This window comes from Tiliqua scincoides, chromosome 2, assembly GCF_035046505.1.
Source record: "Tiliqua scincoides isolate rTilSci1 chromosome 2, rTilSci1.hap2, whole genome shotgun sequence".
NCBI lineage: Eukaryota > Metazoa > Chordata > Lepidosauria > Squamata > Scincidae > Tiliqua > Tiliqua scincoides.
Genome location: NC_089822.1, coordinates 136,253,661 through 136,397,839, shown reverse-complemented (window position 1 = coordinate 136,397,839; position 144,179 = coordinate 136,253,661). Strand labels below are relative to the sequence as shown.

Sequence of the window (144,179 nt, the reverse complement as noted above, 5' to 3'; positions counted from 1 at the left end):
ACTGTACATGATGTGTGGCTATGTGTAATGTCTGTTAGCACTTCTATAATATTCAAAGGCTTTAGGGCAGTGCTTCCCAAGATTTTCAGCACTAGGACCCACGTTTTAAAACGACAATCTATCATGACCTACGTAGCATTACTAGACAAAAAAAGAAATCTAGAAAGAAATATTTGTATTTATTGTTAATCATCATAGTCCTATGCTCCTGAGCCTGCTAGAGACCTTACATATAGTATGTGTGTGTAGACATTTGCTAGACTCTCCCTAGAAATGGAGTTCAAGGACTGTTTCCCAAACCTTTACAGTCATCCCAGAGTATATAGAAGGCTGAAGTGCAAAGTAAGATGTGAAGTTAGGGACTTCCAGGCCAGACAAAAGGCTGAAACTGGGTTCACACTAGATCTATGGTATGCCAATGACTAGAAAAAAATTGGAAAATGTGACATTTTATTTTGGGGGTACATAAGAAACTAAGAACAGCCCCGCTGGATCAGGCCAAAGGCCCATCTAGTCCAGCTTCCTGTATCTCACAGTGGCCCACCAAATGCCTCAGGAAGCACTCAAGACAACAAGAGACCTGAATCCTGGTGCCATCCCTTGCATCTGGCATTCTGAGATAACCCTCTTCAAAAGGTTGCACATACACATCATGGCTTGTAACCCATGATGTACTTTTCCTCCAGAAATTTGTCCCATCCCCTTTTAAAAGCATCTAGGCTACATGCCATCACCACAACCCATGGCAAGTAGTTCCACAGACCAAGTACATGCTGAAGTAAAGGAATATTTTCTTTTGTCTGTCCCAACACTCAATTTAGTGAATAACTCCTGGTTCTGGTGTTGTGTGAGAGAGTAAAGAGCATCTCTCTAACCACTTTATCCTTCCCATGCATAATTTTGTATATCTCAATCATGTTCCCCCTCAGGCATCTCTTTTCTAGGCTGGAGAGGCCCAAACACCGTAGCCTTTCCTCATAAGGAAGGTGCTCCAGCCCAGTAATCATCTTAGTTACTCTCTTTTGCACCTTTTCCATTTCCACTATGTCTTTTTTGAGATGTGGCAACCAGAACTGGACACAATACTCCAGGTGTGGCCTTACCATCAATTTGTACAACGGCGTTATAATATTAGCCGTTTTGTTCTCAATACCTTTTCTAATGATCCCAAACATAGAATTGGCCTTCTTCACTGCCGCCGCACATTGGGTCAACACTTTCATCGACCTGTCCACCACCACCTCAAGATCTCTCTCCTGATCTGTCTCAGAAGCTCAGAACCCATCAGCCTATAAGTGAAGTTTTGATTTTTTGCCCCAATGTGCATGACTACACTTAATAACATTAAAACGCATCTGCCATTTTGCTACCCATTCTGCCAGTTTGAAGAGATCCTTCTGGAGCTCCTCAATCATTTCTGGTCTTCACCACTCAGAAAAGTTTGGTGTCGTCTGCAAACCTAGCCACCTCACCGCTCACCCCTGTCTCCAGGTCGTTTATGAAGATTTTGAAGAGCACCAGTCCCAGGACAGATCCTTGGGGCACACCGCTTTTCACCTCTCTCCATTGTGAAAATTGCCCATTAACACCCACTCTCTGTTTCCTGGTCTTCAACCAGTTCTCAGTCCAGGAGAGGACCTGCCCTCTAATTCCCTGACTGTGGGGTTTTTTCAGTAGCCTTTGGTGAGGGACCGTGTCGAACGCCTTCTGAAAGTCCAGATATATAATGTCCACAGGTTCTCCTGCATCCACATGCCTGTTGACCTTTCCATAGAATTCTAAAAGGTTTGTGAGGCAATATTCACCCTTAGAGAAGCCATACCCTTAGGTATGACATATACTACATACCACAGGTTAGCATTCCAGCTACAAGAGTGGTTTCTCCATCTGGATTTCCTGCTGCTGCAATTTTCTTCTGCAAACTGGCCATGGGTGCTTGCAAAGTTTTTTTTTTCATATTTCAGAAATGTTCTGCAATCCCCCAAAATCAGCTCACGACTCACTGGTGAGTCCTGAACCACAGTTTGGGAAACACTGCTTTAGGGATTATACAGCCACACCCTTTCCTTGCAGATTTAAGCATTTTGTGAGCACTTCAAATTTTTTATCGAGGTAACAATGATTCATTTAGTAACTCACTTTTGTAAGCATGTCCTTTGGATATTGTGAAGAACAAGGTAAAATCACTGGTTTAGGTTGGACTCCATCTTGTAGACCTAGAGTCTTTTTACAGAAGCTGTGGAAACAGAGCTTGTTAGCAGGCTGAGAAACAGCCCTGTACCAAGAATCTCACTTTGGCCAGGCTAGAAACTTGATAACATGCTGGATCTCAAGGTCTCACTAATTGGAAATGGAACCCAGCTGTGAATCTCCGGCTGGGAGGTGTCAGAGTGACTGACCGGCAGTAACACCCGTTGGTGAGGTCATTTGCCAGGAGGTTCAGCAGGTCCAAACCTCTAATTGGCTCAAAGTTAACTTTAAGGCATTAAAAACCCTGTTGTTGGGAAGGGGTGGACTCTTCTAGGTATTGGGCTACTTGTTGACTTTCCAGCATGGATGATTGTATCAGTCATAAGATGACAGGTGGAAGAGCTGCCCTTTGTTTATGCTCAGGAGCTGGGTGTTAGGAACAAGTAAGCTCAGGAGTTGAGCTTTATTGTTTAGCATTATATGAATGTTGTATTTATTCTCTCAAATACCTAAAGGCCTTCTAAGGGCATTAAAGCATCACTTCAGGTTTCCTCCATGAAACCAGAAGTGATTTTTCTTTTTGCCCTCTGAGGGGTTTACAAGCCTTTTGGAGAGTCAAAGAGGCAGCATGCTGCCTCCCAAAGGTACGTAGGGTGTGGCAGTCCATGGTGGGTGGCAGCTCATTGGTGGGGCAGCAGCCTGGAGTCTTGGCCCTGGATGCTACCAGAGCTAGGATCACCACTACTAAGAAGTTACCTTGTAGGACTTCAGCTTCCCCTTGCCTGGAGGACTGGCTCTTAGAAGGAATGGTGGCATCTACTGAGGGCAGTATGTCCTGAAGAATGTTTGGCTAGTCAGGTGTGCCAGAACTTGCACTCAGTGCTTGACTTTTTTGCGTAGGGACTGTGCCCTGCTTTCTCATGAAATGATCAGTCTGGGAGATGCAGAGGACCCTGACAGTTATGCAAACTGGTTCCACCTCTTTAGATTTTGGTGCACAACAGGACCCCAATTAAGACCTTTGATGGCCAATGGCTATTCTAATCCACTGGCATGTGGGTCATACTGCTTGAATGGGGGGCTAAAAGTTGGGTACTTTTTCCATTTGAATATGGAGAGAGTACAAAAAAGCAGTCCAAATTTGGAGCTTGCTAGGAAAAATGTTCTAAGAGGAGGCACATAGCCTGGAGGGGGTTGCATTTCCCTTGAAACATCAGGTGTTCCATTTGGGGAACACTCCTGGATCTAGCCCTCATTCTGAATGACTAGATTGCAGAGTTTGTTGGAATTGCCTTTGACTACTTCAGTTGGTACACCGATTCCTGGAGATATCAGAGATCGCCTACTTCCGTACAATCCGGCTCGTCCTCTTAGGTCATCAGAGAAGGCCTTTTTACAAGTGCCGCTGCCTAAGGAGGTATGTGGGGCAGCGGCAAGGAATAGGGCCTTCTCAGTAGTGGCACCAACATTATGGAATTCCCTTCCCTTTGACTTGAGAATGGCTCCCTCTCTTGAGACTTTTCGGCGAGGCCTGAAGACATTTTTGTTTAAAGAAGCCTTCTGAGTGCATGGCCTTTTTAAACATATTTTCTGTATCTTTTTTTAGTATTTTTACAGGCCTGTTTCCTCTGATTTGCTACGTTTTGCTCTTTTTATCTGACTTTTTATCTGATTATGGTTTTTATGGGTATATGTTAATGTGTTTTTAATATGTTTTTATTTGTGGTTAAATTATGTTTTTAATCTGTTTTTAATACATTGTGAGCCGCCCTGGGTCCCTTTGGGGAGAAGGGCGGCATATAAATAAAGTTTAATAATAATAATAATACACCGATTCCTGGAGATATCAGACCTGACTGCAGTCATTCATGCTTAGTACAGCACAGGATGGACTACGCTTTAGGAGGGGCTACCCTTAAAGACAGTCTGGAAGCTTCAATTGATTCATAACACAGCCACCAGGGTTTCATCCAAGTCCAGCATATCAGATTGTGTCAATCTATTACTACCTTCAGTAGTTTCTCTGGCCTTAACTTCCTTAGGTTTTCCTTGCTAAACTGCAGTCAAGTAGGAGGCAAGGAATCCAGAACAGAACTGCATGGGGGCTTCCCCCCCCCCAGTCCTGATCTAGATGATGGGCCCACAAGGCTACTCTGTGCCTTGGGAATATAGCTCTCACTGACACCAATCAGAGTTTTACTTCAAGGATAAAGAGAGCTCTCAAGCAGTCCAGGCATGGACTGGGTCTGTAGCAGGGGCCAAGTGTAAGAGAAAACCTCTTCCCCTGATGCCATGGTCCTGATCTGGATTTCCTTCCCCCGTGGCTGTGATATCTCAAGAAATACTAAGCATTTCAGGGCCAAGCATGTTGATGTAATGTATAGTTTGGCTCTCTGGAATCAAGCTCAAAATAACAATAAAACAGAATTTCCTTGATTACCGTTCATCTCAGGGTTCTGATTAGCAAAACGAAACTCACCCAAGCAGGGAACTGAGGTAGGCAGCAGAGCCGATTCAAGTCAAATGACCCAAGCGCTGGAAGTGTGCAAGTAAGAGGATGCTATTTAAAAAAAATGTGGGTTGAGGAAGCTGAACAAGCACAGTCCATGAGGCAAAGCAGGATAAACTGAGAAAAAAAACAGAAGGAACTGGGTGTAAAGGGCAAATGGATCCAGGCTCGGGAAGGGGAGGGTGCCCAAAGCAAGTTCTGAACAAGATGGGGAGAGGGTTACATGGGTTGCACTTTCTCTCCCACTCTTGCTTAGAATAATCAAAGCAGAGCCTGAGCAGCTTCTTCCATAGGCATAGTGAGTGCTACATGTGTATCAGGAGCACCTGCATCTCTCCATTGGGCAAGGTGTATACCCAGCCATAACTCTGAATGTTCTGAACAAGAAGAGGGGGAAAAAGCACATGTGAGTTGTACAGTACTTTGTCACTGTGTATTTTTTTTAGAACATCTGAAGAAGCTACATAGGCCTAATCCTAACCCCTGGCCCTGGCCTGATCAACCTTACTCAGATTTGCCTAGCAAAATCACTGGCACAGATCCAAGTAGCCCCACAGGGCTGGCTAAAACATTGCTTGGGGTAAAGAAAAAATATTCCCTTACCCAAGTTGCCCTCCAACAAGCACCTACCTTGCACTGGATACAGCACAAGCAACTCAGCGTGGCTGTTCCTGCACAAGATAGCAAGGTGGTCAGATGTCATAACCACAAAAAAGGACAAGGCACCCCAAAATGTAGGATATCCAAGAAAAATGTAGGATGTGACAAAATAAAAGCTAAGAACATTCATATATTGATTTCATGTGGTTAATTTAAACCAGCCATTTTCAACCTTTTTCAGCTCATGGCACACTGTCAAGGCACTAAAATTGTCAAGGCACACTCCCAGTTTTTTTACTTATGTTAAATTACTACATTACAATTAATTTTTAATTGATATAATTAATACAATTAAATCATTACATGACAAAGGGCACAATCCTAACCAGGTCTACTCACAAGTAAGTCCTATTTTGTTCAATGGGGCTTACTCTCAGGAAAGTGTGGTTAGGATTGCAACCAAAGACTAGGGGGAATGTGCCTGTGGGACTTACTTCTGAGTAGACAAGCCTAGGCTTGGGCTTTTGGTTGCCCTCTTCTTTCTCAGATACAGGAGCAGGCAATTGGCACTTCTCCTCACCCTACCCCCTCTCACAGGCACATTTCCCCATCTCATAATTGCAATTAGCACCTCTCTTACTGTCCTTCCCCTCACTAGTCCGCACCTTCCAAAGGTCCAGAATCACTTGCCTCACATTCTCCCCCTTCCCCAATTGCCTGCTCCTGTATTTCGGGAAAAAGAGTGCAACCAAAAGCCCAATCCTAGGCATGTCTACTCAGAAGTAAGTCCCATTATAGTCAATGGGGCTTACTCACCGGAAGTGTGGATAGGATTGTGGCCCAACGCCCCTCCTCTGAAAAGCAAAGGCAAGACAGGGAGGGTCACTTTGGGGAGCTGCAGGCAACTGTGGCAAGGAGAAGGGACTTTCGTGGACTCTCAACCAGCCCATTCTTAGGCTGGTGGCCTCAGCAGACTCGCTGGCTTCCTACCTGTCTCTGGTTCCCTCGTCCTTAGTCCTCACTCCGCCCAGACCTCCTCCAGGCTTCTCTCGCTGCCCAATCAGCACGCAGGGCAGACAAGGGACTTGATACCCAATCCTAGGCATGTCTACTCAGAAGTAAGCCCCATAATAGTCAACGGGCCTTACTTCCAGGTAAATGAGGATCGGATTGCAGCCTTCCTCTTAATCAGCAGCAGGAGATGCAAAGCAGCCTCCGCTCCTTTTTTGATGCTGCAGCTTGAGGGTCAAAGGAGCCGCTTCTCCCACGCGTGGCTGCTGCCTGCGTGCCACGGCACAGCGGTTGAAAACCACCGATTGAAACACTGTATTACTTACTATTAAAATTAAAACTATATTACATACAACTTATTAAACATAATTATTAATTACAAAAAGACTATGCACTGCCTGCAGGGGCCTGCTCACAGGGAAAAGGAAGACATTTAAGTTCTTTTCCAGGGCACAAGGCTAAAAAAGAGGATATAACCTGGAAGAAAAGTTAGAATTGGGCTGTCTATTTACCCCCCACACCCCACAAAAAGACATGGACATGGTGCTAATGGAAGAATGGACCACTTTATTAACTATTTAACAACCTGCAGCAGGAATGACAAGAACTACTGTCAGGTGGGACCTAGTTGGGGGAAACGGAGCTGCCGGACAACCTCCCCCAGAGGGAACAGGCGAACCATTGGGCTCCATCGCATGGTGGGATAGCCACCTGCCATGCATCTCTTTGCCACCCATAAGGGTCAGGGCAGCTGGACAGCCACTGTGCATCTCAGCCTGCCCAGCCAAGGGGGTCAGCCAAACTGCCTCATTTAGCTGGGAAAGCAAACATGAGCAGGCCTGGTTCCCCTCCCCCAGCCTTGCTGCCCCGCAATGGACACCAAGATTTTCCTACCTACCCCTGCCCACACAATACCTGACCAAAGTGACCAAGCACTTATAACCCTAGCTAACACCTCAGCCCCTAAGCCCCCAGTCTGGGGTAGGTGAAAAAACCACCAGCCTGCCACCAATTCTGATTGGTGGCAAAAAATTCCTACCTATTTGGGCTACCCAACTGTTACCCTGCAGATGCCTGATCGTGTCTGATCTCAGAAGCTAAGCAGGGTCAGGCCTGGTTAGTACTTAGATGGGAGACCGCTTGGGAATACTGGGCGCTGCAGGCTTCTACCATAGTCTTTCGAGACTGAAGGTTGCCAACCATTTGGGCTACCAGCTAGTCATCAGACTGGCAAGCGGGCAGCTGGGCAGGGTATCACCACCAACGCCCAAATAGTGTGCGGGCCGGCTATGCATGTGTCACCAGAGTTCTCACAGTCCCCCAGAGCACTCAAGTTACCTACAATTGTGATGAGGAACCTTGTTTGTTTTAAAAACAGAGCAGGATAAATGCATTAGATATGTTAAAAGATGAAATTTTATTGGCATCTCAGTAATGGCATGTTGTGATGAGAAAGAAATGGCTGTGGTTCCCCGCAACCACTAGAAGACTTTCTTTTTCACCTTATCTCTGAGTTACCAGAGATGGACAGATTTGGAAACAAATCGTCAGGTGGGTTGGACTGGGTGGAATTTCCAGCACAGCAAGAGTGACTGAACAAAGATGTTTGGAAAAGTTCCATGCCACCATCACATCTCACAGTGTGCAGTCTACTGTGCTGGCCTCATCTCTTTATGTTGCTGTTTGTGGTACAAATGATCATGGGATCTGTGGGACAAAAACCGTAAGGCAAATATAGTGTGTAGACTAAGGGCCCAATCCTAACCAACTTTCCAGCACTGGTGTAGCCGCAATGCAACCCCAAGATAAGGGAACAAATGTTTCCATACCTTAAGGAAGCCTCTGTGATGGCCTCCCCACTGCAGGATGGAGCACATGCCCCATTGTCACCGCAGCACTGGTACTGGAAAACTGGATAGGATTTGGTCCTCAGGGGTTTAAATGCATAATGGATGTACATTTGTCCCTTACTGATTTTTAAGAGATAGTTTTGCTTTTTCAGTCTTTCTATGAAACTCTTGGAAACATGAGTGGCGAGTCTGGAAAAAAAACACAAAATATTGGAGTTATCCACTAAAACAGATAGGTGGTAGATTGACAAAATAACTGTACTGTAAATGGATAACTATTCTATGAAACTAATTGTCACAAGATGTTTAGATAAATTACTGTAAGAATGTTAAGATAAAAAGATAAATTAATAATTAAATGAATTGTGGCAATAATTAAATGTATCCTGGCAATCCAAGTACAACCTTCATTATCAGAAACTGCATAACTCTGTATCCTGGATATCCTCATCCTACCATATGGAGATATGCCTGCATGTGATACACCCATTTAGCTGACCCCTATTAGGAGAAAGAATGCTGAGTCAGAGCTGCTCCACGCGTTGCAAAAGGCATGTGCTGAAGGAGACCTCCATGTAAAAATTGGTATGAAACGAATGTAATGATCACGCTTGGGGGTTTCATGTCATATGCTGGGACCTGTAGCCAATCTCTGTTTGTTTGTTTTTTCTTGCCATATGGGCAGACAGCCAAAAGGGAAAAAAATGTGAAATCATGAGATGTGACAGTGTATGCATATTTCATATCCATTCCTGCATGGAAGTTCCGACAGTGTCAGAATTTTGTAACATAAGAACTGATCCTACAAGGTGACATTCACGTATTGGCCCTGTGCCATTACCTTATTTTCTCAGGATCTCATGAATTGGGTTGAAACTTGTCTTTGGATCAAATTAGTGGATAATTCTGTGGGTTTTAATTTTTTTTTCTCATGTAATGTAGCCCGGTTTGCTTGCTTGCTCAAGTTATCCATGGTTATTTCAGTCATTCCTTGTCTACCAAGCATCTCTGGCATCACGGTACGCTCTGGTTCATGTCATCTACTTGCAGCACCCTATAATGAGCACTGATCCTCCCAAGATTTTTGAGGCTAGATTAACCCCAAAAACATATTAAGCACATTTAGGGCCCGGTCCTATCCAACTTTCCAGCACTAATGCTGCAGTACCTATGGGGCATGTGCTGCATTCTGTGGTGGTAGGGAAAATCACAGAGGCCTCCTCAAAGTAAGGTAATGTTTGTTCCCTTTTCTCAGGGCTGCACTCCTGATGCATTGGCAGTGGAAAGTCGGATAGGATTGGGCCCTCAAGGGCCCTCAATCTTAGGTACATTTGTCCGGGAGTAAGCCCTTACTAAACATAGTGGAATTCACTTCTGTGTAAACATGTGTTCTGAATAAACTTGTGCTGTGAGTCCCATTGAAATGAACAAGACTTAACTGTGCAGTTAAGCTCTTAATTGCCATTGATTCCATGGGATTTTAAAAAAGCATTTTCTGGATTGAAGCCTGTGTAAGTGTTTTGAAGGCCCAATTAATGTACTATTACAACAGCATGATAAACATCGTTAAAGTGCTATGTAAACATTGCATGCAATTTAAGCAAGTGCTTGCTATAGAAAATGGACCAAAATCACAATAAATTTTTGTAAGGTTTTCCAAGTTCAATTCCCTTACGAAGCACAGGATATCTTATACATAAAGCCTCTCCCTAAAGGACCTTGTTCAATCTTTCATTTATTTTCAGAATGTGGACTCCACAACCCCTCTTCCCCCCCCTTCCTGAAGCAGATAATTGCTTTTAAGAACTGCTCTTACAGTTATGAAACTCTTTCATTTACATCTGCTTCAGTCCTTTCCTTAAGAGGAAAGAATGAGAAGATGTTACATTCTCTTTTTTAGCCTGTTTAAAAATCTGAAACCATTGGTACATCTCACTTTAACCACCTTCTCTCTAGACTTCTTTTCTATCCCCTACAACATTTTTGTAGTTCTTCTTGGAACCTTTTTGAGTATGTTGACATCTGACTTGAACTGTGACACTCAGAACAGCAGAGAATGCTCAAGCTGAATATTAAACTCTGGTCCTTGAGTTGAACTTTCAATTTAAAAAAAATGGGAGTTATATTGGAAACCGTGTTTTTCACTGCTTTCTTAAACTTTATGTCCTGCAGATTTGGTATGCAATTTTAAATGAGTACTTCATTTCATTTGTTTATCACTAGAGGTGGGTGAAAATGATAATAAAATAAAAACACACCACTTTCTGCACTTCTCATTCTTGTAAAAACAAACAAAAAATCCCAAAATCTACAAAATAACCACCATTTTATTTGGCTTTTACACTATTTATTATTTAATGGGAGGAGTGAATGTGTAAAGACTGTGAATTCAGCTGCTGACTCTATACCACCTATATCACCTACCTTGTAAACTTTTAAAGCAATTGTGATTGATAATTATAATGTAAATTTTGAATAAAAACACATACTGCTTTCTGCACCTTTGGAAAATATCAAAATCTGAAAAAATTCTGTTTTCATCCCTCTCTATATTTCACTCTTCCTCCAAGAAGCCCAATATCAGGCCTGCAATTACATAACTTAGTCCAAAAGAGACAGTGATTAGTTCCTGTCTACCTGGTGAGCTTCATTGTAAAGCAAGAATTTGAACTAGGGATTCTCTTTGTTTTTCAAAATGTATTGATCTAGTAAAAACATTTATGCACCACCTTTCTCCCCAACCAGGGAACTGAAAATGGCTCACAAAATCAGGTAACACAAACTTTACAATCAGCAAACATCAACACAAACATAAGCAACAGAAGCACAGTACCAATTTGAAAAAGCAGAGGAGGATCACCTCAGCTTACTCTAAGGGCCCAATCCTATGCATGTCAACTCAGAAGTAAGTACCATTATAGCTGAAGGGGTTTATGCCCAAATAGGTGTATATTGCAGCCCAAATGTCTGGCACCATGAAAACATTTTTTGCATGCTTACAAAAAGCAAACAGGATTGGACCAGGCAGGTGTTCTCTGGCTGGGAGGTTCACAAGAAAGAAGACCCTCTCACATATCACTTTCAACCTCACCTTTCCTGGGGACAGGCAGCTTCATAAGAGCAGAGATTGTCCTTCAAGTATCTGAATCGAAGTCCATGATATAGGATTTTAAAGATAAACACCAGCACTTTAAACACGGATAACAAATCAGCAGCCAAAGCAGATGATACCACAAGGGTGTGATATGATCACATTCCCTGGCTCCCAGGGGCAATCCAACTTGACACCGCACACAGGTGTCACAATTGCCTTATTCTGGGGGGGGGGGGAGGGGAATTCCTTATCTCAAATGTTGCCTGCCCTTTGCATTACAAATAACAAAAGAAATAGAGAGCCCAATTCTAGGCATGTCTACTAAGGAGTAAGTTCCATTATAGTCAATGGGGCTTACTCCCAGGAAAGTGTGGATAGGATTGTAGCCAGAATCTGCCGACCCATTAACCCAGGACATCTTTTTAGTTAATCAAAATGGCTTTCATTAATTCGTCTAGCCACTAAATTTGCAGTTCCACTTGCAGCCTTACTTTTGTCTCATAGGGAAGCAAAGTTCTGAGCCAGGGGTTTTCACTTGCAACCCCAACACACTAATGGTGGAGCCACACTTGATATTTGATATTGATATTGACACTTGATATTTTCTAACCAGTAGGTATTCTACATATCACAGATAACAATCAAAGAAATGTCCACTCCCTTTTCTTTTCTAGTACTGCCTATTCTTTCTAGGTTGTACTATTCTTTTCTAGACTGAGTCTCACCATCTAGTTGATTTCAGAGGATGAACAGCAAAGGAAATAGACTTTGGAATAGACTTCACTCTGGAAGGGACTTTGGGACAAGTGGCATAGATATAAAATGTTTGGTTGATACCTAGGCAGTGGCCTCCAGTGGGTTCAAAACCCAGGATTTATCACAACTAACATTTTAATTAAAAGCTCAGCCAAGTTCTGTCAGGACTGGGGAAGGGACTAGGCAGTCCCAGTTCTAGCAGCTGATCCAGTAATTGAATAAACTCTTCTGACTAAGTAGGACCAAGTGACCCAGTTTCCTGGGGTGGCAGAAACACAATAAGTTATTGGAGCAGAACAGCACAGAAGCCCCCAAAATTTGTGTTATGTCCTCAGTGAAGCATCAGTGGATTTCAAGTTCAAACAAAGGGGCCACGACTGCCAAGATCTGTTGGGTCTGTGACTAAATAAAGAATGATGATGATACTGCCAAGATCTCCTTTGGCACACTGGGATCATTCATGAAGTATATCATGCATCCTGGTGGGAAAGAAGGCGACTAGGGAGAAGAAGGGATTCAAGCACAGTCCCTGGGTTCCCTGTGACTTGAGGACAACAGGTAGAGCTCCTTGTTTTACCTTGGACGCCCTCTTTCTTGATGGCTTCCCATTTCCCCCACTCTTTGCCTGCTCTGCTCCATCTCTCCAGGATTCTCATGCTATGTGAACCATATGAGGGGGTAGTATCTAAACTAGTGTGACGAATTGTGACAAGTGGCACAGAGTGTGTGTCAAAGAAAGCCCAGCAGGGTTTCTGGGCTCTTCCTGACCTTGCGGTGCAGCCCAGAGTTTGGAGCCTGCTCTCCCGTTTCCTCCTCCCGTCCTAACAGGCAGGATTCCGGACCTGCTGGCCCCGAGAAGCGTCCCACCTCGCAGCGGGGAGGGATGCCAGTTCCTCCCACGGCTCCCCTTCTGCTGCCTGGCGCCACTAGGCTTCCCACGGCAAGGGCTGCTCCGGCTCCTCTTCTCGGCTCGAGCCCGGTTTCCCCATTGCAGGGCTGTGCTCGGAGTGGGGAATCCCCGTCCGCCTTCGGCCTCCGGTCCGAGGCAAGAGCTGCCGCCCCTGCTCTCCGGGTCCCAGGAACTTGTCCCAAGTGAGTGGGCTTCCTCCGCTCTCCTTTGGGGGAGACCCTTCCTTCCCTCCAACTTTTCGCCCAACTTTGCGCAGTGCCTGCTCGGGACTGGCTGCTGCCGCTGCCTGGGGTCCCTGCCGGGCCGGGCCGGGCCGGGCTGGGCTGGGCGGCGGGCGCGGAGCTCCTCGCCCCGCTCCCCGCGCCTTCTGCTGCCAGTCATCAATTATGCAAGGGAAAGGCGCGCTGCACTGGGGGGGAGGCGGCGGCGGCGGCGGCGGCAGCGGCAGCAGCAGCGCACCAAGATGGCGACAACCGCAGTTTCTCCTGCAGCCTCCCCACCTCTGCAGTCCAGCAACGCCTTGCAGGAGTCGCGCTAGCGCCGCAGCCACAGTAAGTTGCCCCGCCAGCCCGAGGGGGCTCGGCCCGACGCGCAGGAGGAGGGGGCGCAGGGGCATCCCCCAGGTCTGGCTCTCTTGGCTGGGATTTTTTCCTCTCCTTTTGGCCAACCTTCCCCCCCCCCATCCTCTTCCAGGCAGGGGCTTTGCCGCAGAGCGATTCCCCAGCCCGTTTCCACTCTTCCTACCTCCCGAGGTGGGGGACTAGAAGGTCCCCCCCGTCTACCATTACTCGCATGGGGTGCACAGGGCCCGCTGTCTTGATGACCCCAGTCCCAGTTGGTGATCACTTTGGCTGCCCCCCCTCCATGGAGCTTCTAAGCCATTACTCGGGGGGGGGAGTTAAAGGGTATCTGGTGCACCACCCCCACCATAATAGGCTAGCTTACCCCCCCCCCATATTCTTTTCTTCCTATTCTCTTCTTCCTCCTCACCAGTTGGGAAGCTGTCCAAAGCTCGGACTCCTGGTACTTTGGGGTGGAGAAGGGGGCTAGAGCCCCCCTGGCCCTGCGCACTCTTCTACATGGCTGCGGGCCAACTGCTCTCTTTCCCAAGCTTGGGGAAGCCGATCCTGTCGCTTCCCACCCCCGCCTCCCCCAGCAACCTTCTGAGAAGCTTTTCTGCATTGGGGGAGGGAGAGCGCTACTGCCTTCTCCGCTCCTGCAGGCAGGCCAGCAGCTGGGGGGGGGGGAGGAAGAGAGAGGTGGCGGTGATGTGGGGGCTGGTGTCGCTGGTGCATTTCCCCCCCCAACATTAGTGGGCCACCTTTTCTTGGCGCGATTCCTCACCCTGGAATCCGGGCCCTCAGTCTGCATTAGGGCTTAGCGAGCCTGGAAAAGGGGGGGGGGGGTTGCCACTGTCAGCACCACCGCAAAAACCACCCCATCCCATCCCGCCCGAGAAGATCCTCCGCAAAGTCTTGGCATATGTGTGTTTATATATATATTATATATGTGTGTGTGTGCATGTCTATACATAGATCCCACGAGCGTCTTGCCTTTAGACTGTGATTCTATGCACTTACTTGGGAGTAAGTCCTATTAAAGTCACTGGAATCTACTTCCGAGCAAATGTCTCTTCCTAGGAGAGGGTTGGCAAGGTTGGGTGGGGGGGAGTCGACAAATGGAGAGAATCCCCTCCGTTTGGGGAACTGAGATCAGCCTTGAAAACTCCCTCCCCCGCATATCCCCAGCGGATTCAATGAAAGGACGGCAAGTTTATCTGAGTTTGGAGGAGGAGGAGGGAGGAGGGGTGTTGCCTGAGAGCCGTGTCCGGTGCTAAGCCATCCCCGATCCACGCCGCCTCCCTTCCATTTAACCGATGTGGAGAGGACATAGGGGGCGTGGAGGAAGTGGACAGGGCCAGAGGCAAAGGGGGGAGAGTCCGCGGCGCTGGCGGCTGCCGAGGAGGAGAGCAGAGGTACATTTTTTCCGGACTGGGCGGGGGAGGGGCGCCGACGCTGCAACACTCCTGGAGTGATCCGCTTGCGAAAGGCTGGGGGGCAGAGACTGCGGGCGGGAGAGGGGCTTCCCACAAACCCCCGGTCCGACTGGGGTGTTGCAAAGGCCTGGCGTGGCTCTCTGGAGGGGGAGGGAATGGGGCTGCTTCGGGGTGGAATGGCTGCTTCTCTGGCAGGCTGACTCCCCTTGCAACCTGCTCCTTGGAACACACTGCAGCGTTTTCCTCCACCGTGGGAACTCATGACCCTGCCGTCCTGCACCTCCTTCTGAACAAGGAGATGTCGGGGAGGGGGGGTGAGGGGAGAGAAGACGATGGGAGGAGTTTCAGAGGCTTCCCCAAAGACTTTCCTACGAGGGGCGATTCGCTGGTGCCTCCCTCTTAATATCGGTCGAATCCCATAGGGTGTGTATATGGGAAAGAGGCTTTGAATGTGGGGTGGCGGGGTGTGCAAGGTGTTTGTGTTTGCTCATCGTCAATCGTCGCCGTCCCCATAGCGATACCGATAACAATCTGCATTTCTTTTTTTTTTTTTTGGCTTGGTCGGCTGTTTTTCTGAGGAAGTAGAGGGGTAATTTCAGTGTGGACTTTAAGCCCTTGGTGCTGCAGTGGACAGCTCCCAGGCCGTGGTGCTGAAATGGACAGCTCCCAGGCCTATGGTGCTGGGATGGGCAGCCCCCAGGGCCTTGGTCCTGAAATGGGCTACTTTCAGATCCGTTGTGCTGAAATGGACAGCTCCCAGCTCCCCCCCTCCCCTGATTCTAGCTGGAAAGCCTATAATGAAAAATATATTTTCTTATGGGGCTTGTTTCTATGGGCTGTGTTTCCTCTATACTGCTTGGGCCTGTGATACCTTATCCAGGCTTCTACACCTTCTCTTTCTTGCTAAAACTGCTGTGAAGCCATTTCCAGTAAGACAGGATGGTCTGCGGGGCAGAGGAGGTTGTAATAAAGGGTTGGCAACCTTCAGTCTCAAAAGACTATGGTATAAGCCTACAGCACCCGGTATTCCCAGGCAGTCTCCCATCCAAGTACTAACCAGGCCGGACCCTGCTTAGCTTCCGAGATCAGACAAGATCGGGAGATAGTGTTCAGTATAGGGAGATAGGTTGTAATAATTGTGTGGAGTACCAGGGAACTCTTTTCAGAATCATTCTAAAATACATTTATCAAATACATGAAACTCAGTACATTTCTTATTTTAGTGTGGAGGTGGCTAAACAAATAAACAGCACACCAATGGGGCTTTTAAGAGGACTGCAGCATGTCATAGTGATTCCAAGAAATCTGGTGTAGCTCAGTGGAGATGAAAGTGTTAGGTTTGGACGCAACCCGGGAAAGGAGCTCAAAAACCATCTCACCATGGACATACTAAATGGTCAAACTGAGCAAATAAGTCACTCTCAGGTCAAATTCCCATTTGTAAAACAAGGATTCACCCAACCTAATTCACATCATTCCCAATGAGATATAAAAATACTTTAAATCACCCTGCATTATTAAAGTGTAACACAGATTATCTATAATAAATGAAAATGACTGGAAGCACTGCTTGAGATCAGGGCTGTCCACACAATAGGGCTGCCATGTGGAAGCTACTTGAAAAAACCTTCAGATGGCAGCTGCTCTAGATGGTGAGCTGTTATGTGCGTACCAATTGTCATGTGTATCCACCATCAAATTTTCTCCATGCCACTGCAAGTCATCACCAGGAATGTGTGGTGGCAGCATGAAGCAAAACTGCACAGCTGGGGATGAACCCTGTGGCAAGCCTGTACAGACAGTGTGGCTGGCTGCAGAAAGCAGCTGCAACATGGTAATAGCATCTGTGCAGTGCCTGGAACAGTACTCAGATGAGGCAATCTAGCATGTAGAAAACTGAACTCGTATTTCAAATCAATGCAATAGATCAGTGGGTCAGGACCCAATTTTTGATGGGTCATGAAACTGACAAGCTGATAACTGATAAGGAAAATGTATTGAGCCCTATGGAAAGCAAAACGGAGCTGTACGTGTGTGTTTAGTCATGAGTAAGCAACTGTGCTTCTGTCCACTTCAAATGGCAGGCAGAGGAGAATGCAACACCACCAGAATGGACCTAATCATATGAATGTGTTGCTCAAGAAATGCTCCAGAAGGTGGTCACCCCCCCCCCCCCACCATAATGAAAAAAGATAAAAACAGAGACTTGACTGCATGGTAAAGTGAAACTTTTTTTTAGTCTTACAAAGTTAGGTGGGTCCTGATAGTTGTTTTTTTAAAAAAGTGGGTCCTAGTGCTAAAAGGTTTGGGAATCACTACAATAGAGAGATATTTTCCAAGTTATGTTGAACTTCTCATTATCATACTGGATACAGCCATGCCCAGTACACACACCCCCCCCCCCCCCATGACAGGAAATACGACATATTAAGAAAGGAAAACTGTTGCCATGTGGTGCTGGCCACATGACATCCTTTTTCAACCTGAACCTTAAAAATGACATTGTAACTATTACATCTCTGTAGGCCATATTGCTTGGGTCAGGGCAGCCTTTGATTCAGCATATTTCATTTATACTGTGTCAGCATAGTTAATGGTTTTTCTAATTATTTGAAAAGTGGTTAGCAGTTCATAGTAGACCCTAATGGATACTAGGGTTAAAAGTCTAGGCAGTTGCTCAAGAAAGATCAGCCCTTTGATAAAAACCAGATATCATTACAGGCTTACATCTATTACTTTCATTTTACTACAACATGCTTCAGGATGTGAAGGAAGGACTTCATATTTGCAAGGCTATACCATGTTTATCTCTTGAAGGGACCATTAATAACATGCTATCAAGGTGTTGAAATTCTCTTGTAGACAGAGGTTTGAGCATATGAACTGGCATAGGTTTAATGAACCCAACTGTAACACAGAACATGATACAATATACTAAAATACATGTTTTCACTGACTACAGATCTTTAAATTTACTCTATTATTCCTTACAAAGTCAGAGTGAAAGCCCTCTATGTTAAATGTATAGAACAGAAGCTTGGAATTTATTCAAATTCCAATGGTGACTAGTGAGAACCTCCTACTAACACAAGCTGGTCAATTTCTGGTGGTTTGTATTTGGCTAAAAGTAGTCTTTCAGGAAGAATCTAATTCTGATTGGAAATGCTGATGAGTTGGTCTCTGTCCCCTCTAGAGAGTCTTTGCCAGTTGTTAATCATCATTGTACTTAGAACTGGGTTTCAGTTGCCTGGAATTAGGAAGTGTGTTTCAGGCTGCAACCATATACGCTCTTTCCTGGGAGTAATCAGCATTGAATACAATGAAACACAGCATAATCCTAGGTATGTCTACTCAGAAGTAAGTTGCATTGTGTTCAATTGGGCTTACACCCCAGAAAGTGTGCCTAGGACTGCAGCCTTACTTCTGAATAGTTATGCCTAGGATTCTGCTGCTATTGTTGCTGGGAAGTTGGCTTATGAAAGTTTCTCCTTTCATTCCCATTTGGACATAAAAGTTTGTTGCAGTTTAACATGTTTAACCTTCTCTGGATTGTAGAAGTTAATTGTGAAAGCAAAATTTATGGAACTGACTAGCTTTCAGATTATGTGGGACCCCTTATTTGTTTTTAAAATATTGTATGTACATTTCTATAATATTGCTGCTAAGATCAGGAGGATAGTTTACTCCATCACTTCTGAATAAGTCTCAATACTTACCAAAGAAAATGAGTCAGACTCCAGAGAGAAAATCAATGATATGTGATATGGTGTGAATGTGTGAAAGGGGGAAAACCTGAAAACTAGTTAATCTCAACTTCATAAATAAAGCTGCAACTTTATTGACTTTGTGTCCTGTCCTGTAGTTATTCAGTCAGCCCAATATCACTGTAGGAAGAAACCTTCCTTAGGTCAGATTAGTTAGTGATCCCTGTGTTTGTTTGTTTGTTTCTCTTCTATATTCTATTTTCTATATTTGGTTGACTTGCTATAGTCAGGTGGAACTCTGTGCTCTGTGAAACATGAAACATGTGCTCTGTGCTCTATGAAAAGGTGAAACATCTTTTCATAAGAACTCTCTGCTTGTGACACACTGAATTTTGAATTACATGGTTTGAGGGTAATAATAAAATTTGGTTCTCATGCAACCTGAAAAGCTGAATTCTGTGACCTGTTTAAATTATTCTGATTCAGCAAATTTATATATATATATATATATATATATAATGAAATCAACAACATGCACAATAAAAAAAGGATTACAAATACAAGAAATGCTACCCTAGTCCAAAGCAATGCTTATCTAGCCCAGGATCCTACTGTGAGGGATCACTGGGTTCACTAGACAACAAGGATCTATGCAGAGTACTGAAACATGGGAAAAACTATTCAGGCACCCAGGTTCATACAGGAGCAGACAGTCTTACACAAAGCTTTCTAACAATCTATCTCATAATCTATTTTGAAATCTGCCAGACCATTTGCCTATTTTTTTGGTTTTGTCCTGAATTGGTTTTACTCTTTTCTACCTGGATAATTTAAAGTCAACATCCCCTGTCATTCATACCACCACCCCATTTTATAGTAACCAATAATTCAAAGACCATAGACATCCCGTGGCAAAAATCTATGGACAATAACTTGTCATCTGAAAGTTTGAAGTCAATAATGTTGTTGGTCTTAGCAGGATTCCATAATATTAAGAATAGCTTTCCTATAGAACAGGGCTTTTCAAACTGGGGTGTCGTGACGCTCCAGCCTGCGGGTCCTGGCCCCTGCCCCCTTAAGGGGCGGGGGCAGCCTGGAGGCAGGGAGGAGGCAGTGGCATGATCCCCAGGATCACGCTGCTCAGGGGGGCTGCAGGGGCTTGGGTACACGTTGCAGTCACTCCGCATCCACTTTCAGTGCTGCAGGGAGCCCTGCTGCAGGTCATGCTGGGCTTCCCGCACCCCCAGGAGGCTGCAGGGGCTTGGGTACGTGTACCCAAGCCCCTGCAGCCCCGCTGAGCGTCAGGGTCCTGGGGATCGCACCGCTGCCTTCTCCCGCCCCTGCTGCCTCCCCCCTCCTGTCCACGCAAGAACTTAGTGGTTCTCAAACTCTCCCAGAGAGTTTGAGAACCACTGCTATAGAACCATTGCATTTACCTAGGAGTAAGTCTACTTGAACACCATGGGACTTAATCCTGAGTAGACATCCATATGATTGTACTGTAAGTTTGTGGCCATTATCATAATAGCCACCAGTGAGTGGAATGAATGGAATGGAAGGAGACCTTTATGGAAGTCATTTATATAACAGTATTGCCACATTCTATGGCAAGTCAGTCCATAGGGAAATTATGTATTAAGGATAGTGTACCTCCTTTTGCTTGTTTTAAACAAGAGACCATTTAATTGCTATTCTCTCCACTCTTTTGAACCAGAAGTTCAGAGCAGTATATATTTGGTCAGCCTAGCTCAATTTCTGAATGCTAAAACAGAAAATTGAGGCATTCTGACATTCCCAAAGGCTCACTTTTAGCTTGTGTAACATTATAACCCCACATATTGTTACTCAGACATAAGTCCCAGTGTGTTCAGTGGGGTTTACTCCTAGATAAGTGAGCATAGGAAATGGTTGAATGGTACAGACACAGTACAGGTGTGGCAGAATTGCCCACCCCAGTGGAGATTGATTAGAAGGAGGAAAGGCCAGAATAGTATACACCAAATGTGTCACATAGAGACTGTAGTCTCTATATTGTAGTCACATAGAGAGACACACCAGGTGACTTCCTTTAAGAATGGGTGCTTTAGGCTCACTGGAACCCTTATTTAACCCATTTTTGCCCAGCTCACAGATATACACATTTGGTCCCTGTTGCATATATGCAACATTGGGCAGAAATGGTTTAATGAATTTAGGAGGAATCATATCTCAGTGGTTGATCACCTGCTTTGTATGTTGGAGATCCCAGATAGTTTCTAGTATCTTCAGGTAGGGCTGGGAAAGATTTCTGCTTGAAATTCTAGTGAGTCATTGTTCACAGTACTGATCTAGATGAATCAAAAGTCTAAGGTAGCTTTCTGTGTTCAATTTTTTTCTTGCCACCCAGTGGCAATTTTCACAAGCCACGCTGTTGAGCTCCCCCCAGTACAGTTTGAGAATTATTGGTTCAGCATGGGTATGCTCATGTATAACTCCTGCTACAGTGAATATATTGATTCTAGGGGCAGCTGTGTGATTCTAGGGGCAGTCACAAAATGTGACTTAGAGGACCAGAACAGTTCCATTGTAAATATGTGCCAAATCCATTACCTTGTCTGATACTGATTTCATTTATGCTGGCTCATTCATTGACTATCATAATATGTATATGTTTGGGTCAGTCCAAAGATGACTAGGCCAAATTATTAAAGCACAAGCAAACATGTTGCCTCTCCAGTGAGAACTGCCCTCCCCACATTACTATCAGTGAGGTGGTGCTGTTTGCAGTACTCTGTTGAATCTCTGGTACATCTTTTCTTCACAGTAGAAAAGGGAATTGGTTCCTCTTCATCATTTTCAGACTTGACACTTTTTGGAGAGCTGATATACACATACTATGCATGGAACCTGATACAAAAAAGGCAGCATAGCAGCTAACATGTTACAGGTCTTGCAGTACAGTTCTATTGTCATGCTGTGCTGACGCAGCGACCTCTGCACCGGCCTAGGGTGTTGCAATTGTGCCATAAAGTGTGCTGTGACACCCAGACAACAAGCAAGGTACACATGCCAGACCAGGTAGGAGCTTCTCCGAGTGGCACAGGGGTGGGGGAGGATGGGCGGAGAGGTTGTAATGAGGCAGGGGAGGGCAGAGAGGGAGTGGTTCAGGACCAGGAGGTGGCAAGATTGGCAGCACAGGCATATGCCGAGTCCTAGGCATCCTTCCTGGGCTTGAAATCCCAACACCGGAGTGGCAGAGGGATGCAGGTCTCTTATTGTCTTGTGTGCTCCCTGAGGCATCTGGTGGGCCACTGTGAGATACAGGAAGCTGAACTAGATGGACCTTTGGTCTGATCCAGCAGGGCTTATGGGCTGCCCCAGTGCGGTTTTAAGCCACTTCCTTGGAAGTTGGTTCCATTGAAATTAATGGACTTTTCTGCCAAGGTAATAGCCCCAATCTAGTTGTAGTTGTGGATAGCATGTCCTGCACATCCGCATATGGTAGCCTTGGATGTGAGTGCGTATCAAAAGGCCAAATTAGGGTGCAATCCTAACCCCTTATGTCAGTGCTTTCCAGCAATAACAAAAGGACAATGCAGCTCTGAGGTAAGGGAACAAACATTCCCTTACTTTGAGGAGGCCTCCATGAGTGACACCCAACTGCAGGATGCAGAACATGTCCCATTAGCACCGCTACGCCAGTGCTGGAAAGCACTGACATAAGGGGTTAGGATTGCGCCCTTAGTTTGATGGGACCTGATTGAGCATGATGATGCAGATGGGAAAATGCATCCATACATATTTGTGTCTATCACCTGCATGCTTGGAGGACTGCTGCCTTCACTACATTAGAACAGCTTTGTGCTTTTTGAAAAGTAAGAGTTCAGATAAGAACTAATCAGTATTGGAGCAACTACTAGGTATCTTTTCACTGTTTGGGTATATTACCTTCATTTCCTTCATATTGTCAAGTTTTGACACACATTTCCACAACACCCTTTTCTAAAAGTGAGTTCTCTCTCTCTCTCTCTCTCTCTCTCTCTCTCTCTCTCTCTCTCTCTCTCTCTCTCTCTCTCTCATTTTTCTGTCATCCAATTGAGGTTGATTTTGGCATAGCATACACCAAATTGGTACAAATGATAGTGAGGCAAATTATATATTAGAGATCATGTAAAGGAAGCATCTGCTTGACTTTTGTCAAGAAAAACAGACACCAGGCTATTAAAATTCTAAAGGGTTGTCAACAAACTTGTAGCTAAGAGAGAGACTGTGATTTTTGATGCTATGATCTTTGTTGCACGATTTGTTTGAAAGCCTTTTTAAAGAACTTCACCAAAATGAGAGAGGACATTTGAAAGATCACTAACCAGCTTAGACAAAGAGGAACCTCTAGGAAGGGGCAAAGTTTATTCGCTCCACAGTGGAGATATGAGCCAGTGTGGAATATGTCAGGCCACAATCCTATCCAGCACAGGTACACCGGTTCCAAATCGCACCTGCTGTATCCTGTACTGAATTTGAACAGAGTAAGTGCTGTATCCTGTGCTAGCCTCCTCAGAGTAAGTGGACATTTGTTGCCTTACCCCAAGTAAAGCCCCAGCCTGCTCAATGTGGCTTCTCAGAGCTGTGCTAGCTATTTAGCTGGTGCAGATTTGAGAGGCCCCATATTGGGCTTTTGAGTCTGGGAGGGGGATAGGATTTGGCAGATGCAGCCTCCACCATTCCCACCCCTTCCTGGGCCTGTCTTACCTCCCCCATTTCACTCTCTCCCACCCTCCCCATGCCCAGGAACACCTTCCTTCCCCTCCCCACACCCCTACACTGCTCAGGGCTTACCTTGTCTCCACCAGCGGCCAGGGGTCCAATTGTGGCATAAATGGGATGGCACAGATCTCCTGACAGTGCTGCTTACTCCCTGTGTGCAGCAAATGTGTTTTATGGCACATTGGCAATAACCAGCACCACTGCTGCAGGTGCAGCACCAGGTATCAGTGAGTGTTGCACTGGGCTGTCAGTCACACTGGAGTTCCAGGCAACCTTCCTCTCCTGTAGCACATGCACACATATAAAGAAGTTCAGTCTGATAGGCGTCCTACAAGGGAAAAGGAAAACAACTTAGGGTGCAGTCCTAACCAACTTTCCAGCACAGTAATAGCTGTGCCAGTGGGGCATGTGCAGCATCCTGCAGTTGGGGGGCAGTCACAGAGGCCTCCTCAAGGTATGGCAATGCTTGTTCCCTTACCCATAAGTTGCATTGCCCTTATGTCGGTGCTGGAAAGTGGGTTAGGATGGCACCCATAGTTGCATTCTCTCTCTCTCTCTCTCTCTCTCTCTCTCTCTCTCTCTCTCTCTGTGTGTGTGTGTGTGTGTGTGTGTGTGTGTGTGTGTGAGAGAGATGCATTTCTTAGTGAATGCCATGGTAAAATACATGTTTACATGTAGAAGGACTAAAGTTTGATCCATGGTATCTCCAGATAAGGAGAGAAAAATTTGTTTCTGAAACTGAGAGAGCCCCTGCCAGTCAATATCAACAGTACTGAACAGGATGGACCAATAGTTTGGCCCACTAGAACATTATAAGGCAGTTTCCTATGTCATCACTTGTCCTTCTCTGTAGAATGCAGGTTCTGAACAAATATTATGCTACCATTTTGCAACCCCCACATAAACACTAGGGATTTAACATTTAATCAATTGATTGGTTACACTGCTTGATTGAAACCCCTTTTAACTTAACTCGGTTAAAAGGGGTTTCAGTCAAGTAGTCTAACCAATCAATTGATTAAATGTTAAAGGTATCCATTGATTAAGCACTTAAAAACTGTAAATTATTTTTTTTCATAGGGACTAATAAAAACTGCATATGGCTGGCAGGATTCTAAAAGAGGTATTTCCCCCTCATCCTGTCACAGGAAATACATTTGTCTCCAAAACTGCTGCTTTACTGCTATGTACATTTATGCAGATTGAATCAATTAATCAACGACGTTTTTGATTAATAACCTTTAACTGGGTTGCAGGCCCACTAAAACACAAACTGAACCACCACTGGGACAATGAATAAATTTTATCAACTGCTACTAAAGTCTTAAGTACAGCCAGCATGGAACACACTGGACAGAAGACACTAATGACCTCTTGCACAAAATGCTTCATCCCTATAGAGGAGCAGGCAGCAGGTATTCAGCTTGATCAGGTACAGAACTTGGAGAGAGTAAGAAAACTGGGGATGCTGTCTAGAGCAGGGGTGCTCAATAGGTGGATCGCGATCTACCGGTAGATCGCGAGGCAAAATGAGTAGATAGTGGAGTGCCGACCCCCCCCTTCAGGTGCCTCTGGGAGGAAACGCCGGGAGTAAGGCCCATTGTACTCAATGGGGCTTACTCCCAGGTAAGTGTGGCTAGGATTGCAGCCTCACAGCCTAATCCTAGGCATGTCTACTCAGGAGTAAGTCCTGTTATACTCAGTGGGGCTCAAGGTACACCAACATACATTGTACACATAAATGTTATATGTTATGATGGCGCGAACATTGTAAAAAAAACTCTGGTAGATCTCTGGGCCTTGCTGGGTTTCAAAGTAGCTCTCGAGCCAAAAAAGTGTGAGCACCCCTGGTCTAGAGCCTGCCTCTAGACTCTAGTGACTAACAGGTGGCTAACAGCACAACCCTATACACGTCTACTCGGAATTAAGTCCCATTGAATTCAGTCCCATTGAATTCAGTAGAGCTTATTCTGCAAGACAAGACTGGAAATGGTGCTTGATTTCAGGAATGAATAATTATAGGAGTTTCTTTCTGTTCCCTGTAAAGGCCATAACAGCAGAAGACAGAGGAACACATAAGATTGTTAGGGGCTGTGGTGAGAAAGTTTATGGTACAATATATGATGATGGTGGTGGTGGTCATATAATCAACCCACTGACTATAGACCTTGCTTAAGTTCAGGGCAGTGGAACAATGATAAGGTGTAGTACTCCACATTCCAAGTCCTTCTGCCACCCTCTCTGGCCCACCACCAGTGGAAGCGCTCCAGTCCATTCTCTGATCCCCTACAGAATGGCATGATTATCTTTCTCTGTAATTTCTGTACCTTTTAAAAAATGTACCAACTTAATTTACATTTTGTGTACAACATGAGATTTGGGGGTGAGTTGTCCACAAATTCTTCAAGATTTGACCATCCAATTATCTGGCAGTACTACTCGTGGAAAGCTGCTATAGACTCTGGGTCCAATCCTATCCAAATTTCCAGCACTGGTGCAGATTCAATGTAACCTCTAGGTAAGGACCAAATGTTCCCTTACCTTGAGGAGGCCTCAGTGATTGCCTCCCCACCACAGGATGCAGTGCATGCCCCATTGGCCTGGCTGCCCCGGCACTAGAAAACTGGATAGTATTCGGCCCTCTGATAGTATAGAATGCTTTCAATTACTTGCACTTGTAAGTGAATGTTATCCCCCAAAACTAAAGAAGCCATAATTAGTGATATTAGAGACAAGGTTATTTGTGGAACTGTCTCTCCCCGTGTGAATGTGTCTGCCCACTTCAGCATGAGAGCCCCTGCTCCATATTTCCTCTTCATCTGAAGTCTGTTTTCTGGGTCACATGAAGAGCTTTTTCAGCCACAGCCCCCACACTGTTGAATTCTCCCCCCTTAAGGCTCATTTGGCTCCCTTATTTTTAATTTTTCGCTATCTGATGAAAACTTTTTTTTATTAAGACAGGTGTTTTAGTTGAGTTGATGTCACCCTGTCATTATGGCTCTCAGCTGGTTGTTGGTTATTGGTTTTAGCTCTTTGTTGGTTTTTCTAGCTGTTTATTTTTAATTTTTTGAAATTAATTTTTTTGATGTCATTAAGTATGTTTGTGATTTTTGTTGGAAACTGCCTGCTTTGGGGGCTGATACGCAGGGTGAAATTGCTTAATAAATACATATTGATTGAGGGACCCTGCCTTTGTTAGCTGAACAATCGGTGTCTGGGGTGGAAGTTAGGTTTGCCCCTGTCTCAGGGCCATGCCCTCTTATCTGCGGTTCTTAGAAGGAGATGGGGGCATGATTTGTCTAAAATTATAGGGAACTAGGAGGTGGGGATTGTGGATTTTATTGAGGGCCCCCATCTTTTCTTCCACAATTCAAGCACTGGCCCAGTGACCCCCATCTTTTCTTTCCTAGGAGCCAGTAATAATTCTCTGTTTCTGTTTGTTGAGGCTTATTGCCTCCCTTCCCTCTTATAAGATGCTTATTCTATACAAATATGGAACTATAGTTCCTACACACAGACTTCCATTCTAACACCCCCTTTTCAGGTGGGGAGTTTGTACAATTCCCCACATATTGTGGGTAATTATTGTTGGGAATTATTATATCTATTATATATACACAATATGTTATTACATAAATGAGATATAATAAAATATATTATAAAATGAGAGACTGTAAACAGAGTTGGAATTGATGGGCATTGATATAGGCAAACAACTCTGCTAATTCTTTCTCTGAGTATATATTGACCTTCCTGGGCCTTGCATAAATCCAGTTATACTAGTACAGTACTTCTGAGTGTGGAGTCTCAGGACAGATTTAAGGAACGGGAGCAGAAAAGAAAGCAAAAAAGCATGTAGGAACCCCTCCACTTTACAAGAGGAAATCACAGCTTTCACTTTTATTATGTTGGCCCAACATTGGGAAATCAGCCTACAGACATGTGGTTCTGCTTCCTTACTTCCCAGGGTCCTACAGCCCTGTTTTCCTTCAAGTGCTTTTCCCTCCTCCTATTACCTGCTCTTGCCATTGATGTGTCTTAGAGGAAATGCAAGCAGAATCTCAATATGGCTACTCATAGAAGAGGACTATGGGATCAGTGGGAAATGAACCCACTTGAGAGGAACTGCAAGTTTTGTGGTAGTTCTGCATACAGAGAGAACATTTTGGGTGTCATATCCACTATTTTTAAGAGAGAAAAGATGTTTCAGCGCTGCATAAGGAAGGGAAAGTGGTCCAATAGTTATACATGGGGAGGCTTGACAAGATCAAATTCCAGCTTATCTTGTGCAGTTCTCCAACTTTGCATTCTAGAAGTATAATGCAGTTGGCCGGCCAACCTCAATGAGATGCTGTGAAGACTGATGAAATTGAGTGAGACTGTAAAGTGCTTTGCGCACTGATAAGTGCCATAAAAAAGGCAAGTGTTAAATGAACGTCGATTGCATTCACATAACACACAAAACACACAGTCAGCTTAGAGGCACAAGCATTGACTCCTCTTGGGAAAATTTACATGGCATGGCCCTATATAAAGTTCTCCCAGGAAGACCTGTAAGACATAACATAGAAAAATTAATTTACACACTTAATCTGAGTATTGCATGTAAAGGAGGTTAACACTGAAACACTGAAGCATGGATCTGACCTCAAAAAATGGTATCTGTTCATTTATCTCAAACAATGGGCTTTTAATTATTGATGGTAATAACCTTATAATGCACCAGTAAACGGACTGCAGGGAACATTTGATAAAATAATGTGATGTTCTCAACAGAAGGCCTTGCTGCAATGCACTTTTGAAAATAAAACAGTTGCAGCATGTATATATTGTACATAGATCTGTTCATGCATGGTACCCTGCCTGAACCAAACTCCCTTGTCAAGTCTCTGAGTAATCTTTCAAACCTTAGTGCTGTCTCATCTCTTCTACCACAACCATCCCCATTTGCCAAGACATCATGATGTTGTTGTCATAGTCAACTATTGTACATTGATTAGTAGCCAACAGCCCAATCCTATCCTTAGCTAGTGAATAGTTTGCAGTGGCGCCGGCTCCACTGAATGCTATAGGCCTGCTGGGGACCATGGCACAATGAAGAATTAAGTAAAAGAAATATTTGCTTATGTAGTCTGCCACACCATGGTCTCCAATAGGTCGACTCAGATTTGCAGCAGCTCTTTGACTGGCCCAAGTCAGAGTGAACTCAAGAGGAAGTGATGAGGCCAGACTAGGATATCGGCAGCAATGCTGTTGCTGATATCCGCCCTCTACTCTCCACTGACATGCCCCCCAGTGGTCCAGATTCCTACCCCGATCTTCTCTCTCCCAGTTCCAATCCTCTCTTTCTCTGCCCAACCTGCTGCCAACTTACCTCCTCCAACAGTGGCTAGGTGCTCCAGTAGTGCACATGTACAGCCATTCATGTTGGTAGCCCCTTTGAGTAAGTCATTGCTGCATCTGCACTGCTGTCAGAGAGAACCCTCCGCTGGCAGTATTGTACTTCTACCAGCAGAGGTCATCCATAGGGTTGGGTGGTTAATAATTAAAAATCCAGTTATTCCAAACAAATCAACAGATTTGTAAACCTGGATAAGGCTGTGATCACAGTCATTTAGAAACGGTTCTGTTGAAATTGCCTTGGAAGCCCAGCTTGTGGGTTTCCCAGGGGCATGTTTGGCCACTGTGGGAGAAAGGATGCTGGACTAAATGGACCTTCAGCCTGATCCAGAGGGCTCTTCCTATATTCTTTTTTTAAAAAAGGGTACTTCCCAATAAATATGCTTAGCATTCCATTATAGGTGTTTAAGCCAAGCAAACTCATGCAAAATTGAGTTGGACTGAACATACTTTCAAATCTTGATCTGGTTTAGAAAAACCTCTTACCACTGAGGTCCTTTGAATGACCTCTGCACCAGATGATGTATCCACTGACTTTGTCTTGCCACTCAAGTAATGATATTCTGTTTTAACAGACTGATCCTAAATTAATTTCAGTTTATTCCAAGTTATAGTTCATTATTTTAATTGTTAACCTCCCTTTCCAAACAAAAGATGCTCCAAGGCATTTTACAACAACCAATAATAAAACAGTTTTCTTTAAAATATAACCAAATAAAGCTATAATAAAAGCTAACCATCTAATAGCCTACCAATCCCTCAAAACCTGGTGGAACTAGAACATAGTGACAAGCTTTCCAAAATTCTGGAATGTCATCACCTTCCAGAGCTGTGGCACAAGCACTGATGCTCAGAGACTTTCATCTGAATTTTATACCTCCAGTAAGCTTCATAGGTTCATGGGACTTTCATTCCAAAAAGCCAACTTTGGACTGCAGTCTTAATAGCACTAAAGAGCAGAATTCAGAGCAAAACCTCATCTTAATGCATGAGGGTCATATGGAAGAAGGTAAGATATGCAAAGCTTTGGTCACAGAGATCTTCTGAAATCGTTACCATCACCCTGAATCTTGCCTGGGAGAGAGGTGGTAGCAGCCTATGCACATACATCCTTCCCACCTGTTCCTATGTGCACTTACTCAGAAGTAAGCCCCACAGGTTCAGTGGAGTTCATTCTCAAGTAAATGTGCCTTGGACTGCAACCATAGTTGCATAATTGTCATAATTATGCATAATACAGTTTCTATGCTATTGTGAAAGCCGAGCGTTACTGCTGAGCGTTACTGCTCAGGAAGTTAGTGGTACCATCTCCCCTAGAAGAAGCAAATGTTCAATGAATAAGAAAAAGCTGTGCTAAAACATGTATAATTCCTCTTAATCCAGGGACTATATTAACTATCAAAGGGTGCAATCCTAACCCCTTATGTCAGTGCTTTCCAGCACTGGCATAGCAGCGCCAATGGGATGTGAGCAGCATCCTGCAGTTGGGTGTCACTCACGGAGGCCTCCTCAAAGTAAGGGAATGTTTATTCCCTTACCTCAGAACTGCATTGCACTTATGGAAAGCACTGACATAAGGGGTTATGATTGCACCCTAAAACTCATACAACTAGTGAGATTACCTTTTTTTTTGTATTGGCAACCTTCAGTCTCGGAAGACTATGGTATCGCGCTCTGAAAGGTGGTTCTGGCACAGCGTCTAGTGTGGCTGAAAAGGCCAATCCGGGAGTGACAATCCCTTCCACACCGGGAGCAAGTGCAGTCTGTCCCTGGTCTGTCTCCCTGGCTATCTACGCCAATCGAGCAAAGACTTATAACCGGTAAACTGCTGCTTCCCGTGTTGTGCCGACGCCGTATGGCGAAGTTGGAGTGTCCTCTCCAGTGCGCGAAGCCTGGGTAAAGAAGGTATGGAGGATAGGCTGTTACCCATGCAGCAAATCCCCCCTCTCCACATCGCTGGGATGGTCCAATGGAAAGGCAGAAGCCAATACAGTTGGTTCCAGCGACGTTGCAGGAGTTGCCAGAACGTGACTGTGTTTAGCCATGAACTGCCTCAGGGACTCCGGCTCCAGATTTTGCCTCGAGGTTGACTCCTGAAGCCTTTTCCACAACTGGATGTAGCCACAAGGCAGTGGAGGTTTGAGGTCAGAGTTTCCTTCTCTTAGATGAGCTGCCTTCCTAGGCTGACGAGTCCCATCTACCCGGTATTGCAAGGGAGAGCAATACTTCCGTTTGCCTTGAGATTACCTACATTTGTGATTAGTATACTGGGTACAAGTGTAGGCCGTGTTAATTACCATCGTCAAAGATCACTGTGATAAGTGTTTTTTGATACCTTCCTTATTTAACTGAAGATATACTGGAGCACTTTCTCATTTATCACCGGGGATAGTGTGTGTGTGTGTGTGTGTGTGTGTGTGTGTGTGTGTGTGTGTGTGTTTTAATCTGGAAAAGATTCCTTGATTAGATTGTTGAGCATTCTATTGCTGAATTTAATGTTGTTGTTTTTTGGACTGTTGAATTCGGTATTGTCACTATTTTAGTTTTGGTTTTATTGACTTTTGTGTATTGTAAACACTGCAGTCTCAAATATTCTGTTGGGAAGAAAGGGTGGCAAAGAAGTTCTCAAATAAATGAAATAAGCAAATAGAGCAAACACTGATGAGTAATATGCCCTCTCCAGCCTTGTCCCATTAAAAAGCTGACTGTTAACATTTTACATCAGCTGTAGCTTCCAAGCTGTTCTCAAGGGCAGGCTCACATATAAAGTACATCGCAATGAGAAATCAGCAATGATATCAAGGCACAGATGACAGTGGAAAATTGCTGCTGTGAAGGAGAGAGTAGTTGGTCCACCAAACTTATTTGATAAAAAGTGTCCTGGTCATTGGTTATGTTCCTCTGATTTCAGGACTATTTGAGCATGTCCGGTTTTCTCAGAACTGAACAATCTCTGCAGTAGGGGTAAGGAACTCCAGCCATAGATTTGGAATGGCTAGGAAGGTCCTGTCCATTTTGACCCAATCTTTCTAATATAAGATTGTATTACATATATACAAAGTGTGATACAAAGAACTGAAATGGCCCAGGTAGTTCACATCTGAGGTACCTCCTAGAGTTGTGCATACTAAGAACTATATAAAAGCACAGAACAAAGATATGTACCCAGTTCTGAGGATTACATGACTAGGAGTGTATATAGGCCACAGTTTTGTTGCACAAAGTCAGTTGCTCTGTGGCACAGAGTTTGGTACCTCCAGGAATCCTAGCGTTCATTTCTTTAATGAAATTCAATCAATTAAAAAGGAATTAAATCAATTCATTCAGTCAAGTCATTCATTCAGTTGAAAATGAGTAGAAGCATTAAAAGTGAATTTCAACAGCTGTGGAATAAAACCACTTAGGATGGTTAACCTTTGATCAGGTCAAATGCTCTCATCTTGACCTTTTACCTAAAACAAGCAAGGAGGTAGGAGTGTCTGTGTAGTCAGACACTGTGTCTGTGTCTGTAGGTAGTCAGGAGTGTCTGAGACAGTAGTGAATTTTAAAGCCTTGGTATCACTACCATAAACACCTTCTGACATATTCTGTATATTTTCGATAATAATGGAACACAGAGCAAGGCTTTGTCTGAGGATCTCAATGTGTGAGTTGGGTCATATGGGCAGAGGTGATCCTTCAGTTATCCAGGTCTCAAGCCATTTAGGAACCAGGATATCTGAAGATCCTGAACCATCTCTACAATTGCAAAGGAAATGCTTGCCTTCCACTCTCTTCTGGCTACCCTTTCTTTATCAACAGTTCCTGAAACATTAGAAAACCCACTTTAAGAAACAGAATATGTTAATACAAAAGTGGGGAAATGTATGCAAATATCATTAATTTGCATACAATATCACAACCAAACAGTCCTGTGTATAACAAACATGCACCAGGGCAAAAGACCAACGGAAGGGCATTCCTAAGCAATGATGCGCTAGATAGGCTCTTTGCCGGTGTGCTATAATAGGTAAGGATTTTGCTATATTGACCATGACTAGAAACTGGATGGCTGGGTTAGGGTTAAAATTGCTGGGAAAAGTTTCTAAAGCAACCAGGTTCTGGTCTGGAATGGAATAAAACAATGAACATCAAATGGCTGACCCACAGGCAAACTCTTATAGTTTTTTTTAGGTGGCGTTCAAGGCTAAAGACAAAAACCAAGCACAGTTTCGTTTTCCAATGTACAAGCCCTTGGGACAGGCTATTGCAAAATTAGCTGTGAGCAGTGGGTTTCAACGTGTGAATCTCTGGATGCAGCTTGGTTTTGCTTGCACAGACTGCTTGCACAGGGAAAATAACCCTTTGGGAATGAATGTTTTTTTTAAATTCATTTTTACATTTCACAGAGTAACTTTAGGGCAAAGGTTGGTTGATTAAACCTATGACATTTAGTTGGTCACTTGAGTGATTAGATTTGCATATGAGTCAAGACAATTCTGAAGCAAGAAGCAGCATACTTTGTTCTTCACAGATGCATGCACATGCCTTGGCAGACATTATCTCAGAAAAGGCCTTTCCTTCCATATGAGAGAGAAGGGCAATGCCTCTTTTAAGACAGAGCTTGCCATCTGCATTTTTAAGAGGCATTTGTTTTTAATTTTTTTTAACTTGCCCTTTTAATCAGGGGCATCTTTTAGTTGATGGACTTATGCTGCCTAATCTTATGCTGCCCTTAACACCACCGGAACATGCATTCTGGTGGCATAAGGCGCTTTATAGCAATTGCAAACATGACCAGCATTGGAAGGAGCCAGGCCAGCTGCTGCATGCTGTGAATAGCAGCAGGGGCCCACCAGCAGACCTGTTGTGTCCTCCATCATTGGTAAGTCAGTGCAGGGCATAGGAGGAAGGTGGCAAGGGGCGGAATGGGAAGGAGATGCGGTGGAACAAGAGCTGGAAGGGGGTGGCATCAGCAGTAGCACCACCACCCATCCCCCTTCGAGGCCACGATCTGCTTTCTTGTGTCTGTGTGGATTTGCAACAGTGGAGCTGCAACTTTTGCACTGTGTGTCTTCCTAATACAAAACTGCCCATGTATGTAACTCATTGTCAGAGACTCTACTTTGCATTTCACTGCAATCAGAAGTCCAGTCCACAAACGTATGACGGGACCTTTTCAGTTGCAACACTCAGGCAACTCTAGCATAATGAGGCTTGCCTGGCCCCTACCCTGATGGAATTAAAACATACTTGTTTCCCTGTACATTTGGTATTATATGATTATTTTTCCCCTCCCCCCAATTGTTTCACGGTGTGCTAGTCCTTGAGTCTGGGTTCTTCCCAGCAAGAGAAGTGGTGGGCTGTCCCTCTCTAGAGGTCTTCAAGCAGAGGTTTGACAGGCACTTTTTGGAGATGTTTAGAGAGAATTTTCCTGCTTTGAGCAGGAGGTTGGACCCAGTGGTGTAGCTAATGATCGTGTAGCCTGGTGCCAAGCTCAAAATGTTGCCCCAGAAGTGATGTCACAACCAGAAGTGACATCACACTCAGGTTTTTTAAAAAGTGAAAATTGGGAGGAAGCCACTTTCTCCCCACAGCAGCTCACCACCCACTTTCTCCCCACAGCAGCTCACCACCCACTTGTTCTGCTGCCTCCCCCCAGTCAGTGGAATAACTAAGGCAACTATCTACAACCTGGGGTCAAAGAACATTTTGTAGCCCCCCCTGTATGACAAAATCAAATCTAATTAAGTAAATAAATAAATAAATAAGTTATTGGTTCCATGCTGTATCATAATAACATCTCATTGGCACTCAGAACAATCAGTCTCATAGGTCAGTTTGGAGTTAAGCAAATCCACTTTTTGTTCCATAAGGCAGTTGTGTTTTCATTTTCTGGTTAATTGGCCATAACATTTGATTGAATACAAATATTCCAATGCAGTTTGTTTCATTGCATTCTGCATTAAATTACCTTTCCAATGATATATAACATGATGGTATTATTGATACATACCAAGATTTTCACAATTTTGGTCATTAGTGTCAAGTTCAGCTTGTTGCCCCCCTAAAGCTTGATGACCGGTGCAACTTGAAGACCCTTCCAGTTCTATGATTCCATGATCCCTTAGTGCTTTGAGCCCTGATTGTTAATGTTGCTTGGAATTTTAATTCATGTTTGCATTTTATTTATCTGAAAGCTGTCTTTTTAAATTGTTTTTGTAAGCCAACTTGGTGGAATAGTATTCTAGAACCAAGGAAAGTGAAACACAAGTAGGGTATCTGTATCCAAGCACCAAATCACTCTTAGGACCCATGTATACTTCTTGCAGCAAACTTCTTGCAGTTTGCCATGTGTGCGCTGCTGCTTGCAGTAGCAAATGCATAAAGTTCGAAGCGACTTGCTTGTAACATATAGAGGACATGTGCAAAAAAGCTATAGCCAATTCATTGTCTCTGATGCATGTCCCTCTATGTCTGCAAGCATGTTTCTTATCTCACAGTTTCTAGTGTCTACTGCGGTGACACGGTGTATACCTGGCAAGCAGCAGGCCAGAAAAAGTAGACCTTTTCTAAGGGGCCCTAAGGGCAATTGAAACGCTAACTCTTAACCTGGGTGTGCTATTTTGTGAAACTAGCATTGATATACATAGAGTGAGATTTCACATTCTCCTTTCATGCTGGTCTACTGTAGCTGAATGGCTCTTCTGGTAAAGCCATCTTCCTTAGTGTTCAGATCAAACCCATTTGATATCCATTGTTTTTCTCTCTGTGGGAATGGTGAGCAACTTGCTTTCCTTCTTCTTTTTGACATCCTTTTAAATATTTAAAATTGTCAGCATATGCCCTTCTTTCCACCATTTCATTTTTGCTCGGCTAGAACTTTGTATCCCCAGTTCTTTTACACAGCCTGCCTTCTAGACAATCTCATCCCTCAAGTTCCTCCTTGAACTTTTCCAATAAAGCTGGAAAAGCTTGCTCTTTTTTTTTTCTTCAATATGGCAATGGCTGTACTCTCCTTATGGACCAGCCTTGTCTGACCCATTCACCTCTATCAGAGCTTGCAACTGATGATGCCCATTGAAGAGTTGAACAATGGTGTGCCAGGTTTTCAGTTCCACTCATGACAAATTAATCAGACATCCCATCTGTCATGTGCAGAGAAGAGTCAACACAGGTTCATAAGCAAAGAACATATGCTGCCCTATCCCAAGTCAGACCCTTGACCCATCTAGCTCGGTGTTGTCTACGTTGATTGACTGGAAGTGGCTTGTTCTCAGCCCTACCTGAATTTACCAAGAATTGAACCTGCAATCTTTGATTTACAAAGCTTGTGCCTATCATTGAGTTCTCTGAACAGTAGATAAACCTGTCCATAGTTTGTAGAAAGGGAATTTGTCCCAGCTCCTTGGGGTGTTGTTGGAAAAGCTGTTATCAAATTTCTCTGGGGATCTCATGACCCTTGAGTACTATCCACCAAGGCTGACATATGAAGCTACCTTATACTGGCAGACTAATAGTCAGTCCATCTGGGTCCACATTGGCTACAATCACTCTCTGCCTGAGCTGCAGCCCTGTCCCCTATGTCCCTCTCAGCAGCTTCCCATTAGGAACACCATTTCTCTCTGACTGCTGAACTGGGGGCAGTTTTGACATCATGATGAGCTTTTCCTTATGTTTTCCTTTGTCCTCAGAGTTGCTCAAATGCCTTTCATAGTGCCCAAGAGGAGCTCAGGAACTCTAGGACAGGAAATATTATTAGTAAGGACAAGTGCAGTCAGCCCTCAGCATCCATGGGGGTTCCATTCCTGGAACCTCCACAGATGATGAAACCTACAGAAAAACTGAATCAGTAGGTTAGGGTCCTTACCTGACCTCCAGATGTGCCTTCTGGTTGCTTCTGGAGGTGTTCTGAGGCTGTGCATAGCTTCTCTGAGCCTCAGAAAGCCACCCACCCACCCAGAAGTGGGTAAGGCACTTCTGCTTTTGGGAAAACTTGATACAAGGCAGCCGTGTGTCCCTTTTCATCCAGGCACAATGAATTTTTCTTTCATAAAGTTACACCTCCAGTTCTTTTTTTACCCAAGGAAATGAAAGGTTCTGGATGTTTTCTCTTCTTGAAATCATAAAAATGTGAATGCCTGAAAATCATTGCCACAAACATACCTGTGGGGTTTTACTGCTCCTTTGCACGCGCACACAAGCCAATTTTAGCCTCCTCTATTTTGCTTCTTTAAACAATGCAGAGTGTTTTTGGTGCTGCATTTCATACAGTCACATTTGCTGCAGGACTGGAAATGATGACACTGTACATTTTTTGGCTGGGTTTGAGGCTGTGTGGGGCTTAATTTTGATTTTAGAGCTGTTTGTGTTGGTCTGCCAAAGGCAAGACTAGAACACCTAATTTTTCCTCTGAAAGGGAAAAAAAATTCAGCATCTTCACTGGACGAAACTTTTCAGTGTCCTGAACTTTATTCTCTCTTTGGGCTCAAGAGAGAATTAACTTTGGGCAAGGCACCTTAATTACATGTACAGACATTTTTTGCCAGTGGTCCTACAGCTTCTCGTCTATTTACATGTTAGAATCTTGAACATTTCAGTATTCAGATCATAGGGACTAGAAACCTTTCCAAAATGAAAGCTTGAAAATATAAAGATACAGAATCAAATTCCTGTTTAAGTATGTGCATGGGGGGGGGGGGGGGGGTTTGTTGTTTAAACCTGAGCAGAGTTTTATGGCTAGGCTATTTAAGGCATTGTAAGCCACTGGACATGAAAAATTTGGCTGGCTCAATTGATTTCCTTGCACCATATGTCTGTGCAGAATTGAAAACTGATAACAGGATTAATCCTCCTTGTCCCCTGGGAGACACTGATCATTTAGGTGGCAGAATAGTTCAGTAGGTCAAAGGTCTGCTAGCTTGGCTTTGGGCAAATCACTCCATCTTTCTCTACTGTACTGAATGATTTTTTGCTCTGCCAGCTTTAGAAGGGCCAAGGTGAGAGAATATCAAGGATGCTATACTGGGGGGTGAAACATCCCCCCGCTGACTAGCACTGTATGCATGGCCTGAATAGACTGTGAGGGTCATTTCAGAGAAGTAAACAAAAATGTTGGTTCTCATTTAGGACAGCCTGTTGATTACTATCATTTGATCAATCATCTGCCTTTAATTGATCAATCCAGTATTTCTCAAACTGTGGGTCAGGACCCACTAGGTGGGTCACGAGCTAATTTCAGGTGGGTTCCCATTCATTTCAATATTTTATTTTTAATATATTAGACTTGATGCTCCCATGGTATGTGACTGCATCTGGGGAAATGTTGCAGTTCTGTACTTTTAACAGGCTACCATGAACATGTTTTTAACAATGATATTAAATGGAACTTTCTCTTGGGTAAATGTGGGTAGGATTGCAGTCTAGGATTGTTAAAAATTTTATTGCTTGATAATGTCATTTCCGGTCATAACATTACTTACAGATTCTCATTCTAAAAAGTGGGTCCCAGTGCTAAATATCTGAGAACTACTGGATCAATATATTAACCCATTTTTGCTCAGCCCACAGGTGTACATGTTTGGTCCCTTTTGCGTATATGCAGCGTTGGGCAGAAATGGCTTACGTAAACAAATTGAACCACATATGCCTATTTCCAAAACTACAGTGTCTTTTTAGCAAGCTGAAGGGAGTGTGAGTGAACTTACAATTTAATGAATGGAAGGTCTGTTCATTGTTAAATGGGCCAGACCATTGTTTCCTGCTCTCTTTTGTTACCTGTTATAGCAACATGCCAGAACAGTCTCAAAATAAAATAAAATATATGTTACTTCAGAGCCTTACTAATTAAAATTGGCCCTTCAGATTAAACAATTAAAATTTTAGTTTTTCAGGCGCAATCCTAACCCCTTATGTCAGTACTTTCCAGCACTCGCATAGCGGTGCCAATGGGACATGTGCTGTATCCTGCAGTTGGGTGTCACTCACAGAGGCCTCCTCAAAGTAAGGGAATGTTTGTTCCCTTACCTCAGAGCTGCATTGCCCTTATGTCAGTGCTAGAAAGCACTGAAATAAGGGGTTAGGATTGTGCCCTAAGTGAATGAAGCCACAGTTCAGATCCTGAACCCACATAGCCCTAGATGTGTCGCTCCTCTCACAAATCGAAACATTTGAAGCTGCCTTATGCTGGGTTAGGTGATTGGTCCATCTTATCCAGTAATGTCTGCTCTGATTGGCAGTGGCTATCAGGCACAACTCTTTCTTATCACCTGCTACCTGAGATCATTTTAATTGGGGGTGTCAGGTATTGAACTTGGGAGTTTCTGGATGTAAAACACATACAGCACAATCCTATGCATGTTTACTCAGAAGTAAGTCCTATTGTGTTCAATGGGCCTTACACCCAGGAAAGTGTGCATAGGGTTGTAGCCATACTCTTGAACTATGGTCCCTCCTGTAGTTATAATACATTAAAAAATGAATGTATTTTTTCCACCCATAAATTCTCAAGGAATTTAAGGACTTCACATCTCCCACCTTTAATCCTCACAACAATCTTGCAGGAAAGGGGAGGGAAAGATGGGGAGAGTCTGACCATAGGTTGCCTACTGAGCTTCATAGGGGCAAAGGAATTTGAGCCCGGGTCTCCATGGTCATAGTCCAATGTTCTATCACCAGTACATCACACAGGCTCTTTTTCAAACCAGTTGTAAACTCTTATTATAGCTCTGTTAACCTGAAGGGGTCTTTGACAGCAGGGTTCAGAGCACTAGGAAAGGCATGCACTAGGAAAGGCATATCATAATGATGGTGATGACTGACTTCATGCTGGAACAGTTTCATCATAATAATTTGGCCCTGTAGGAGATCATCAGCTTCAAGCAATGTGTTATCATTCCTTATTCAAGAGGTCCTTGCTTGTCAGTTTTGTACCTTTAGGACTGTGTGCATTTGGGCGCCTAAGTGTGTGACCGTGTACATGTATATGTATATAATATACATTAGCCATGTGTGTCTGTGTAGCTAATAAAGCTTCTTATTTGCTGAAGGATCTTAAAAATAAAACAGATGCCCCTGTGTTAATTTTTGTGCCCATCTGCCTCTGATGGGTATGTGCAGCAGTGGCAGTATTTCTGCACCTGGATCTTGATCTGCCCATCCAGCAGCCAGAATGCTCCCTTGTGCCAAAGCCCGCGTTCTCTGTTGTATTTCAGTCTGCAGTGCTGCAGTGCCATTGCATCAGAGCATGGCTTCTAGAATTCCACTCCCCTTCCTTCGGTGTGAAAAGCTCAAACTGTCAGCCCTCATGCAGGGAATCATAGAGCAGTCTCCTTCCTTTTTCTCCAGTAAAGATGTCAACCTTCAAAGCAGGGAGGGGGGTGTTCTCGTGTGTGGGGGGGGAGGGGGGTATATTGGAGCATCAGATGCAGACAAATTCTTTTTTCTGACTCACACTTTATTATTCGGTCTGAGAGCACGTCATACCTGGTTGGTGCCCTCGTTGTTGGGGACACAGTGCCATCCCTGCTGAATACAAACTTATTTCCTCCAAACAGATATGTGGGGGGTGGGATTTTTCTCCCTTTATGCCTGCAAAAATAATAATAATTGTAAAACACATAGCCTGCTGTAGTGCCTGAAACAGCAAGCTGATTGTCAGAAATCAGTTTTTCCTTCATGGAGCTAAAGACTGGCACTTGCTCAAGATTCCTGCTCCTATGCTGTGGAAAGCATAGGAGCAGGAATTTGTAAAAGTTGGCAAACCTAGTTCAATGGCAGTTTTTCCCCTACCAAGGACTTACCTATAGTGTGTAGTATAGGGAATTTTAGCTGGACATTAATATTTCTTCTGGAGTAGCAGGAAGTTGCTGTGCTCAGGTTGTACCTGGTGCTCTGCAGATGTGTTCTGCACAATATTCTCTGTCCTAACAATATTGTGAATATTCTATTTTACTATGTAAACTGTACACTATGCCGGTGGTATTTAGATGTTCATAATGATATTAAAAATACTGGGAGAATGACTTTTGTCAATCAAAATTTACCTGCACGTGTGCTTCCTTTTATACTGCAAAACCTTTTCCAGCTCAATACCATAGAGACAATACAAACAAAGGACTATCAACCCGACCCTCCATAGCAGAATTCTTCTGTATTCTAGAGATAAGTACAAAAGAAGAAACAGAATTAGGATGATCAGTTAGTTTATAACGTTGGCTGAAAATATGGGCAAAGGAAGCTAATTCCTTGCTCAAGGTCCTGTAAGGCAAGTCAACAAGAAGGGAAGAAGGAAAATATTCTATGTTGTATCATTCAGTGTGTGACATTTATGGAACAGGTAGATATAACTTCCTCCTTTTTAACTAGGTTCTTCCCCATCACACTTATTAGTCCCTCACCCAGGACAAAAGCAAAGCCATGAAAATTAACTTAGGGCACAAGCCTAACCAGGTCTACTCAGAAGTAAGTCTCATTTTGTTCAATGGGGTTTACTCTCAGGAAAGTGTGGTTAGGATTGCAGCCTTAGGCATTTTAACATCTGCATTTTGCCTGCTCAAATAAAACATACGTGCACACAATGGCTCTAGGCCAGAGATGTCTGTAGCAAGATGCAGTCAGGTTTTTAAATTCACTTTATTTTAAATGGCAGTTCCTCAGTGCTGCATGAGTTTCTGAAACTCATGGCCCAATCCTATTCAGACACCACACCAATGTCACACAGACAACATATCCTAGGCCCATACAGGCAACACCCTACCATGCAACCCTGCCAGAATGCTGGTGCAGCCTTCCCAGTAACTTCTCAGCAAGTCCAATAGGATCCACGGGAACCTCAACACAGCCTGTCATCCACAGAACAGCATCCTGACATTGGCATGTCATTGGCATGACATCACCGCAATGTCTGTGCGTAATCAGTGTGGTGTCCTTGTGTCATTGGTGTTATATATGGTCATCATCAGCACATCATCTGCGCATCATTGGTGTGATGTCCAATGAGCCAATCACAGCATCCACCCAGTTCCAGCCTCCGTGGGCAGAGAAGCAGTGTCAGGGGGAATGGACCAGTGCGCAGGGGCAGGACCAATGAGCAGCCAACATGGGGGGGTCACCCACTCCCCACCAGCCACTGGGAAAGAGAAGTATGACAACAGACACCTCCACTAACCATGGGGAGGTGCCCCAAGGACACAACACACAAACACTTTTTCATGACTGGCCAGTAACACTCATGGCAGGGACAAAAGAAGGGGGAGCAGATCTAGAGCTCATACCAGCTACTGCCCTGCATGCCTCATCCGGCATTTAATATAGCTTGCATCACAGCAAACAGGCACACCTGGCTGGGAGGCCATAACACATGGACATATCAGAGGAAGCACTGCATGGGCCAGTCATTGGGCTCCATTGTGGGGGAATAATCGGGGCAGGGATGATAGGATTTCAGAGTTCTGCTGTTGTTCCCTTCCCTATTGTTCCTTGTGGGGTTTCTCCTATTTCTGTTTCTCCAATCTACTCCTGTTGTTGGCATAGCATTATTCTAGTATCAGGGTGTGTCTGTCATCTGAAGGGCATGTCTGTCTAGCATATGTAGACTCCTCCTCATCCATCCCATGTCCCTCCTTCTCATATCATGCCAAATTTCCTCCCTTCTTTAGCCTCTCTAACAGCAGTTGTGCTGGCATCCAAGTGACATTTGAGCAATGCTAGCAAGGCATTTTTCCAATGTTTGCCAATGTTAGTGGCGCTCTTGCCGGTAGGCAGACTTCTATGTCTGCCGGCTGTTATTGCACCAGCATATGCAGAGTTACACTGGCGTATCTTGAGGATAGGATTGGGCCTTCAGAGAGGAAGTCAGAAATAATTTCTGACATGGCATGGAAGAATTAATTTTATTTTTAATGCTTGAAGTCTTGTTACACATGTTAGCCTGTGAAGTCGTATGGAGCAGAGCATGTTTTGTTTCAGGATCAAAGGCTGCCACAATACATATATTTATGCCACTCGTTCCACATAAACATGTTTAGGACTGAAGCGCTCAGTTAGCACAGGTTAAGGTGAATATGCTTGTTTTCTTATCTTAAGTTGTCTTGCTCCTCAATTGCAAAACTGAGGGTGCAATCCTAATCAACTTTCCAGCACTGAGGTAAGGGCAATGCAGCTATGAAGTAAGGGAACAAACATTTCCTTACCTCGAGGAGGCCTCCGTGAGTGCCCCCCAACTGCAGGATGCAGCACACACCCACTGGCACAGTGATGTCAGTGTGGAAAGTAGGTTAGGATTTGGGCCTCAGTTTGTCTATCTTAATTTTTCTTGCAGAACTCAGTTCTTGTTACAAACTCTATTTTAATTTAACAATGTGCTCTTCTATCTTTCTGCCTTCAGGAAACACTATCCACATCCATTTATTTGGCATGGAACTCCAGTGGATTGGAGAGGATTCTGGGGTATTTCCTAGAGGTCATTTTGTAGCTTGTTGGTCCTCTCCATTTCCCTATGAGATTGCACATCAAATTCTGTCCTATGACTGCATACTGCTGAGAAAAATTGGTACTGGTGGACAAGCTGCCTTTCAGGATAGGATGTCCACCATTATTCATCTCTTTCTGAGGAACCTCAATAAGTACAAAAAGCCTCTGAAGAATCCTTGGACTACCCAGTATACAGTCTGGAAACCACTGATCTACGACTCATTTCTTGCAAAACATTATGCTTGTCTTAACTGCCATTGGCAATTTCTGGGAAACCTTGGCAAACATTCAGTATCACTTGCAAGGCACAACACCCAGAAGGGAAACAGACTAATAGGAAGAACAGGTGATTGAAATGTGGGGGAGGTAGATCAACAGTGGAAGATGACCTTCAGAAGAGATAGGCTTGTCAGTGTGATGCTACATACCATAAAATGCTGTGGGGGGGGGGGCACTCACATTAGCTTCCATCTTTATTTTTATCCCAGACTTAGGAATAAATAGTGAAGAAGTTGGAAAATGTGATTAGAACATTGTCCCAAGTTCTTAGAGTTTAACCGCAGAACGAGGCGCACTTCAAATTAGTTTAACAGGTCCCTTGGGAAGATACAGATGGAGGATGATGGAGCCAATTAGTAGCATCTCAGAAGGATTTGTGGCTGCACTGGTCCCATTCATTCATCTCACCAAAAGACTTCTCCAACGGCCATTACACTGGTGAATGACTTGTGATTTCTGTCTCATTCTCTCCTATGTAGAGCTGACCTATCCCGGGCGCAACATAACTAAAGAAGTTTCTGCAGGATGAAAAGATGGCAGCACGGCTGCTTGCACCACCAGGCCCTGATAGTTTTAGACCTTTCACTCCGGAATCTCTGGCTAACATTGAGAAGCGCATTGCAGAAGAAAAAAAGAAGCAGCGTCCTAAACAAGACAGCAGTCACAGAGATGACGATGAAGAGAGCAGACCAAAACCAAACAGTGACCTGGAGGCAGGGAAGAGTTTGCCTTTCATCTATGGGGATATCCCACAAGGCCTTGTTGCTGTGCCACTGGAGGACTTTGACCCTTACTATATGACGCAGAAAGTGAGTCAGCAGGAGCCAGCTATTTAAAACTCAGTTCTTTTATCCACAAAGGAATTACAGGTTTGGGGGGCTGGAATCTCCTCCAGCTGCATGTGAAAAGGGACAAAAGTGACATTGTTGTGGGCTTTTAAAGTATGAACCTTGCATTTTAATTCACCTTTTTTTTTTTAAGGGCACAGGAAGAAATGTATCTTATAGGCTGCTGTGTGAGCTGATAGTTTTGCAAAATCACACACAACTTGGTGCATGGCTTACATCTCTTTGGAAAGCAGTAAATCTAATGGGGAGCCAGATAAACATGCCAGAGAAATGCAAAGGCAGCTTAGATGAGGGAGGGGTCCCATGTGTAGGAAACACAATTGGCCCATCTCAGGCAGGATAGGAAAAATCTTTGATGTTGAAGGTTTTCATGCTACTTTTGAGACTTATTTTCCACCCATGGTGACTTTTATTATTGTCAGCAGAGGTGAACACAGATTGCGTGAGTGCTCTCCCACGTTGCCCAGAACTAGATTTAGAACACTACTTCAAATGTTTCCTAGAGATCAGTGGATTTGAGTATGCAGTGAAACTCGGGGTTAACCACTTCACTATCTCAGAGTATAATTGGACTAAGGAAAGGCGGTCACTAGCACCACTACCTATTAGACATGAGCCTCAAATACAGTGGTGTGATTTAGGTCTCTTCTTAACCCATTTTTGCCCAGCCCACAGGTGTACACATATGATCCCTGTTGCATATATGCAACATCGGGCAGAAATGGCTTAACTTTTGCCATAACATATTGGGTGGAAAGACTTATCTTAGAACAAGCCCCATATAACTTATTTCTGAGTAAATATGCAGGGGAGTCCACTGTTCATCTACTTTTAACATCCCTGTCGTTCTCACAGTCAGGATAGTTGAATCCATTTTTGTAACTAGTGGGGAGTGAGTGCTTGGCCTACCTAGAAGCCACTGGTATCATTAATGGAGATGATCATGTGTATAACTGATGGTGCACGCAGAACTCTGTACATACAGTGTGTTAGGATGCATCTCACTACCAACAAAATTTCAGTGCACACAGCATTCTGGATCTTTTAGAAATCTTCCTTGTCACTTCAAACCTTTTTAGCACTGGGATCCACTTTTTAGAATGAAAATCTGTCAGGACCCACCCAGAAGTGATGTCATTAACCTGAAAGTGATTCATGGCTGGAAGTGACATGATCAAGCAGGATAATTTTTAATAGTTGCTGATCTGCTTTGTTTTGTTTTGTTTTAATCCCCAAACATCCCAAGGCTGCAATCCTATCCACACTTATCCAGGAGTAAGCCTCACTGACTACCATTCTTAAAGGTATATACATGGTAGCCTGTTAAAAGTACAGATCTGTAACATTTCCCCAGTGCAGTCACATACCATGGTAGCATCAAGTCTAATATATTAAAAATACATTGAAATGAATGGAACCCAACTGAAATTGGCTCACAACCCACCATTTGAGAAACACTGCTCTAGGGAGTTGGGATTCTAATTATTTAAAGAGGCCAGTGCATCCCCAGGATCAGCAGAAGGGAAACACTTCTCCCTCTGTTTTAAGGTACAGGGATTTAAAGTGTCAGGCATCCCTCTTCTAGCGTCCAGAGTCCTCACACAGAACAACAACAAAAAACATTTGATGTTACCTATAGTTAACTTCTTAGCTAGGCCTTTGCCCCACTTGTATCTCTACTCTGCTCTTTCCAGTCACCTATGTTGCAGGTATGAGGTCCAGGAATTGAACCTGTTGAATGCTTAGCTGTTTACATTTGGTTTTAGGGTCCTTTTAAGGTGCCCTCAGACTTCCTTTCTCGCAAGATCCTGACTAGCCCCCTTCAAGCTGGCCTCCATCTCCCTCTTTCCTCCCTCACCTAACACTCAGAACACTCTTTTCACATCTTGCCCCTTCCTCACCTTGGCTCTCCAGGTTTTGCTTCACATGAGGATACTTCTGTGTCATACATATAAAACGAATTCCATTTTGACAGAGCATCCATTGTTGGGGCAGTTTGGATATTACAATAACAGAGTTGATAATGATATTGTCATGGGGGAGAGGCACAGAGGAACAGCAAAGGTACCACTTTTGCCAGCCGTATTCTCAAATGGTTCTTCCTAAGACACTAGAGCAGTTCAAGTGTGCTGGCCATAAGAACTGGTAAAAGCCTTACAACAGCTGTTCATGAGGTCCAGACAAGTTCCTCTTCCTGAACGTAGATTGTGGAGTGGCCTTGCTTATAAGCAGAACGACACATTTACTAAGCAAATGTGTTTTCAAAGTTGCATGTGCAAAGGGCAAATTAGGGCAAATGGTATTTGTAGGGAAGAAGCAGTGGTTTCACCCTTTCTATTCCCATCAGATCTCATCTACAAATGTCCTGTCCCAAGACTCTTGTCTTGTCAGTTTTATTTTCACATTCAGTAATCAACTGGGTGGCAAAAATGGTTTTAAATGAGAGGGGAGACATTTGTAGGAGAGAATTGGGGGGGGGGGTGATTAGACACCTAAATCCACAGATTCTTCCCTCAAATCTTCCCTGACATTAGTATAGGATGCAGTTGCGTGCCTGCCATAGGCTGACCTGGGGCAAATGCCCCGAGCGCCAACCTCTAGGGCCCCGTGGAATCCTCTCTGAGGCTCCCGACAGAGGCGGAAACTGTGCTTCCGGTTTGCCGGAAGGACAGTTTATAGCGCCAGGGAACCTCACAGAGGTTTCCCCGGCATGGGAGGAGGTCGTGCAAGGCTCCGTGAGCCTCTAGTAAGTAGGGAGGGTGAATTTCTGCCTGCGGGGGGCGGCAACAGCCCACGGGGGGCGCCGTCGCAGAGCTTTGCCCCAGGTATAGGGCTCAGAGGTCCAAGGCTGATAGGAGGCATGCACACGGTTACCAACCCCTCATAACTACATGACATGTTGTTAGCCATAAGTAACTACCTTAAAGTTAAGTTAACCTGTCTCATTCCTAGCTCTTCAGAGTCTCTGGCAAAGTCTTCTGACCACACTGCCTGAGATCTTCTAACTGGAGATTAACTAGAGAAGGGGTATAGGCAGTCTTCAGGCTTCTTTTTGGGAAGAACCCCAAGGTCCACCAATCAGGTGCAAAATAGTGGTTGAGTGGGGCAGTTGCACACCCCAGATTGAAGAGCAGGGTGTTTCAGAACACAGGCTCAGTCAAGGAGATTGTTTTCAGCACCAGAACTAAATTCATGGTTTTTTCCACACAAAATCCATTCCTGGTCTTTCTCCAAGTGTTCTTCATTTCATCTGCCTATACAGGGGCCCCATATCCACAGATCCTATATCCGCGGATTCACTTATCCACAGATTGGATCCATGGGAGCCCCCCAGCATGTGCACCACCGCACGCACCCCCTTTGGGGACAAGGGGAGTTCTAAGCTCAGCAGAGGCTGAGGATGTCCATTCCCCGACCTTTGCCAAGCTCATACTGAGCTCTGAGACAAAGAAAAAAAAACCTGCAACTTCCAGTTTCATGGAGAATCAGGAAGTGACGTTTTTAATGCCTTAAAATGCATTAAAAACATCACTTTCAGTTTCTCCGTGAAACCGGAAGTCACCTGTTTTCAGCTTCTGAGCTCAGTCTGAGCTTGGCAGAGGCCAGAATGGACATCTTTTGCCTCTGCTGAGCTCAGAGGCTCCTCCAGAGGTGAGGAGGCAGTCCCCCAGGATCGTGTGGATGGGTGTTCGCCCATATCAGTAGTTTTAGTTATCCATTGGAGGTTCCAGAATGGAACCCTGTGGATAAGGGGGCACACCTGTACTGTATTATTATTAGTGGTGTCTCAGCCCACCACATGTTTGGATTGGGATTATTGTTGTTTTTGTTTATTTATGGACCTCTTGCAAATCACCCAGAGGTCTGTCCCCTTACAGATCCCAAACTACCCTCTGTCCACCCTTGAACTCAAGTGCTTAGGGAAAATTCCACTAGTTAACATTTAACGTGGACTTACTTGGCAGACTATGCACATAAACCCCAACAGGATAAATCCTTCATTAGGACCAACTGAAATGCTTCCCAGCAGTGAGCAAGCTTTCAGCTTCTCCAGAACACTTCTTCTGGTTTGGTGTTAAGCAACCAAAAAAAGAAAATGGGCATGAGAAAGCAGAGCCCAACAGAAAATCCCAAGAGCCTGCAATTTGTAACAGCTTTAAGATGGAGTGCAAGAGATATTATGCAGCCTTAACTAGGGTAAATCATGCTGGGTGCAAATTAGACTTGAGGCGGCACCAAGGGCTACTGGGACAAAGAAACATCTCAGTGGTTCCTTCATTTTTAAAATGTAAACACCGGCAGTTATTCAGACCTGCCTCCAGCACTAAACAGAGACATAAGATCTTTGGTAAGCAGAGGAGAAGTCATCTGTTAATGTGAAGATACCTTGTTTGATAGGCAGCCAGGCGAACAGGGGTGAATGTAAGATTTGCAGGGGAAGTGCAGAAGGGAAGGAGATTTCCAGGGGCAGCAAGCCAGCATTTGTGAAGCCTGGTGCTCATGCTCCTATCCACTGACAGGAGGAAATGCAGGTGTTGGGGGCTGCTGAGGCCAGTCAGACTGTTAGAAGATGCAGGCAGCCACAGGTAGTTCCAGAGTTAAACAGAAAGGGCTTGCCACAAGATGGCCTGTATGGCCAGGACAGATGGGAGACAAGGCTACTCACAGGATCTTTTAAACTGGAGTCACTATTTGAGGGCCTGCAGTCCCTGGTCACATAGCAGCCTATCCTGTCTGAATTCTGGAACCCCACTTCAGGTTCACCTGTGTACCTCCTTGTCTTTGGCCTGGATGGGAGCACTCAGAGCTTGTTCTATAGGTGGGGATGATTAAGGCAGGATAGTCTTAAGAGCCAAACTACATGTTATGTTACACACTTGGGGTTATAGCCAAAAAAAGTAAATTCTAACAGCCCAATCCTATGAGGAACTAGCATTCTGGCAGCACAAGTTCCTTTATGGCTGTCACAAAATATGACATGCCATTCAGCTTGGCTCAGCTGCAAGCAGTGTGCAACTGTGACCATGCACCAGAGACTCATCAAGAACCCCCAGTCCAACCCTGCACAGCAGGGGAGGAGGTGGGGTGGGTGGAAGGAGAGGTGGAAGGTGGGTGGGTGGAGAGGTGGAAGGTGGAGGTGAAAGGTGGGTGGAAGGAGAGGAATGGGGAAGAGACTGGGGTGGGGAGGGGTCAGACCGAGGCTGGGAACAGGTAGTATTGGCACCAGCAGCACTGTTGATATCCTAGCCCCATTCTCGGCCTTTATTCTTCCCACTCAGACTTGCTCCAGCTATATAGCTCCAGCTATATAGCTGACACAGATCTCAATAGACCCAGTAGAGTGGTGAGGGCTTACCTCTGGCCAAGGGAACAAATGTTCTCTTACCTGGAGGAGACCTCCGGGGGGGGGGGTACTCCCTGCATGATGCAGTGTGTGCTTCAGTGGTGTGGTTGCATCTGCAGGGGGGTGGAGTTTTCAATAGGATTGGGTTGGAAGCAGGGATGCGAAACAGAAAAACATTCATTTTTAATGACTCATGTTAACTAGAGTCATGAACGTCACTGACTCTCACAACTTAGGGCCTGTGACTCAAAAAAGAGTCATGACTCAAATAGGCTCAACTCTATTGTGTGTGCTTGTGACTCTGTTTTGTTCATGTGCATGCTTGTTTACTTTTTTTTGGCCACACCTGACTCTCATTGTGGCTCATTTTTCACAATCACTTGGACTCAAGTAAAAAATGACTACACAGTGGCTCAGGACAAGTCATGACAGCCACAAGTTGACTTAAGTCAGGGAGTTGGACTCACAAGTTGACTTGAGTCGGACACTCACAACTTAACTCGCAACTTGGCGCAGTGACTCCAACACATACCTGGCTGTAAGGCCCATTGAAATTGTTGGGACTTAAGTTAACCATGCTAGTGATGGGGAAGCTGGTTTAGTCCCTCCTTGAAATGAATTGAAAATGATCCAAACTTTCCACCCTGTAAATCAGAAAAAATAGAACATTTATGAAGTATTTTGGGTCTCAGTAAATGCTCCTGGATGCACTCTCCCTGCCAGTCCCAACCACCAAGCAACACTTCGCCCTTCCCTTCTTTGTCTAGGGCAGTGGTGACCTGGAGAGTACTGGTGGTGCAACAGAGTGTGAAGGGGAGAGGTGTTTCTCCTGCTTTCCCTGATTCATTTCCCAGGTATGCTGCAAGCAGTGGTCAGAAAACCCTGTAGTGGTGAGTCAGGGACAGGAAGTGTTTTGTCTTCACACGCACACACACACACACCCCCACTGATGCCTTCTTAGCATTCCAAGGCTAAAGATAAATTTGCAGTTGAGATGGATAAGTTTCCAATCACTTGCAGCAATTGCTGTACCTTTAAGTAAAAGGTAGATGGAGCGATCCAATGAACTTATCCAGGTGGAAAAAAATGTGAGAGGATCAAAAAGCTTGCTTCTCTTCAGAAGTGCGCTTTTCAAACTTCTGAAATTCTTCCCTGAACCTGAATTTAATGTAATTTACCTGCGTCTCTAAACATAGCTACATTGATTTCAGTTGTTCTTGGATACAACCCATAGGCTGGCCAATACGTATGTGGGCTTTAAAAAAAAAAAGTTAAACAACAGCTTTTCACACCTCAGAATTAGGATCAAAACCCAGAATTGGAGGCTGGGAGCAGAATAAGAATTGCAGTGCACTATACCACCATTCTGACAAAATGTGTGTCCCCAAAGCCAGTATTGGTCTCAGAAGGGATTTCTTTCAATAGCAGTTTCCCTTCAGGGCTAATGTCAGTTTTGGGGAATGCAGTTTTTATCAGGACTGTGGCAGGAAAGTGCCAAACACTCCAACACCACGCATTGTGGTTTCAGTCCTGATTTCACACATACCCTTGCTGAAGTTGGGGGAGATGGGCTATAAGAAGTAGTTTGGCCCTAAGCCATAGGGTTTTTCAAGGTTGAATGTGTGTGAATCAGACAGTGCAGGGCTGCCTAGGAGGTAGTAGAGGGCAGGCCTCAGTGTGTGTGATGCACCCATTTCGCCTGTGAAACGGCTGCCTGTGCTGGAAAATCATTTCTGCTCCCCCAAGAAGACGTCATTCCCATTTAGAAATATGTGGGAGGCCTCTGCCAGTGCAGCTGGCATGCCATGCAGAGAACAATATGACTGTGTGGACGGTGGGGTGTTTTTTTTTAGTAATAGTCAGCTAGAGACATCACTGGGCATGTGATAAACAGCTCCTCCCCCAACTTCCTGCTCTGTGTGGAGACCTTGTGCCTTTTCCCACAAAAGCTGGAATGGTCTGCTTCCTGCTTTCATTACAGCATCATGTAGGAAGTTCTGTGTGCATTAGTTCTCCAAATAAACGATTTTGGATCTTCCCACTAACATTTTAAGACCCATTTTAAAAATCTCTTCTCTGAATCATCTGAAACAGCAGTTCTGTATGAACCTTTGACATTTTGCCCAGTCTTTTATTTTTTTGTGCCATCTTCTAGCGTATGAAGAACAAATCTACATCATGGCATTTTCATAAGAACTAAAGAGCCAGGCATAGGAACCTGACCAGTCTGGCTCTAGAACTGGTTGATTTCATTTTGTTTTGTTTTATATTATCTATTCAGGGATCTCTATCCTGCACTACCTCAAATGCCTCTAAAGTGGCTAAGAAAATTGATGAAAAGGTGAAAGAATCAAACAGCAAAACAGTAAAAACAAAAAGAGGAGGACAGTTAAGAATAAAGGCAACAATTAAAAGAAAACCATGCTGGCAAATAGAAAACTTTAAAATGATCCTCCAGAAGATTATGCATGGTCTTGCCCATCTGCCAAGGTTCAGAGCGGATGACAATTCCCTATTTTGATGGACCTCACAACAATCCAAAGAGAGAGAGAGAGAGAGAGAGAGAGAGAGAGAGAGAAATCACTATTATTTCAATTTTACAGATGCAATAACTGAGGTGGATAAGAATCTTAATACCCCCAGGCCTTTCTTTCACTTTGCTAAAAGTCTCCACAATATTACTGAATACAATTAAGAGGAAGCATACACAGGGAAATTCATGCTTAGCAGTCCCAGTTCAACACAGTCAACTAGGGACAAGAGAATGGACCATGGGAATGCTAATCCCCATTGAAAGTATGAAAAATAGATTATTTTGAACAAATGAACCTCCCCAGTTTAGATTGGTGACAATTTCAGCTTTTCAGATTGGCATTTCTTTTCCCTGGTCACTTCCAGACAGCGATCTGTGTGGATCTTTCCTGGACAAGAAGTGGTGTTCAGCTCTCACCACCCTACCCTGTTAACATATTGACTAACAGCATAGGAATCATTGGCACTGACAGAAAGTGTCGCAAATGAGTGACTTAACACCACCAAACCTAAGCTAGTCTGGGGTAGGCAAAAAAATTGCCAGCCAATCAGGTTAGCTGTAAAAAAGTTCCTACCAGGCTTCCAAGGGCAACCAGCGAATCTCAGGGTCCATGAGGGTCGCAGTTTGGAGCCTGAGTGACTGGAGCAGTGAAAAAAAAATGCAGCTAACAATCACTTGTTATAACAAAGGCACTGTTATAACAATACTCCCCCTCACAACAAGGGCACAAACTAAGCACCTTGCTTTTCCTGCCTTTTACTCACATCGCCAGCGGGGGTTGGGCAAGATCTACCAGTGCAAGACAAGTTCATTTGACAAACATAGCCTGGATGTTATTAGACCAGTCTCTCCTCCCAGTCTGGTCCCCTTGCTATGCTGAGACTGCCATGCCACTGCAATTATGGGCCTCCACAGTGTGCAGTGTTCTTTAGGTGTGCACAGGCAATATTTTAGTTGTCTCTTTAAATATTTGGAGGAACCACAATAATTATTTGCAAAGTTATGTAACATGTGGGTATGCTTGGCTACAGTTCCCTGTTGGCTATATCGTAGGATGGCAACCCCACGTTTACTTCAGTGTCATGTGTGAAATGGCTCTTTAACCCATATGAGTAAAAAATAGATACACTTTTTTATAAGAAAGCAATAAACGTGGCATACGAGTTATCGGAATGGTTGTAAACTGGAATATTCTCCATTTACGAACTAGGAATTAGATCGCTAGAGCTGCATTACAAAAAGGTTAATATGATAAAAGAATACCAGATATATTTGTGATGTCCAGCATATATGGTATGAGATGATCCGTTTTCATGACAACTGAGGCCGTCCTCACCTCTTTTGTCTCCTTCCTTGTAGTAATTTTAACAGGTTAAGGGCGCAATCCAAACTTGCGCTGGAACAGGCAAGCCAGGAGGCTTGGGCTGTATCCAGCGCAGGATCATGCAAAGAAGCAGTTCAGCCAGAAGTAAGGGGAAACCTTTCCCCTTACCCCTGGGTAAGGGCTTCTGGCGTCTATGGGCCTCCTCGGACCTGCGCCACCGGCCTAACTAGAAGTTAAGATTGCACCCTAAGTTGCCCTCTGGACCAATCATATAGACAACTGGTTGCTCCCATCTGTTTTAATAATCTTTACTAACTTCGTAGGCAAACATATATAGTAATAATAAAAGCCATTTCACCTGGCCACAGTCTAGCATGACCAAGAAAAAAGTCCAGGCTAGATCTTGATGAGGTTGCCTCATTTTATTTAAGGTCTTCTGCCAGTGATTCTCAAACTTTTAGCACCAGGACCCACTTTTTAGAATGAGAGTGTGTCAGAACTCACTGTAAGTGATGTCATGACTGGAAGTGACATCATCAAGCAGGAAAATTTTTAACCTTAATCCTAGGCTGCAATCCTCAGGAGTAAGTTCCATTTACTATCATTGTTAAAAGTAAATACAGGTGGAGCCTATTTATCCGCGTTAGTTCCGTTCTGTGACTCGGCGTGATTGACAAAAAACACATTGTGCTAAATTCCATAGAGTTATGCAAATACTGCAGCCTGACACTTCCGGATGGAAGGAAACTAAGGCAGCTGTTATCAATCCCTTCCTCTCCGCTCCGTACTCAGCCCTCCCATTGCCAGCTGCCCGGCTTCTTTCACAGTTGGGATGCTGATCTTTTAAGAGTCCAGCCCTATGTGTTTCTACTCAGAAGTAAGTCCCACTGTAGACAATGGAGCTTACTCCCAGGAAAGTGTGGAGAGGATTGTAGGCTAAATCTCATGCTTTGCTTGGTGGGAAGGCTTGCTTGTGTCGGTCATAGCCTGCACCATGGGGGGGGGGGCAGAATTCAGCAAACACTCCTGTCAGGGGCTCGCTGCCTGGCCAGCCCCTGCCTTACCTGGAGGTGCAGGGGGGGCGGAGGACAGGCGGGAGAGAGCCACGGAAGGCTGAGGGCAGATCCCATCAGTCGCCCCTGCGGGCTGCCAGGGCTGGTGGAAGCCATGGGTGGGAGGAGGAGCAGCCCCCAGAGAGGCACTCCTCCCCAAAGTGCAGGGGTGCCGGGGGACGGACAAGGGAGTGCCCTAGGCAGCAGTGGGCACAAACCCACTGTGGTAACCCCCACAGATGACCAGGCACTGTGGGGAGCCGGGGGCAGGGGGGAAGAGCAACAGGGTGGCAGGGAGACAGGCGGGGAGGAGGAGCAAGAGGCAGGCCAGGGCACAGAGCCGCTCAGCTGGTGAGCAAGCCTCCCACAGACTCAGACAGCAGGGTAGGGTTGGCTCCAGGACCAGGTGCTCAGGCTGACTGGGTGAGAGGGGTGGAGCCAGGAACTCCATAAAGGCCGGGGAGGCCAATGATGAGGAGGAAGCTGGGCAAGGCTAACAACCAAGAGGAAGTCTGCATGCCCATGAGACCCAGGATACCTTAGAAGCCAAAGAGGGGGACCCAGGTGGATCTAACCCCCCCTTTTTGGACCTAAGGCCACTCAGCCTCACCCCAGGGACCTGCCACAGGGTGAGTCTGAACCCCTTTTTGGCCGGAGGACCCTCAACCCCCTCCCCAGGATCTGACAACTCTCTGGGTTTTTTAAAGTAATTCCCTCTGTTGCTACCACACCTGCCCCTGAGTGAGAGTGCAAGTGCGAGTGCAAGTGTGAGCGAGAGCAAGCTCTACCTTCCTGCACGTGTTCTGGCTACAGAGGTTTTCCACCCACCCCCTTCCCCTCCTCAGCCTCTTTGCAGGCTCAGGAGCTCCAGGAATGTTACTGTTCCTTGCAAGGGGAGCCTCTTCCAGGACTATTTCCCTGCCTGGGCAAGGCGGAGCCCTTTTGCAGTGTTTTGGGATGCCTGGATTGAGGCGCCATTGAAGGGCAAAGGAGGCAAAGGTGTGTGTGACTTTCAGTACCCCCACCCCATTCACATTGAGACAAATCCGCAGATAAAAAATCTGTGGATAAATAGGCTGCACCTGTACATAGTAACCTGTTCAAAGTACAGATCTGTAACCTTTCCCCAAATGTAGGCACATACCATGATAGCATCTAGTCTAATATACTAAAAATAAAATGAAGACCCACCTGAAATCTGCTTGTGACCCACTGGGTCCCGACCCACAGTTTGAGAAACACTGATTCTCAAACAATTCAGAGTAAATAGGCAATAATATGGAATACAGATGGGCTTTTAAAGTAATTTGTAGCTTTCATATAATTTTTTTGCCACATACGGTTTGGAAAAGCCTCCTCTTCCTCTTATTGAAACAAGTTTGTTTCCTTACCTCGGGGTTGCATTTTGGCTGCATCAAATGCTGAAAAGTTGGGTAGGATTAGGCTGCTAGTAGTGTTTGGTGAAATCTTGCTCAAATGTGAGTAGAAGGCTTTTGCAGGGCTGAACTGCATTGTACTGGGCATCACCAGAACAAAAAACATGGTAAATAAGGGATATACAGGCTGTAGCATATAAATCTATGAGGCATAAAAGGGTTTTTTGTAATCAAGGGACTTTGGGAATTACCATGACTGCTAAGCAGACTTTGCTTTCTTTTGTGAAATGTGGTTTCCCAAAAAAACTCTGAAATCATCAGTGATGGTTACCTCAACATTTCATATATTGGGTGCCACCTTGGGTGCTCTTCGGGGAGAAAGGCAGAATACAAATCTAATAAATACAAACACACTCACTTCTTAATCAGAAAAATAGAGGTGAACTCCTCTTACAGCGTACTGTGTTCTTGGTTTAGACCTAATCTTCCAGTCTGGCCTCACAAGCTCGTTCATGTTCTTGTCCAAGACCATGTGACAGAAACAGTCAACATCGGAGATCGATTAACAGATATCTCTGCACTGTACTCTCCTGCATGTGAATGGGCAAGCCCATCCCTGCTGCTGGCCAGATGCAGGAAGCTAGGACTTGTTCAGCCTGGCCTAGCAGGACTAGTAATGGTTTGATGCTGGGATGAAAGACAGTCATCATTGGTGAATAATGCTTCTTTTACTGCCCACAGGCTTTCAAAATACAATATACAGCAACTAAAACCTAAAGCTCCTGAGCATGTGCAGAATTTCACATGATCAGAGGTTGTTCCCATTTTTTTCAATTGTGAGGAATGTTCTGTGGATGCCTATGCAGCATTCCTATGCTTCAGAGAGAATGATACATCCCATGCTCATATGAAGTTCTGGGCATGTATGGAAGCCATGCAAGCGTGCAGCTATTATGTGCAAATGTGATTTTTTTTATAAATGTGTATGCAGCAATTTAATGTGGCTGAATCTCAGAAGCACTAGTTTCTGCAAGTGCCATCCCTGAGCTTCAATTTAATTCAAAGCCTTGCCAGTGTTTCACTACCCCAAAGCTTATATGGGTAGCTACTGTACATGGTTAGCTACGTTCGTGGTTATGTAATCATTAGTAACATATCAAACCAGCAGCAAATGCAAATGCAGCTATAAGATAGGAGAAATAGAGAAGGATAGAGGGCTTAGTAAAAATGTATTCAAGGCCATCCAGGTTAAAAAAACATCAGATGGGGTGGTAGGTGGGTGAAATGGAAATGAAGCATTCTTCAATAGAACCTTATTAATCATTTTTCTGTTGCTCTTGTGTTGCTGCTGTTATTGCTGCTGTTATTTCTCTTGCATTGGACTGTATGTTTGTATTGTTTTTGGAAGGCCATTTATGCCCAACCTTGCATATATGCAATAGGGACCAAATGTGTACACCTGTGGGCCGGGCAAAAATGGGTTAATGTTTTATGTGACTTTTTATAAACTGCCTTGAATACTTAGGAGTAGAACCTGAGAGTATTATTGTCATTTGAAGTGAATAGTTTTCTCGACTTCCTTTTTGAGAGTCATTCTACAATTATTCAGAATGAGGTGGTCGGCCAAGATAATTGAATTCTGGACTGTACAGCTTCAGACAGGCATTTTGTGAGTAGGTCATTTGCTGGAATTCACTCCCACAGAGAAAGATTCTTGAATACAGTAAAATAGGACATCATGGAAAAGTCTACTGTAAAACTTTCCTTCTGATATTTTAGTTTATTATATCCAGAGAAATGCATGGAAGAGTATTTTTTTTTCAAGGCACCCCTTACCTGGTCTGAAGAGCTTACAGTCCATAATTCTGCCACCTCAGCCCGCTAGCTCATTTTGCAATATGTATAGGAAAAGTTGAGGTCTTGAGGAGGGATTTTACTTCCATTTGAGTGTGCAAATGGAAGTAAATTCCACAAGACAATTTTTCCACCTGAATTTGCTCCCTGAATTCTGGAAAAATCCATTCCTAAGAGCTGAGGGCCCCTCCAAAGTAGGATGACATGTGGTACACAACCTGCTAGGGAAAGGTAGATGGTGAAAATCATTACCCTCCTTCCTCGCACCAATCTGGGTGCCCTCTAGTCATGCACAATCACTTCAGGATACAACTTTTAATTCAGTACATCCCAAATGTACCTGGCTTGCGATACCCTCAAAACCCAGAAGGCAATGGCAACAAGGCAAAATGCATCACACAGTGACATCCACTTACGTTCACACACTCACTACCGCTACTTCTGGGTTTGGAGGGTGTTCACAAACCTCAAAATAGCAGTAAGAGGGTTATGGCAGGCAGGAGGGCTTTTCCCAGCACATGGGTTTGGCGCACTGCAGCTCTGCCCGCCATGCTGTTTGGAGGCTTGCGCTGCAGTCTCCATGCCAGGTAGCATACAGCCTGTGATGCCCGGGAAAGTGCCTTGTGACACCCGGGGGTGTTGCAATACACACTTTGGGAACTGCCGCCTTCATTTATAGCTTTCTTTCAGAATTATTACATTTTTTTTTAATGTGCCACATTTCCACTCCTGAAAGAAGACTCTCAAAGCTTACAACAAGCAAGAAAACTGTATCATAAAACCACATTAATATCAGCCATGCACAATTCCATGTTACAACTAACCAAACATTATATTTAGACTATGTATGCGCTTTCTACTTAGCTGTGTATGCAAATAACTTCTTTTTCTCTCTCTTTCTCTGCAGACCTTTGTAGTACTAAACAGAGGCAAAACACTCTTCCGATTTAGTGCCACGCCTGCCTTGTACATTTTAAGTCCTTTTAATCTGATTAGGAGAATAGCTATTAAAATTTTGATACATTCATATCCTTTTTATATTAGTATTTGTTGTCTATTCTATAGTCATATTTCCTGCTTTGTTGGTCTGCTGTGCTGACTGAAAAGGTATGAACTGGGTTAATGGCACTTTGCTCATGCAAATGAACATGCTTCTTTCATATTCTTAGTGCTACCCAAAAGCAGACCCAATAAACTACACCCGGCCTGCATCTGACATGAGGGTTATGTTTCAAGGTTGGTGTGTAAAGTCGAAATTGCGTACTCAACTGTATGGTCAAAACTACCTGTACCTAAAATTAACAACAACAAAAAGTACTGTCTCTTTAAGAGCTAAAATAACAGTATGAGAGAGAGTGATGGAACAGGCTCACTGAGTAAGTGAAATACTATTCACTTACTAAGTGTAAGTAAAGTGTAAGTGAAAGTAAAGAGTAAGTGAAAGCCTATACTGAGTAAGTGAAATAGTACCTACATTATTTAAACTGTTCTTTCTTTCTTTCTTTCTTTCTTTCTTTCTTTCTTTCTTTCTTTCTTTCTTTCTTTCTTTCTTTCTTTCTTTCTTTCTTTCTTTCTTTCTTTCGAAAGATGCAGACCAACTGTATTTGCACTGAGGACATTTTTTACTTTCAGCAGAGATGCATAAGGTGTCCTTAAAGTACTAGAATAGCCAAGCCTGATAATTGAAAATCTACCCTTATAGTCTACAAGACTCAATTGCGTTTGCCCCCACCCCAATTCAAAATCCCCCAAAATTTTAGCGTTGTACTGTGATTTTCACAATTCCTCTTCATCCTATTTATTGTAGCCCTATGGTGATGGTGATGATGGCGCTTCACCACAGCCTGTTCTGTGCAATTCGGGATCTAACCAAAATCCAGGGAATCACAGGGATAGAGCTGCAAGATTCTTTCTGTTCCCAGCAGTGTTGTTTTCTGGAGCTGAGCTGGTGTAATTTGCTCAAAGCCAAGAATGTCAAGGCGGTTCTTCAGGCTTCTGGGCACTGCTCCAAGGGCTCTATGCTCAAAGTGACTATTTATGTTTGTTAATGCAGTGTATAAATATCTTACAAAAAACAATAATACACCAAAACTTAAAATACATCATCTTCTGCTTTATTGTCCACGACTCTGCATGGGAAGGAATTGCAGGAATTGTACTTTGGGATTATTTTCTCCCAATAACACATACCCCTATGCCATTATCACCATAGCCCTCATCCAATATTACAATAACTGTATATTATATACCCAGGTACAGCATCTGCCTGCCAAAGAGCCCCACCACTCCACTCACCATGCTTAATGTGTTAGTCTGAAGAAACAAATGCTGTATGTATATGGAAAACTTCCCTATAGTTAAGGATTCTGCATACCCAGTATGTAGTAGTAGTAGTAGTAGTAGTAGTAGTAGTAGTAGTATCACAGTGTGGGTCATGGGTGGCCCAAAATCTCCTGATGCCTGAGGGGTCATGCTAAATGTTGCCCTGCTTACCCAGTGACATGCCAGCCTCTGTCCCCCCCCCCCCAGTCTCCAATATTCTAACAGTTCAACATTCTCCTTAGCTACACATTTCCTCTTCCTCTCTGACTCCCTCTTCCTTTTCCAATTCAGGGAGTGGAAGAGACGATTGAGCAATGGGGGCAAGTAGGCAGACAGAGATGGTTGCCCCTACCCCACAAGTCTGCAGCCTCATGTGATTGCTTTATTCGGTTTCATGGATGAGCTGACCCTGTGTGGATCTCTTCCCAGGTGCAGCACCATGTGAGATAGGGCTAGGGAGGATAGTGTCAGGGAGCCACAGTGAGGGATCATGGTGTTGAACAAGAAAGCTCATGCCACATCTGGGAAACTGATTGGATATTGGTTACACATGGATGCATGTCTGTATAAATTCAGAAATTATTTCCAGGAGAATTCATACATCTGTTTTTAAGGTGTAATTCCAAAATAGCTGGTGTGAAGTGGCCTCCCATAACTGGACATGACTCTTAAAATCTTAAAATCTCTTAAAATCTTAAAATCTTGTTTATACATACCTGATCACATGACTTTGTTGGATCTAATATATTGGCATATTTCTTTTTTTTCTTTTTTCTCCCTTTTTTCCACCTTTATTGGCATAAATATTGGCATATTTTACATATATACATTGTGCCTTAGTGGAATTGATACTCTTGCTGTTTCTATAAATTGTTTTAAGCATATTTAACTCTCTCTAATTTTTTTTCTAATGAACGACTGAGCCATTTTTTTTTTTTGGATCTGTCCCTCCCCAGGGTGTTGCCTGGGACATATCACAGGAAGGTTGACTATAAAGTTGCATGAAATGTAGGGCTAGAGGACTCTTATTTATGCATTGACTTTTCTCTGCTTGCATTACAGTTTTACAGCCTAGTGACATTAGGTGCTAAGCAGTGATACTGTCTGATCTTCAGAAGGTGAAAGGCAATGTATTTGTTTTCAGTGGTTAATAGTAGCTAAAGCGTGTCTTCTCAATTCAGGTTAAATCAGTTTGTACTGTGAATGTGAAACCAAAATTGGCCCGAATGCAGTGTCAACATCCAGATACCTCTCCTCCACTTTGTATTATCTGTCATAACAATCACACATTCACCTTAGGGATTTATTCCTCATGGGCAAAAATTCCCTAAAAGTGTGTATGTACTATACACTTAATGCCAGTACCAGGTTGCTGAGGTCCCTGGGAAAAGGTCTGGCATTGATCCTCCTTCCTTCCCTGCCTTTGAAGTAGTAGCATAGCTAGAGGGGGTAAAATGGTAAGTGCTGCAGGGCTGAAATGTGCTGTGTAAGCGGCCCCTCCCATTTGCCTTTGGAGCCATGCTAGGCAGCGATGGCAATGTGCAGGAAACACTGTTTAGTTTGGCAAGCCCCTACGCATTGCCATCGCTACCTGGAATGTCTCTGATGGCGAGCGGGAAGGGCTGCTTACATGTCATGTTGCATTGTCTGAAGGACTTCCATTTTGCCTCCCCCTCTAACGATGCTAGTGCTTTAATGCTACATTGGTTACTGCCACTGCTTCCAATATTTAGGTTTTGGAGTCAGCCTGACAGGATGCACTCTCTGATGGGTGTGGGCCCAACCTGTCAGACTTCTGACCACACCTGTCATTTAAAACCTAGCGCCTGCATTAGATTTTTTGAAACCTTATTTGTACAATAAATATTAATAAATATCCATTTCTTGTATTCCCTGACAGGACTTCTGATTTGATGTTGAACAGCCCAATCCTATGCATGTCTACTCAGAAGCAAGTCCCATTAGAATTAATGGGGCTTACTCCCAGGAAAGTGTGAATAGAATTGGGCTGTCAATCTGTTCCCAGTATGAGGAACTGTGTTCTTCTTATATTTTTTCTTTGAAAGTATTCTTTCAACATGTTTTTTCCTGATTTTTGTTTGTTTGTTTTCTGTTACATCTTTTGGTTGGAGGATTTACCAAGAAGTTCTCTAAAGGTGTTTCTGTAATTGTAACTTCATTTTTGAGAAGGCGGAAATACATGCCTTTTGTAATTTATTTTTTTTTTGAAACACATCATTTTCCCCCAAAAAATCTTTTTTTGATAACTTGGAAATGATTGTCGTTTGTTTTATTTTTAAACATGGTCTTGTATAGGTGTGAATGTACATGGTAGCTCTCAACCACCTAATTTGAATTGTATTGGGGTTACTAAGTTTTAACTTTTTCTTTCAGCCACTTGCACAGAAAGGCATCCTCCCTTACCTTCATATTACTGTGTTGTGAATATGGTTAGAAAAGACAGGCAGACCACATTCTCTCATCAGTTTTGCTTGATGTTGAACAAGTTCACCTGCAGTCTCTAGAACACCGAAGTTCATTTCCATTTTAAGAAATCCACTAGCGTCCTTGATGCGCCTGAAGTGCATTAAAGTGCTCCAAATGGAGGCCTGATGGGAATTCCTATGCTTCAGCCTATTAAACCAAGTGGTGAAATACCCAATCAGTAGAAATACAAGGTTCATTTTTTTTTTCTTGGACACTATATCATTTCAGAATGCAGGTATTGCATGTTTGAATGCTCCCTCATGCTATGGTTAAACAAAATCCACACACGCACAAAAGTAGCATGTCATGGAGAAAGGATCAGTTACGCTCCAGTTACGTTTTGTATGTGCAGAGATTATACATACACATTGTATGTATGTGTATGCATACAAAATGAGGGAACATGCAAACACAATACCCAACATACTGTCTAAAATGGTATAACCCAACAAAAACTGTGTCATGTGCTGTCTGCTCATATGTTTCGGCCCTGAGTATATGGCAGTACCAAATGTTGCAGGATCAGTAGATTCGGCAGTCTAAAAGAGTGACTATTGTGGAAAAAAACCTACACTACTTTTTGCTGCAGGGGAGTACCTCTTTTTCCATTTCCAGTTTATTGCTGGATCACAAAATCAGGACAACTTACAAAGAATGGAAGCCCATTTCAGGGTGCCAGGTGTGTTTTGGGGTAGTAGGCCTCCTAGTGGATTCTGTCATTCGTATCTGGCTGCACTGCCATTTGCAGGACCAAGATGCCAGGGGTCAAGGGGCCAAAATGGAAGTAATATTTCCCATGTTGGTTTTCAACAAAGCCTTGAAATAGTACATTGCAGACCACATGCTGGAAATCATATTGTTTCCAAATTGAATTCAATGAGGTTGAGTGGGAACTTAATGATGTCTGCGTTAATACAGTTTTGAAATGAATATGAGATCTGTTCTGTTTCCTTGTTCCTTGACTCTATTCTACAGTATTTAGCATGATCATTATGTGCACTATTTTGACAAACTGTGTGTTCATGACTTTTAGTAACCCACCCGAATGGTCGAAACAGGTGGAGTAAGTAAAAACTTTTTGGTTCTTTTAAAAATGGCTTGCTTATTTTTCCAAAGCAGTAATTTCCAGTTTTCAAATCCACAATATGGTATAATGATGTAGCTGTAGTGTATTTTATACCTTCCATTCCTTGATATAGATTTGTCTCTAGTATACTGAGCTGGGAACCAAGCACTACAATATGAGGCAGGAGTGCAGGTCTAACTCTATGCCATAGCTAAACCCATAAACCCTTTTGCTACTGTTCCCATGTGCCACAACCTCTCACTACTTGTCTAACGTTAAGTACCCATGCTGCAGAACAGTAACGATGCTTTCAATCAAAGGTGTGTCAAGGAAGGGTAGGGACAGCAAAGGCACTGCCAATATCCTATGCCCCCTCCCCCACCTGGCCTCAGCATACCCAATTGGGTCCGCTCAGATTTGCACCAGCAAAAGAGCTGGTGCCAATCTGAGCAGACCCATGGGGAACCATCGCTTGGCGAGGAAGGTCAATAAAAATATCATTTACTGCTCAGTCCTGTTCAGGCCTTACAGTGTTGGAATGGCTCTTTTCAAGTGTTGCAAAACACGGCATGCCATTCGGCGTGGGCTGGCCGCCAGCGGAAGTGCCAAGTGGACAGGTCAGCATGCCAGTAAATTGGGGATGCCTTCCAGTGCCCTAAGCCAGTGCATGGGGTGGGAAGGAGACGGGGATGGGGAGAAACAAAGCAGCGATGGGAGCAAGGAGGAGGACAGATTGGCAGCAGTGACAGACACTGATGTCCTACTCTCGTTCCCGGCCTCTGTCTCCCCACCTGGGTCCACATGGACTTGGGCCACCAACATAGCTGGTGCAGGTCTGAGTAGAACCAGAGGCCTGACAAAGGCTTACTGTACGCCAAGGGAACAAATGTTCCCTTACCCCAAGGAGGCTTCCAGACGCCAAAGCTCCTCTGTGGGATACAGCTTGCACCATATTGACACAGCTGTATAACCACATGGGGAGTTAGGTAGGATTGGGAAGTACTAACCTTTCTCTCCATTGTGTCATGGTCCCTGGCTGACTCATAACATGCAATGGAGCCAGTGCCAGTACAGCTGCATGCTATTTGCAAGCCAACGTTAGGACTGGGCCATAAATGAACCAGATTCTACACCTGTCAAAATACTGTGAAAACAGTATGCAGTCATACAAATCCCAGAATGAAAACCTAGTTAAAATTATCTATTTCATCCATGGTTGATCACAACATTGATATCATTAGAAATTTAATCAACTCCAGTGAATTCCAAATTTGAAATTTTGATTTGTACATTTAATCATGTTTCATAGAAAATCTGGAATATCTGTTTTAACAGGTTGTATTCTGCTCTCCTCCATCATTCTTCTTGATTCTGACAGGTACACGTTCACTGGTATTTATACGTTTGAATCACTTGTGAAAATTCTTGCAAGAGGTTTCTGCATAGACAGTTTTACTTTTCTCCGTGACGCATGGAACTGGCTAGACTTCAGCGTCATCACAATGGCGTAAGTGACCTATTCAGCTCTATTTTTGACAGGAGACTGTATGTGAGGAAATGGGTAAGAAGGCAGTCGAAGGAATTAGGTAATCTGAAAATGATAAGTCAACCATCAGTGTGCTGAACTAAAAACGTTTGCCACAAATCAACCTTATTAATTTCATATACTTTTGGACCAATCTCAGTTGACAGTCAGTCTTACAAACAGCATTAATTATTCTTGATCTGAAGGTTTCAGCACAAGGAATGCCTTCATAAACTCTAATCCTGATTCTGCCTCAGGACTTCTTTTTCATTAAATTTTTTAAAATTCCCAGCTCCTTAGTAAAGAGACACGAACCTTTTGTAGCCAAAGATGCCATTTTACATAGAAGATTTAACTAGCTTGTTTGATTCCTTTTGCTCAGGTCATGTTTGTATCTTTTGACTGAATCAGCTTGCTTTTCAGATCTGATAAGCAATGATCAGCCAAACTATAATGAAGCATGTGGACTTCTACATACATAGAAAGAGAATCCAGACTTCTGGTGACTTTGAAATAGAGATCACTTTTGGCTAGCGTTGGCCATTGCCAAGTCACATGCATTGTTTAACCCAGTCTTGAAAATTCTATCCAGTTTTTTTGCCAAATTATCATATTAGGATGTTTGAAGATGCACATTTCAATCCTATGCATATCTGTTTGGAAGTAAATTTCCTTTGTGCTCAGTGGACCTTGCTTCCTGAAAAAGCATGCAGAGGATTTTAGGTTTGGAGTCTACACGAAGGGTTGACAACAGTTTTTGACAAGAGCAGAAATGGTTATTTCAGCCATTCGAAACTCTGGCTGAATGCTCGGACATAAAGCCATGCTTAAGTAGTCTATTGATTTGTTTCTTGGGCACTTTTTTGTATGTATAATATGCATATTGTTGACCAAGGGCCAGTTCACACAACTATTCTACTTAGAGTTGTTGTTTTTTTTACTTCGTTCATCTGATTGTCACAAGCCCACGCAACCCTTCACAATCAGATTGGTCACTGACACTGTCAAATGGAGTAACAAATTGAACTGATTATCATCTGGTATAAAAATATCTTTGATATCCTAAGGACCTGTCCCATCCAACTTTGCAGCGCTGATGCAGCCATGCCAATGAGATACATGCTGCATCCTGAGTTGGGAGGGGCAGTTACCAAGTCCTCCGCAAGGTTAAGGGACATTTGTTTCTTTATTTTGGGGCTGCATTGCAGCTGCATCAGCGCTAGATAGTGGGATAGGATTAGGCCCTTAATCTCTTGAATCTCTCAAAATTAGTTTTTCCTTTTTCACTGCACAGTTTGAGGATAAATGACCAAGGTAGCAAATGTCAGCCCCAAAATTATGATTGGTTGTTTTAAATTAGTTTTTATGCTTTCTTTTCTGTAGAGCTGACTAGTGGGTTAAGAGAGAGAAAACCAGAGAACTGATTTAGCGGTTGCAGTTATAAACCCCAATGTTATGGAGTGCCCTAGCAGTACAGTACTTTGCTAGTGAGCAAAGATTACCTAATAAATGTTGGTACAAAAGCACAACTTCCAAATGCCAATCTCTAAATATTAATATTCATTAGTTACTTAAAATATAGCATTTTAGTAAATAATGTTTTAAGATGGTTACCCATGAGTGATACTCCAAAATCTGCCACCAAGGCTGCCTCATTCTGAGAAATGGTAGAGCTGACACTACCAGTGAGTGCTTCTGGAGCACATTTGCTCCAGAAGCTTCTGGAGTGCTTCTGGAGCATAATTACATTATGTTCTTATGTTCTTATGTTCTTATTCTTTTCCTGTGAAAAACAGATTATCCAGAGATCCTGAACAGTAACCTTGTGTCACCTTAAAGTCAGTCTTTAGGATGCCACAAGATCACTTATGTACGTATTTAATGGCCAAATCCTATCCTTTTGATGCACCAGTGTACCACAAGGTCTGCCAGCGCAGCAGCCTCTCTGCTTGTATGCACAGCACTGCTCCCAGTACAAGGATCAGAAGGTCACACACCACCAGCAGCACAGTGAAGAGCAGCTGCTGGTGGGATTATGCCCACTGTCGGGCCGCACAAGGCAGATTGAGACAGGATTGGGTTGGATGTGATTGTGGCAGCAGCGGCAGCCGCCATATCTCAGACCTCCATCCATTCTCAATCCGCCCCCAGCAGGCTCTTCAGAGCTATGCCAGAAAAAAAAGCTGGCACAAATCTAAGGAGTCCCATAGACCTGATCCTATCCCCAGTACAGATATGCACTGCATCCAATGATGGGGAGAGGACAGTCAGCCAGCAGGAGGTAAGTAAAAATATTTTTTACTTACCCCCTTTTCAGCTGCCCAATCACCTGTGCATCTCCTTGGAAATACACCAGCCATTTTGCTGGTGCATGTCCAAGGAGATAAACGGGGTGGGGTGGTTTGGGGAAGAGGGGATAAGATCTGGTGCTCGCCGGTGCCTGTTTAGCACAAGACAACAAATTGTCTTACAAAATAAATAGAATATCATGTTATGCAAGAGCACCTGGACACTTGCCACCTTCACATATGAATATCTAGAGTTGCTTGAAATTATTTTCATGCGGCACACCAAAAATGGAGAGAAATTCATAAACATGAATATATTCTGTTCTGCTCTGCTCTTTGCATTCCTCCTGGTTAGTTTCTCTGATCGTTATTGCTCCGCCAAATCATTGGATCTCTTGGCACTATTTTCCCCTCTGGCCAAGGTAGTCAATTGTGCAGTTGTTTGGTTCTATCCACTTTCAAAGACGTGCTCCCCAAATTGTGCAGTAGTTCAAATGTCAGCTGTGCGGTACCACAAACAGGGGGGGGGGAACTGCTGGTGGGAATGGCAGCCTGTGATCACTGAGACATTTACAAACTGTTTTATCTGCATCCTTGTTTTTGTTTTCCTTCTCTCTTTATCATTTTCTTTTCTAAATGCCTCGTCCAAAGCACGTTACATTGAAAAAGCTGCTTTCCTGCAAATGAACATGACACTTTCTTTTTCCCTAAAAAGCCAGATGACCCCAATTGGTGCCATTAACTCTGGTTTAATTCTGCAGGTATATAACAGAGTTTGTAAACCTAGGCAATGTTTCAGCTCTGCGCACCTTCAGGGTACTGAGAGCTTTGAAAACTATTTCTGTAATTCCAGGTAAGGCAGTTGGTGTTAGGTGTTGGGTTGCAGCTCCCTGTGAGTGATGTATTGCTTTGTCTGTAGTTGTTGTTTTATTCTCCCACTCCCCTTCTCGGTGTCTGTGGTTTTTGTCATTGTGTCTCTTTGTGTGTGACCTCCCTCATTGCAGATATGTCACAGAGTTTGTGGACCTTGGGAATGTGTCAGCCTTGAGAACTTTCAGAGTTCTCCGAGCTTTGAAAACTATCTCTGTTATTCCAGGTGAGAAATGCTTCTAACCACTATAGGTGGCTGTGTCTTGCATTTCCCATTTTCCCCTTGCCCTCCTCGTCACTTGCCTTTTCAAAAATGGTTTCGGCAGCACATTTTTGATAAACCTTGCGTTCTGCATGAACAGGCAACCGTGTTTTTCTTTTTTTTTTAAAACAAAATGCTTGAAACAAAATTCCCCCTCAAATAATCAACCTAAGTGGTTAAAAGTAAATAACTTCCACATGACAGAAATAATTCTATGCAGTCTTGTTTCAGCATTGGGAAACTCAGAAACAGAAACGTCAATTGGGATGACTTCTTGGGGTAAATGATGAAAGAAGTAATTGTGAACATTGGGCAAAGTGGTGTCTACAAGAGAGGAGTACACAAAATAATAAGAAATACATTAAAAATGCAAAAGTGTGACTTTCCCAAAATACTGAGTACTGTAATTTTCTATTGAACTTTTGCCTCCTTAAGAAATCTCAAATCAAGTTCTAGCTCATACTGAACATCTGTATAACACTTCAACATTCATACCACCCCAACCCCATGTTATATAAGCTACTTTTCATAAAGGATAAATTTATGATTGTATTAAAAGCTAAAGGTCAATTACCACAATTGCCAGTGATGGAACTAGGTGAAACTGCAGTAATATTTGTGATTTTTGCTTGGTTTGATGCATTGATGAGGCATTGCCTGGGATGTAGGAGAAAGTAGATAAAACATCTGGGTTTATTTAGCCAGCCTGACTTCAATGCATTGGGACTCTTTTTTGCCTCTCAGCAAAGGAGATAAAATTTCTACAAGGAGATAAAACTTACAAGTAAGGAATAACCACATACTAGTTTCATACATGAAATTGTAATGTGAGTGCTTATTGTGTATGGGTTGATTGCCCGGTCAGCAATTTCATAATGTAATAAAAGTCACTCATGTCACACTTTTGCACATTATTGTAAACCTGTATTTATCCTAAAAATGAGAACCCGCCCTTAAAGGAAGTTGGTAAAATATCAGATTAAGACTAGATGTCTTGCTTCAGTTCCCTGATGTTCCACAGCATCCTTGGATTTATCACTTATAAATCCGGAGTCACATGTTGCATTCTGTCAATTGTTGCTTGAAGTTCACACAACTAGTCTGCTCTTCTGGACAGTGTCATGCATGGGTTGACGGCTTGCAGAACAAGCTGAAATGCTGTTTATGTCCACAATAGTGGCCATCTTCATGAGCAATCAAACTCCAAAACATGTTTCGTTGATCATGGAACTTCTTGCCTCATGCAAGCTGATCACCTGTGTGAGCTGGAAAAGGGGAGAACAGGCAACTGAATGCAACTTATGATCTGTTCTTGGAATTCCTCTATGTAATGTCCCCAAACCGTCCCATACCAGTGAGGCACAGATGCATTCATCCACTAGAAATTGAAGGCTTCCCTTTTTGAAGGGGGCATACCAAGAAGTCAAGCATGCGAACTGGTTTCTGCAAGAAAATATGCCTCTCTGGTTGTTATCATAATGGCTGCTTATGGAAATGACTGAGAACATTTTAAATAGAAACTCTATGGCTTTGCTTAGCATTGAAATTTGAATCTAGTGCATGTCACTTTTCCAGCCTTTCGCTTGGGCCTGGCCCACATAGTCTGGCTTGCTTCACGTGATTTAATGTCTGCTGAATTTTGTATAATCAATCATTTTCCCTATCCAACCATAAACTTTTTAATCCAACCCCTTCACTGAGAAGATGCTACTGTAGTCGGCTCATCTCTTCAGTGCGTAAGCCTTTCAGAAGGTTATAGTTTTCATTGCACAATTAATGTGTTGTAAGTTAGTTGCACACTGCTGATGTAACACAAGGAAATTGACCTCTACATCATGGGTAACCTTCATTTACATTGAGCCCAAACTCCACTGATTAGCCCCCCCCCCCCAACTGTGATGGAGGAACCTTGTGTTTTTCAAATGTAATTTTAAGGTTTTTTCTCTAATTTCTTGAAATTATCACTGATGCAATATGCTCCCTAAACTTTAGGATTGATAAAATGATGCTTTTAGAGAGATGTGACACAAAAACCGAAAAGTTGCCATCAGGTTTCTTTCACATCAAGGGCTTTTTTCCTGGTTAGGCAATTACACACCAGGGATTGATGCATTCTCTATGTGCTTCTGACCCTCTGAGTAGAAGCAGCCAGGAAAATGTCTCCCTGTGGAAGCTTTGTAACAAGGAACTGTTTTAGGATATCTTAAGAAGTGCTCTTGCAGATTCCCCAGGTCTGCCTAATAACCCGGCAGCCCAGTCCTCACTTGTGCTGGAACAACCAGGCCAAGTGGCCTGTGCTGTATCCAATGCAAGTTAGGAGGTGGCTGGAGGGCAACTTGGGGTATTTAGATATTTTTCCCCTTCCCCCAAGTAATGCCCCAGCCACCCCATGGGGCTATCCAGTGATAGCACTGCCACTAATCTGAGCAGCACGGGTAAGGCTGCCTGGGCCTGGGATAGGGATTAGGATTTGGCCTGCACTGCCATGGCCAACCCCACCCCGCTCCCTGGCCCAATTCATACACCCAATAAAACACCCCTTCTCCATCCCCAGAACGCCCTCTCACCACCCTCTCCCACTCTTCGCGCCAGCTTTACGGCACATTTGCAACACTCTTGGGCTGGCACAGGAGATCTGCACAAGCCGAACGAGCACTCAGGATTGAGCTCTAAGGGCCCAATCCTATCCAATTTTCCAGTGCTGGTGCAGTTGTACCAGTTGGTCATGTGCTGAATCTTGTGATGGAGGGGCAGTCACTGGGGCCTCCTCAAGGTATGGGAACATGTGTTCCCTTACCACGGGGCTGCATTGTGGTTACACCGGATCTGGAAAGTTGCATAGGATTGGGCCCTAAGTCTCCCCAAACTATCAGATGTGTGTTCACATTGTTTAGAATTGACCACTGGCTGCTGTAAACATAGTCACAAGCCCTAGCAGTGGATTTCAAGCCCAGTAGAAGGGCTTGAAGCACCTTAAATTATAGCATTGCTGGAGCTAAGGGGATGTGGACTGGGTTAGTATCTGGACAGGAGGCCATTAGACTTATGCAGGCAGCTCTGGGCATTCCAAAGAAGAACACAATATAATTTTTTCAGTAAAAATCCTTGTAAATGATAGCAACTGAAGTCTGATTCAGCATGTACATTTCAAGTGTCAGAAATAGTCCATCTAACATTGAACATGAACATAAATCCAACTTAGAACTAAGATCAGTTTTAAAGTGGCATCTTTGCAATATGCTACATTAGAGTTATTCATACGCACACTTTAATTGCATGAAAGAGGGCAAAGGGGGCTCTTCTCATCACTTGTGACAGTACCTCTGGGTAGAAGAGACATCAGAGCCCTGGAATGGGATGAACATCATGAGCACCCTTCCAAGTCTTTTTAACCAGAGCCCTCTGGGAACACAGTGAAAGCAGCAGTGAGGGGAATGTTAATATCAATTACAGCTGCATGAAAGCTCCGAGGAATTGGGGAGAGGAAGAGACCAAGTCAGTGAATAGATGCAATTCAAGAACTGGGGCTAATAAAAACGTCTCCGGAAATGCTTGAATCAAGTGGTAGACTGAGGGGAGTAAGATATTCATAAGTCAAAACATTTATGGCTCATTAAACCCCTTTAATGTGAATCATGGAAAAGAAAGGAGAGCAAGTTAAAGGGGGTGGGTTATAGTGGTGTTTTTACTGGGGAGAAAGGCAGCCGGTTATTTTAATGAGCAGAATGTGGCCTGTATCAAACCTTAGTGTGATTTTCAACGTCTATAAGAGGAGGAGAACAATTGGTTCGAGGATGAGAATTAATTTACCTTGCTGAAGTGGAGAAAAATATAGAGGATGTTTTGAACATAACAGAGAATGGGGATTCTGAGGAGCATTCTGAAGGGTGCATTCCAAGAACCAGAGTTTCCACTCCTCCCCCATACATTGACTTTTGATTCCTCAGACAATGCTTGTTGATGAGGAAACAAAAGTCCTTCTGGTCCAACAGCCACCGTTTATGGAGTACATAATTCATTAGACTTGTTTAAGCCAATAAATTCCCCTTTATTTATACAGCCTGGCAACTGCACACATCAATGCATGTTCTTCATGAGAATTCCAACATTACTATCAAAGCATTCAAAGAAGGTGTGCCAGCATTTTTATTTTAATGTGCTCTGTAGTTCTGTTTCTGAACTGGAGCATCTCTGTTCAAGCGGCTGACCTATATTCCATCCAAGGGTTCTGCGCAGGTGCACAGACCCATTATTCTGCACGGTGCCGTGCCTGTGTCACAATGCTGTCCCTGGTCGCTTGGTGATGACATCATGCATTATCACTGAACTTCCAGGTTGCCAAGCGCTACACTATGTGAAGTTCGACTTTGAGGTGTGCAGCTGAGCACCTTATAGGGAACACTTACTGTGATGATTTCATATTGCATGTTCTTATAACGTAGTCCATAATATGTGTGAAAGGTGCAGTTTATAAGTTCCTCTCCTCTGTTACCTGTGATACCACGAATGCACATGGTATATACACAGAGGACATGCAGAAGAGACTTATGCTACCAGCAGTGTCTTGCAAGCTTATAATCCATTTTCATTATCAGCATCAATTCAAACCAAGAAGGCTTTATTAGCAAGCTAAATGGTGGGGAGTGGGGATAATGTAGGACCTCTTGCAACAGCGGGATGCTCCTCCCACTGTCACAAAAGGGGGTTTGGACTGGGCCATTAGATGTCCTTACATAAGTGAACAAAGTTCCCTTGCCTATGTCAGTGGTGTCACTAGGGAGGTGCGGGGGGGGGGTGCAGGCAGCACCAGGTCATGCTCATGGGGGTGACATCATTAGTGACCAAAATCACTAAAATCACATTTGTAGGAATATATACCATTTGATGTGTAATTTACAGCAGAATGCAGTGAAAGAAACCAAAGTGAGATATCTCCATTCTGTCAAAGGTTATGGCCAAAATACCAGCGGGGACGGGGCGGGGCGATGGTATATCACCATGCTCACCACCTGGGTCACTGCCCTGGCCACTCCCTAGCCAGGCCATGGGAGGAGGTGACACACTGGCTTGCCTCACTGGGTGAAGCAAACCCTAATGATGCCACTGGCCTATGTAGATTGCTCTCTGACTTGACTTTAGAGCAAAGTGGCCTGGGTCAAAAACTAATTTTTTTCTTTTCTGGCCATATATTTTATTTAACATTTAAGAAATAATAATAATAATAATAATAATAATAATAATAATAATGGTATTTATATACCACCTTTCTAGGTCCTTAGATTTCTCCTCAGACTTTATTCAAGGCGGTTTACATAGGCAGGCTAATTTAAATCCCCATAGGGGTTTTTACAATTGAAAGAAGGCTCTATCTTTCAAGAGCTACAACAATTCAGATGTTTCGTTCTGGTCTGGCCTCCATCCTGGCCTCCATCCTCCCACGCTCAGAGCAGATGGAATAACTCAGCTCAGCTTGTCAGCTGCTTCAAGGTCGCACGGTGCCGGTGGCCTCGAACTGGCGACCTTCGGATGTTATCTTCAGGCTAACGGAGGCTCAACCCTCTAGACCAGACCTCCTGAAAGAAGTGCCCTTTCAATTATTTGAAGACATGACTGCTTAGAAGTCATGATTTATTTTTTTTTCCTCGGAGCAGGGTAATACTGAAGGGTAAAATAAATCACATGGGGTCCTGAATACAGGATTTCACTTTCACTTATTTCACTTACTTCACTTATTTCACTCAAATATTTCACTTACAAGATTTGGAATCAGAGCATTGAACTTTTACTTTATTTTTCACCTCGGTTCAGAACTATTGAAGCACAGCAGAAGTCATTGAATTCCTTCTCGCATTCAGTCAGCTCCCCTCTCCTGCTGCTTAAACAAGTCATCATGGCAGTCAGTTCTTACAGTGCTGTTAGGTTGAGAAGGGGTGGGAGTTGTTATGGGAGAATCTTCCCCCCTTTTTTGGTAACAGGGTGAAGGTGAGGAACACACACCCGTACATGAGTGCTGGGTGAAGGACCCTTTCCTTTCTCCCTAACTAGACTGTGATGTGAGCGTTTAGCTTTATATGAGTTGCATCAGCTAATGATTCTGGCCTCCTTACTTTTTTTCTATGTACATCCATTCATAGATGGATCTATCCATTCATAGATCCATCCATTGCATGAGAAAGCATTTTCAAGGACCCCAAAACATTTCTGCATATCATCCAGATATGCTCCATCAGTTGAAATGTACAATGTAATTCTCAGATTTTTGTGCCATATTTTTTTCAATTTAACCTCTCTAAAATTTCAGATAGCTTTGATTGGGAAGGGGAGGCAACTCCTTAACAATATGTTTTACTTGGTTCTTCCTTCTCTAAATTGAGACACAGAAAAGGGGCAAAATAATTCCTTTTGGGAATATTTTACAAGTTTCCAACTGTTGGAAATGAACAACAGTATTCAATGTGTTCAACAGTATTCAGTGTAAGTAAGTGTAAAGTCATGCACATTGGGGTAAAAAATCAAAACTTCACATATAGGCTAATGGGTTCTGAGCTGTCTGTGACAGATGAGGAGAGAGATCTTGGGGTGGTGGTGGACAGGTCGATGAAAGTGTCGACCCAATGTGCGGCGGCAGTGAAGAAGGCTAATTCTATGCTTGGGATCATTAGGAAGGGTATTGAGAACAAAACAGCTATAGTTATAATGCCGTTGTATAAATCAATGGTAAGGCCACACCTGGAGTATTGTGTCCAGTTCTAGTCGCCACATCTCAAAAAAGACATAGTGGAAATGGAAAAGGTGCAAAAGAGAGCGACTAGGATGATTTCTGGGCTGGGGCACCTTCTTTATGAGGCATTTGGGCCTCTTCAGCCTAGAATAGAGATGCCTGAGGGGGGACATGATTGAGACATACAAAATTATGCATGGGAAGGATAAAGTGGATAGAGAGATGCTCTTTACACTCTCACATAACACCAGAACCAGGGGACATCCACTAAAATTGATTATTGGGAGGGTTAGGACAGACAAAAGAAAATATTTCTTTGCTCAGCATGTGGTCAGTCTGTGGAACTCCTTGCCACAGGATGTGGTGATGGCGACTGGCCTGGACGCCTTTAAAAGGGGATTGGACAAGTTTCTGGAGGAAAAATCCATTATGGGTTACAAGCCATGATGTGTATGTGCAACCTCCTGATTTTAGAAATGGGTTATGTCAGAATGCCAGATGCAAGGGAGGGCACCAGGATGAGGTCTCTTGTTATCTGGTGTGTTCCCTGGGGCATTTGGTGGGTCGCTATGAGATACAGAAAGCTGGACTAGATGGGCCTATGGCCTGATCCAGTGGGGCTGTTCTTATGTAACAGTATTTTATTTTTATCTTCCAATGCTGGGGGGAGGCAGGATTTGAATCAATGCTGCTTGTTGCTATGTATGTTTTTATACGGGAAGGTCTATAGGAACAAGGCACTGAAGTGCAGGCTGGTGGTCCCTTAACCCTAGATTTTCTAAAAATGACCTTCCTGTTTCATGTTAAAATGCTAGATCACGTGCTCATGCCACACAAACTCCTCTTGTTTTTACTGGTTTATGGAATGTGCAGTGTGAGTACTCCAGCCATAGGATAAAACAGGGGTGCCCAAACCCCATTTGTGGCCCTCAGCGACTCTCAATGCGGTCCTCAGGGAGCCCCCAGTCTCCAATGAGCCTCTGGACCTCTGGAAATTTGTTGGAGTCCGCACTGGCCCGACGCAACTGCTCTCAGTGTGAGGGCGACTGTTTAACCTCTCGCATGAGCTGTGGGATGAAGGCTCCCTTCACTGCTTGCTATTTCACATCTGTGATGCAGTAGGGGCAGCAAAGGAAAGGCCAGTCTTGCTTTGTCCAAGAACTTTTATAGGTCTTGAGCTATTGCAAGACCTTCATTCATTTATATAAGTTCATCTTTAATATATTCATTTATGTAAACTTATGTAAATTTATTCAAATTTTAAATGTAAATTAATTCTTTTTTTCCCTGGCCCCCAACATAGTGTCAGAGAGATGATGTGACCCTCCTGCCAAAAACTTTGGACATCCCTGAGATAAAATGTTGCCCCACTGAAGCCCATAGTTCTTCTTGGCTTCACTATAGTCAGAACATAATAGGTAGCCTCTGTTTCTGACTAGGTGATTTTTTTCATAATATTCCACAAGTGTGTCATGAGTTCTTTTCCTTTCTCCAGGCCTGAAGACCATTGTGGGAGCCCTGATCCAATCTGTGAAGAAGTTGTCTGATGTGATGATTTTGACAGTGTTTTGTCTCAGTGTGTTTGCTTTAATCGGGTTACAGCTGTTCATGGGGAATCTAAGAAACAAGTGTGTCATCTGGCCCATTGACCTCAATGAGACATATCTGGAAAATGGCACGAAGGGCTTTGACTGGGAAGAATACAGCAACAACATCTGTAGGTGTTGCTAATATTCTAGTTTGTTCTGTCTAAATAATATGCTTGTGCTTATTTGGATGCATATTTGGTCACTGTTATGAACAGAAAATTCACTAACAGCCCAATCCTATTCCCCCATCAACTCATAGCATGCAATGCCACTGATGGATCACACACTGCATGCTGTGGTGGGGGTGATCAGAAAATCCAGTAGGCCGCCTGGCCTCCAATGGGTCTCCTCTGGTTTACGCCAGCTTTTTGGGTGGTGTAATCTAATGAGACTCCTGAGGGCAGGTGCAGGTCAGGAAGGGGGATAGGATCTCGGTGTGTGTGGCTGCCTCCCCTGAACTGCCCCTGGCCCAGGCTGCTTCCCACCCAATTGCACCCCCAAACCTACCCCATCTGTCCCTGGTGCCAATATACCAACTCCAGCGGAGGACAGGGGAGCCTCCAGCTGTTTGTGCTGGCGTGCCTGGTTCACAAAACGATGGGAAGTTCTTTGCGCCATAGTACCAGGCTTCATGGTATCAGATCAGGAGATCTGCCACCATAAGGTCTGGATAGGACTGGGTTGTAAGGCTGTTGTTCTACACACACTTATCTGGAAGTAAGTTCTACTGAATTCAGTGGAGCTTACTTTTGAGTAGACATCCTAGAAAGGCATTGTAAGATCAGCATTATTATCTGAACACAAGGTAAACACTTGGACCATTTATTTCTTTGTATAGCTTTACTTTGCTAAAATTTGTTTGATAGAAAAGACCTCTTGCCTTTGCAAGTCTTTCAAAGTAGTTCAGTGCAAGGTCCTTTTCACAATCAGGACAAGAAAATCCAATCAATGGATTCCTCCCCAATATTCATTTTCAGTTGGATATCATATTTATAATCATCTGTTCACATTGGCAAAATGGTTCTATTATTTTAAAGTAAAGATAATGCCTTTGCAAAGCATTTTCTGAAAAGAAAATTTAAAAAACATTTATATCTATATAGGATTTCTAGATCACTATAAAAGGACAGTCATGCAATCCTGTCTCAGTGAGCATCATAACTTTAGTGCGGGGATTACACTCTGCAATTGCAGAAGGGGAATAATCTACAATAATTACCGCAGACACTCGCCTATAAGTTGATCCCACAGATAAGTTGAGGGCAGGTTTTGAGACAAAAATCATGGAATTTTTATGACCCTTGGATATGTCGGGGGTTAAACTTAGGGGGGTGTCTGACTATAGTTTTGTCTGATTTTACCCAAGGCCAGATCCTGAAAAATAACCTACCACTAATTGTTACCTACGAACTGTAGTCTCTAATTTATTAAAAACATAGTAAAAGATCATAAGATACATTTTTATTCCTTTAAAATTCAGGTCTTCACCACCTTTTTGTAAACACTATCAGAGTAAGTGCACTGTAAACAACATAACAGTAAAACAGTAGTTCCCAACCTGGTATTCATGTACTCGCAGGGACACTCAACAGGACCTTTAAGGCTACTTGAAAAGGAATGGAATAATGGCAGAAAAAAGGCAGGTTGTGCTCCAGAATGCCTTGCAAGGACCAGCAAGGCAGGAAGGGAGGTAGCTAGTTGGCTGTGAAAGCCCCACCAATAGCTAGTTTTTGGTCATCAATTCATGTATGAAACAGTGATTGAAAACTAGCACAGTAAAAAAGCTGAAACATAATATGGAAAGTGATCAATCACCCAGAATTTCTCAGCACACTTCTGGTGCAAAACAGTGCAAAGGCAAAGTGTTCAGTTCTTCAAACAAATGAAAAGAGAAAATATGTGATGAACATGAAGTCTGGGTTTTCATAGAGAGGAGATGAGGGCTTGTATTATTATAAACATTTTGCTAATATGAAGGGTACAATTTATGGAAATGGACTTCCAAGGGATATGCAAGTGACAAAGGTTGGGAACCACTGCAGGAGATCAAAGAAGCAAATCCACCTTTAAGGTGTCTGGTGTGTTAAGCCAGAAGCTCTACATACAACATACAACCCATAACACATAACGGAGAGTGTGCAATTCAATTCATAGCAGAAAGATGCAGCTGCATATATTTGCAACCCTTTTTACTCAGAAGTAGACCCACTGCTTTCCATGGGTGTTATTCTTAAATAATGGTGCTCTGAACTGTAGCCTGAGACTTTATTGCAAGTGGAAAGGAGGATTCCATCCTGGTGAAAAAAAAAAGACCTCTGCCAAATGCATGCATTTGCAAAAAGGAAGCAGGTTGCAGCAGCATTTGCAAAAGGGAACTGAGGAGAATAAAAGGAGGAGAATAAAATGGAGGAATTTCCCAGAAAAGTTACTATAGAAACTAATGATCTCTGCATTGCTTCTAATGTCCCACTTGAGCATAAAACGAAACTTTTCAGAGTGGAAAAGCTCTGCCCTCTGATTGACCAGGAGATAAGGCAAAGTGATAATTGGAGCTTGATTACTTGGCAAAAATTTTATGTACTATAGGCAAGTATCTAAGGTATGTAATCACGTGACTACACCCCCTTCACACAAATTCACACAGACTCCAACACATGCATCCAAAATGGTAGAACTCCAAACAAAGGAACTTGAATTCTTCCCACAAAGACTGCTGAAATGCAAGTATCCCAACTTAAGTAGATGATGGATCACATTGTAAGTGTCTCATGTTGCTGATTGTAGTTCCTTATTATAATTCTCCTCTTATTTATTTTCTGTCTTTTCCCTATCTCTGCTAGCAAATTTTTACATATTACCTGGGGCTCTTGATGCTTTATTATGCGGTAACAGCTCGGATGCAGGGTGAGTTGTCAACTCAGAATTAATATCTTTTTCTCTTTTTTTAAAATGTCCATTAGGCTGTCTAACAAACTGCAACAAGAGGGGAAAAAAAGTTAATTGGCATAAAAATAATTCTGGAACTACTGAAATGAGTTTATTTGCGAAGCAAGTTGTTTACTCAGTGTCTTTTCACTTTGGGTTACTTCAAGACTGACCTTTTTTTTCTTTCTACAGGAAGGCCTTTAGCAGTAATTCCCAAACTGGTGGGTTGTGACCCACCAACCTGAGAAGCACTGTCTCTTTCCTTTTAAGGGGCAGAGAAGGGGGGAAGGCAGCAACACACTCCCCAGCATTGCACCACTGCCAGGGACAGAAGGTGTTTTTTTTAACAAACCGTGGGTCCTGCAGACTGTCCAGGGCCACCTGCAAAGCTCCCCACGTCTCCAAACGACTGAAAATACTGAAAATGACGGTGAAGCCCCATAAGAGCTTCGCCCCCCTTTACCAAGGCAAACCAGGCTAAGGCGGGGAAATGGGTGCACCTCATTGGCTGCTGCACAAAGTGGGGGCTGGGTGGGCTGATGTCCTGAAGGCTGTGTGCCTTCTGGAGTCAGTCTGCCAGAATTTTCAAGCCCTGCCCTCTCTCCCATAAACAGTCTGATATTAGCTGGTCACTCTTTTAGGGGGCCGCGTAGGAATATTTTGTCACCAGCCTGATTGACCTTGGCTGATAATTTTCTCGCCTACCCCAAACTGGAATGGTAGGGTGTTGGGTTATACACTTAGAGTTATTTGCCTTTGGTCACTTGGGCAGGTGACGTACAGGCAGGTTAACCAGGGCGGTAGGGAATCCAACATGCATTCCGAGGTCAGCAAAGTCGGGGGGGAGGGTGATCCAGGTCTGCTTAGACGATACTTGTCCAGGTAGCTGAGGCTAGCTGGCAAGCCCCCAGGCTGGATTAGGCAGAGGACAACAGTTGGCATGGCTTCTGGAGTATCTGCTTGTCCAGCTGCCTCGACCCCTAGGGGTTGGTGTTGATAAGCTCTCTCGGGTGATGACTGAGGGAGCTTAGAGCCAGGATGTGATGCCCGTGAAGTCCAGGAGGTAGACGGCTAGCACCGTTTCCCCAAATTTAGTAGCCCACACGTGGGGGGCATTTTAGATTTGTTATGCCCTGCTGCAGATTTTCTGATTGCATTAATAGTGACCCTTTATCCCAAGACTTTTTCTGGCATGCTTATTTCGGAGGTGCAAAGGTAAATAGCCACTTCCGGTTTTGTGATGAAAACTGGAAGTTACTATTTTTCAATATTTTCAGCTGTTTGGAGGTACTGGAAGCCTTGCAGAGGGCTCCGCAGGTTCCCCAAAGCCCCCGGAGAGCCTTCAGAACCCACAGTAAGTTAAAAAAATAACCCCTCAGTGCCCAGCAGCGGCGCAGTCCTTCTTCCTACCCCAGCATTTAGTGCTTCCCAGACTTCTGTTGAGAAGTTTGAGAACTACTGGTTTATTGTATCATATTCAAAATAGACTAGCCCTACGTAGACATGCGTAGAGCCTTCACTGGTGAAGGATTGGGATTGCACCTCTGTCCCACCACAATTCCATATGACATCCACGTATTGGAGGTCATATTTGAATAGGGAATTCCTATCATAATGCCTTGTGTATAAGACCAAATCCAGAAAATCAACAAATGCCAAAATCAGGGGAGGAAGCAGCAGGAAGTAGAATCATATATGCAAATGTTGGGCTGGATGCAGAGAAACCCCTATTCAGATATGAAGTCCATTATAAGAATATCAAGGGTAAAGTTAGTGACCATGAGTCACTGTGCGTAGACAGTGTCAGCATTGATAGCTCAGTGCTTATGCAATGTGTTGCCACACTTCTGGTGATCTAATTCACCTTAATTCTGCAATCTCCGAAATGTAGAAGAGACCTACAAATGGAGTTGCTTGGATGTCATGCTCTGTACTTGATTGCTAGAGAACATGGTTAAGTCGTTCTAGAAGGATTGTGGAGGACTGTGGGAGTCTATATGCAGTCAAGCCAGGATTTTAGTTCTTTTGTGCTTTTAGGGGAGGGTGCAGTTGTGCCTTTGGTTTGGAGGTCACCTATTCAATTCAGCTGCCCAAAAAGCTGTGCATTGTTTTCGCATTCAAGAAGTCAATGTGCTGTTTCTGTACATGCCCAGAGGTTGCACAGATGGAACTGCATAGGTGCAAGAATTGCTCTGACAATGCAAATGATTCAGTCAAAAATCCATGAAGGCACCCTGAAAGTCTGCCGTCTCATGCCATAATAGCATTAAGCTTGCAGAATGCAAACTGTTGAGTTTGGGACTATGTTTTCTCTTTGGGCCGATGGCTCCTGCCATGCCAACATACTGACACTTCTTCCGCCTTGTCTGCAGCCAATGCCCTGAGGGCTATACTTGTATGAAGGCAGGGAGGAATCCAAATTATGGCTACACCAGCTTTGATACCTTCAGTTGGGCGTTCCTGGCCTTATTTCGCCTTATGACTCAGGATTTTTGGGAAAATTTGTACCAGTTAGTAAGTATTCCAATCCTATTCTTTATCCAGGATGAATCTTTTGTGCATGACTGCATTGCAGAGCCACCCAGTGGACTGAAGAAAATAAAAGAGGCAGTTGTATATATCGTATGCTTGCGTAGAATGGCAGAAGCATCTCCAAGCACTGGAAGAATTCACTGCACGACAGGAGATGCACTTCAGTGCTGTTATACACAATGTATTGCTCACTTAGAGTGTGGGTCAATGAGTATTGCCAATTAAGGAAAAAATACTTTGTTCCTTATCCAGAGATGAACAACAGCATAAGAGCTAGTAAAGACTTTCCTTCCTTCGTCCTGATTATGAAAGAAAGAACCTGTCTCATAGTACTGCATGCATTTCGTATGCTGACCATGTTGATGCAGGCTTGCTTTTCTTAGCCTGACAGATAGTTATCTAAGCTGTAGCCTTTCTCATATAATCAGATGAGGAAATCCCTTTGGGATTTCTTTATTCCCAAAGGGAATATTTTTTATTCCCAAGTGTTCTATAGATTCAAAATGGATTCCAGAATGCTTTGAGTATTCAGAATTCTTTGAGGGCAAGTTGGTGAATCTCTTTTCAAGAAACAGTCAGTGCACCCAAGAGGGCTGTCTCACAGGTATTCTGTCCCCAGCGCTATTGATATGCAACACATCTGATCAATCCAGCATCCAAAATTCTGTTTGGTGCAGAAGCCTCATGGAAAATTCCATCCTTTGATGTAGGGATCTCCAAACCCTGGCCCGGGTGCCGGTTGTGGCCCGCAACAAGCTTCTATCCAGTCCGTGGCAAGCCTCTGATCCGCTTCTGGCCTGCCAAACGTGACCAGCACTGTGCTCCAGTTGCTTCTGGAGGGTGTTCTGAGGGCTGGGGAGGCCATGCGCCTCCCCTCAGAATACCTTCTAAAGGGCTAAAAACATCCTGGTTTTCCTAAAAAACCAGAAGTGACTTTCTGCGCCATCTCAAGGCCACTTTCTATTGTAGGCTTTCTAATTTTATATTTCTAATTTTATATTTCAAATTTATTTATTTTTTCTGGTCCTTGACACCATGCCAGATATTTGATGTAGCCCTCTGGCCTAAAAGTTTAGGGACCCCTGCTTTAAAGTGTCTTTTGAAAAAGAGGCTTTCCCCACAGGAGCAATCAAACATCACCCATTGGGGCATGATGCTGCCCATCATAGGTCCTGTCCCATTGTGGGCATACTATGTTTTAGCCTAGAAATTAAATCTTTGGTCTGACTCTGAAAAAGTGTCATCAGTGTAGAGCCCAGTAGAGAAATTAAAAGAAAGTTTACCTTTTCCTTTTAGTTTCAAAATCTTTTCCAAATTGCCTGTTTTGTTTGTGCTTTTGTGTGTTTTCTCTGTGTTTTATCAGTAAAAATATGCTATGAGGTTAAATGCTATAGAATGAATCTATCTATCTATCTATCTATCTATCTATCTATCTATCTATCTATCTATCTATCTATCTATCATCTGTGTCATCCAGGAAGTTCTGGAGCTGAGATGCCACTACTCAATTATCTTTTCTTTTCAAATCTGCTCAGAAAGCTCCAATATGATGGAATATAGGGGAAGGTTTTGTCAGGAGCTCCTGCATCACCCAGAAAACCAGTTGACAAGGCTGGGAAAGACCAAACCCTCCTGCCATGTCTCTATTATACAAGATGGAGTAATAGTTCAATAAAACCAGCATCCTAGACATAGATGTAACATTATCATCCTGATGAGGAAACGATAGGAGGGATATTGAAAGACTGTTCTCGGGGGGGCGGAGCTAACTTTCAGCAAAGTTGCAGTGAACTTTGGGGGTTCCCGAAGAGACTGCGAAATAGATGTGTTTTCATGTGCCTAAACAACTAAGGCACGCTTCGGTGCCAGGAAGACGGTACGAAGAGCTGAGAGCTTGAACGGGGGGGGGTCCTTAGAAACAGGCAATTTCAAGGATTTCTCTCTGTTTTGCTCTGTGCTGAAGCATATCTATCCCGGGCGCCATCTTTGAGAAGCTTGGAAAGCTGAAAATCCGTCCTCCCACGGCCTAGATCCAACAACATCGCAGCGAAAAAAGCTATTAAGAGTGAGTGAACTTGGCTCGTTAAAAAGTTTTACTGAGAACTGTAAGTAAGAAGTCTGGAGGAGGAGGAGAAAATTCAAGATTATTCACGCTGGCTGTTAGCCACCCAGGGGGGGAATAGGTGAATTGGTATTTCCCCTGCTGGAGTAAGTACAAGATTATATTTTTTTTAATGGTATGTACCGAAGAGAAAAAAATAAGTAATCTTCAACGAAGGAAATAAAGTCTACCTTCATTTTCCCAGCAAAAAGCCTTTATTTAAGCCTGGACGCTGCTACTTTCGGTTTCGGTTTCTCAGCAAGAGGCTTGAATTGTTTTTTTTTTCTTCTTTTGGTCATTTAAAGGCATACTAACCTAATTTGACTGTGTGGATTTGATTGACTTTTTTTGGATATAAAAATTTGGAAAGTAGCCCTGGATACAAAATTAGAAAGTAGCCCTGCTGGAAGTGGCTCGAGTTGGTGTTGATAAAAATGGCTTTTGAAAATCTAAAAGATGATCGTGAAAGCCAGGCCTTGTTGGTGGACTTTCTGATGGATTTTTAGAAGACAAATGGAGCAACAAGTCAGATAACTCTCTGAACAAATTGGGCAAATAAGCTCCTCCCTTGTAAACTCACGGGAACAGATTATAAACAATAGAGAAGAAAAAAGAATGGATCAAATGTCGGGTGAAGTTAAAGAAGTGGAGTATTTTGAAATGGGACACGAGATGGAAGAAGCAATTGTCATAATAACTGAGAATCTTAAGGAAGAAAAAAGACGAAATGTTCAGAGAGCAAGCTGTCTCAAGAAGAGGAAGAATTTATGGATTGAATTCAAGAATAACAGAATGAAAAAGAAGAAAGAAAAACAGAGGGGGGGACTTAAGAAGAAAAAGAAGAAAAAGAAGAAGCGGAAGAATCAGTAGGAGGACTAAGAGGGAACACCAATAAGATAGAGTACAAAGTAAACAATAAGAAGAAGGGCAAAATGGTTGAATAATAAATAGAATTTTTTTAAAAAACATATTAAATTAAAATAGATGCAAATGAAAATTTGAAATATAAATATTGTGAAAATTAAGTGGTATTAAGATAAATATTTTATTAATTAGATTAAATTAAAGTGGATGAAAAGGGAATTTGGAATATAAGTATCGTGAAAATTAAAGTGGTTAATATATGAAATAAATTAGATGGAACTGCAATTTTGGAATATAAGTATTGTGTAAATTATAGTGGTATTAAGACAAATAAAAGGGTTATTTTATAAAAAAAAAAAGAAGGTAAATAAAATAAATTATAGATGTTAATTTATTTTGGAGAAAATATTAAACCTGTATTTTGGGTTAATAAATATGTGGTGGATAAGCGAAGTATAATACCATTGTAACTGGAGATATTTGTTTTTAGATGTCATATTAGAAATTAAGAATCAGATAAGAGATTGTATTTTAGAGGTTAGTTTAGTGGTAAGAAGAGTCAATAAGTAAAAATTTGAAGCCTTTTTTGATTGGATAGTTATGGAAAATGATGTATAATATGTTATAAGAGATATTGAAGGAGGTAATACCATTGTAATCGGAGACTTCTTTTTTAGATGTCATATTAGAAATTAAGAATTAGATAAGAAAGATTTTATTTTAGAGACTAGTTTAGTGGTAAGAAGAGTGTATAAGTAAAAGTCTGAAGTGTTTTTTTTATGATGGGATAGATAAGGTTAGAGGAAAAATATGGAATGTTAAAGTATTAACCAGTTGGGTTAATGAGTATGATAATTTTTGTATTGATTATTAATTTCGTTTGGATTAATGTTTGTTGTAATCGATGGCCACCACCCTTGTGTGTAACCTATGTAGTCCTAGCCCTAAGTCTATCCAATTTTCCTTACCTGTATCTGTAATAAATAAATAAAGTATTATATATATATATATAAAAAAAGACTGTTCTCAGAAACAAGGGTCCAAGACTTGCCTCTGAAGTATACTCTCAGAAACTCTCAAGCACACCCTCTATCTTGGGATGAGAAATAGTGTATAGGTTTCTGGTAGCTCCATAATAAATAAATCTGTGAAAAAGCCCAGGCAAGAATTTTTAGTCAGAGAATACAAGACATGGTAAAAAGGGTCAGATTCCATCAGATGATCAGTTCACAAATCCATCTGTACTAAACATTCCCATTGTAACATAAACTTTACCACAAAGGTCTCTTTGGTTTGGTGACCCAGATGAAAAACTTCAGACTGGTCTCTCTTTCTCCACAGACCTTGCGAGCGGCAGGAAAAACCTACATGATCTTTTTTGTCCTGGTCATCTTTGTGGGGTCATTCTACCTGGTGAACTTGATTTTGGCTGTGGTGGCCATGGCCTATGAAGAGCAAAACCAGGCCACACTGGAAGAGGCAGAGCAGAAGGAGGCAGAATTCAAGGCCATGTTGGAACAGCTGAAAAAGCAACAGGAGGAAGCCCAGGTTAATTTTTCTTCCATTACGGTGTGATTTTCACTGTGTGATTTTCAATGGGAAAGCAGCAAGAGATGGAAGGGTTAACCTCTCTGAGTGGTGCAGTCCTGACACGAATTTGAGTTCCCAATGATTGCATTTTGTTTAGAGCCAATCAGTGCAAAGTACACTATATTGAAACTTATTATTTAACATAAAGTGTAATCTGGCTCCAAATTTTAAGGTGATTGACCGGCATTCACTGTGCTTCTCGTTTTTTGTTAGTTTTTATTCCATTGCTCTCCCACCTTCCTGAACTGTATAGAATTTGTGCAATGCATTGCAGCAGGTTAGAATCTTGGATCTTTTTTATTTATGGCAGGCTGCAGCCATGGCCACTTCTGCAGGGACAGTCTCTGAAGATGCTGTGGAAGATGATGGTGGAGGAAGGATGTCCCAAAGCTCCTCTGAGTTCTCCAAGCTCAGCTCCAAGAGTGCCAAGGAGAGGCGGAACAGGAGGAAGAAGCGGAAGCAAAAGGAGCTGTCAGAAGGAGAAGAGAAGGGAGACGTTGAAAAGGTGTTTAAGTCAGAATCAGAAGATGGCATGAGGAGAAAGGTCTTCCGCTTGCCAGACAACAGGTTGGGGCGGAAACTTTCCATCATGAACCAGGTAACATTTTCATCCTCAGAAAGTGAAGCTTCTGTGTTATCACTTTGTATAATGCTGGAGACACCAGAGAAGAGCATAGGTTGGATTCCCGTTCCACCTTTCCTGATTGCACTCCTGTACTTTTCATTTGTCTTTATGTGATACCTGAACCAACCCACATTTGTGCCAATGTTTGGCAAAACCTATCCCTGAGTTATAAATCTTCTCATCTGTTTTGTCTACCTGCTCCTCTCAAAGCATGGCAGTTGAGACTTTTGGGAGAGATCCAATTCAAAATGCCAGTTACTGTGATAGTAACTATGACAGGGAGGCTTTTCATAAACTTGATTGAAAAAGCTGTGTTTCACTTTTCTCACATGGCCTCTGCTTAATTGGAGCACCTGATTAATACAGAAATTGACTTCTAATTAGCTTCTACTTTTAAAACTTTGATTAAAATTCAGTTCATGTCAGAAAAGCTAGTTGCCTAACAGAGCACTGATCTACTTTCCTTCATGTCTCTATTCTTTGTTTGCATTTGGACACTGAAAAGCAACTATTTTCTAGCACAGTGGTTCCCAAACATTTAAGCACCAGGACCCACTTTTTAAAATGACACTCTGTCAGGACCTACCTAGCTTTATGAGATTTTTTTTAAAAGGAGATTTAGAAAGAAATAGAATTTATTTATTTATAAGTAATAATAACCAGGAAGAAAAGACAAAACAGTTATCTCCCTATATTTACACATGCTTGCAAACTGCAGGAGCTCAACTCCTTGCAGGGCAGTTAGCAGCTCTCTTGCAAACTGCAGAAGCTCACTCTTTGCAGGGTCATTAGCAGCTACAGTATCTGATTTTTAATAACCTCAGGGCTTGGGGGCATTTAGTTATCTGATCTTCCCCTCACCCTTTGGAGACCCACCAAAAATCAGGTTGTGACCCACCAGTAGGTCCCAACCCACAGTTTGGGAACCACTGTTCTAGCAGATTGGTTATTTTGATAAAGCAATCAGTACTCTGAGGAGCTATTCTGACCTTTTAACTCTGTGTTCAGATCTCATAGCTCTGTAAACAGGAGATAAGGGTCCCAAAAGGGAGGCTTTTAGAGCAAATCTTATAATTGGGTCCTAGAGGGATACTGACAAGGTAATTAATAAGTATCATTTTAATGGATGAGGCATATACGTGTTACATCAAGACTAACCAAATTATATTGAAGGTTTAGCTAAGTGTGCAATGCAATGCGCTGTCGCTGCCACAAATGGCAAGCAGTTCCAGCTGCATGGCAGCTGCTCTCCTGGATCTCCTACCATGAGTAAGTTGGCATGGGTAGTGGGCATTGGGTGGAGATGGGGAGGATCAGAGCAGGGATTGGGCCTCCAGAAGGCATATTGGGAGAGAGAAGGAGAAAGATCACAATGATAATGGTGCATATCCTATGCCCCCCACCCAGTCTCAGCATGCCTCTTCGGGTTCACTCAGGCTTTCACCAGTCAAAGAGCTGGCATAGACCTAAGTAGACCCACAAATGCCCTTACTTTGAGGAGGCCTCCTGATCACTCCCTCCTCCGCCAATGACTGCAGCAGGCTTTCATGGCGCAGCTGCATCCGTGCTAATGGTGGGGGATAGGACTGGGACATTAGTATATTTTTTTGAGGATTTGATTTGGAAACTGTCAAAGAATATTGTGAGAGATGGACTATCATCCACTGACCCTCTAAAATTTATACATGCGTATGAGACTCTGATATGTTTTAAACACATATTTCAGTCAGGTTTGTGGTTAGGCTGCTCTAGACTTGGGCAGACTTGGAGGACTAGGGAACAGAGGGTTCATAGGTAGACCTTCACTTAACTGCCATACTTTAAGAAGCGGCAGAGAATAAGAATCTGCCAGTTGTCGCTATTACTATGATCCAGTGGCATAGATAAGGCATCTGCTATTCGGGGTCAAAGAAGACTTTGTAGCCCCTCCCCCACGACAAAATCAAAATTTATTAGGTAAGTAAATAAAAAGTGAGCCCCATATTGGTTAGAGACAAGTCCATGTCCAGCACATGATCTTCTTCAGAGGCAGGGGGCCTCTGTTAGAAGAACAGAGCAAGACACATGAACAAAGGGGCTGCTTGGGTGGGAGTGCAATGTCAGAAAGGTAAACAGGTGGGCAGCCTTTATTAGCAAGGTGCTACTCTGTCCCAGTGGAGCTGATACATGAAGAGCTCCCTGCCATTGCCTCCCAGCCCCCATATCCATCTTGTTACACACACATTTCTCCCCCTGCAAACAATCTAAAAAGATGCAGAAAAATACCAGCAAACAGCCACTAGAAAAGGCACTGCACTGGGGTGAAGCGGGACCGTGATTGCCCCCCCCTCCCAGCTAAATATGAGAAGAGCACCACTTGAAAAAGTGCTGCTTTACCATTAGCAGTAGCAGTAACTGTAATATAATACATGGGAATAAGAGCTGACTCAAATTAACATCTTATTGGTTCCATGCTATATCATAACCTCATTAGCTCTCGGAACAATTGGTCAGTTTTAAGTTATGAAAATCCACTTTTTCTTCCATAAGGCAGTTTGTTTTCTTTTTCTGGTTAATTAGCCATAAAGCTAGATAGAATATGGATATTTCAACATGGTTTGTTTCATTGCATTCCACATTAAATTACCTTTCCAATGATATACAACATGATGGTATTATTAGTAATTACCAAGGTATTCACAATTTTGTCCTCTAGTGTCAAGCTTGGCTTGTTTTGCCCAAAAGTTTGGTACCTGAGGCAATTGACACCCTCCCCCAGCCACCCTTAGCTGCTCCACTGCTGTGATGTGGCATTTCTAAAGGCTGAATGAGGACAAGGAAGCAGTGATGAATGGGGTGTGGTCTGCATTTCTCCTAATGAGCCAGTTCTTTTGTTGCAGGTTCATACTGTATTTATCTACATAGGAAATTCAGCTCCCCTTTTTTAGTTTGGCCAGTTACACAGAACTTCCATTATTTGTTTCCAGTGATGGTGTCTTACAAGTTCTTGCCTCTCTTGCACTATCCTTACTCCAACTTCTTGCTTTTCTCTTCCAGTCACTGCTTAGCATCCCAGGATCCCCGTACCTCTCCCGGCATAACAGCAAAAGCAGCATCTTCAGCTTCAAGAGAGGTTTTCGTGACCCAGGTTCAGAAAATGAATTTGCAGATGATGAGCACAGTACCGTGGAAGAGAGCGAAGGCAGGAGGGATTCCCTCTTCATCCCCATCAGGGGCCATGAGCGGAAAAGCAGCTACAGCGGTTACAGTGGCTACAGCCAGGGAAGCAGATCATCCCGCATCTTTCCCAGCATCCGTCGGAATGTGAAGCGGAATAGCACCGTGGACTGCAATGGCGTGGTCTCCCTGATTGGTGGTCCAACCTCCAATATTCACAGCGGACGTCTTCTGCCTGAGGTGAAAATAGATAAGGCAGCTACTGATGACAGCGTAAGGAAGTCAATGAGTAGATAGTCTAGGCATGGCGGTCTGCCCTTCTTTCTGCTTTCCTGTATGCCGCCAAATGGATCCCTGATGGAATGAAAGTTGGTTTGTCTAGCCACAGATGTCATAGGCTGAATCCTCTTCCCATACTCCTCTGCTGCTAATCTTCTCCACTTCCCTTGTTTCTCGAATTAACCTACTCACACACTTCCTTCTCTTACCTCTTCTGACTTCTAAGAAAAAAAAATGGCTTGGAACACAAACAAATGTAAGAGAGGCAAAAATAATGGTGATAAATGGGTGGGGGGAGCTAACTCCTCTGTATAGAAAGAACCACCTAGAAAACTGGCATACTATGGAGAAGACTTCTCCCTGGCATGCAAGTTAACTGTGTAGCAAAAAAAAAAACACAACAATTTATAGAGTGACACCAACTAGTGTTATTTAGGGTCAAATTAGATGGGATATGAAGGACATGTGGAGTATTCCCCAGTGTTTTTTTAATACCTCAATGCAACCACAGGGTGGGATGGTGGTTCCACATTTGATTATAGTAGCATATGGGGAGCTTCACTCTCCCAGCAGGCTATTTTCACAATCAAAATCCTTTCCCCCCCCCAGGTGTTTCTCCCCCATATATGTCTGAAGTGGTACCGCTCAGGCACAAGTTTATTACCTCAGTAAGAGCTATTGTAGGAACTGAAGATACAGGATCACCTGTAAGGCACTTCCTCAATATACTTGTCCCCACTGAGATCAAAGTTCAACTGCATGTTGTTCCTAAGTGAATATATTTAGAAATGTCATCGCTGTCTTTGACTAAAATTTACAAGGGAAGCCTTTTTCCTGTTCTTCTAAATTCCAAGCAATTTTTTTCCCTAAAAAAACAAACAAATCTCAAAACCAAAACTGGTCTTCTTTCTTGTAAATGAAACTTACCTCTCACTGTCCAGTCCTATTTTCCCTCCTGAAGAATGTTTGAAAACCTTCCTGTTTACTTTCAGCTTCGACTACTACCTCTTCCTCCGGTGGGCATGTTAGTATACTATGCTCTTTCAGAATGTAGTTCTCTAACAGCATGGATGTATTACAGGCGGTTAACTTAAGCATGATGCATGCATTAAAGACAACTTGAGATATATTTCTGTATTACGTGATACTGATTGCCTGCTAGTTCTCTTGGACATTGGTTATAAACCTGTTGTTAAACAGTGCACACGCAGGACCGGTCTTCATCGCTGTTAAGGGGACCACATAAGCTTTGCAGGCGATTTCGGAAGCAAATATTTTGTTTCAATTATCTATGATGCACAGGGCTGAAGCGGAGAATGCAGCAAACACCCATTGTAATTCCATGGGTCTGTGCCTGGTCCTGTTTACAAAGAAGTACAGTCTCTGTAGATTCTCTGTTATTTACATTTATCAGACAATATTAAATAGGCTTTGAAAAAGTAAACATCAGGCAAAAAGTATTGAGCTAGTGCTATTTAGGGTCAAACTAGACATGAAACAGAAGATATTTGGACTATCTCCTAGTGTTTTGTTTTTTTCTTTTAATGTAGCTACAGGAGACTCCAGATTTGATGGAGTAGCAGGGAGACTGAGTGTTAAACTCTTTTCTTGCAAGACATTTTCCTGATTAAAGTCCCCCATCTACTTTTCTCCCAGGAGGAGAAAAGGTATTGCTTCCCCTGTGGGGTGAAAAGCAGGTGGGCAAGCAATTCTGATTGTAAAAATGACCAAGGAGGGTAAGCAAAACTCCCTCCCTTGCTTCTTCTCTGATCATTTAGAGCCCTTGTGACCTAATACAGTCAAGGGGTCACTTCTCTGCTAAATTTGAGCAGAGAAGTAGCAAGGTACATAAAAAAAATATCAGGAGACATTCCATGTGTCTCCCACATCCTATCTAGTGCAGCATTTAGAGGTAACTCCCCTGCCCAGTTTACATAATTGAGACAGTATTATATTTACCCTTGTAAAGCATGCTAACACAATCATTTTAAAATACACTTTTCACAATTAATATATATAGTATAGTATATAGTACTTAGTATGAGTATAGTTAGTATATATAATAACAAATCCTAAAGCTATTCCTAACTATCCATCCTGTTGATTGATTGTCAGTAATTTTGGAAGGCTGAGAAAATGCAGTGCTCTGCAGTCCTTTTGAAATCAAGGTGCAGTTAAAAGGCTTCATTGGGATGTAAACGTATGCAACATTCTACGGGTGCCATTTTATTAAGTTGGCAAACCCTTCTGCTGGGTTCCCGTCTCTACTCACATATTTACTGATACATGTGTGTTCTTGCATGATGAGAGCAGCAACCCATTGTACTGACTCCGTACATACTTAGCTGAAAGAATGTATCAATTAGGGCTGCAGTTGTGGGCACAATTAACATAAGGTATGTCCCATTCAACGCAATGGGGCATCCTTATGAGTAGGCATGCATAGGACCAAGCTGCATGAAAACATATCTCACTAAAGGGCTTGGAGAAAATAGACAAGGCATCTGCAGAAAAAAAGAGACTAGAAATCGGAGGCATGCATTAACAGCCCAATCCTCTCCTGGGCTGTCCCAGAGCAGGCAGTGGTGTTGGCTCAATCTCCACAGCTTGCTGTGAGGCAACCAGGGATCAGGCAGCAACGGAGAGGTAACTCTGCTGCTGCCTGATCCCCAATGAGTCTACTTGGATCTGCACCAGTACTTTGGCTGGCATAAATCCAAGTAGGTCTAGAAGGGTATGTCCAGGCCAGGAGCATAAGATACCATGGTACCTTTGCCTCTGATACACCTCTCAGCCTACCCTCAGCAAGCCCCCGACTGCCTGCAATCCCCTCCCCAATCCTCCCTGGAATGCCCCCCCCCAACTTGCATATTCTGTTGGGGGCTGGGCATTCTGTTGCCCTGGCCCATGGGCTGTTGCCCAGGGCTTGTGTTGACGGTACACAAGTTCTGTCAGTATAAGGCCAAGACTGGACGGTTGCTTGAAAGCCATCCTTCTGCTGGTAGTTTCATCAAAACCTATACTGCACTGGGAAGGTTTTTCCCTCTGCAGTAAGTATTTGAAATGCTGTTTGGAAAATCCTTGACTTTAAAAAGACAGATGTAAGCAGAACATATTTCTTCCCTCTCCCCTTCAAGTCTTTCACACCTTGAGAAAGGGGCATCAGTAAGGTTATGTCAGCCTATCACTATCTCCTCTATTATAAGAACTTGACAAAACAAATCCTGCCGTTGCCTCGCTGAAAGCCTATCCAACTTCTCGTATCAATGAACTTGTACTAACAGGATACTGTGGATTTTGCAGGGAACCACTGACATGGAAATTAAAAAGAAAGCTACTGGGTCACTCTTGGTATCAATGGACCAGCTGAATGCATCCTACGGAAGGAAGGATCGAACTAACAGTATAATGACAGTCATAACAAATACCCTCGTAGAAGGTTCGTGTATTGGCTATTTGTGGTCCTGTTGCTACTAGCTCAGAGATTTCCACTTTAGAAATCAATATTTCCTTTCTCTTTCTCATACTGCCATTTAAAAAAACAGCTAAGGGTGCAGTCCTAACAAGCCCTTGGGCTGGCGCAAGCTGACCCAGAGATGTCACATAAGTGCTGTAAGGCACTTTTGCGCCACCTCAAGAACCAGAAGGCCACCTCCGGCACAATTGTGCTGAAGGAAAGGTAAATGTGTGCCAGCCATGTCAGGCCAGCGCAGAGGTCTGGGGAGGGTGGAGGAACAGAGGCGTTCGGGAGCGGGAGCAGGCCTGTGGGCAAGCCAGGGCTGAGCGGGGGATGGGGCAGGATCCAGCACTTAGTTCAAATCCTTACCCCACTCCGGGCAATCTGGCACAACACTGGGCTGCTCAGATCTGCGCCACCTCTTTAGGTGGCACAGATCCGAAAAAACCCCATTGGGGTTGCTGCGGCGTTAACCAGAGTAAGGGGAATAAATTGAGCCACAGCCATCCCCAACCTCATGCTGGATATGGGGCAGGCCAGCTGGGCTGCTTGTTCCAGCATGGGTTAGAATTGGGCTGTAAATTCCCTTAATGTTGCCTTCTTTCTTATTTTGTTGTGTTTGTTTCAGAACTGGAAGAGTCTCAAAAAAAATGTCCTCCTTGCTGGTATAAGTTTGCCAGCACTTTCCTCATTTGGGAGTGCCACCCCTACTGGCTGAAAATAAAAGACATTGTCAACTTGATCGTCATGGACCCTTTTGTGGATTTAGCCATTACTATCTGTATTGTTCTGAATACTCTGTTCATGGCAATGGAACACCATCCCATGACCCCAGAGTTTGACCATGTATTGAAGGTTGGAAATCTGGTAAGCGACACATGCATGGAAAGGTTCCTAATGCAGATAGGCAAGAGAAGTTTTCTCCAAACACTAAGGCTGCAATCCTAACCTCACTTTCCTGGGAGTAAGTCCCATTGAACACAGTAGGACTTACTTCTGAGTAGACCTGGCTCGGATTGTGCCCTAAGGCAAGCAGGTTAATTCTACAGATTCTACTTTGTTTCCCTAGTAAAACTATGATTTAAATTCTCCTCAACCTCGAGGGAAGGAAAGCTGATTATCCTTCCCTGGATATCTAGACTTTAGTGTGGCTTTAGGTGGTCTTACTGTCAGTTTTGAACTATGGAACATGGGACAAGTTGTGGAACTTCATGGACATGTTAAGAAGGTGTAGCAGTAATGCCAAAATAGGAAAATAATATCATTTGTTTGTCTCTAAACTGCTGAGCCAAGTTGGCTTGTTCCTTTTTGGTTTTGCCTCTCTTTGAAGGTGAACCATCTGTACAAATCCACGTTAGCCTTGAGCGTTCTGTTCTGTTGCCTTTTGCTCTTCAGGTTTTCACTGGAATTTTCACGGCTGAAATGTTCCTGAAGCTCATTGCAATGGACCCCTACTACTATTTCCAAGAAGGCTGGAACATTTTTGATGGATTTATTGTCTCTCTGAGCTTACTGGAATTGATGCTAGCCGATGTGGAAGGACTTTCTGTGCTGCGATCTTTCCGACTGGTATTCCTTTATTTCTCATCTTCTTCTATGGTTTCCTTCCTCACTTGTACCCTCTTCCCTCTATCAGTACTATAAGGGTTTTCACCTATCCATACTGCACATATTAAGACCACCCCTCCTTATCCATACCAATATTTTTTTGATATAAGGTCCCTTATGGAGGCAAGGTCTATCTCCCTTTTTGCCCAATGGGTAGACCTTCCCTCAACTTTGAGCTCTGGCAGCAGAGATGGGGATGAATTTACCTTGCATACCCAGAAAGGATCCCCATGAAGTCCAGAAGATATAGATTTCTCCCCTGGTAGGACAGATGTTGAGAAGGGCCCCCTTCTTGTGTGCATGCTCCTGAAGGCTTTAGGGGAAGCACTCTTCAGGACCATCTGAGAATGGAGCACAGCTCAGGAAGAGGTACTCTCCTTTGTGTGAGATGCACTGCTGGATGCAGTTAATGCAGTAATTGTACTCATCTGGATTTTTGCTGTAAGGGCCATTTTCAAGAACAAATTAGGTGCAGATAATGGGGGAAGAGAAACTTCTATAACATCTTTATAGAAATTTATCTGGATATATACTAGAAAAATAGTATATATTTAGTTTTCTTTGACATTCCCTCTTCTATGTTACAAATACAAATACAAATGTACACATTAATAAAGCGCAAATGCACAAATGTACACATTAATGCAGTCTTGATGTGACCATACACATGGTTGGATCACGATTCTTTTTCAAATTAATATTGAACTTTTTGCATTTATTGTGCAATGTTTTTTCCAATGCACATTGCATGTGTCCATTATCAAACACTGTGAGAAAACAACATAAGCTTTTGATCTATGTTAAAAGAGAGAGGAAAGGCCCAGTCCTATCTAGACCAGCTATTTCCACAGCACCTCTTCAGCTGGAACTGACTGGAGGGGGGGTAGAGATTGGGTTCATAGTTGTTTAATGTTTCTTGGTTTCTATTTCCTTCAAATGTCCATTTATCCATCCTAAAATTAACTCAAAATATGAGATCAGCCAAATTCTGATGACTAGTTGTTTCACGCAAATGCTTTTCTAGCTCATTGGTGAATGCATCAACAATAACTGCAACTAGTGCAGAATGCGGCGGCCCGTGTGGTTACTGGAGGTAGGCGGTTCGACCCTGTCAGTCCGCTTCTCCAGCGGCTGCATTGGCTGCCCATTTGTTTCCGGGCCCAATTCAAGGTGCTGGTTTTGACCTTTAAAGCCCTATACTGCTCTGGGCCAGGGTATCTTAGAGATCGCCTACTTCCGTACAATCTGGCTCGTCCTCTTAGGTCATCAGAAAAGGCCTTTTTACAAGTGCCACTGCCTAGGGAGGTACATGGGGCGGCGGCAAGAAATAGGGCCATCTCAGTAGTGGCACCAACGCTATGGAACTCCCTTCCCCTTGACTTAAGAATGGCTCCCTCTCTTGAGACCTTTCGGCAAGGCCTGAAGACCCTTCTTTTTAAACAAGCCTTCTGAGTTATCAGCCTTTTTAACATCTTTTTAACATCTTTAATATTTTTTACAGGCCTGATTCTTTTATGATTTGCTGCTGCTCTATGCTCTTTTTACCTATTTTTTATCTGACTGCTGTTTTTTATGATATGTGTTAATATGTTTTTATTTGTTTTAAATTATGTTTTTAATCTGTTGTAAGCCGCCTTGAGTCCCTTCAGGGAGAAAGGCGGGATAAAAATCAAGTTGTTGTTGTTGTTGTTGTTATAAGGGAGAGTTCTTCCAAAAAAGTAAGCGAGGTAGTAAGCGAGTAAGCAAGTAAGCGAGTATATCCAAATACTGTTGAAAATGTTTGCCTGTTTTTCTCTCCCGTGTATTCCTGCTTCTGCAAACTGAACTCATTGGCTCAGGAAACTATTTTTAACCAATTCAACCAATTGTCAGATAATTCTAACAATTATCAGAAAAATGTGTTTTCCCGAAGTGGAAAGAGAAATGTTCATTAATTTTTCAATCAGGGTAGAAGTGGAATAATTATGAAAATGCAGTATTTTAAACAAGGGAAGAATATATCAGTAGATTTTTAATTTTGTTTTTCAAAAATGTAATGGATTTTTCCCCATATGAAAACGTTCGACAAGTCTAATAATTTAGCCCTTTTTCATTGTCAACAGCCTTGGTAATAGCTGTTTTTCAGCATAGCTCTCTGAAAACATGGGTAATGTGACTGATGGATGGTTTGTTCATGTAGCAACACCCTAGGTTAGTGATCCTCAAACTGTGGGTTGGGGCCCACTAGGTGGGTCTGAAGCCCATTTCAGGTGGGCCCCCATTCATTTCAATATTTTATTTTAGTATATAACACTTGATGCCAACATGGTATGTGACTGCATTTGGGGAGATCTGTACTTTTAACAGGCTGCAATGTGTATGTTTTTGACAATGATTGTCAATGGGGCTGACTCCTAGGTAAGAGTGGATAGAACGGCAGCCTAGGATTGTTAAAAAATTTTCCTGCTTGATGATGTCACTTCTGGCCATGACATCACTTCCAGGTTAATGATATCCCTTCTGGTGGGTCCCAACAGATTGTCATTCTTAAAAGTGGGTCCTGGGATAAAAAGTGTGAGAACCATTGCCCTAGATAATCACTTTAAAGAATGAGCAGATCTATCACCACAGTTGCTGCCTCACCAGATAATATGGAGGCAGTCTTTCTAAGAAAAGACACATCCCTATGGGCGTTGCATCCATGACCACTCATGGTGTCAATAGTTCAAAAAATCTGTTCAGTTCTTGCTTTCTGGTCGAAACTGGTCGACCTCAGCTTCTAGAGGTATCATTTCATTAGTTTCTTCACTACTTGAACTACTTCATTAGTTTCTTCACTACTTCACTGGGCAGGAGGTCTGGTCTAGAGGGTAGAGCCTCCATTTGTCTGATGATTAACATCCACAAGATCGCCAGTTCGAGGCCACCGGCACCGTGCGACCTTGAAGCAGCTGGCAAGCTGCAGCTGAGCTGTTCCATCTGCTCGGAGCGTGGGAGGATGGAGGCCAGAATGTTAAACCAGATCGGAGTGTAACACCTTGAATGTAGTGGTTCTTGAAAGAAAGAACCTTCTTTCAATTTGTAAAAATCCCTGCGTGGATTTAATAAGCCTGCCTATGTAAACCGCCTTGAATAAAGTCTTGAATAAAGACCAAGAAAGGCAGTATATAAATACTGTATATTATATTATATTATTATATTACTTTTTGTAACAAACACATTTTTTACTTTTTTTTCTCTTTTTACATCGTCTCCTAGTTGAGGGTGTTCAAGCTGGCAAAATCCTGGCCGACTCTGAACATGTTGATCAAAATCATTGGTAACTCCGTGGGCGCCTTAGGAAATCTGACCTTGGTGCTGGCCATCATTGTTTTCATCTTCGCTGTGGTGGGGATGCAGCTCTTTGGCAAGAGCTACAAGGAGTGCGTCTGCAAGATCAACCCCGACTGCGAGCTCCCCCGATGGCATATGAATGACTTCTTCCACTCTTTCCTTATCGTCTTCCGTGTACTGTGCGGGGAATGGATTGAAACCATGTGGGATTGTATGGAAGTGGCAGGGCAGGCAATGTGCCTTATTGTCTTCATGATGGTTATGGTCATTGGAAATTTGGTGGTGAGTAGATATTTGTGGTTGCCTCAGAGTGGAAAATGAATGGCTGTTTTGTGGCACAGGGCACAGGAATTCACTGATTCTGTTGCAGATTCTGCAACTAATATTATCTGCTTGTTCAGATGCTTTAAGGCTGGATACTAAAGGTTGCCACATGAGTAAAGAAGCAATTAGAATAGGGGCATAATGACTGCTGCACTAAGAGTTCTGCTGGATCAGACCAAAGGTTTTTCTAGTTTATTAGTTGATTTGGGGAAGGGGGTGAGGTATACGTATCTTTCACTATAGTGCACTCAGTGTCTCCCAATTGCTCATGCACTGACTGCTGCCAATTCATAAACTGCCAATCCATGGACAATCCATGGATTTCTCTTCTTTAACCAAAGTGGGAATCCTACCAGGCTAGCTCTAAGTGTGGGGGAGAAAAAAAAATTAAAAATGTTGTGTCTATGTGCTTTTCAAATAGACCTTTGTAATGCATCAGGTAGACAATCAGTCTCTCTCCAGGCACTTAGAAAGGCTTCACTCCAAGGCAACAATCCCTCCCTTCACCAGGAGCGGCAGCACAAGAGAAAGAATGGAGAAGGTGATAATCACCGCCATTTAGCATTCTTTCATGTGCTCGGGGGGAAGGGAGGGGGTCACTTGCCTTGGAGTGAAGCTGTTCTAAGTTCCTGGAGAGAGAATGATTGATAGATTGTCAGTCGGATGCCCTCTCTCGCATTTGTTAAAGGACTTTTTAATTTAATTTAAAGGGCCCTTCTTATCGTGTTGAGATAAAACCGCGAGTGAAAAATCTGTGGATAATTATTTTATACCTCTCCTGTCTATTCTCTAAATTGCTGAGAAGCATTTTCTGATAGGCCCTTTCACTTTCTTCAGGTGCTGAACCTGTTCTTGGCCTTGTTGTTGAGCTCTTTCAGTGCTGACAATCTGGCAGCAACTGATGATGATGGTGAGATGAACAACTTGCAGATCTCCGTCATTCGCATCAAGAAGGGCATCTCCTGGGTCAAGATTAAAGTGCACAATTTTGTGCAGACCCACTTCAAGCAGAGGGAGGCTGATGAAGTGAAGCCACTGGATGAACTGTATGACAAGAAGATGAACTGCATTGCCAACCACACAGGGGCTGACATCAACCGAGAGATCGATTACCAGAAGAATGGCAATGGCACCACAAGTGGCATTGGCAGCAGTGTGGAGAAGTACATCATTGATGAAGACCACATGTCTTTCATCAACAACCCTAACCTCACTGTCCGTGTCCCCATAGCTGTGGGTGAATCTGACTTTGAGAACCTCAACACGGAAGATTTCAGCAGTGACACTGACCCTGATGGCAGCAAAGAGGTACAAATCTTTATGCCATGCTTGCTGATAAGATAGGCCTTATTCTCATGTCAAGATTTGGAACAGTTAGATACATTGCAGGGGAAATGAGTGTGGGTTTGTGGTCAGAGCAGTAGGCCTTACATTCTGCAGACAAGTGCTACAAAGGCAAGTCTCAAATTATGATCAAGTGGCTAAAGGAGCCCTTAACAAAATCCAAAAGCTCCATACCATTACTCCTCTTAATTTTGCCATATCATGGCCCTTTATAGCCTTAGAAAAGCAGTAGCTAGGGAGGCCACAACCCAGCCTCCACACCGACATGGGGAGGGAGCCTTGCTTCGGATGAGCTTGACCGACGCAAGGCTCTAGAGTGGGCAGGGAGGAGGCAGGGAGGAGGCGGGAGGGAGGCATTCTAGGGCAGGGGGAGGGCAGGCGGAGGGAGGTCCTGGGGGAAGGCGGGGTGCAGGAGGCAGGGTTGGGACCCAGCTCTTATGCCGGATCCCAACCCCCGTTCCTGAGCAGCACAAAGTGGCTTCAAATCGCTCCGCTCTCCTCTGACTTGTGTCACTCCAGGAGACTCACAAGGGCTGCATTGGCTTATCCGAGGGTAAGGAGAAGAGTTTCCCCTTACCTTTGGCTGAGCTACTTTGAAGCGCTATCTTGCACTGGATACAGTGCAGGCCTCCTGGCCTGCCTGTTCCAGTGCAAGATAGGATTGCGCTGCACGTACTGCATGTTGGACACAATCAATCAGATAGTGTGCAAATGTTTTTCCATATTTGGAAAGAGAGAAATTGGTTTCCTGAAGAATGTTTGCTTCTTTTCACTATTTCATTTTTTTAACTTACATTTTAAAGTCTTAAAAACTGTATCTTATCAGGGCTGTGATCTTATACACATACACATTTATCAGGGAGTAACAGTGTAATCCTATGCGTGTCTATTCAGAAGTAAGTTCCATTGTGTTCAATGAGGTTTAGTCTCAGGAAGGTGTTTATACTATAAACTTTATAGGATTACAGTCTAAAGGCCCAATCCTAACTAATTTTCCAGCACTGACACAGCCATGCCAGTGAGGGAATGCAATGGGGAAGGCAGTCATAGAGGCCTCCTCAAGGTAGGAGAGCATTTGCTATCTTACTTCAGGGCTGCATTGCAGCTACATCAGTACTGGGAAGTTGAATAGGATTGGGCCCTTAGTCGCAATGAACTCCATGGAACTTCTGAATAGACATGCATAGGATTATACTATAAGTACAACACTTTTGAGGAGTGTGGCTAAGAAAGATATCTCTTGCTGTACAAAGTGACTGAGAAGTATGGCTCATTTCACATAAGTTGTAAAGTCAATGTTTGTGACTGGGATTTTTTTTTTAATGGAAGAAACTAGATGATACCAGCTCATCAGAAGGCAGTACCATTGATATAAAACCAGAGGCAGAAGAAGTACCAGTGGAAGCACCAGAAGAGTATTTGGATCCAGATGCATGCTTCACAGAAGGTAATCCTGAAGGCCATGGGGAGGGAATAATGAACCTTTCAGATGTCACTTGGGCATGTCCACACAGGAGCCATCCATTCTTCTTGGGTAGCAAAACTAGAATTGTGGGAAGTCCAGTCTTCAAAAGGAGGCACCATGTCATCATGTAGCACAGTGTTTCTCAAACTGTGGGTTGGGACCCACTTGGGTGGGTTGCGAGCCAATTTCAGGTGGGTCCCCATTCATTTCAATATTTTATTTTTAATATATTAGACTTGATGCTACCATGGTATGTGACTGCATTTGAGGAAATGTTACAGACCTGTTCTTTCAACAAGCTACTATGTATATTTTTTTAACAATGATAGTAAATGGGACTTACTCCTGGGTAAGTGTGGGTAGGATTGTAGCCTAGGATAGTTAAAAATTTTCCTGCTTGATGATGTCACTTCTGGTCATGACATCACTTCTGGTGGGTCCTGACAGATTCTCAATCTAAAAAGTGGGTCCCGGTGCTAAATGTGTAAGAACCACTGATGTAGCACGTGAGTTTTTTTTCTCTATCAATAACAAAGGGTTTTAAAAATGCTTTATTTTCTTCAGATTTGCACTCAATTTTTTTCATTATTTCTAAATTTACATATCAATATCTTTCTAAGGGTGGAATAATTTTTACAGTAGCAGTGCTCAATAAGGGCAAGATGCCCATTGCTGATTTGGATTACCTTGTTTTCATGTAAGTTATAGTTACCCATGTGTAATTAAAATTAATAAAATTTGAGAAGGCCCACAAATCCATTATGTATTTTCAAGAAAACCATCTGTACTGAACAGGTTATGCATCTCTATGCCAATCAGTATCAAGAGTTACAGAACAATGTATTCTCAACATGTCTACTCAGAAGCAAGTCTCAGTTTGTTCAGTGAGATATGCTTCCTGGTAAGCAAGTTTAGAACTTCAACCTCAGTCTAATTTGAACCAAAATACAATCAAGTTTATCCTTCATAGCAATCTCTATTCCTCAGGAGTTAAAATGGTTGTGGAGTATGTGGAGTTCCTAGGGCTAATTCTTGCATATAGTTAGGAATTTTGGAAAGATAAAAAAAGTCCTGGAAATTAGACATAGATGAAGTGACAGGAAACCCAACCGATCCCTTTTCAATATTTTATTGGGGACACTTGAAGGATATACTGTTGAGCAAAGTGATCTGGAACTAGTGATGACTTTTATAACAGCAGCAAAAATTGTTCTCTTACTAATAGAAAACAAAAAATCTCCACATTTGGCAAAGTGATTTTATATAATCTGAGACTTGGCAATGGTGACCAAATCAACATATAATGAATGGCTCTTGGTGGGCCACTCAATTGAAGTCCATTTTGGACAGTAATAGGTCTTGCTTTCAATATTTGAAACAGTTTCAGAATTTCTACATTAGTTTTTCTATTGCAACAAAACACAGACATTGTACTAATCTCATGCAGCTTGTGCTAATTTATGTTTGCAGGGTGTGTACAACGGTTCAAATGCTGCGAAGTCGGCATTGAAGAAGGGACAGGCAAGTCTTGGTGGAACTTACGGAAAACTTGTTTTCTAATTGTGGAGCATAACTGGTTTGAGACATTCATTATCTTCATGATCTTGCTTAGCAGTGGAGCTCTGGTGAGTAGAGTTACATTTTATTGGGCTTTGTGTGAGAAGACAGAGTAAAAGGTTGGGCTTGAGTTTTCCATTACCGGCAGCCTTCGTATTAAATAGAGAACATTTTTCACAAGTGAGGTTCAGGTTCCAATCCTAAACGTGCTTATCTGGGAATAAACTCCACTGAACAAAATGCAGGTTACTTCTGAGTAACCTTAGCGTACCCCCTAAGTTGCATAACCATGTAGCTCTCAACTGAGCTCTGCACAGCTTGGAGCTCAATTGAACCAGAAGTCAGCCATGACGTATTCACATCATCTCCAAATGCTGGGAAGATACTGCCATAACACTGTACAGTCATGGGAGCTCCATGCAGCAGTGCAAGTTTTAAGGGGAAACGCTGCTTTTGAGTAAACAGGTATAGGATTGTGCTAAAGGAGCCCCCTTTAGTGATCCTAGCAGCACTTTTCATCATTGTTAATATGATACAGGAAGTGGAGCAGAACCATTACTAAAATCAACTTTACATTTGATCTAATTAGCTCATTTAGAAAAACTGGATGACTGATTTTACAGCCCAAACTTATTTTTCCCCTCTCCCCATCAATGCAGCCATGCTGAAAAGGCGTGCAATGTATGCAGCCGGGGTGGGGGGTGGAATGGGAGAGTTGAGAAAAATAAATATTTTTTCTGCCTGCTATTTCTCAACTGAGGGGGGGGATCTCCTGACTCTTTCTATATTTGTACGAGAAAGATTGCTCGTATCTATTGCTCATAGTAGATAATTTCATATAAATTTTTTTTATATTTGGAAGCCTTTTTAGGACATTTATGTATAGACTTTTGCTAGTGATCCCAGTTCTATATATAAGGCTATTTGTAACCTTGTCATTTTTATCCTTACTGATTGTATTTCTGTTGCTATATTTTTGTTTTTTTGTTGCTGTTCCCCCCTTTTTTCTTTTCCTTTGTGTATCTATACACATAGTATTGCAATGTATGTTTCTGTAGTTTATTATTATATTTAATAATAAACAATGTATGTTTCTGTAGTTTATTATTATTATTATTATTAATATTATTAATATTATTATTAACAACAGTATTTATATACCGCTTTTCAACTAAAAGTTCACAAAGCAGTTTACAGAGAAAAATCAAATAACTAGATGGCTCCCTGTCCCAAAAGGGCTCACAATCTAAAAAGATGCAAATGAATACCAGCAGACAGCCACTAGAACAGACACTGCTGGGGTGAGGTGGGCCAGTTACTCTCCCCCTGCTAAAAAAAGGAGCACCCACTTGAAAAAGTGCCTCTTACCCAATTAGCAGGGGTCGACCTTTACCTCTTACCTTTACTCCGCCTAAGTCTCCCAATCACCAATGGGTCTTCACTAACCTGTGCTAGCCCGTGAGCTGGCCAAAGTCGAAGGGCGCATGTCTAGAGGTAATGAGAGATATAGAATACTGGCACTGGTTGTGCATGCCAGTGTACATCTGCATCATAGACTGTCCCCCGCAGTGGCATAGCTAAGGGGATGTAGAGGGTAGTAACTGCACCAGGCAACAAGCTTTAGGACGACAACAACCTGAGTTTAACACTAATGGCTAAGATTGTAAAAACCTTGGTATTTTCAAATAATACCCTCATGTTATACGCCAGTTATAGCCAAGTAACCAGAAAATAAAAACACACTGTACTATGTAACAAAAACTGGATTTTCTTAACTCAAAACTGACCAATGAGACTGATTATCCTGAGAGCCAATTAGGTGTTATGATACCACAGGGAACCAATAAGGTGTTAATATGGGGGGAGGCGGAAGAGCAAATGGGCAGTGAGCTGCTGTAGGAAAGAGGTGGATTTTCTCCCATTTTCACTTTTTTAAAAGCCTGGGCATAATGTCACTTCCGGAGCATCATTTTGAACTCAGGACATTATCATTAGCTACGCCACTGGCCACCCCTCTCCTGTTCCGCCCACCCCCCACCCCCACTGCTACTTACCTGGTTCGGCATCCATGGCAGGCTCTGTCAGCGTGGTTGTGGTGCTGCCGCCTCTAGCAGCACTGCTTGCAAAATGGCCACTGATAGAGCGCTATGCACTCGGTCGGCAGCCATTTTATGATAGCGGCACTCTGTTACACTGTTGTAAACCCTTTCATGTGACAGCCGAATCCTGAATATACTTACCTTGTAGTAAAATTTTCAAAAATTTTATTAAGCCGTCTAAAAGATATAAAAACACAATGAACAAGTGACCAGTTTTATTCTCATAACACTCTATTTGCTGAACAGTTCCTGGAAAAGAGACCATACTACAGGTGTGCACCACTTAACGACGGGGATATGTTCTCCAATCCCTGCTTTTATGCCATTAGGTCATTAAGTGAACATTCAGTCCAATCTATTGCCTTTGTTGTGAAAGCAGACACTCCCTGCCAGACACTAGCTGGCTGCACAGGCTACTGGAGACAGACTGCTTCTACTTTGCATTAAGAGCCTTTCTGTTGTGTAAACAGACACCCTGCTGCAGGCTATGGGAGATGCGATTGCCTCATTAGGAGCATCTTTATTGTGCTTTGACCACTGTCATATATGCGGTCCATCGTTAAGCGAACAGTTGTTAAGCGGCTTATGCCTGTAGAACAGGGCCTAGGAGAGGGGGGTGAAGGGGCTAATATGTACCCAGGTCCAGGATCAGAAAGGGGGCCCAGGAGCCGAAGAAGGGGGCCCAGAAATTTCCAGGAATTTACATTTTCCAATCTCAGACTTACTGCCCACAGGGGATGCACATGGCACATGGTAGCAACTATTGCCAGAAGCCACAAGCACCAGGCCTAGGAATGCATATATTCCTTAACAGTGTCACCTCTGGGAAGAAGCTGGCCTGCTCCAGGAGCTCTTTGGCTTGTGGATCTGCTTACAATGAAGGAGTGGATGGGAGCTCAGGGACACAGCTGTGGGGTTACAGCTGCTGCAGAAGTGGTGCCCACCCCATTGGCCCCCTACTCTGTTTCACCCCCTCCCTCTTTGGGAAGGGGCCTGAAAGAAACTTTGTACCCCCTGATAGAATTCCTCTTGGAGGCCCTGCTGTAGAATGATTTCAGTGTTTTTGTTCAAGATTTAAATGGGTAAAATATACCAACTCTTTCATCAGAACAGTCTCTTCTTATTGGTCTTGACAACTTACTTGATAACCCTTGCTAAGTAAGAGGCACTTTTTCAAGTGGGTGCTCCTCTTTTATTTAGCAAGGGGAGAGTAACTGGCCTTCCACACCCCAGTAGTGTCTTTTCTAGTGGCTGTCTGCTGGTGTTTTGCATCTTTTAGATTGTGAGTCCTTTTGGGACAGGGAGCCATTACTTATTTGATTTTTCTCTGTAAACCACTTTGTGAACTTTTGTTGAAAAGCGTTATATAAATATTGTTAATAATAATTAATAATAACTTCAGTATCAAGTCACAACTTGCACATGTGAAGTAGCCATCACAGATCAAATACTTTGGACAGAGTATGCATGTCATTTAACATTGCCCTGAATTCACATGCAATAAACCGTATTAGTGGCCAGTTAGAACATAACTGGAAAAGCATGGGAGATACTTCTGCATCTTACACATCTCCAGCAATATCCGTCTTTGGGAGTCATGAGAGTCAAGCAAACAGCATAGTTCAGGGCTTTTCAAACTGGGGCATTGCCAGAGGCATAGCTAGGTCATTTGACACCCGGGGCCCATAAATTTTTGTCACCCCATATTATTATTAATAATAATTTATTAATTATTAATTAATTAATTCACATTTTTATACCACCCTTCCTCTAAGCAGCTCAGGTTCCTCCCCTTATTTTGTCCTCACAACAACCCTGTGAGGTAGGTGAGACTGAGAGATACTAATAGTCATGACATGAAATTAATAATAATGATGACCAGAAAATAAATGCAGTGAATATTTCCCCACAAGCGATGGATGAAATTCTGCATCAAATGGTATATAACACGATGGTATTATTCCCAAAAGTCATGATTTCCAGAGTTTTGGTCACTAGGGTGTCACCCCCCCCCCCGGATGTCTCATTGGCCTGTTTTGAGTTAAGGCAGTGGTTCTCAAACTTTTAACACTGGGACCCACTTTTTAGAATAACAATCTGTCCAGGACCCACCAGAAGTGATGTCATGACTAGAAGTGACATCATCAAGCAAAATAAAATAATTATAAATAATTAAATAAAAGAAAAATAGATAATTAAGGGGAAGCCAGCCCTGTTCCACCAAGTGAATTTTCTCTGTAGCCTGCCTGCAAGAACACCCCACACACACATACACACACACACACACAAATATCAGTGAGATTTTCAGCACTCCACAGTGCCCAGTTCATTGTAAATTCTTATATTTCAAGCATAGCACTATCAAGACCCACCTGGCTTTACAAGTCTGAAAACAAATAAAATGGACCTTACCAGCTGAAGCCTGTTTTATTCTTTGGAGGTGCTGCCTTCTGGAGCATTTGTTGAGCTCCACTTTCATCAGATCGGGACCATGCAGCTAGCCTTGCATTCCCCTTTGCCTGACTTCACCAGGAGCCAAGGCACATTTGCTTACTCACGAGTAAACACGACCGTGTGGCTTACTTTCGCTTTCCATAGGGCTCAATACATTCGTCTGCTTGGCAGGAAGGACTTCCTTTTTGGGTGTTTTTTGGGGGCTGCTTTCATTGGATAGGAACCATTCTGTTGTCATCGGATTCCTCTCAGCTTGCCCTTTCCAATGAACTAGGGCAAGTTCACCTACTCGCGAGTAAATGTGCAATATGACTCGGTTTCATTTTCCATAGGGTTCCATGCATTTTTTTGTTTCCGGTTTTTTGGCCATAACTTTTGATGGAAAGGAGATATTTCAATCCAGTCTTTTGCACTGCATTCAGATGGAAATTCCACATCCAACAGTATATGGCTTGATGGTGTTACTCCTAACCTTCGCTATGTTAGCGATGTTGGGGCATTTGTGGTGTGTCACCCCCCAAGCATGGTACCCGGGGCGGACAGCCCCCTCCGCCCCCGCTAGCTACGCCACTGGGCATTGCAACGCCCCAGCCTGTGGGCACTGGCCTCTACCCCCTTAAGGGGCAGGGGCTGTGAGGAGGCAGGGAGTGCTGCCCTGGATGCCTCCCCCCCACCGTCAGGACTTACAGTGGTTGTCAAATTCCCAGAGAGTTTGAATACCACTGGTATAGTTCCTTCCCCATGTTAGTCTTGCTCATTTCTGTGGCTTGGGCAAAATTGGTCTGGAAAGGAACCACATAATTCACCTGGTTCTGTACTGGTGTTACTGGAAGGACATGAGATCCAGTTGCATGGAAGCAACTCCTCTACATCTCCATAAATGTCTAAAGTTATTAATCAGGTAATGAGAGATTTACATAAATGCATGCGTATGTGAAGTGGTCCTTAAAAACACACATTCCTTAATAGGTCTGTAGGTCTTCTACAAGTATTTTGACCCAGTTTTATTTCTCAGTCATTGTGCTGTGAAGATTAGATTGTTGTACTGGTTATTGTCCTGTTTAACTCTCTAGGCCTTCGAGGATATTTACATTGAGCAGAGAAGGACCATACGGACCATTCTGGAGTATGCTGATAAAGTCTTCACCTACATTTTTATCCTCGAAATGTTGTTGAAATGGTGTGCCTACGGTTTTGTGAAGTTCTTCACTAATGCCTGGTGCTGGCTGGATTTCCTCATAGTAGCAGTATGTATCTTTTTGCTTCTTCTAATCAGTGCATTGCCTTCTAGGAGGAGTGGGATACATCTCCCATGGAAAGATTCCTAGCTAGATGACATGAGACCCTGCTGCGTTGCTTCCATGGTTCTCAAAATCTAGATATCGATTAAGATTATTAATGAAACTGAAGCTTCCAAAAGAAATTTTTTGCTCTCAGTAGCAATGGGGCAAATGCCCCAGGCAAGGAGCCTCTCAAGCCTCTAGGACCGTGCGGGAAGCCTTTTGAGTCTCCTGACATGGTCAGAAACTGTGCTTCCAGTTTCCCAGAAGCATAGTTTAAGAGCCTGGGGAAGCTTCAGCAGGCTTCCCCTGTGCACCCTGGAGTCATGCAAGGATCTGTGCACTCCAGGTAAGTGGGCAGGGTGGGTTTGCGCACAGGGAGCATGACACCGTCCCGCAGGGGGTGCCATCACGGACCTTTGCCCCAGGGCGCAGGGCAGGGGAAGTCTCCCACTGTTTGCTCTTTGCTTCAGCAATTTACTTTGCAGAAAATGAGCAGGAGATTCCACCCATCTTTTGCTTTCAGCTCTGGGATCTGAATGTTGGATGAAATAGAGAATAGGGTACAGAAAGAGGAAACAAACAAAAATAATGTCACAATCAAATTTGGCTTCTAATAGCTCCCCAAAAAATACATTTATAATTCCTATATAAGCTGTGAGAAGATTCAAACAAGTGATGATGGATGTAGTGGCACTATTCAGTGTCATCAGGCACCTATATACAACTGTCTTACAGCCCAATCCTATCCACACTTTCCTGGGGGTAAGCCCCATTGACTCTAATGGGACTTACTTCTGAGTAGACATGCATAGGATTGGGCTGTTATTCAGGAAAGAAATAAAATCTAGAAAGCAAGATTTAAGAAATAAAAGGTTCCGCATACAAAAGGACCCTGGTAAAATGACAGAGAATGTTGTCATATCTCATGTTGTGATATCTGATTTGAGTTTGAGGTCCATTGTTGATCAAGAATGAAGCATATTGTTACTCAATTCACTCAGTGCACTTTATTTCACCTTCCTCTGAAGTCAGCGTTCTCAGAGCCCAATCCTGAGGGCTCAGAGTGCTGGTGCTGAGTTCTAGCAGTGGTGCTGGGTGTTATAAACATGCCATAAAGCATGTTTACAGCACTTCTGAGTAGGGAGTGCCAGCCCAGCACCAGTCAGAACAAGGGAAGAGCTCTGGAATAATAATAATAATAAGAAGAAGAAGAAGAAGAAGAAGTTTGGGGGCAGGGAAGACGTTCCTGGGCAGGGGAAGGGTGGGAAGTGAAGAGGAACCAGGGCAGGAGGGGGTGGGACTGACTGAGCCCTGCTCCACCAGATACTATCCTCCGTGACGGGCTTTGCAACCTGACGCAGAAGTTTTCTCATCTGTGCTGCAAAAAAGGTTGGCACAGACTTGAGAAGCCGCATTGTGGGGCTTTGGGTTTTATTTGGGGGAAGGGATAAAAGGTCTCCTCAAGGAGACCTCTGGAAGTCCTGGTGGAGCCTCTGCACACAGCAGGCACCATTTTGGCACCTCTGCAGCCAGCGGTGCCACCAGGGATAGGATTGGGCTGCCCATCCCCTCAGTTGCTAGAGGAGATGCGAACCCATCTGTTCCTGATAATGGTTTTTTTCTAGTATGCCTTGGAACATATTAACCCTGTTCTATCATTACCCTTGTTAGGATGGGAGGAAGACTGAGGAGGAATCTTATGGCCCCATCCTATGAGGACCTTGCACTGCAAGTACTAGCATCTCAGCTGCACAAGGCCATCTGGCTTTTGCAAAACGCAAAATGCCATTCGGTGTTACCGAGCCAGTGTTGCATGTGGCCACAGCTGTGTGCCAGTGGCCCATCAATGACCTCTGCTGCCAGTAAGTCAGCGATGGGGCAGGGAGGCAGTGGATCAAATCTGGAAAGTGGGCAGTATTGGCAGTGACAGCACCACTGATATCCTATCTCCTTTCCCGGCCTTGATTCGCCTTCCCAGGTCCACTCAGACTTGCATCAGCTATAAAGCTGGAGCAGCTCTGAGTAGACTCAGGGGAGGTAGTGAGGGCCAACCCTGGTTCCCTTACCAGAGGACACTTCCTGGGTCACCACACACACACCCCCCCCCACAGGGTGCAGCATGTGCTTTGGTGGTGCACCTGCATTGGCAGAGGGGTTTTTGATAGGAGTAGGATGTTAAACTGTTTGTGGAGATTGACTCCTCTCTCTGCAGACTGTAAAGCAAGCTATACTTTCTCTGTTTCATTGACTTGTCTGACTCACATAGAGTGACATTGAAATCTAAAACGTATGTTATATTCCCCAGGAGGATACCACTCAAAATAGCCTCCCCATAGCAAGTGATCTCTAATTTACCCACATTTGCAAGTACTCATCACATAACAGATTATGGGAAGTAGTGAATATTTGAAAAAATTACAGGAAAGTTCACAATGGAAGAATTTTGTAGGGGCTGACTGTAACATATTTATCGGTTCCTTGGGCCGTATCACTGTTGACTTCCCATCATCCTTACACTTGCAAAAATTCAGGCTGTGAGGTTCTCCCTGCAAAGTCTGAGAACCAACCCTAGCTCAGATTACAGGAATTTTCTATAAAATAATTTCCTCTTTTCCATAAAAAAGAGGAAATTATTTTATAGAAAATTCCTGTAATCTGAGCTAGGGTTGGTTCTCAGACTTTTTTTATGGAAAAGGGTTGGTTCTCAGACTTTTCTTTTATGGAAAAGAGAGCTGAAAGCAAGGTGGTGCTTTGAGGAACAAAGAGCTTGTTGGAGATTACAGATAAGACATGGAAAGAAATGAGATGAAATTTGCAGACAAGTGCTGAGATGTTTTGAAAATATTTGGTTAAAACGAAATTCTGCGCCTTATCAAATAAAAGGGTAAAGCTGGTACCTCTTAGCCTAGTAGTGTAGAGTCTTTAGAAATCTCTAAAATGGTTGCAAAAATATTACTTGAAGCTGAGTAATTGTTGGGGAAACAGTCATAAAAATTGTTGTTTCTGACAGCTGGGGAAAGTTTTATTAATGTAATCTTTTTCTGGTTCCAAAGGTGTCAAATATATGTGTGTGTCTTTTTCTAAGCAATTACACGTTCTGCTACTATTGTTCTCTTTTGTTTTGGCATGCTTTTTTTTTTGTAGACAAATGTGATTGGTTTTAGTTCATGCTAATACCCAACCACTATATATATATAACTAAAATTATAGCACAGAATAAATTATCTGTTTATTCCTTTTTTTCTTAAATTTAATGCTAGAGTTCAAGATTTTAAGGAAAATCTTGGGTGTTTAATGCTATTTGTCCTCCTCCCTCCCCAGCTATTTTTCTCAAAGTAATAAATGTTGAATGTTTGTTTTTGTGTTGAAGAATGTCCACATCTTTGGCACGGCTGCACGTCCCTTGCCAATTTGTCTTTAAAAATAGCTTAAACCACCCTATATTACTTTACTATCCACCAATGCAAAGTATTAGTCCAGTGCAAAGTCACATTAATTTCAACGCTTGTGGAGTACAGAGCCAATTTCTGCTAATCTTCTGACATTGGTTCATGAAATCTGTAGAGATGGAAGAGTGATTTTCAAAACATCACTTCTCCTTTACCTGCAACTGCTGTTTTTCAAGCAACTCTCTGTACATGTATGAGACTGCACATACAGAAATCAAAATCACAGAATATTCTGGTTCTGAGAAACAACAGTCCTCTCCCCTAATGGTTTTGGTACCTACAGCCTCTGCCAAGGGACAGATAGAGCCTGTGGCTCAGGTATCTGAAACCATAAATCCATTAGATGAGGGAGTGTTGAAACTCCTCAGATTCACAGACTCTTATTTGCAATCCCATATGTGGGACTGCACTTTGCACAACACACACACAAATATTTTTTATAAAATGAGCATAGATGATTCTCTTTTGGGCCATTTTTTTTTCATTGTTCAAGAGAAGTAGGTAGAGGCAAACTAGTACCTAGATATGTTGAAGCTGGAGAAGCTCTGACTTCCCACTAATAACCATTACAGACTGACTAGAAAACATGTTTCCATGAACTTTTATTAGTGTAAAGTTAAGTACTTTTCATCTCATTGATTTCAGATAGAGAACTTTAGGCACATGCTTAACTCTCTTATTGAAATTCATCATCATTAACCTTTATTAGGCATAGACATAAATACAAATAAGCAAACAAAGAACAGAAATGGCCTGTTTCTGACAAGGGGGTTTCCACAGCTCATATATTAACAGCTCTGTGAGGAACAGCAGATTTAACTTTGCATCTCTGCAACATTAATCAGCAAATTGAGTAATAATTAACTTAACAGAAGTAGAAAGAAGGAATGCAAAGTTGCATCATTGTGGGTCAATACACCTTTTGGAGTACCTCCGCACTTAATTAACTTGTGAACTGGGCTCCAGTGCCAGTAAAGATTTCAACCTCTAGAAAATTTATTCATATGGGGACAAAAAATTGTTTCCCCCAGAATTATTCATAACGGCACATTATTCGACCTGCTACCATACTCTCATCCTCCAGAAAAGCCTTTGCCTTTTGATCAAGCCAGGAGGTACACTTAACACGTTTTGAGGGCTTAATAGATGTTATGCACAGATCTTAGAAGTGAACTGATTGGGATGGCAAAGCCAACCTCAGTAAAAGGGGTAGATGGTCACCATCTAAATCAGGGAACACTTGAAGGCTTTCCACCCAGGGAAGTAAATCATTGCAAACCAAGATGTAATAAATAGTGCTACACCTTGCTCATGCCATAAAAGTAAATTCCCCTGGGTGATCCTCAGGCATGGCCCCATTCAGAATACTGAGGTTGAATCTTTTAGCCATAGCTAGCAGTCAAGAACCAGCAAAGCTTGCTTTACACTCCTTAGAAAGAAGTGGAAAGTGCAAGTTAATTTGTTTGTCGCCCTGGTCCACCACATGCCTGTCGGCATTCTCTTTTGAGGGTTGTCAATTTGAGCCAGTACAGGTGTTAGAATCTGCCCCAGAAGAACCTTATCTGCCAGATTATCTAAGATTCATTCTTCAACATACTGTTCCAAGTCAGCCCAAGTCTTATTAATACAGACGTTTGTTTGTTGGGGAGTGAGATAAATATTGACCGCCAAGACTATTTGAGCACCTAATTCAAAGCAAACAGCCATGGCTTGACTGCCCAAGGGATGTATCTCTTTGCATCTAATGCATAAAGAAGTGGAGACCAAGATACCCAAACCCCCTTCAGCCTCCCTAACCCTGCCCCTGGGATTGCCCCATTGCTGAAGGAATGATAACCATCAACACTAAGTTCATTGGCTGTCCAAGTTTCCTGAAGCAGGATTATATCATAATTCCGGTGGAAAAAGGAAGAACCCTGACTTTTGCAACAGGCCCAGCCTGCAATATTCCAGGATGCATTTTCCAGAGGTTTCCCTAAATTCAATTCAGACTTTTCTTTGTGCAGTCATACAGAACCTGCTTCTCCCTGCTGTTGATCAGTGTTATTTTCTTCAATTATCATAGAAAGTTCAGGGTTATCCGACGAAACAATCACATTGGACCTTAATGCTCTTCTGTTGATTATAACAGTTGGTTCCAACTGGGGTTGAGGCCCCTCCACAGAGGGCAGTCCCTTATTCTTTAGGGTCTCCTTTGACAGACTGTAAACAGAAGAACTGGAAGCAGGCAGGTGAACATTGGCAGTAGATGACTGTTTGATACCTTTAGGGAAGAAAACCAATGATGATCATGTTCTTCAGGAGATAGGGAACCAAAAGAAGACAGAAGTTTAGCATCCATCTCATCTTCTGTCAGGCCAGGTTTAAACTCAGTCTTATCAAGTTCATCATTGATACCTTTAGGGAAGAAAACCAATGATGATCATGTTCTTCAGGAGATAGGGAACCAAAAGAAGACAGAAGTTTAGCATCCATCTCATCTTCTGTCAGGCCAGGTTTAAACTCAGTCTTATCAAGTTCATCATTAGAAATTAGGGGGGATGGCTTAATCGGAGTAGCAGGAGGCTTTAAGAGTTTTGCATTAGTCATTTCCATTTGCAAAGATAGATCTAATAGACTTCATAGGGCTCCAGATTTCTCATTTGAAGTCTGCATCAGATCTTCCGTTATCTCCTTATGGTCCTTTTCTTTTATCTTGAAATTTGGAAGAGCAAGCTTCTGTAATGAGGAATCATAGAAGTGTTGTTGTAGCCTGATCCCAAAGCCAATTAACTCAGGAGTCTGTGCAAAAAGCAATCTTGGAACACTATTCGTGTGAAAATAAAGGAGAAAATGGTCCTGGCTTCCCACACTGGGCAGCCTTTCCAGCTTTGGAGATCTATCACTGAAGGAGCCTTCCTGAGGAGAAATGCCAGATGTTGTCTAGCCCTCCATTTGGTGGACCAATCAATGTGTCTCCCCATAAAGGGGGAGATATTGATGGCTAGGCTCTTTGTATCATAAATGAGAGCAACAGAATCTATCCTAGAAGTTGTCTGTAAGATATTACCATCTGGCTGCACATCGGGAGTAACCCTTCTGTTTGTAGATCCGTTCTCCCTATCACACGCCAAAGGTTTCAACAAGTTGTCTGGCTGAATGCTTTTATCCTTCTCCTGGAGCAAGTCTGTAATACACTCAAGCTGAGTAGTTATTACTTGAAGTATCTCAGCCACAAGGAAAGTCTGGTGTATTAAAAAATCAATGTCCTTATTTTCTCTGGGTTTATTAATGCTTTTCAAGCTTTATAAGCCACTAGCCACCTGGGTAACCTTAGGGGAAGTTTGCCTTAAAGAGCCCGGAGTCTCTGTGAGAACAGCCTCCAGGTGGTCGAAACTGTTCTGCTTTTTTAATGGCGACTTTGTTGGTGAAAAAAAACTCATCAAGCTTGGATTGCTTGCTTGCTGGAAATAACTTTTCACCCTCCTCACCCTCCTGAAGATAAGTCCCTTTCCGACCCATGGCACTTCTATCTCTTTATTTTCAGTTGGAATAACTTACAGTTGATTGTTTCTCGCGTGCCGCAGAGTCTTCAGACGAAGATTGTAGCCAGCCACAAACTCTTATCACTATTTTCCTGTGTCGAGGTCATTTCGGTTTTTTTCTATTCCTCTGTGCTATTCTTATTAGACAGCACCTGGCAGCAGATGAAAGAAACTTCTTCTGTTCTTGTTAAAGAGGAAAATAATATTAAAAAGGCCTTATTGCTCTCAGAGCTCCTCATGCACCCTCATGCCTGGGCTGCTGCCTAACCGGAAGTCCCTTATTGAAATCTAAATGTTGGCATCCTTCAGTCTCGGAAGACTATGGTATCGCGCTCTGAATAGTGTTCTGGAACAGAGTGTCTTCTCCAGTGCGCGAAGCCTGGGTAAAGTAGACATGGAGGATAGACTGTTACCCATGCAGCAAATCCCCCCTCTCCACGTCGTTGAAATGGTCCAATGGAAAGGCAGAGGCCAATACGGTTGGTTCCAGCGGCGTCGCAGGAGTTGCCAGAACGTGACTGTGTTCAGCCATGAACTGCCTCAGGGACTCCGGCTCCGGATTTTGCCTCGAGGTTGACTCCTGAAGCCTTTTCCATAACTGGATGTAGCCACAAGGCAGTGGAGGTTTGGGATCAGAGTTTTCCTTCTCTCAGATGAACTGCCTTCCCAGGCTGATGAGTCCCATCTACCCGGTGGCTGTTTAGTCGCCTCTTACGACAAGTACAGCCAGACTGAGGGCCTATTCTTATCCCCAGCCCCCAGGGGAAATATTGAAATCAATGAGGCTTAAATGTACATAAATCCCATCTGTGCCTGCTGGTGTACACATGCAACATATCAGGACTGCCTATAGGACATGTGAACTGGTATGGGTTAACTTTGACTAGATTGACTTCCATGTGTGATGATTACACAATTTTTTTAAATAAGATTTTAAAATGTATTCCATGTGGCCCACCATTCTAACATTAGATGGAAAATTTCCAAAATGCCAAAGCCATTTTTACAAATACTATTTTTCTTTACCACTGATACATTTTGAATTATCTGTTTCTAATTTCATCTTCCCAAAGCTGATGACTGTGAAATGTAAGACATACTGGCTTTATTTTATTTATCTAATTGATTAATATTCTGCTTTTTGACTATTAGGTCTACAAAGCAGGTTATAACAGTTAAAAATACAATTTTAACTTCCTATCTTCTTCCTGTTTGCCAGTACCTGAACCCTAACCATGGGGTGTAACACTGTGGTAGTTCAACCCTCCTGAACCTTATATGTCCTTCATTTTATTGGTTAAGAAATTCCTCGTCATTATCCTTTAAACTTTAAAACACTATCCACAAATATAGTTTTAAATATTCAATTCAACATCAGAAGAATAAAAAAAAAAAGTTCAGAGAGAAATGGGCAAAGGTAACATTTCCCTCGGGATGCTTTATGGGTTATATAGTTAGTAGGTACTTGTATACTAACAGTACCACAATAATATGTGAGAGGGAAATATGCCAGGTGAACAATCTGGTTGCCTCCCCTCCACCCATGCATTCACACCCAGAGCAGAGCCGCCACAGTCTAGCTGTGGAAAGTAACCGTTTCATTTGCTCAATCCACAGCGTTCCAGTGGACCGCTACTATCAGTGCACTGTGGGACCCAACCATGTGCAAGCAGCAATTGTGCCACATCAGTAACGTAGGAATTGTCCCACAGTGCACAAAGAGTCAAAAACTGCAATCTGTTCCTCTCATAAGTTAAGATGGTACAGCATGGATACACTTGACGTACCTACTGATTTTATAACAGGTAAAGCAGCCTTTAGTCCCAACCATTTAACTGTTGACATTCTATCAGGAGACGATGTCTCTCTTGCAGAGTCACTGACCCTCCAGGAACTAGGCTCCAGAATCCAACATCAGTCTCCAGGTGACTACTGAAAACAATCCTGAGAATTTTAACAGGGCCTTCAGGAATTTCCATTAGGAAAAAAAACATCACCAGGAAGACTTTCAGTCAGAACTGGCAACCATACTCTTGTACTATACAGCACCATCATTATTCACAATAATTTAAAGAACTGATAACAGTTGTAATCCAGCATCTCTGTAAAAGAGTGGACTTACTTTCCCCACACTAGTGCTGCACACTCTTCTGAAGTACGTATATGAGTGGCTTTTGAAGCAGAAAAGACCCAGGCATTGACCTTTCTCACTCATGTCTCTGTGATGTCACTCCAGTGGGAATGAGCAAGGCAGACCCTACCTGAATGAGAAAACTAAGGCGGTTTGTGCAGTGTGTCTATTTATCTGTATTCTTTCTCATAGGTACCTTTAAAAAATTGTCTGGCTTAATTTAATGGGAGCTGCTGGGATCCTGCAGACTGTTAAGAGGGCGAGGGTAAGGTTCTTGTCATCCGTTTGGGCTCCTAACCTTCCAACAGACCCCGTTTCCGTCTGTGTGTCTCTGCCTCTCTCTATCTCACTTATTTTTCCCCTTTTGTTTTATTCTTATGCCTCTCTCAACTGCATTATTTCCTTCCAGGTCGTTTCAGTGAAGTGAAGTAGGCAGCTGGTGGTCATGTCTTCGGTATCACATTAAATGGGGGTGGCCTGGGGCCTGCAGTCCAGTTTTGGGGATGGAAAACCGTCAGTGCTAGGGGATTTATTCTAACAGTCTGGAACCTCTTTTTTTTTCTTTTTCTTTTTTTTTTTTCTTTCTTTTCTGTTTTCTGTGTAGGTCTCTTTAGTCAGCCTTATAGCTAATGCCCTGGGCTACTCGGAACTAGGTGCCATTAAATCCCTTAGGACACTCAGAGCTTTGAGGCCTTTAAGAGCGTTGTCCCGATTTGAGGGGATGAGGGTAAGATGCCATTAGTGAGCTGATCCTTCTGCATGCCTGTGGATTACGGGTTTTTTTTTTAAAAGCATGCTAGAACCGATCAAACTGGTAGAAAGACATAATGACAAACAGAATCATGATGCAGCTGCTGACTTGATCACCTCCCTATGTTTATGATTCACCTTCACCCTGCTGCAAAATTCTCCCTTTTTTTTTTAAATTGGAAAGAAAAAAAAAAAGAAGGGAGATATATTAAGCTGTCTCATTATCGGCCCAAACCACATGTCATTTGTAAATTCTCTGTTGGCACTTGGCTGTTCTTATTTAGCCTGGCTTTTTAATACCTCTAGCATCTGAGGGGGCATTTCTGGCTGTAAGTTTTGAATAGGGAGAATCACCAGGTGCAAAGAAGCAGAATTTGAACCGCCCCATTCTTTTTCCCCTTCCCCAAAGAACAAAAAAAGGGTTCAAAATACATTTCTGTACATATATATTCTGAAGTTGCTTCTTACCTCTTCTCTGGGTTATTCCATATTGCAGAAAAGCGCTGGAGTGTGGGAGGGACATAGGCATCCCCAAAGAAAAGAACTCTGGTTTAATTCCTCTAATTTGCACCTTGTTGTTCTCAGTCCAGTCTAGTAGGGACTGGCAGCCTTGTCTGATAGTTCAGCTTTCCTTCCTATTCTCCGTTCCCCTTTTACCATGCTTTATGATCCCCCTGTCCTGTCACTGTGATGTTAGCAACAAATCACAAACAAAGCACAGAACCTGAACTTTCCTGAAATTGTCTGAAGGCACCACTGTCTGTCACCTCTGTGATTTCCAATTTTTAATGGAAATTGCCAGTTTAAAAAAAAAATACAGTGTTTTGTGCTGGAAGTACTCATGCTAAGCCAACCCAAGGAAGCCCATCCTGGTTTGTATGTAAAAGAGACAACAATTTTAAGTGTGCCATGTTCTAAGTTTAGCAAATGCAAAATTATAATTACAATTAGCTTCGGACTGTAACTTGGTACTAAAAAATGCCTAGGATTGTGCTGAACATTATTTGGTAAGTAGGAAACACGTCCAGATCAGGTTTCTATCAAAGCCAAGGATCATATAATGAGCTAATGAAAGGGGGGGAAAATATAACTAAAATGAAAGAAGAAGGCTCTTTCAATGAGATAGTTTAAGAAACTGTGACATAGTTAAGAAACTATGAAAATGGTGACATCAGCACCAGATAGCAGTTGGGAGAGAGGACAGATAGGAACGTGAATCCACATGTTGAATCGTGTGAATGGGGTCACGTTGAAGGCTGTGCTTTTCAGTTGTGCAGCATAGTGTGGATGTGGATTTGGACTTGAACCTAGAGTATCTGCACATGTGGTTCCTGATAAGCTGGGGAAGTCTTATGCACAAGACTAATTCCCTGTATGGTTATCCCTGGCTGGATAAAGGTAAAAACGTGTCCAGGAGAAGCTGAGTATTTATAGTGAGGAATCACTCTTGAGAACCTGATCTGAAGGGTTATAAAATCTCAGCAATTCCACCTAGCCTGGAGCTCCTTAAGTTTCCTGACATTTTTCAACTGCTGAATATTTGATTTTACTGAAGAAAGATCAAGATTAGCAAGATCCCAGATCTGATTGAGCCCAGTTGTCTGTTTTCTGCTAGGCTTTTGAATACTGCAATAAATGAATTACTCCCACTTGGAGTTAGGAGTTTTTAGTTTAGGAAAACAAAGCATGCAAAGAATTGAACTGGACTACTTTGCAGATTCTTCCCATCTGAGTCCTGATTCAAGCTTGCATCCCATCACACACAGAATCATAGATCCATTTGAGCCAATGTGGAAATGATGTTGCTAAGAGACACTAAATGTAGTTCTTTGCTTTTCTGTATGCCCTATTAACTAACATTTTAAACAATTTCCTCAGCTCCTTATATTTTCTTTATAGTTTTCAGGGTGTTGACAGTAATGCTATGAAACATGCATGCATTGGACAATTTCCAATACACAATCGGCACACAAAAAGCCATGTTCCCTCTCTCGTTAAGAGCTGGTGACAGTTTTGACCATTTGTTGAGATAGCAGTGCATATTGGTTACATTTATCTAAGCGAGCAACTTGAAGAGCAAGAAAGCATTGGTCCTATTCCACAACCAACATGGCAAATCAAAACGGCAGTGTGGTTTACAGTTCCTCTACTTGACCAAGAATAATCTGAACATAGATTTCCATTGTCCTACTTCAGATTATTTATAGAGAAAGAAAGGAACAGATTTTGAGTTTCATACCAGGATTTGAAATGGACAATTCTTGAATTCCAGGGTTTATATAATATTAGGCAAACATATATAGAAAATTAGTGGACTGTTGACTGCAATGATTTTTTAGGGAGAAAAAAAAAACATATTTCATTGGTTTCTACTAAGAATGATGCATTTAGGTGTCGATTGTCATGTATGATATGAGCACCATAAAGGCGACCCTTTCTTAAGCAGCTGCTGTTCAGCAGAATTAGGTGAAGCAACAGCACCACCTGCTGACAAGAAGTAATCATGCAGTGTGTAGCCAAGTGCTATACAGTTAATCCTAATTCATTCTGAAAGGAGCCTCAGTGACTCAAAGATGCATAATGCACGAGAAAGACAGTTGCAACTTTTACAGCCCAATCCTATGGGCTGTAAGCACTTGCAGAATGCTCTTACCGCCAGCGCTGACTGCTGCAAAAGTGCCGTAAAGCGTTTTGCAGCCGCCCAGGGAGCCAGCAGGAGGGGGGCGGCCAGAGCCTTCTCACGGCCATCGGAGGAGCACCAGCCACCTGCAGGTGATGGAGTGGAAGGGGTCGGGAGAGGGTGGAACAGGGTGGGGAGATGGCGTAATGAGTGGAACAGGGTGGAACAGGGCAGGGAATGAGGCGTAATGAGGCAGGGAGCCTGCGGAAGGAAGTGGATCCGGCGGCAATGGCACACACCAGATCCTACCTTCCATTTTGGCTGCCTCCCTGCCCCCTTTCTCTCCTCAGGCATGTGCTAGTGAAATTGCTAGTGCAGGTCCAAGGAGACCCATTGTGGGTTTGGAAGCTTACACAGGCCTAAGAGAATTAAAATCCCCTTTCCCTGCTGAAGCCTCCTGATCACCAGTCCCCTGCTGGATACAGCACATCCGTTTTTGGTGTGGCTGCATGGGGGGGGGGGGTAATGGATAGGAATGTGCTGTTAAAAACTCTTTCAACATTCATCAGCCACTGCTCTATGGAGCTGTAGGTCCAGGTATACGTACCACCTGCTTTACAAATGCTTGATCAAAAGTTATAGCCTGAACATGCTTCTGTCTAAATGTTAAGGAGTAATTATGCCTTAATTAAAAGACAAGTAGCTAAGGGCCCAATCCTATCCAAGTTCCCTGCACTGATGCAGCAGTACCAACGGAGTATGTGTTGCATTCTGCAGGGGGTGTGTGCAGTAAAAGAGGTCACTTCAAGATAAGGAAATGTTTTGTTCCCTTACCTTGGGGCTGCCTTTCAGTTCCATCAGCTCTGGAAAGTTGGATAGTATTGGGCTCTAAATAATCCAAAGTAGTATTTAAAGAAAATGGAAGAAATGTTTAAATATTTTCATTTACTTCTCATACCTAAACTCCAAATTAATTTTTTAAATGACAACTAGCAGGGCACTGTTAAAGTTATATTGCTTTTTCTTGAGTGCCTCTTGTGAAGGTACCATCTGTACAGAGAAACAAGAAACTGGGGGAAATCCTATAAAATATGATCAGTTGTATTTGCTGTGGTCAGAGGAGGGAATATGGCTTTTCTTTTTGAGCTTGCAAACATGCATGCTCAGCTCTTTTAACATGGTTGGCCTTGCTTATCAAACAAATACAATCTTGATTGTTTTTACACTAAACCACTGACAAGTCTTAGGAGAATAATTTTAGTACCCTTTCCTACTCCCATTTGAAATCAATGGCTCAAAATTCTCTTTGTGCTCATGGGAGTAGGAGAACTAGGACCTTCAAATTCCATAAGTCTGGTTTTAAAGTGGGGAATGGTCGCTGGCTGTAATTTTTTATGTGCCGCTGATTCCACAAATTATTCTCTGTCCTAGTTGTTGCGATCAGTCAGGAGGCCTTTTGTTCTCAGGATGGAGGCATCCACTTTTTCATGTTTTTATTCATCCTCCATCAAGAAATCATTGTCTGACAAAAGGAAACATTTAAATGACAACATTGATCTTGAAATATAATGGTTTTTTTGCAAATGATGGAAGATGGACAGGTGGATTTTTTTTAAATTAAAATGGGTACTTATTATAAGCCTTGCTTTCGATTCCCCCAACTAAAACTAGGCACAATTACATTTGCTTCCAGTTGTCACTTTTTGTGTACTGAAACTTTCTCCTTCCTCCTCCCCTTTAATACAGGTGGTTGTGAATGCCTTGGTAGGCGCTATCCCATCCATTATGAATGTGTTGTTGGTCTGCCTTATCTTCTGGCTGATTTTCAGCATAATGGGGGTTAATCTTTTTGCTGGGAAGTACCATTACTGCTTTAATGAGACGTCTGAAACTCGATTTGAAATAGAGGAGGTCAACAACAAGACAGACTGTGAGAGAATTATGGATCCCAATGGAACAGAGATCCGGTGGAAGAATGTAAAGATCAACTTTGACAATGTTGGTGCAGGGTACCTGGCCCTTCTGCAAATAGTAAGTTCTGCCTTAATAACTTGGCATGTCCTGGTAGACTCTGCATAAAGAAAGCCTGTTTAATGGTTCATAGGTGCAAAAATGCTGTAAGTCAAAAATGACTCCCTTGTATGAAGAACCATACAATCATCTCCCTCATGCAGCCTCATCAGCCAAACTACATATAGCTCTCTTTCAGTGGGACAATAGCAGGGAGCCTACCAGTATAGTAAATAACTTTGTCTAAAAGTCGCCTATCTCTACCTACCTGCTATTTAGTTATCAGTCAGAGCTCAAAAGATTGAGCTGTTCTTTGCAGTAGGACAGAGGTCCAGAGGGCACAGAAGCCCCTGTGCGCTGAGGAATTGTTTGAACTAGGTAGATAGTTCAATGACTGTCTACCTTTAGACTTTATGGGGAAGGGAATGAAAGACACTTTTTCCTCCTCCTACTTTTAATTTCATGTTGATCTCATAAAAATTGAGCTTGGCGTTTTCTCTCCAGCTTGGACATATTCTGTCTCTTTTTCACTGGATGTTACTCCTAGAAGATTAGTTTAAATAAGCTGGTACTTAATCGTGGAGACAAATCTTGAGGCAGTCATGATCCAAAGTGAGTTCAGTGCACTCAGTAGGCCTTGTGGGGCCTCTCATTCCTTTTGGGACAGTGTACTGCCCAGAACACTTTATATGCATCCAAATATTTACAAGCCTATTCATGTCTACCCAGAAGTAAGCCCGACTGAATTCAGTGGGATGTCCGAGTAATTGTGTATAGGATTGCAGCCTGAAACAGCTCCTTTTCAAAGCATGAAACCAAGTACTCTTGGACAATCTCAGATTGAAGAACAGTCTCTTGAATGCCAGGAGATGGGGTCATTCCAAATGAAATGTTTAAATAATATTTTATATGTAAAGTGATCTAAGAAAAGAGGTTTCTCTGAATGCCTTTTTGCGCAGCACTCTTAGTGTTCCATTTTATATTTTACTAGGGAATACACTCTTATCTAAAAAAAAGTGGTGTGCTTTTCCCCCATAGGCTACCTTTAAGGGCTGGATGGACATAATGTATGCAGCAGTAGATTCTAGAAAGGTAAGTTTAGTCATTCCGTCACTGTAATCATATAGCAGAGCTTACAAACAATTGTTATATTACTATATATGATAAAGGAAGACTCTCTTGCAGGGTTACCACTACCTGTGTTCACTTAGAAGCACTAAAGATTTAGTCCATTGCCCCAGTCCAGTCACACCTTGAGTGGGCAGGGCCCCTTTAATGGTCCAGAATGTGCAAGTCAAGTCATAACCATTTGCTTAAATTCAAATTCTGCAGAGTCCTGCATTATTGAAGTAAATGGAAAAACCCCTTCCCATAGAAGCTTTGTGTACACATTGGATCTCCATGGGGCTTTGAGTCAAGGGACAATAAATTCCAAAGATGTTTCTGATAATCAGAGTTTTAACACTGGTTCCCAAATCATGTTTCAAACCTTGTGTGACATTAAATGCCTCATAGATTATAGCTTGTAAAATGTAATCTCTTTTCTTGTACATACAGCAAGAAGAACAGCCTAAGTATGAGGACAACATCTACATGTACATCTACTTCGTCATCTTCATCATCTTTGGATCCTTCTTCACCTTGAACCTTTTCATTGGTGTCATTATTGACAACTTCAATCAGCAAAAGAAAAAGATAGGTCAACTTTTTGTATTGTCTTAACATGCAGGATGCCACTGGTTTGAAATTTTCTCACAATCCTACCTCCTCTTCTGTCCCTGAACCATTCACACAAGGACAGATTCATTTGAGGAATAAATCCATGCAGCTGATGTCACTTGCCTGGAGGTTTGCAATACAAAGGTAGTGCAATGTATCTTGGGATTAGCTCATTTATTGTAGGAAGAAACAACCCCAGGGTGTAAGTCATTGCAACCAGCACATCTTCCTTACCTTGACTAACATGGAACACTTTGTGAGCCCAATCCTATCCTACCCTCCAGCACTGATACAGCCACAATTCAACCCAGAGATTAGGGAACAAGGTCTCTGTGATTGCTGTCCCTACCACAGGATGGAGCACACACCCCATTGGCACGACTGCATCAGCACTGAAAAGTTAGGATAGGGTTGGGCCCTCAGTCAGTCCAATCCCTCTCATACAATGACATGGTAATCTCTCGGGCAGCCCAGGTTCTCTCTTGCATCATTGAATCTTCTGCTGTGACCATCTGATGCATGCGGAGTATATCTCTGAAGAAGACTGAAGGAGAAGGTAGTAAAGGAGATGAAGGCATCCCATGAGCTTTGTGGTGGTGGGCTTCCTATTACTTCATATATCAGTGAGAGATTTCAGGTGCAATCCTAACCAATTTTCTAGCACTGAGGTAAAGGCAATGCAGCTCTGAGGTACTGAACAAACATTCCCTTACTTTGAGGAGGCCCCCATGGTGCCACCCAATTTCAGGATGCAGGACATGCCCCACTGGCACAGCTGTATCAGTGCTGGAAATTTGGGCCTTAGCGAAAGTTGAAAAAGTGGCCCTCAAACCTGAACCTTGAATATTGACAGAGGGAAGGCAAGGGGAACTGAACTTTACATTCAGTACTGCCCTGTCATCAACAAACAAGAAATTACAAGTTGTGAAAAGTCAAAAACAGTTTCGTTTGGCTTGTCCTTCCTGAAACTTTGATCTATTGACCTCAGACTTCCTCCAGCGCAAGCTCCCTGCAATTACTGGTCATAAACATTATTGTACTCTGATCAACCCAACAAAGAGAAGAGTGAGTTTTTCTTGCCCCACTTCATGGCATCTATCCTCTCCATTACTTGCTGCCTGCTTGTCCAGTTTTACTTCCCACATTCATCATGTACGCTCTGGCAGGTATCCTGCCATTGTCTCAGGCTTCAGTCTTCTGGTCACACTGTCATTTGGCCTTCCAGGTCACTATTCTTTAGAAGACGCATGAACAATGGAAGTATTAGCCAAACCGGAAGACCATGGAGACACTCTGGCAGTACTGCCATTGCAGAACAAGAAGGGAGGGAGAGGCTTTTCCTGCTTCTTGTGAGAAGTACAACCCTGTTGATGGGTGGAGGAGGAAGAAGCAGCTGCCTCCAGATTCCATAGGCAGTCTGTCAGCTGCAGTGCTGTTGTTTCAGCTGCTGATGGACAACTGAAGTGGGAGTGGGGGACTGCCTCTTCTTCCAGCTTCGCTGACACAGTCCTCAAAATGGTGGGGAAGCACATAGTTAATTTCATTGCCACAAAAGGTTTCAGATAAAAAAGACCAGATTTTTGGAGAATGTCAACTATTTAGGCTCATGGGAAGAAAAAAAAAACTTGAAGGACGTATGTGCTTCCATTTATTTGTGACCTCTTTTTAATTGCTTTTCATGCAATAGATATTGACCATGTCCAGGGTCCCAAATATGCATGTAGGCTATGGCAAGCAGAGCTGCAATAGGAAATCCCTACAGCGCACACATAGCTATCCCATAGACATTGTCCCTTATGATGTAGACTCCATTGCCGTATGCAACCCCTGCAACGGTTGCTGCTTGAAATGTAATTGTACAGAGACAGGCCGCAGCTGGCAAGCTTTTTATGTGCAGCAGTTGCATGTGCTCTCTGGGTGATCTTTTGCCACACCAGTGGAAATCATCCAAACAAGTTCTCACAAGTCATGCTTCGCCTAAGTGACCCTGCTGCTGCATGAACCTGCCTCCATACAATTCCATTTACACTACTGCACCTCAATTTGCACATCCAAATTGGGTCTTGGATCAAAATACTTCCACAAAACCGATGCTGAAGAACCAGTGAGATAATACAGGCTGTCATCCTGTCCACATAATTCTTTCCGGCAGTTGCTAAGAGCCCAATCCTAGCCCCCACCATGCTGTAGCGTGCAGGACTATCATGGAAGCATGTGCTGCTTGCTGTGGTGAGCAATCAGCAGGCCTGGGAGGAATATTTTTCCCTTACCTTTCTGTAGGCCTCCTGAGGACCTATGGATCTTCCTGAACGTATGCCAGCTATATAGCTGGTATACATCCAAGGAGGAAAAAGGGGAGGGACGGGATAGGAACCTGGTGCATGCTGGTGCCATTGGGATCCACCCCCTCCCTTCCCAGTCCATTCCCTGCCCTCCCCCCAAACTGCCCTACAATTCTTCCTGCCCTTGTGTTCCCTGCCCAAGACATGTCCTTGCTGCCAACTTACCAAGGCTGACACAGTCCAGGATCCATAGTGATGCGGTTGTGGAGTTACAGCCACTTTGCGGAGGCAGCTTGGACAGGCCAGACAGCAGTGTGCTCTGCGCACCATTGCTGGCCTTTTGAGATAGCAGGACACACCCCATACTGTCACAAATGGAGTACAGTAAGATAGTAAGTAGAGCAAGAAGAAATGCCTGAAAATGTACCTTCATCCTTGAGCAAAGATGAACAGATTGTAACCAGTTTTCTTTCTTCTCCCTTCCTATACTTTGGAGGTCAGGATATCTTCATGACTGAGGAGCAGAAGAAATACTACAATGCCATGAAAAAACTGGGCTCCAAGAAACCTCAAAAGCCAATCCCAAGGCCTTTGGTGAGTTTTCAGTCTTAAAGGGGCACCCTCAACTGGTCTTGTCACATCTTCCAGCATAGTGCTGCTCCCTTTTGCTCCCCAGTGTTCACTCTGGGAGCTGTTCTGTTTAGAGCTTTTAGTATATTCTCTGTATATAGCATATTTAGTATAATCTCTGTTTAGAGATTTTAGTATAAAATCTAAGGGCCAAATCCTATTCCCCGCCAGCCTGCACAATGCAGTGGCACTGATGGACTGTGCACTGCTTGCTGTGGTGGTGGGGAGTCAACCTGACAGACAGGAAGATGTAAGTAAAGATATTTTTCATTTATCTTCATGTAAGCCTGCCAGGCCTTCAATAGGTCTCCTTGGGCCTATGCCAGATATTTAGCTTGCACAAGTCCAAGAACAATCAGTGGGTGTGTCATGCTGGGAAAAGAAAGATAGCATCAGCTGAGGATCCTCCCCTGAGCTGGTCCTGGCTTGTCCAGCTACCCACCCCCAATAACCACCTCCATTGCTAAACTTACCAGCAGCGGTGTAGGATGGAGGAGGTTCAGCAGGTTGCCATCACCCAAGCATGTCCTCTGGCTCTTTGCCCTGGCAGCCACAGCCTACAGAACAACAGGATAATTTTTGCATCATTGTTCTGGAACTTAAACTGATGGATTGTGTAAGCCGTGGATAGGATTGGGCTGCCTGAGACAGAACTACAAATCAAGAAATCCCCAGTGTGAACATCAACTATTTTTTCAACTCACTAGGAACTCTTAAGTACTGTAGATACTCACCTATAAGTCGATCTCACAGATAAGTCAAGGACAGGTTTTGAGCCAAAAATCATGGCATTTTCTATGACCCTTGGATAAGTCAGGGGTTAAAGAGGCGGGTGTCTGACTATAGTTTTGACTGATTTTACCCGAGACCAGATCCTGAAAAATAACTTACCACTAATTGTTACCTAAGAACTGTACAGTCTCTAATTTATTAAAAACATAGGAAAAGATCATAAGATACATTTTTATTCTTTTAAAATTATGGTCTTCACCACCTTTTTGTAAACACTATCCGTGCACTGTAAACAACATACCAGTAGAACAGTGGTTCCCAACCTGGTATTCATGTACTCCCAGGGGCACTCAACAGGACCTTTAGGGGTACTTGAAAAAGAATGGCATAATGGTAGAAAAAGGCAGGTCGTGCTCCAGAATGCTTTGCAGGGCCAGCAAGGCAGGAAGGAATGTAGCTAGTTGACTGTGAAAGCCCCACCAAAAGCTAGTTTTTAGTCATCAATTCATGTATGAACCAGTGATTGAAAAGCAGCACAGTAAAAAAGCTGAAACATAATATGGAAAGTGATCAATCACCCAGAATTTCTCAGCACACTTCTGGTGCAAAACAGTGCAAAGGCAAAGTCTTCTGTTCTTCAAACAGATGAAAAGAGAAAATATGTGATGAATACATGAAGTCTGAGAGGAGATGAGGGCTTGTATTATTACAAACATTTTGCTGATAGGAAGGGTACAATTTATGGAAATGGGCTGCCAAGGGATATGCAAGTGAAAAAGGTTGGGAACCACTGCAGGAGATCCATGAATCAAATTCACCTTTAAGGTATCTGGTGTGTTAAGCCAGAAGCTCTACATACAACATACAACCGATAACACATAACTGAGAGTGTGCAATTCAATTCACAGCAGAGAGATGCAGCTGCATATATTTGCAACCCTTTTTACTCAGAAGTAGACCCACTGCTTTCCATGGGTGTTATTCTTAAGCAATGGTGCATTGAATTGTAGCCTGGGACTTTGCTTCAAATGGAAAGGAGGATCCCATCCTGGTGTTGAAAAAAACCGATCTCTGCTAAATACAAGCCTTTGCAAAACAGAACCAGGCTGCAACAGCATTTTCAAAATGGAACAGAGGAGAATAAAAGCCATCTTGGGTCCCTGCAGAGCCGCCTTGTGTCCCTGAGGGGAGAAAGGCAGGATATAAATAAAGTTAATAATAATAATAATAATAATAATAATAATAATAATAATAATAATAATAATAATAATAATAATAATAATAAAAAGGTTAACTTTGGCTGGAATTTCCCAGTGAAGTTACTATAGAAACTAATCTCTGCATTGCTTCTAATGACCTGCTTGAGCAAGAAACGAAACTTTTCACAGCTGAAAAGCTCTGCCCTCTGACTGACACAGAGATAAGGCGAAGTGATAATTGGAGCTTGATTACTTGGCAAAAATTTTACGTACTATAGACAAGTATCTACGTACATCACTACTTCTCTGGCTTACCTCCCCCACATCTGCAAAAGGGCGTGTATATAGTCTCTACCTACTTCAAGTTTTGCAAACAAGGTAATGTGTGTGAAGTCTTTGAACATTCAGAAGCACTAGCTATACAAGTGCTAAGTGCTGTAGTGTGATGTTAAAGTAATCTCCTGAAACAGAATAAAAGCGTTGCATTTTCTCTTCACACATTATTATTCACTTTGGTATACCACCTTTTCTTGAAGGAGCTCAGGGTTGTTTTTGTGGCTTGTCCTGCTCTTGTCCTCACAACAAGCTTGTGAGGTAGGTTTTTCTGAGAGAGGGTGACTGATCCAATCACTCAGTACGTTTTACAGCTAAACAGGGATTTGACCACGGATCTTTGGGGTCCAAGTTCAACAGACTACACCGCATACTATACCATACTGGCTCACAAATCAGCTGTTTTATTCACTTCAGAAGATTAAACAAGGTTCTTTTGCCTAATCCTCTTTTGGTTAACTTGCTGAAGGTGTATTTACTCTAATTCAGTAACAAAAATGAAAACCCTCAACAACCCTTTCCTTGGGTACTAAATGTGAACATGAGATGCCAAAAAAAGGGAAAGTAAAGTGGATGAGTATCTTTGTTTACGGCTGTCAACACTGTATTCTTAATTCTATCCAGGATACAATATGGAATACAGAGGTCTCTGTAACTGTACTGTAAATCAGTCATTCACTAATTGTATGAGTTAAGATTTAAGAATTAACTATGAAGTGTTATTTTCAAGTTTCTGTTCTCCATACAGCTATTAAGCACATGATATTTCAATTGTGTTTACTATTCCATACTACAGTACAAGTATAGTACAGTACAGTACAAAACTAGAGCTGTTCTGTAGGCCATTCTCGAAAGATATTTGCATTTCCACACTTTGGGGGATTTTTTCTGTTAGCCTAGCTTTATGCATTACCATGAACATAATTAGCTGAGACATTCCATCCTCTCAAATGCCAGATGTCAGAATTTAAAATATTTGCACATATACTGTATTAAAATATTTGCACATATACTAAATACATATACTAAATATATTAAAATATTTGCACATATACTGTATTAACCGGGTAGATGGGACTCGTCAGCCTAGGAAGGCAGCTCATCTAAGAGAAGGAAACTCTGACCTCAAACCTCCACTGCCTTGTGGCTACATCCAGTTCTGGAAAAGGCTTCAGGAGTCAACCTCGAGGCAAAATCAGGAGCCGGAGTCCCTGAGGCAGTTCATGGCTGAACACAGTCACGTTCTGGCAACTCCTGCGACGCCGCTGGAACCAACCGTATTGGCTTCTGCCTTTCCATTGGACCATTCCAGCGACGTGGAGAGGGGGGATTTGCTGCATGGGTAACAGCCTATCCTCCATACCTTCTTTACCCAGGCTTCGCGCACTGGAGAGGACACTCCAACTTCGCCATACGGCGTCGGCACAACACGGGAAGCAGCAGTTTACCGGTTATAAGTCTTTGCTCGATTGGCGTAGAGCATGACGCCAGGGGCTGCTTCCGACGGTGGGAGAGATCATTGCATCTCATTGGGCAGCTACCGCCCGCCTTAAGCTGGGCAGTCCCCAGCCAGTAAGGTGTTGCCTCGCCACGGTCCGTTAACCTCATGGGGTGCGTGGGGTTTAGGGTGAAAACCGACAAGCGGATCGACAACTCTGCACCATGCAACAGAAAACAGAAAACTACTGCCCTAAAGCTGGGCACCTGGAACGTTAGGACAATGACACCTGGCTTCTCTGATGACCTGCAAGAAATAGACGACGCACGCAAAACAGCTGTCATCGACATGGAGCTGAGCAGACTGCAGATGGACATCGTCGCCCTTCAAGAGACTAGGCTGCCAGATTCCGGATCTGTCAAGGAGAGAAATTTCTCATTTTTCTGGCAGGGAAAACCACCAAATGAAACCAGGGAACATGGCGTTGGCTTTGCGGTCAGAAATACCCTGCTGAAATCCATCATCCCACCTACTGTGGGAAGTGAAAGAATTTTGTCCCTGCAGCTCCAGTCATCAGCAGGACCTATCACTCTCATCAGTGCTTATGCACCGACTCTGTCGTCTCCAGCAGAAGCCAAAGACAAATTCTATGATGACCTGGCCACCACTGTCAAGAAAATCCCTGTAAAAGAGCCATTGTTCATCCTCGGCGATTTCAATGCTAGAGTTGGTGCTGATAACAGTTCATGGCCCACTTGCTTAGGTCAGTTTGGCACTGGGAGGATGAACGAAAATGGCCAACGCCTGCTAGAGTTTTGCTGTCATCACGGTCTCTGTGTCAGCAACACATTCTTCAACACAAAGCCCCAACATAGAGTCTCTTGGAGACATCCAAGATCAAAGCACTGGCACCAGCTCGACCTGATCCTCACCAGACGCTCCAGCCTTCCCAGCATCAAGATCACACGCAGTTATCATGGTGCTGCCTGCGACACTGACCACTCCCTGGTGTGCAGCAGAGTGAAACTGCAAACAAAGCGACCGTATCACACGAAAAAGGAAGGAAGACCTCGCATTGATACCAGCAAGACCCGGGATCAGAGAAAAGTGGAGGAATTTGCACAAGCGCTTGAGGAATCTCTTCCAGGCCCGGCCGACGCAAACGCATCCAACAGATGGGAACATTTCAAGAATACCGTTTACAACACCGCCTTGTCCATATTCGGCAAGAAGACCAACAAGGCGGCAGACTGGTTTGAAGCCCACTCTGAGGAGTTGACACCAGTCATTGAGGAAAAGAGGAGAGCTCAAGCAGCATACAAGGCCTGTCCCAGTGAGCGCAACCTGCAGGTCCTCCGAACTGCTCGCAGCAAAGTCCAACAGACTGCCAGGAGATGTGCTAACGACTACTGGCTCCAGCTCTGTTCCGAGATACAGATAGCAGCTGACACGGGCAACATCAAGGGGATGTATGATGGTATCAAGCAGGCCCTAGGTCCAACACAGAAGAAAATTGCCGCTCTGAAGTCTGCCACAGGCGAGGTCATCCAGGATCGGGCGCAGCAGATGGAATGCTGGGTGCAGCACTACTCTGAGCTATATTCCAGAGAAAATGTAGTCACCGAAGAAGCACTGAACAACATTGAGTGCCTGCCTGTGCTGGAAGAGCTTGACAGTGAACCAACCCTAGAAGAACTTCACGTGGCCCTGGACTCCCTTGCCTTTGGCAAGGCACCTGGAAAAGACAGCATCCCTGCTGAAGTCCTAAAATGCTGCAAAGAGATCATCGTCACTGAGCTGCATGAAATCCTCTGTCTCTGCTGGAGAGAAGGTGGAGTACCTCAAGACATGAGGGATGCAAACATCATCACGCTGTACAAGAACAAAGGTGACAGGGGTGACTGCAACAACTACCGCGGCATCTCTCTCCTTAGCGTTGTAGGAAAGCTGTTTGCCCGAGTTGTACTAAAGAGGCTCCAGGTACTTGCAGAGAGTGTCTATCCAGAATCGCAGTGTGGATTCCGAGCCAACAGGTCCACCACTGATATGGTATTCTCCCTTAGACAACTGCAGGAGAAATGCAGGGAACAACGACAGCCACTCTTTATAGCCTTCATAGATCTCACAAAGGCTTTCGACCTGGTCAGCAGAGACGGCCTCTTCAAGATTCTCCCCAAGATTGGATGTCCACCCAGGCTCCTCAGCATCATCAGATCTTTCCACAAGGACATGAAGGGCACTGTTGTCTTCGATGGCTCCACATCAGACCCTTTTGACATCCGAAGCGGAGTGAAGCAGGGCTGTGTTCTTGCACCAACCTTGTTTGGGATTTTCTTCGCTGTCCTGCTGAAGCAGGCCTTTGGAACTGCAACAGAAGGCATCTATCTCCGGACCAGATCAGACGGAAAGCTCTTCAACCTCTCCAGACTGAGAGCAAAATCCAAAGTCCAGCTGAAATGTCTGCGTGACTTCCTCTTTGCCGACGATGCAGCTGTCACTACCCACTCTGCCAAAGATCTCCAGCAGCTCATGGATCGTTTTAGCAAGGCCTGCCAAGATTTTGGACTGACAATCAGCCTGAAGAAAACACAGGTCATGGTTCAGGATGTGGACTCACCTCCCTGCATTACAATCTCTGAGCATGAACTGGAGGTTGTCCATGACTTTGTGTACCTTGGCTCAACGATCTCCGACACACATTCTCTCGATACCGAGCTAAACAAGCGCATCGGTAAAGCAGCTACCACGTTTTCCAGACTCACAAAGAGAGTCTGGTCCAACAAGAAGCTGACGGAACATACCAAGATCCAGGTCTACAGAGCTTGCGTCCTGAGTACACTTCTGTACTGCAGCGAGTCATGGACTCTTCGCTCACAACAGGAGAGGAAACTGAACGCTTTCCACATGCGCTGCCTCCGACGCATCCTCGGCATCACCTGGCAGGACAAAGTTCCAAACAACACAGTCCTGGAACGTGCTGGAATCCCTAGCATGTATTCACTGCTGAAACAGAGACGCCTGCGTTGGCTTGGTCATGTCGTGAGAATGGATGATGGCCGGATCCCAAAGGATCTCCTCTATGGAGAACTCGTGCAAGGAAAGCGCCCTACAGGTAGACCACAGCTGCGATACAAGGACATCTGCAAGAGGGATCTGAAGGCCTTAGGGATGGACCTCAACAAGTGGGAAACCCTGGCCTCTGAGCGGCCCGCTTGGAGGCAGGCTGTGCAGCATGGCCTTTCCCAGTTTGAAGAGACACTTTGCCAACAGTCTGAGGCTAAGAGGCAAAGAAGGAAGGCCCATAGCCAGGGAGACAGACCAGGGACAGACTGCACTTGCTCCCGGTGTGGAAGGGATTGTCACTCCCGGATTGGCCTTTTCAGCCACACTAGACGCTGTGCCAGAACCACCTTTCAGAGCGCGATACCATAGTCTTTCGAGACTGAAGGTTGCCAATAAATACTGTATTAGGTTGACCACTTCATATACTGACTAACTAATCCTGAGCTGCCCAGCGCACAGCACCAAAAATGGCTGCCACTGCATCCTACATACTCCAGACAGCCGCCGCCACCTCCTCCTCGGGAGAAGGGAACTTTCATCCCCTTCCCCCACGTAAACCGAGCAGCCCCGCAATGGGGCTACTCGATTCTACGGTGACCCGAAGGTTGACGTAGAATCAAGAGCCTCTGTGTCAGATGGCCAGTCCAACACAGAGGCTCTGGATCCAGTGAAGCGAAGCTCTACCAGTCCTGCCTCCCTCCCACCCCGCTCCTCCCCTGGAACGCCTCCTCCCTGCCCTCTTCTCACCCTTCCTCTGCCTCCCCTACCCTGAAACGCCTCCTCCTTGTCTCCCCCACACCTCCATCTACCTCTCCGCTGTTTGGCGGTCTGCGCGACTGCCGAGCTCCAGCGCTCCGCCAGCGCTAGCCCAGCATGTTTGCAACAGTGCGCGCCAGCAGTGAGCCGGCACACACTCCTTAGAATTGGGCCCTAATCCAATAACCTATTTCCTGTGGTGAAAGAGCAGGTGAAGGTGGAGATTGCTCCACCATGCAAACGTGCTTCAAGATCAAAATTATTCATGTGTAAGAACAGCAGGAACAATCAACATGTACAGCAAGGCTGCCTGTTAGCTACACACAGACAAGCACACATCAGCTTACAATCTCAAAACAAATAGAACGTTGTCTCTTAAACCTATAGAAACACCTTTTTTCAAACTGTTCAATACTATACACCACAAATTTGACATATGTCATAATGCATGTGGGGCACGGAGGCAGGTGCATTCACTTCTCCACCATGGAAAAACAATGGTTGTTGCGTCAGGTATGCAGTGAACTAGTCCTGTAAATTTCCATGCCCTCCAGTGAATCATCTTAGTAATACTATTAGACACATCAATTTACTATACATCTTTCCTGTAACAGAACAAAATCCAAGGAGCTGTCTTCGACTTCGTCACCCAGCAAGCTTTTGACATAGTGATCATGCTACTCATCTGCCTCAACATGGTGACCATGATGGTTGAGACGGACACACAGAGCAAGCAGATGGAGGAAATCCTGTACTGGATCAACCTCGTCTTTGTCATCTTCTTCACTTGCGAGTGTGTGCTGAAAATGTTTGCCTTGCGTCACTACTACTTCACTATTGGCTGGAATATTTTTGATTTTGTGGTTGTGATTCTCTCCATTGTGGGTGAGTATACTGCTGCCTTCCGTGATATGCACACAGCACAGCACGAGTCTGGGCATTTGGAAGAGATGAAAATGCTCATTGCAGACTACAAAAGGGAGAGAAAACTGAACTGATGGAGTTCATCAGAAGTCAAAATCTTGGCTCTTCAGTCTTCTGGAGAGAACAACTGGTTCCACACTTGATAGCATGCTCAGTAACAAAAATACCAAAAGGGCGCAAAAAGCAACTGAATACCAAGAGAAGCACTGTAAAGTGTGGGGTGGAGGGAGAAGAGGAGTGCATGCCTTATAGGTGGGCTGTGCCATCTTGATAGGGCTTGCAACAGACTTGCTGGGCCTGCAACAGACACCTAGCTAATACATAGGTCCTATGCTTATAAAGATTAGCATAGCCCAATGTAATTCTTCAAGTTTTAAGCATTTTTCCTCCTATAAAATTAGTCTTCAGAGGGTTACTTGCCCTATCTAGAGTTGCAAGGGCGCATGGAAACCTCTGTGTGTTCCGCCAAGCCTGTAAGCACTTTCCCCAAAGGACACAGCTCTTCCACATGCATTTCTTTGCACACACGAGACCTGCCTCTCCTGCTGCAATGAATAAGGAGGTCTGCATTGCAGAATATTGGTACACAAGCAACAATCTGGATTGGGTTGAAAGATGGGAAAGCTAGAATGACTGTGGAATTGTTGGGTTGTTTAAGCATCAAGAAGGGAGCCTAACTCTCAAAACATTGTGTCAAATATATGGAATTCAGGTTTTTTGGGGAGCAGGGCCACCTCATCCATAAGGCTGGCTGCTGCAGTTTGCATTAGCAGCAGATGGCAGGGTAGCGAGATAGCAGCGGACTCAGGGTGTCCTCAATCCTGAGTCTGTTGCTTCCTCCCTCCAGCCTACCACAAGCCAAGTTGTGTCGATCCGCATCTGCTTCTCTCCCCACTCATTTTGCTGCTTCCCTTGTACAGTCCCTTTAAACTTCAGGGGCCACACAAGGAAGAAATGAGGTGAGTAGATAGGGAAGCAGGTCACCACTGCACGTGCTGAAATAAAACCACATGGGCAACCACAAGCCACTTTGCTCTCCTCACTGATTCTTTGTTTAAACTTAAGGAACAAGCAAGGGGAGGGGGTTAGGATACGGCACGTGACAGTGCCACCACTTCCACCTCCCGCCCAGACCCAATCCGCCCACCATGGGGATCGCAATTAAGAAATGGAATATGCACACTGTAAAGAATGTACATAAGTTGTGTGCAGCTTTCCTCCTCTTTTGTTCTTTAACCAAAAACAAGCTCAGGAGATAGCAAAAGAGTAGCGTGAGGAGGGTTGCTTAACTCTTCCTAGTCAGACTCTTCTCCCATTCAAAGGTAGCTACCGATCCCTTTCCCCAAAGCATCTTTTTTTGCCTACTGGTTGAAAGAGATTTTGAGCAGGAAAATGGTTGGAAGGGAAAGAGCTCTTTCCCTCGTGATGTGCCCACAGCCTGCCTGGCTGCTTTTAGGCAGTTGGCCAAGGCGATATTGTTCCATCAAGCTACCAGAGTTCTGTGGCTGGCCTGATTTTGCCCTGCATTTCCAGCTGCTGTTGACATTCCTGATGCTTGAGGTGTTGTTGAAAATTTTTATTATGTTGTTTGGATTGTCGAGGTGGGTTTAGTGTTCTGTATTGGTTTAAAGCATTGTTAATGATGCTGTGGGTTTTCAAATGGAAAGGCTTTATAAGTTAGAATCGAATCAATGGAATACTAATGCTGTTAACATAAATATATATATTTTAAGCACCAGTCTTGAGGAAACCAGAGGTCTACCAAGAAAAGTACATCTCCAAGTCTCTTCAAGGACATACTGTCACCCCTCATCTTAACCACAGTTGACTTGCACAAATTCATTTATACACACCTGGCAAACCAAAACATAGAGAGAGAATATTTTAAACAGTGAAGACAATTCCACTTACTGAATACATGCCCTAAAGCAAGCCTGAGATTGAAGAATGAAGCTACTATTGCCTCAGTCTTTCTCAGTTCCCACTTGCTTCTTACAATTTTCAAAGAGACAATACCTATTTTTCTGATGCAAGGGATTTTCAGCATAATTTTGGGTATGCACTATTTTAGTTTTACACACTGACCTTGGAATGTAACTCTTGCAAAAGTTGAGGGGCGACTGTACATTGTCTCCTCAGGGAACAGTGAGTAAGAAGTCCTGAAAGCATAATTAACAATGAAGTTGTAATGCTGTCTTTGTTTCCAATCTTGTTTAAGGTATGTTCCTGGCTGAAATCATAGAGAAGTACTTTGTGTCACCTACCCTCTTCAGAGTCATCCGCCTGGCCCGTATTGGCCGTATCCTGCGCCTAATCAAAGGAGCCAAAGGGATCCGCACCTTGCTTTTTGCCTTAATGATGTCTTTGCCTGCCTTGTTCAACATTGGCCTCCTGCTCTTCCTAGTTATGTTCATCTTTTCCATCTTTGGGATGTCAAACTTCGCTTACGTTAAACACGAGGCTGGCATTGATGACATGTTCAACTTTGAGACCTTTGGAAACAGTATGATTTGCTTGTTCCAGATCACTACCTCGGCTGGGTGGGATGGCTTGCTCTTGCCCATCTTGAACCGGCCCCCAGACTGTGATTTGGAAAAGGAGCACCCTGGGAGTGGCTTCAAAGGTGACTGTGGCAATCCCTCAGTGGGAATATTTTTCTTTGTCAGCTACATCATCATCTCCTTCCTGATTGTGGTAAATATGTACATTGCCATCATCCTCGAGAACTTTAGTGTGGCTACAGAGGAAAGTGCTGATCCGCTGAGTGAAGATGATTTTGAGACCTTCTATGAGATCTGGGAGAAGTTTGATCCTGATGCTACACAGTTCATAGAGTACTGCAAGTTGGCAGACTTTGCCGATGCTTTGGAACATCCTCTCCGTGTTCCAAAGCCCAATACAATTGAACTCATCGCCATGGACTTGCCGATGGTAAGTGGGGACAGGATCCACTGCTTGGACATCTTATTTGCCTTCACCAAACGTGTATTGGGTGATAGTGGTGAATTGGACATCCTGAGGCAACAGATGGAAGAGAGGTTTGTGGCTTCGAATCCTTCCAAAGTGTCTTATGAGCCCATCACGACCACACTACGGCGTAAGCAGGAAGATGTGTCTGCAGTGGTCATCCAGAGGGCTTACAGAGCCCGCTTAGTAAGGAGGGGTTTTATTTACCGAAAGAATGTCTCCAATAAGATGGAAAATGGAGGGACAAACAGGGAGAAAAAAGAAGGCACCCCGTCCACGGCGTCCCTTCCATCCTATGACAGTGTCACTAAGCCTGAAAAGGAAAAACTGCGAGCGGAAGATGGGAGAAGGGAAAGAAAAGGGCAAAAAGACATCAGGGAATCGAAATGTTGAGATGATCCTTACTAATAATAACTGTAGAAAACTGGTGAGCAGAAAAGATTGTTTACAAACTTCCTGATAAAATATATATCAATAGCAAACAGCTGTGGAGACACTTTACCTGAAGATCTTATACCAAACATAGTCTGCTTACTGTGTGACCATGTTGCATCTCAAAGCAGTGATCGACCACCTGTTTAAAGGACCCATCTAGACAAATATATAAAAAAAGCCAGGAAACAATACAAAGGCGAAAAAAGGTTTTTATATTGTTTGGGCAGGTGGATACTGCATGTTCCACGTCAGTCAATGCAACTTAGGACAAACAAGCAAAATAAAACACACAGATACACACACACACACAATTAAGGGAAAAAAACCTGCTGCTTTAGGATTCATATTTTTTTTCTAAAGCAGCCAAAATGGATTTTATTTTTCTCATTTTATTGAAAGGAAACCCAGGAAAAAAAAAATCATCACTTTGAAGGGTTTGTTTGTTCATGCAAAACTAGATTTTCATACTTAACATTTAGTTTAAGCAGCAAAAAAAAAAAATTAGAACAAGGGGGAAAAGCAAAACAAACCAAGCAACCACAAAAAGCTGAAGTGAAATGACACATAACTAGCCCATGTCATTTAATCATCATAGTTTCGTTGGTATTTATTATCTGCATCCTTCTTTATTATATGGGCTTCACCATGGTTTGGGAGATGGGGGTAATCAGGTGTTTTCAGCCCGGCAAAGTGGCTTAGGCTGATTCCAAAAATAAAATAAAATAAAATTGTGCTCGTTTCAATGCATAGAAATGATTTGCATGATGGCATGCTGTGATCAGGAATCATGCATGAGGAATCATAAAACCACAAGACACTCAATACGCTGTCCAGGCTGTGCATTAAGCCATATGTTCAAGGCACTCCACTGACTACGGCACACTGTATTTGGAGAGTTATTCTTAGCTATAACTATGCCCTTCACCAAGTTACCAATTTTTAATCTTTCCATACACCCTCCAGTAGGAAACCAACCAACCAATGAAAAGCTATTTGTATGTATGTCGAACAACCTTCATGCAGCCATATCTTTTTTTTGCACTTTTTTTAAAAAAAGAAACACACAGGCAAAAAGAAAATCTGAAAATGCTGCTCTGAAACCCATCCCATGGAAAGACCATCCCAGAATGGTTTCAAATACAGTATCACTGTCAAAGAGAACTTCAGGGCTTCAAGACAACCCACCCAGTAGTTTTGTATCCTGCAATATCTACAGTTACTCTTCAGTCTCCATTCTGCAGTGTAGGCACTTTTTTTTTTCCTGTTACAGATAAGAAGTGCTTTAGGAAACAGCACATTATCTCTCAAAGATGCAATTGGGAGCAGTTATAGAGAGTAATCTTACCCGGTGGGGTAGGAATATGACTGGGCGGTTTACAGCATTGTGTGCCATATTTTCATGCACAAGTGTTGCATTCTTTTTGGGGCATGAAGATGCAAGAAACCTAATCATGGGGCACAAGCTGATTTCTGGAGGGGGGGGAATGGGGTCTACTTGGTGTTCTTCCATTGACCGATTTCCTGCAGCTTGCATTCTGACGCTGCATGGTTTTATTTGCTTCTCGAGCTGAATTTTTTTCTTAAGAAAAGTGGATCAAAAATGTGTTTTTTTATAAACAACAATAAAATGGAACATCTTAGTTTAAATGAGAGAAGTAGCAGCATGACACGGGTGCAGCACTGAGAGAACAAGTGTCATGTATGTCGTGTGCCTTCACCAACTTCTCATTTCATCCCATATGTTGTATAGTAATAATTTTAACAGTCCTGTAGATTCAGGTAGGGATGAAGAGCTACCTCTCAACTAATCTTATCTCTAAATTTGGTGAGTGTCTCACCTGGGGGGGGGGGGAAGACCCGCTTCTCTTAGTTTTTGTGTTTCTAATTAGTACCTGGGCATCTTTCAGTATTTTGAAAGGTTTCATTTCATCATCACCCTTCGAATAAGTCAATCTTTTGTAAGAATTTTGTTGTTTTTAAGGGCACAGATTTGGAGAGTAGTTCTTGCTGATGGGCCAAAGGTTTCATTGCACCCTAACGAAGACTGTGTTCCATGTGCAGCTTAAGGAAGGTGTCAAGGTGGTGGAGATTGTCTAGGATACTGGTGTTCTGAACTTCTAGGACATGCTGAAAGGAAACAAGCTGTTTGAATGTGGACCAAATAAATTGTATCTATATAAGGGCAAAAGAAATTTAAAATAACCACTCAACAATATTCCAAAACAAGCATACAAAAAGATAGCAACGCCTTTTAGATAACTGGCAGAGGCTTGATCTATAGAATCTTGCAACCTAGATGCCTTGTACAAGAGTCACTTAGAAAGCAAGCCATTTGATAGACATCTGTGCCAAGTTGGACTTTTTAAATGCATAGTCTAGCTATCATGACATCAGTGGAAGAATTCTACTGTACCAGATACCACAAGGAACAAAACATTTCTATCCTGTTAGACTGACCCCACTTACTTCTACAATGTGTATAATAAAAGTTACATGCATATGTACAGGCAACATTGTAAACAGCACAACAACAACAACAAAAGCTGAAAAGTGTGGTTGAACTTTTTAAAAAGAATATTATAAATACTGTAATATATCATTTTATTTTATTGGCATGCCTTTTTGTAAATAACAAAGGACTACAAAAAATTAAATAGAATGGCTTCTGGCTTATGCCACTGTCCATGTTTAATTTTATATATACATATTATATATATGTATAATATAATATAAAATACATTTTTCTCTTTTTTTCCACTTTTGAGATGTCAACATGTACATCCCCATAGAGGAAAGCAATCTTTCAAACAGACACCAAGCAAAGCTTTATTGCAAAATTACCTTCACAATAGAAATATTTAGACTATATTTTGGTTCTAAGGCGCAATATATTTTGACCACTTCTATGCAAGATTTGGCTAAATGTCATAATTGTTCTTTAGCTGGACTACCATTCCATACGGAAACCTTGGTACATGTAGTGTTTGTGCTGTCAAATTTTATTAAGGAATCTTTAGTAAAAATGCCCTGCAATCTATATTTACATTGGGTCATTATTGAGCGATACTTGAACTTCCTTACAGTAATCACCCTAGTTTTGTTTCAGAATAAAAGCTATAAACAAACAGCTTCAAAGCTGTGGGCGCTATACTTCTGCTAAAATGAATAACTTAACTTTTTTCTACATTTCTGTGTTACATTTCTTCTGTTTTCCATTTTGATTTATTTCAACTGTTGTCCCAATCAGCTATGCTTCACAGATGTTGGGAGACTTCTAAGTAGAAAGAT

General features: G+C 43.3%; 1 protein-coding gene across 6 annotated transcripts; it reads left to right on the top strand.

Annotated features, from left to right (window-relative positions):
- Positions 1-44,026: 44,026 nt before the first annotated feature.
- Positions 44,027-140,849, top strand: SCN8A (sodium voltage-gated channel alpha subunit 8). Of its 6 annotated transcripts, none has more exons than XM_066613476.1 (26): positions 44,027-44,302; positions 58,732-58,850; positions 63,607-63,696; positions 65,078-65,206; positions 68,517-68,608; positions 76,861-77,082; positions 79,795-79,858; positions 82,252-82,393; positions 86,718-86,924; positions 87,277-87,564; positions 90,628-90,987; positions 94,330-94,465; positions 95,112-95,350; positions 95,879-96,052; positions 99,329-99,685; positions 100,565-101,035; positions 102,401-102,518; positions 104,007-104,161; positions 109,720-109,893; positions 119,638-119,760; positions 124,150-124,434; positions 125,452-125,505; positions 125,971-126,108; positions 128,904-129,008; positions 137,180-137,450; positions 139,708-140,849. In XM_066613476.1, exons 1-26 carry the CDS (start codon positions 44,027-44,029, stop codon positions 140,847-140,849), a joined length of 5,931 nt encoding a protein of 1,976 aa, XP_066469573.1. The 6 variants fall into 6 exon arrangements, with proteins under 6 accessions (XP_066469573.1, XP_066469575.1, XP_066469574.1 ...); XM_066613478.1 differs by having other exon boundaries at positions 125,452-125,509; positions 125,975-126,108; XM_066613477.1 differs by lacking the exon at positions 68,517-68,608 and adding an exon at positions 68,274-68,365.
- Positions 140,850-144,179: the final 3,330 nt, after the last annotated feature.

Bases quoted from the DNA above. Each gene is read 5' to 3' on its own strand.
- SCN8A (XM_066613476.1), top strand. From the start codon at position 44,027: ATGGCAGCACGGCTGCTTGCACCACCAGGCCCTGATAGTTTTAGACCT. The intron at 58,851-63,606 runs ATATCCTTTTTA...ACTCTATTCTAC, and splicing joins ATTAAAATTTTGATACATTC to AGTATTTAGCATGATCATTA. The intron at 96,053-99,328 runs GTATTCCTTTAT...ATCGTCTCCTAG, and splicing joins TGCTGCGATCTTTCCGACTG to TTGAGGGTGTTCAAGCTGGC.